The sequence below is a fragment of the Danio rerio genome, chromosome 2 (genome assembly GCF_052040795.2).
Source record: "Danio rerio strain M-AB ecotype USA chromosome 2, GRCz13ab, whole genome shotgun sequence".
NCBI lineage: Eukaryota > Metazoa > Chordata > Actinopteri > Cypriniformes > Danionidae > Danio > Danio rerio.
In genome coordinates, this window is record NC_141022.1 from 14,544,500 (window position 1) to 14,688,678 (window position 144,179).

General features: G+C 43.2%; 6 long non-coding RNA genes across 6 annotated transcripts; 4 read left to right on the forward strand and 2 right to left on the reverse strand.

Annotated features, from left to right (window-relative positions):
- Positions 1-979: 979 nt before the first annotated feature.
- On the reverse strand, positions 980-16,473 carry LOC148679731 (uncharacterized). The gene is made up of 7 exons (XR_015941929.1): positions 15,260-16,473; positions 13,387-13,561; positions 12,138-12,467; positions 10,433-10,908; positions 7,364-8,095; positions 4,466-4,625; positions 980-2,365 (listed from the first exon to the last, which is right to left on the reverse strand). It is a non-coding gene; the product is annotated as an uncharacterized LOC148679731 (long non-coding RNA).
- An 8,681-nt stretch (positions 16,474-25,154) lies between these two features.
- On the forward strand, positions 25,155-86,879 carry LOC147846242 (uncharacterized). Its single transcript, XR_015478317.1, has 4 exons — positions 25,155-25,562; positions 82,420-82,618; positions 84,899-85,986; positions 86,046-86,879. It is a non-coding gene; the product is annotated as an uncharacterized LOC147846242 (long non-coding RNA).
- LOC147846243 (uncharacterized) lies at positions 26,812-33,963 on the forward strand. The gene is made up of 4 exons (XR_015478316.1): positions 26,812-28,166; positions 30,676-31,318; positions 32,812-32,958; positions 33,746-33,963. It is a non-coding gene; the product is annotated as an uncharacterized LOC147846243 (long non-coding RNA).
- LOC147846244 (uncharacterized) lies at positions 56,818-91,663 on the reverse strand. Its single transcript, XR_015478314.1, has 3 exons — positions 88,222-91,663; positions 64,420-64,575; positions 56,818-57,294 (listed from the first exon to the last, which is right to left on the reverse strand). It is a non-coding gene; the product is annotated as an uncharacterized LOC147846244 (long non-coding RNA).
- LOC147846245 (uncharacterized) lies at positions 89,307-91,663 on the forward strand. Its single transcript, XR_015478315.1, has 3 exons — positions 89,307-89,832; positions 89,966-90,782; positions 90,824-91,663. It is a non-coding gene; the product is annotated as an uncharacterized LOC147846245 (long non-coding RNA).
- A 46,212-nt stretch (positions 91,664-137,875) lies between these two features.
- On the forward strand, positions 137,876-140,241 carry LOC137489878 (uncharacterized). The gene is made up of 3 exons (XR_015478318.1): positions 137,876-137,949; positions 138,024-138,156; positions 138,226-140,241. It is a non-coding gene; the product is annotated as an uncharacterized LOC137489878 (long non-coding RNA).
- Positions 140,242-144,179: the final 3,938 nt, after the last annotated feature.

Below are 144,179 nucleotides of genomic sequence, written 5' to 3' on the forward strand. Positions count from 1 at the left end.
TACTACTCCGTAAATTATGTCATTTCCTGTGGCCAGCAGGTGGCGCTGTAACTGTATCTGGATATTGGCATGTAAACGTGTTCAGGTCAGGACGCTTATCGAGCGTGTGAATTTTGAGGCAGATCTGATAATGCATGCCTGAGTTATAACGACTTCCTGTTTTGTGGCGAATTGCAAAGTTTGCGAGGCCGCCACGGACACGCCCATCGATGAAAACTCTAAAGCTTCGCAATTTAACATCGCCAAGGCCTTTAGATGACAAAACCCAATTTTGGTGTCGATCGGATAAAATCCCTAGGAGGAGTTCGTTAAAATACAACGCCTGGAAATGGCAAAAATGCCACTTTTTCGCCGCAGGAAGTTAAAAATATCCGACTTCCTGTTGGGTTTGAGTTATGGCTCCAAGAGACTTTTTCGTATGTTTTGGTGTGTTTGAGGTGTGTGCCAATTTTCGTGCATGTGCGTGATTCGTATATCGGGGGCTCGTCCGATTAATTTTTCTAGGTGGCGCTGACGAGTCATTTTGCCACGCCCACTTCCGAAGCCCTTAACAAACGTAAATTTTCGCCACTTCTGAGGCGTGTGCAAAGTTTCGTGAGTTTTCGGGCATGTTTAGCCCCTCAAAACCGCGATTCATTCCGCGGAAGAAGAAGAAGAAGAAGAAGAAGAATAATAATAAACAGAGCAATTCCAATAGGGCCTACGCACCGTTTCGGTGCTCGGTCCCTAAAAACGGAGCAATTCCAATAGGGCCTACGCACCGTTTCGGTGCTCGGTCCCTAATTAAAGCTGCAAGCAGCGATGATAGGGACCTCGCACCCTTGCACACCGCCGCCCGGTAGCGCCATGATGACAGAGAACAGTGAACAATATTAATTTAAGCCGATATATATAAAGAACCAGAGAAAATCACAGATTTATGCCAAACTTCCTCCTGTCAGCAGGTGGCGCTATGACTGTGACTCAAGATTGGTATGTAGATGTCTTCAGGAGAGGAATCTTATCAACCATGTGAATTTTCAGCCAGATCGGACATTGTTTGGCTGAGTTATAAGTAATTTCCTTTTGCCAGCAGGTGGCGCTATGACTGTCTCAATATTGGCATGTAAATGTCTTCAGGAGAGGCATTTCATCTAACCTGTGAAATTTCAGGTTGATCGGACATTGTTAGGCTGACTTATAAGCCAAACCACCTTCTGTCAGCAGGTGGCGCTATGACTGTCTCAATATTGTTATGTTGATGTGTTCAGGAAAGGAATTTTATCCAACATGTGAAGATTCAGGCTGATCAGACATTTTGTGGTTAAGTTATAAGCCAAAATTCCTTCTGTCACTAGGTGGCGCTATGACTGTCTCAATATTGGCATGTTGATATCATCAGAAGAGGATTTTAATAAACCATGTGAAGTTTCAGGCAGATCAGATATTGTAGGGCTGAGTTATAAGCCAAAATACCTTCTGCCAGCAGGTGGCGCTATGACTGACTCAATATTGGCATGTATATGTGTTCAGGAGAGGACTTTTATTAATCATGTGAAGTTTCAGGCAGATCGGCCATTGTGTGGTTGAGTTATAAGTACTTCCTTTTCCATGGCGAAGCGTTGAGGTTTGTCATGCCACCACAAACACGCCCACTGCGAAAACTCTAGATCTTCACAATATAACATCGCTAGAGCTTTCAGATGACACTACCCAATTTTGGTGCTGATACGATAAAATTCGTGAGAGGAGTTCGTTACAGTGTAAAACATGACATTTCCTGTGGCCAGCAGGTGGCGCTATAACTGTATCTGGATATTGGCATGTAAACGTGTTCTGGTCTGGACTTTTATTAAACATGTGGATTTTGAGGGAGATCTGATAATGCATGCCTGAGTTATAATGAGTTCCTGTTTTGTGGCGAATCGTCAAAGTTTGCGAGGCCGCCACGGACACGCCCATCGACAAAACTTCTAAAGCTTCGCAATTTAACATCGCCAACGCCTTTAGATGGCAAAACCCAATTTTGGTGTCGATCGGATAAAATCCCTAGGAGGAGTTCGTTAAAATACAACGCCTGGAAATGGCAAAAACGCCACTTTTTTACAGCAGGAAGTCAAAAATATCTGACTTCCTGTTGAGTTTGAGATATGGCTCCAAGAGACTTTTTCGTATGTTTTGGCATGTTTGAGATGTGTGCCAATTTTCGTGCGTGTGCGTGATTCGTATATCAGGGGCTCGTCCGTTAAATTTTTGTAGGTGGCGCTGTCGAGTCTATTTGCCACGCCCACTTCAATATTGTTATGTGGATGTGTTCAGGAGAGGACTTTAATCAACCATGTGAAGTTTCAGGCAGATCAGACATTGTGTGGTTGAGTTATAAAGCCTTCCTGTTCCATGGCGAAGCGTTGAGGTTTGTCATGCCACCACGGACACGCCCCTCTCCGAAAACTCTAGATCTTCACAATATATCATCGCTAGAGTTTTCAGATAACACCACCCAATTTTGGTGCTGATACGATAAAATTTGTGGGAGGAGTTTGTTACCCTGTAACCTGTAACCTGTTTCCTGTGGCCAGCAGGTGGCGCTATAACTGTATCTAAATATTGGCATGTAAATGTGTTCAGGTCTGGACTCTTATCAAGCGTGTGAAATTTGAAGCAGATCGGATAATGCATGCCTGAGTTATAACGACTTCCTGTTTTGTGGCGAATCGTCAAAGTTTGCGAGGCCGCCACGGACACGCCCATCGGCGAAAACTCAAAAGCTTCGCAATTTAACATCGCCAAGGCCTTTAGATGACAAAACCCAATTTTGGTGTCGATCGGATAAAATCCCTAAGAGGAGTTCGTCAAAATACAACGCCTGGAAATGGCAAAAATGCCACTTTTTCGCCGCAGGAAGTTAAAAATATCCGACTTCCTGTTGGGTTTGAGATATGGCTCCAAGAGACTTTTTCGTATGTTTTGGCGTGTTTGAGGTGTGTGCCAATTTTCGTGCATGTGCGTGATTCGTGGATCGGGGGCTCGTCCGTTTAATTTTTCTAGGTGGCGCTGTCGAGTCATTTTGCCACACCCACTTCCGAGGCCAATAATAAACGTAAATTTTCGCCACTTCTGAGGCGTGTGCAAAGTTGCGTGAGTTTTCGGGCATGTTTAGCCCCTCTAAATCGCGATTCATTGGAGAGAATAATAATAATTAAAGCTGCAAGCAGCGATGATAGGGACCTCGCACCCGGGCTCACCGCCGCCCGGTGGCCTCAGGATGACAGAGAACAGCGAACAAAAATAATTTAAGCCAATATATATATAAAAAACCTGAGAAAATCACAGATTTATGCCAAACTTCCTCCTGTCAGCAGATTGCGCTAAGACTGTGAGTCAAGATTGGCACGTAGATGCCTTCAATAAAGGAATCTTATCAACCATGTAAATTTTCAGGCAGACGAATATTGTTTAACTTAGTTATAAGCCAAACTTCTGGTTGCCAGCAGGTGGCACTATGACTGTCAATCAATATTGACATTTAAATGTCTTCAGAAGAGGAATTTATTCAACCATGTGTAGTTTCATGCAGATAAGACATTGTGTGGCTGAGATATAAGCCAAAATTCCTTCTGTCAGCAGGTGGCGCTATGACTGTGACTCAATATTGGCATTTAGTTGTATTCAGGAGAGGACTTTTATCAACCATGTGAAGTTTCAGGCAGATCAGACATTGTGTGTCTGAGTTATAAGCCAAACTACCTTCTGCCAGCAGGTGGCACTATGACTGTGTCTCAATATTGGCTTGTGGATTTCTTCAGGAGAGGATTTTAATCAACTATGTGAATTTTCAGGCAGGTCAGGCATTGTGTGGCTGAGTTATAAGCCAAACTTCCGGTTGCCAGCAGGTAGCGCTATGACTGACTCGATATTGTTATGTGGATGTGTTCAGGAGAGGAATTTATTCAACCATGTGAAGTTTCAGGCAGATCGGACATTGTGTGGTTGAGTTATAAGAACTTCCTGGTCAATGGCGAAGCGTTGAGGTTTGTCATGCCACCACGGACACACCCCTCAGCGAAAACTCTAAATCTTCGCAATTTAACATCACCAAGGCCTTTACATGACAAAACCAAATTTTGGTGTTCATCGGATAAAATCCCTAGGAGGAGTTTGTTAAAATACAACGCCTGGAAATGGCAAAAATGCCTCTTTTTTTTTCAGCAGGAAGTTAAAAATATCCGACTTCCTGTTGAGTTTGAGATATGGCACAAAGAGACTTTTTCGTATGTTTCGGCATGTTTGAGGTGTGTGCCAATTTTCGTGCATGTGAGTGATTCGTACATCAGGGGCTTGTCCGATTAATTTTTGTAGGTGGCGCTGTCGAGTCTATTTGCCACGCCCACTTCAATATTGTTATGTAGATGTGTTCAGAAGAGGACTTTTATCAACCATGTGAAGTTTTAGGCAGATCGGACATTGTGTGGTTGAGTTATAAAGCCTTCCTGTTCCATGGCGAAGCGTTGAGGTTTGTCATGCCGCCACGGACACGCCCCTCTGCAAAAACTCTAGATCTTCACAATATAACATCGCTAGAGCTTTCAGATAACACTACCCAATTTTGGTGCTGATACGATAAAATTTGTGGGAGGAGTTTGTTACTCCGTAAATCATGTCATTTCCTGTGGACAGCAGGTGGCGCCATAACTGTATCTGGATATCGGCATGTAAATGTGTTCAGGTCAGGACTCTTATCAAACGTGTGAATTTTGAGGCAGATCGGATATTGCATGCCTGAGTTATAAAGGCTTCCTGTTTCGTGGCGAATCGTCAAAGTTTGCGAGGCCGCCATGGACACGCCCATCGACGAAAACTCTAATCCTTCGCAATTTAACATCGCCAAGGCCTTTAGATGACAAAACCCAATTTTGGTGTCGATCGGATAAAATCCCTAGGAGGAGTTCGTTAAAATACGACGCCTGGAAATGGCAAAAACGCCACTTTTTCGTCGCAGGAAGTTAAAAATATCCGACTTCCTGTTGGGTTTGAGATATGGCTCCAAGAGACTTTTTCGTATGTTTTGGTGTGTTTGAGGTGTGTGCCAATTGTCGTGCGTGTGTGTGATTCGTGGATCGGGGGCTCGTCCGTTTAATTTTTCTAGGTGGCGCTGTCGAGTCATTTTGCCACGCCCACTTTAATATTGTTATGTGGATGTGTTCAAGAGATGACGTTTATCAATCATGTGAAGTTTCAGGCAGGTCGGACATTGTGTGGTTGAGTTATAAGGACTTCCTGTTCCATGGCGAAGCGTTGAGGTTTGTCATACCGCCACGGACACGCCCCTCTGCGAAAACTCTAGATCTTCACAATATATCATCGGTAGAGCTTTCAGATAACACCAACCAATTTTGGTGCTGATACGAAAAAATTTGTGGGAGGAGTTTATTACTCCGTAAATCATGTCATTTCCTGTGGCCAGCAGGTGGCGCTATAACTATATCTGGATATTGGCATGTAAACGTGTTCAGGTCAGGACTGTTATAAAGCGTGTGAATCTTGAGGCAGATCTGATAATGCATGCCTGAGTTATAACGACTTCCTGTTTTGTGGCGAATCATCAAAGTTTGCGAGGACGCCAAGGACACGCCCATCGACGAAAACTCTAAAGCTTCGCAATTTGACATCGCCAAGGCCTTTAGATGACAAAACCCAATTTTGGTGTCGATCGGATAAAATCCCTAGGAGGAGTTCGTTAAAGTACAACGCCTGGAAATGGCAAAAACGCCACTTTTTCGCCGCAGGAAGTTAAAAATATCCGACTTCCTGTTGGGTTTGAGATATGGCTCCAAGAGACTTTTTCGTATGTTTTGGCGTGTTTGAGGTGTGTGCCAATTTTCGTGCATGTGCGTGATTCGTGTATCGGGGGCTCGTCCGTTTAATTTTTCTAGGTGGCGCTGTCGAGTCATTTTGCCACGCCCACTTCCGAGACCCATATCAACCTGCTATTTAAACCGCGTTTGGTGTGTGTGCAAATTTTCATGAGTTTTCGGGCATGTTTAGACCCTCAAAAGTGCCCCGATAGGGGGCGGAATAATAATAATAATAATAATAAAAAACGGAGCAATTCCAATAGGGCCTACGCACCGTTTCGGTGCTCGGTCCCTAATAAACGGAGCAATTCCAATAGTGCCTACGCACCGTTTCGGTGCTCGGTCCCTAATTAAAGCTGCAAGCAGCGATGATAGGGACCTCGCACCCGGGCTCACCGCCGACCGGTGGCCTCAGGATGACAGAGAACAGCGAACAATATTAATTTAAGCCAATGTATATGTAAAAAACCTGAGAAAATCACAGATTTATGCCAAACTTCCTCCTGTCAGCAGGTTGCGCTAAGACTGTGAGTCAATATTGGCATGTAGATGCCTTCAGGAGATACATTTTATCAACCATGTAATTTTTCAGGCAGATCGAACGACGTTTGGCTGAGTTATAAGTAACTTCCTATTGCCAGCAGGTGGCGCTATGACTGTGACTCATTATTGGCTTGTAGATGTCTTCAGGAGCGGATTTTAATAAACCATGTGAATTTTCAGGCAGGTCAAACATTGTGTGGCTGAGTTATAAGCCAAACTTCCGGTTGCCAGCAGGTGGCGCTATGACTGACTCAATATTGTTATGTGGATGTGTTTAGGAGAGGACTTTTATCAACCATGTGTAGTTTCAGGCCGATCGGACATTGTGTGATTGAGTTATAAGGAATTCCCGGTCAATGGCGAAGCGTTGAGGTTTGTCATGCCGCCACGGACACGCCCCTCTCCGAAAACTCTAGATCTTCGCAATTTAACATCGCCAAGGCCTTTAGATGACAAAACCAAATTTTAGTGTGGATCGGATAAAATCCCTAGGAGGAGTTCGTTAAAATACTACGCCTGGAAATGGCAAAAACGCCACTTTTTTACAGCAGGAAGTTAAAAATATCTGACTTCCTGTTGAGTTTGAGATATGGCTCCAAGAGACTTTTTCGTATGTTTTGGCATGTTTGAGGTGTGTGACAATTTTCGTTCATGTGTGTGATACGTATATCAGAGGCTCGTCCGATTAATTTTGGTAGGTGGCGCTGTCGAGTCTATTTGCCACGCCCACTTCAATATTGTTATGTGGATGTGTTCAGGAGAGGACTTTTATCAACCATGTGAAGTTTCAGGCAGATCGGACATTGTGTGGTTGAGTTATAAAGCCTTCCTGGTCAATGGCGAAGCGTTGAGGTTTGTCATGCCGCCACGGACACGCCCCTCTCCGAAAACTCTAGATCTTCACAATATATCATCGCTAGAGCTTTTAGATAACACTACCCAATTTTGGTGCTGATGCGATAAAATTTGTGGGAGGAGTTTGTTACTCTGTAAAAACATGTCATTTCCTGTGGCCAGCAGGTGGCGCTGTAACTGTATCTGGATATTGGCATGTAAACGTGTTCAGGTCAGGACTGTTATTAAACGTGTGAATTTTGAGGCAGATCGGATGATGCATGCCTGAGTTATAACGACTTCCTGTTTTGTGGCGAATCGTCAAAGTTTGCGAGGCCGCCACGGACACGCCCATCGACGAAAACTCTAAAGCTTCGCAATTTAATATCGCCAAGGCCTTTAGATGACAAAACCCAATTTTGGTGTCGATCGGATAAAATCCCTAGGAGGAGTTCGTTAAAATACAACGCCTGGAAATGGCAAAAACGCCACTTTTTCGCTGCAGGAAGTCAAAAATATCCAACTTCCTGTTGGGTTTGAGATATGGCTCCAAGAGACTTTTTCGTATGTTTTGGCATGTTTGAGGTGTGTGCCAATTTTCGTGCATGTGCGTGATTCGTGAATCAGGGGCTCGTCCGTTTAAATTTTCTAGGTGGCGCTGTCGAGTCATTTTGCCACACCCCTTTCCGAGACCCATAATAAACATAAATTTTCACGACTTTTGAGGCGTGTGCGAAGTTTCGTGAGTTTTCGGGCATGTTTAGCCCCTCAAAACCGCGATTCATTCCGCGGAAGAAGAAGAAGAAGAAGAAGAAGAAGAAGAATTAAAGCTGCAAGCAGCGATGATAGGGACCTCGCACTCGGGCTCACCGCCGCCCGGTGGCCTCAGGATGACAGAGAACAGCGAACAACCTTAATTTAAGCCGATATATATAAAGAACCTGAAAAAATCACAGATTTATGCCGAACTTCCTCCTGTCAGCAGGTGGCACTATAACTGTGACTCAAGATTGTTATGTAGATGCCTTCAGTAAAGGAATCTTATCAACCATGTAAATTTTCAGGCAGATCGAATATTGTTTGGCTGAGTTATAAGCCAAACTTCTGGTTGCCAGCAGGTGGCGCTATGACTGTGACTCAATACTGTTTTGTAGATGTCTTCAGGAGAGGACTTTTATCCACAATGTGAAGTTTCAGGCAGGTCAGACATTGTGTGGCTGAGTTATAAGCCAAACTACCTTCTGCCAGCAGGTGGCACTATGACAGATTCAATATTGGCATTTAAATGTCTTCAGAAGAGGAATTTAATCAACCATGTGTAGTTTCATGCAGATCAGACCTTGTGTGGTTAAGTTATAAGCCAAAACTCCTTCTGTCAGCAGGTGGCGCTATGACTGTGACTCAATATTGGCATGTAGATGTGTTCAGAAGAGGACTTTTATCAACCATGTGAAGTTTCAGGCAGATTGGAAAACGTGTGGTTGAGTTATAAGGACTCCCTGTTCCATGGCGAAGCGTTGAGGTTTGTCATGCCGCCACGGACACGCCCCTCTCCAAAAACTCTAGATCTTCACAATATATCATCACTAAAGCTTTCAGATGACACCACCCAATATTGGTGCTGATACGATGAAATTTGTGAGAGGAGTTTGTTACAGTGTAAAACATTTCATTTCCTGTGGCCAGCAGGTGGCGCTTTAACTGTATCTGGATATTGGCATGTAAACCTGTTCAGGTCAGGACTGTTATCAAACGTGTGAATTTAGAGGCAGATCGGATAATGCATGTCTGAGTTATAACGACTTCCTGTTTTGTGGCGAATGGTCAAAGTTTGCGAGGCCGCCACGGACACACCCATCGACAAAAACTCTAAAGCTTCGCAATTTAACATCGCCAAGGCCTTTAGATGATAAAAACCCAATTTTGGTGTCGATCGGATAAAATCCCTAGAAGAAGTTTGTTAAAATACAAAGCCTGGAAATGGCAAAAATGCCACTTTTTTGCCGCAGGAAGTTAATAATATCTGACTTCCTGTTAGGTTTGAGATATGGCTCCAAGAGACTTTTTCGTATGTTTTGGCATGTTTGAGGTGTGTGCAAATTTTCGTGCATGTGCGTGATTCGTAGCTTGGGGGCTCGTCCGTTTAATTTTTCTAGGTGGCGCTGTCGAGTCATTTTGCCACGCCCACTTCAATATTGTTATGTGGATGTGTTCAAGAGATGACGTTTATCAACCATGTGAAGTTTCAGGCAGATCGGACATTGTGTGGTTGAGTTATAAGGACTTCCTGTTCCATGGCGAAGCGTTGAGGTTTGTCATACCGCCACGGACACGCCCCATTGAGAAAACTCTAGATCTTCACAATATATCATCGCTAGAGATTTCAGATGACACCACCCAATTTTGGTGCTGATACGAAAAAATTTGTGGGAGGAGTTTATTACTCCATAAATCATGTCATTTCCTGTGGCCAGCAGGTGGCGCTATAACTATATCTGGATATTGGCATGTAAACGTGTTCAGGTCAGGACTCTTATCAAGCGTGTGAATTTTGAGGCAGATCTGATAATGCATGCCTGAGTTATAACGACTTCCTGTTTTGTGGCGAATCATCAAAGTTTGCGAGGGTGCCACGGACACGCCCATCGACGAAAACTCTAAAGCTTCGCAATTTAACATCGCCAAGGCCTTTAGATGACAAATCCCAATTTTGGTGTCGATCGGATAAAATCCCTAGGAGGAGTTCGTTAAAATACAACGCCTGGAAATGGCAAAATAGCCACTTTTTCGCCGCAGGAAGTTAAAAATATCCGACTTCCTCTTGGGTTTGAGATATGGCTCCAAGAGACTTTTTCGTATGGTTTGGTGTGTTTGAGGTGTGTGCCAATTTTGGTGCATGTGCGTGATTCGTGTATCGGGGGCTCGTCCGTTTAATTTTTCTAGGTGGCGCTGTCGAGTCATTTTGCCACACCCACTTCCGAGACCCATATCAACCTGCTATTTACACCGCGTTTGGTGTGTGTGCATATTTTCATGAGTTTTCGGGCATGTTTAGACCCTCAAAAGTGCCCCGATAGGGGGCGGAATAATAATAATAATAATAATAAAAAACGGAGCAATTCCAATAGGGCCTACGCACCGTTTCGGTGCTCGGTCCCTAATTAAAGCTGCAAGCAGCAATGATAGGGACCTCGCACCCGGGCTCACCGCCGCTCGGTGACCTCAGGATTACAGAGAACAGCGAACAATATTAATTTAAGCCGATGTATATAAAGAACCCGAGAAAATCACAAATTTATGTCAAACTTCTTCCTGTCACAAGGTGGCGCTATGACTGTGACTCAAGATTGGCATGAAGATGTCTTCAGGAGAGAATTCTTATCCACCATGTGAATTTTCAGCCAGATCAGACATTGTTCGGCTGAGTTATATTTAATTTCCTGTTGCCAGCAGGTGGCGCTATGACTGTGACTCCATATTGGCATGTAGATGTCTTCAGGAGAGGAATTTAATCAACCATGTAAAGTTTCAGGCAGATCAGACATTGTGTGGCTGAGTTATAAGCCAAATTACCTTCTGCCAGCAGGTGGCGCTATGACTGACTCAATATTGTTATGTGGATGTGTTCAGGAGAGGAATTTTATCAACCATGTGAAGTTTCAGGCAGATCGGACATTGTGTGGTTGAGTTATAAGGACTTCCTGTTCCATGGCGAAGCGTTGAGGTTTGTCATGCCGCCTCGGACACACCCCTCTGCAAAAACTCTAGCGCTATAACTGTATCTTGATATTGGCATATAAACGTATTCAGGTCAGGACTGTTATCAAATGTTTGAATTTTGAGGCAGATCGGATAATGCATGCCTGAGTTATAATGATTCCTGTTTTGTGGCGAATCGCCAAAGTTTGCGAGGCCGCAACGGACACGCCCATCGACGAAAACTCTAAAGCTTCGCAATTTAACATCGCCAAGGCCTTTAGAAGACAAAACCCAATTTTGGTGCCGATCGGATAAAATCCCTAGGAGAAGTTCGTTAAAATACAACGCCTGGAAATGGCAAAAACGCCACTTTTTTGCCGCAGGAAGTTAAAAATGTCAGACTTCCTGTTGGGTTTGCGATATGGCTCCAAGAGACTTTTTCGTATGTTTTGGCATGTTTGAGGTGTGTGCCGATTTTCGTGCATGTGCGTGATTCATATATCGGGGGCTCGTCCGTTTAATTTTTCTAGGTGGCGCTGTCGAGTCATTTTGCCACGCCCACTTCCGTGACCCATAACAAACGTAAATTTTCGCCACTTCTGAGCCGTGTGCAAAGTTGCGTGAGTTTTCGGGCATGTTAAGCCCCTCAAAACCGCGATTCATTCCGCGGAAGAAGAAGAAGAATAATAATTAAAGCTGCAAGCAGCGATGATAGGGACCTCGCACTCGGGCTCACCGCCGCCCGGTGGCCTCAGGATGACAGAGAACAGCGAACTGTAATAATTTAAGCCGATATAATAAAAAAATCTGAGAAAATAACAGATTTATGCCAAATTTCCTCCTGTCAGCAGGTGGCGCTATAACTGTGACTCACGATTGGCATGTAGATGTCTTCAGGAGAGGAAACTTATCAACCATGTGAAGTTTCAGGCAGATCGGACATTGTTTTGCTGAGTTATAAGCCAAACTGCCTTTTGTCAGCAGGTGGCGCTATGACAGACTCAATGTTGTTATGTAGATGTGTTCAGGAGAGGACTTTTATCAAACTTGTGAAGTTTCAGCCAGATCGGACTTTGTGTGGTTGAGTTATACTGCAAACTACCATCTGTCAGCAGGTGGCGCTATAACTGTGACTTAAGATTGGCATGTAGATGTCTTCCGGAGAGGAATCTTATCAACCATGTAAAATTTCAGGCACATGGGACATTGTGTGGCTGAGTTATAAGCCAAACTACCTTCTGCCAGCAGGTGGCGTTATGATTGACTCAATATTATTATGTAGATGTGTTTTGGAGAGGACTTTTATCAACCATGTGACATTTTAGGCAGATCTGACATTGTGTGGCCGAGTTACAAGCCAAACTACCTTCTGCCAGCAGGTGGCGCTATGACTGACTCAATATTGTTATGTGGATGTGTTCAGGAGAGGACTTTTATCAATCATGTGAAGTTTCAGGCAGATCAGACATTGTGTGGTTGAGTTATAAGAAATTCCTGTTCCATGGCGAAGCGTTGAGGTTTGTCATGCCACCACAGACACGCCCCTCTGCAAAAACTCTAGATCTTCACAATATATCATCGCTAGAGCTTTCAGATGACTTCACTCTATTTTGGTGCTGATACGGGAAAGTTTGTGGGAGGAGTTTGTTAGAGTGTCAAACATGTCATTTCCTGTGGCCAGCAGGTGGCGCTATAGCTGTAACTGGATATCAGCACGTAAACCTGATCAGGTCAGGACTGTTATTAAATGTGTGAATTTTGAGGCAGATCGAATATTGCATGCCAGAGTTATAAAGACTTCCTGTTTTGTGGCGAATCATCAAAGTTTGCGAGGCCGCCACGGACACGCCCATCGATGAAAACTCTAAAGCTTCGCAATCTAACATCACCAAGGCTTTAAGATGACAAAACCCAATTTTGGTGTTTATCAGATAAAATCCCTAGGAGGAGTTCGTTAAAATACAACGCCTGGAAATGGCAAAAGCGCCACTTTTTCGCCACAGGAAGTTAAAAATATCCGACTTCCTGTTGGGTTTGAGATATGGCTCCAAGAGACTTTTTCGTATGTTTTTCCATGTTTGAGGTGTGTGCCAATTTTTGTGCATGTGCGTGATTCGTAGATCGGGGGCTCGTCCATTTAATTTTTCTAGGTGGCGCTGTCGAGTCATTTTGCCACGCCCACTTCAATATTGTTATGTGGATGTGTTCAAGAGATGACGTTTATCAACCATGTGAAGTTTCAGGCAGATCGGACATTGTGTGGTTGAGTTATAAGGACTTCCTGTTCCATGGCGAAGCGTTGAGGTTTGTCATACCGCCACGGACACGCCCCTCTGCGAAAACTCTAGATCTTCACAATATAACATCGCTAAAGCTTTCAGATAACACCACTCAATTTTGGTGTTGATACGATAAAATTTGTGGGAGGAGTTTATAATTCCGTAAATCATGTCATTTCCTGTGGCCAGCAGGTGGCGCTGTAACTGTATCTGGATATTGGCATGTAAACGTGTTCAGGTCAGGACGCTTATCAAGCGTATGAATTTTGAGGCAGATCGGATAATGCATGCCTGAGTTATAACGACTTCCTGTTTTGTGGCGAATCGTCAAAGTTTGCGAGGCCGCCACGGACACGCCCATCGACGAAAACTCTAAAGCTTCGCAATTTAACATCGCCAAGGCCTTTAGATATCAAAACCCAATTTTGGTGTCGATCGGATAAAATCCCTAGGAGGAGTTCGTTAAAATACAACGCCTGGAAATGGCAAAAACGCCACTTTTTCGCCGCAGGAAGTAAAAAATATCCGACTTCCTGTTGGGTTTGAGATATGGCTCCAAGAGACTTTTTCGTATGTTTTGGCATGTTTGAGGTGTGTGCCAATTTTCGTGCATGTGCGTGATTCGTGGATCGGGGGCTCGTCCGTTTAATTTTTCTAGGTGGCGCTGTCGAGTCATTTTGCCACGCCCACTTCCGAAGCCCATAATAAACGTAAATTTTCACCACTTCTGAGGCGTGTGCAAAGTTGCGTGAGTTTTCGGCCATGTTTAGCCCCTCAAAATCGCGATTCATTCCGGAGGAGAATAATAATAATAATAATAATAATAATAATAATAATAATAAACGGAGCAATTCCAATAGGGCCTACGCACCGTTTCGGTGCTCGGTCCCTAATTAAAGCTGCAAGCAGCGATGATAGGGACCTCGCACCCGGGCTCACCGCCGCCCGGTGACCTTACGATGACAGAGAACAGCGAACAATAATAATTTAAGCCAATATATAAAAAATGATCTAAGAAAATCACAGATTTATGCCAAACTTCCTCCTGTCAGCAGGTGGCGCTATAACTGTGACTTAAGATTGGCATGTAGATGTCTTCCGGAGAGGAATCTTATCAACCATGTGAAGTTTCAGGCACATGGGACATTGTTTGGCTGAGTTATAAGCCAAACTACCTTCTGCCAGCAGGTGGCGTTTTGACTGACTCAATGTTGTTATGTGGATGTGTTCAGGAGCGGACTTTTATTAACCATGTGAAGTTTCAGGCAGATCAGAGATTGTATGGAGATTGTGTTATAAGACAAACTACATTCTGCCAGCAGGTGGCGCTATGAAAGACTCAATATTATTATATAGATCTGTTTAGGAGAGGACTTTCATCAACCATGTGACATTTTAGGCAGATCTGACATTGTGTGGCCAAGTTACAAGCCAAAATTCCTTCTGCCAGCAGGTGGCGCTATGACTATGACTCAATATTATTATGTAGATGTGCTCAAGAGAGGACTTTCATCAACCATGTGAAGTTTCAGGCAGATCGGACATTGTGTGGCCGGGTTACAAGCCAAACTACCTTCTGCCAGCAGGTGGCGCTATGACTGACTCAATATTGTCATGTGGATGTGTTCAGGAGAGGACCTTTATCAATCATGTGAAGTTTCAGGCAGATCAGACATTGTGTGGTTGAGTTATAAGAAATTCCTGTTTCATGGCGAAGCGTTGAGGTTTGTCATGCCGCCACAGACACGCCCCTCTGCAAAAACTCTAGATCTTCACAATATATCACCGATAGAGCTTTCAGATGACACCACTCTATTTTGGTGCTGATACGGGAAAGTTTGTGGGAGGAGTTTGTTACAGTGTCAAACATGTCATTTCCTGTGGCCAGCAGGTGGCGCTATAACTGTAACTGGATATCGGCACGTAAACCTGATCAGGTCAGGACTGTTATGAAATGTGTGAATTTTGAGGCAGATCGAATATTGCATGCCAGAGTTATAAAGACTTCCTGTTTTGTGGCGAATCATCAAAGTTTGCGAGGCCGCCACGGACACGCGCATCGATGAAAACTCTAAAGCTTCGCAATTTAACATCACCAAGGCTTTAAGTTGACAAAACCCAATTTTGGTGTTTATCAGATAAAATCCCTAGAAGGAGTTCATTAAAATACAACGCCTGAAAATGGCAAAAACGCCACTTTTTCGCCACAGGAAGTTAAAAATATCCGACTTCCTGTTGGGTTTGAGATATGGCTCCAAGAGACTTTTTCGTATGTTTTGCCATGTTTGAGGTGTGTGCCAATTTTTGTGCATGTGCGTGATTCGTAGATCGGGGGCTCGTCCGTTTAATTTTTCTAGGTGGCGCTGTCGAGTCATTTTGCCACGCCCACTTCAATATTGTTATGTGGATGTGTTCAGGAGAGGACGTTTATTAATCATGTGAAGTTTCAGGCAGATCAGACATTGTGTGGTTGTGTTATAAGGACTTCCTGTTCCATGGCGAAGCGTTGAGGTTTGTCATGCTGCCACGGACACGCCCCTTTGTAAAAACTCTAGATCTTCACTATATATCATCACTAGAGCTTTCAGATAACACCACTTAATTTTGGTGCTGATACGATCAAATTTGTGGGAGGAGTTTATAACTCCGTAAATCATGTCATTTCCTGTGGCCAGCAGGTGGCGCTGTAACTGTATCTGGATATCAGCATGTAAACATGTTCAGGTCAGGACGCTTATCAAGCGTGTGAATTTTGAGGCAGATCAGATAATGCATGCCTGAGTTATAACGACTTCTTGTTTTGTGGCGAATCGTCAAAGTTTGCGAGGCCGCCACGGACACGCCCATCGATGAAAACTCTAAAGCTTCGCAATTTAACATCGCCAATGCCTTTAGATGATAAAAGCCAATTTTGGTGTTGATCGGATAAAATCCCTTGGAGGAGTTCGTTAAAATACAACGCCTGGAAATGGCAAAAACGCCACTTTTTCGCCGCAGGAAGTCAAAAATATCCGACTTCCTGTTGGGTTTGAGATATGGCTCCAAGAGACTTTTTCGTATGTTTTTGTGTGTTTGAGGTGTGTGCCAATTTTCATGCATGTGCGTGATTTGTATATCGGGGGCTCGTCCGTTTAATTTTTCTAGGTGGCGCTGTCGAGTCATTTTGCCACGCCCACTTCCGAAGCCCATAACAAACGTAAATTTTCGCCACTTCTGAGGCGTGTGCAAAGTTGCGTGAGTTTTCGGGCATGTTTAGCCCCTCAAAACTGCGATTCATTCCGCGGAAGAAGAAGAAGAAGAAGAAGAATTAAAGCTGCAAGCAGCGATGATAGGGACCTCGCACCCGGGCTCACCGCCGCCCGGTGACCTTACGATGACAGAGAACAGCGAACAATAATAATTTAAGCCAATATATAAAAAAAGATCTAAGAAAATCACAGATTTATGCCAAACTTCCTCCTGTCAGCAGGTGGCGCTATAACTGTGACTTAAGATTGGCATGTAGATGTCTTCCGGAGAGGAATCTTATCAACCATGTGAAGTTTCAGGCACATGGGACATTGTGTGGCTGAGTTATAAGCCAAACTACCTTCTGCCACCAGGTGGCGTTATGACTGTCTCAATATTGTTATGTGGTTGTGTTCAGGAGCGGACTTTTATCAACCATGTGAAGTTTCAGGCAGATCAGAGATTGTGTGGAGATTGTGTTTTAAGACAAACTACATTCTGCCAGCAGGTGGCGCTATGAAAGACTCAATATTATTATGTAGATGTGTTTAGGAGAGGACTTTCATCAACCATGTGACATTTTAGGCAGATCTAACATTGTGTGGCTGAGTTACAAGCCAAAATTCCTTCTGTCAGCAGGTGGCGCTATGACTCTGACTCAATATTATTATGTAGATGTGCTCAAGAGAGGACTTTCATCTACCATGTGAAGTTTCAGGCAGATCGGACATTGTGTGGCCGAGTTACAAGCCAAACTACCTTCTGCCAGCAGGTGGCGCTATGACTGACTCAATATTGTTATGTGGATGTATTCAGGAGAGGACTTTTATCAATCATGTGAAGTTTCAGGCAGATCAGACATTGTGTGGTTGAGTTATAAGAAATTCCTGTTCCATGGCGAAGCGTTGAGGTCATGCCACTACAGACACACCCTTCTACAAAAACTCTAGATCTTCACAATATATCATCGCTAGAGCTTTCAGATGACACCACTCTATTTTGGTGCTGATACGGGAAAGTTTGTGGAAGGAGTTTATTACAGTGTCAAACATGTCATTTCCTGTGGCCAGCAGGTGGCGCTATAACTGTAACTGGATATCGGCACGTAAACCTGATCAGGTCAGGACTGTTATTAAATGTGTGAATTTTGAGGCAGATCGAATATTGCATGCCAGAGTTATAAAGACTTCCTGTTTTGTGGCGAATCATCAAAGTTTGCGAGGCCGCCACGGACACCCCCATCGATGAAAACTCTAAAGCTTCGCAATTTAACATCGCCAAGGCCTTTAGATGACAAAACCCAATTTTGGTGTTGATCGGATAAAATCCCTAGGAGGAGTTTGTTAAAATACATTGCCTGGAAATGGCAAAAAAGACACTTTTTCGCCGCAGGAAGTTAAAAATATCAGACTTCCTGTTGGGTTTGAGATATGGCTCCAAGAGACTTTTTCGTATATTTTGGCATGTTTGAGGTGTGTGCCAATTTTCGTGCATGTGCGTGATTCATAGATCAGGGGCTCGTCCGATTAATTTTTGTAGGTGGCGCTGTTGAGTCAATTTGCCACGCCCACTTCAATATTGTCATGTGGATGTGTTCAGGAGAGGACTTTTATCAACCATGTGAAGTTTCAGGCAGAGCAGACATTGTGTGGTTGAGTTATAAGGACTTCCTGTTCCATGGCGAAGTGTTGAGGTTTGTCATGGCGCCACGGACACGCCCCTCTCCGAAAACTCTAGATCTTCACAATATATCATCGCTAGCGCTTTCTGATAACGCCACCCAATTTTGGTGCTGATACGATAAAATTTGTGGGAGGAGTTTGTTACTCTGTAAATCATGTCATTTCCTGTGGCCAGCAGGTGGCGCTATAACTGTATCTGGATATTGGCATGTAAACGTGTTCAGGTCAGGACTCTTATCAAGCGTGTGAATTTTGAGGCAGATCTGATAATGCATGCCCGAGTTATAACGACTTCCTGTTTTGTGGCGAATCATCAAAGTTTGCGAGGCCGCCAGGGACACGCCCATCGACGAAAACTCTAAAGCTTCGCAATTTAACATCGCCAAGGCCTTTAGATGACAAAACCCAATTTTGGTGTTGATCGGATAAAATCCCTAGGAGGAGTTCGTTAAAATACAACGCCTGGAAATGGCAAAAACGCCACTTTTTCGCCGCAGGAAGTTAAAAATATCCGACTTCCTGTTGGGTTTGAGATATGGCTCCAAGAGACTTTTTCGTATGTTTTGACATGTTTGAGGTGTGTGCCAATTTTCGTGCATGTGCGTGATTCGTGGATCGGGGGCTCGTCCGTTTAATTTTTCTAGGTGGCGCTGTCGAGTCATTTTGCCACGCCCACTTCAATATTGTTATGTGAATGTGTTCAAGAGATGACGTTTATCAACCATGTGAAGTTTCAGGCAGATCGGACATTGTGTGGTTGAGTTATAAGGACTTCCTGTTCCATGGCGAGCCGTTGAGGTTTGTCATGCCGCCACGGACACGCCCCTCTGCGAAAACTCTAGATCTTCACAATATATTATCACTAGAGCTTTCAGATAACACCACCCAATTTTGGTGCTGATACGAAAAAATTTGTGGGAGGAGTTTATTACTCCGTAAATCATGTCATTTCCTGTGGCCAGCAGGTGGCGCTATAACTATATCTGGATATTGGCATGTAAACGTGTTCAGGTCAGGACGCTTATCAAGCGTGTGAATTTTGAGGCAGATCGGATAATGCATGCCTGAGTTATAACGACTTCCTGTTTTGTGGCGAATCATCAAATTTTGCGAGGGCGCCACGGACACGCCCATCGACGAAAACTCTAAAGCTTCGCAATTTAACATCGCCAAGGCCTTTAGATGACAAAACCCAATTTTGGTGTTGATCGGATAAAATCCCTAGGAGGAGTTCGTTAAAATACAACGCCTGGAAATGGCAAAAACGCCACTTTTTCGCCGCAGGAAGTTAAAAATATCCGACTTCCTGTTGGGTTTGAGATATGGCTCCAAGAGACTTTTTCGTATGGTTTGGCATGTTTGAGGTGTGTGCCAATTTTCGTGCATGTGCGTGATTCGTGTATCGGGGGCTTGTCCGTTTAATTTTTCTAGGTGGCGCTGTCGAGTCATTTTGCCACGCCCACTTCCGAGACCCATATCAACCTGCTATTTACGCCGCGTTAGGTGTGTGTGCAAATTTTCATGAGTTTTCGGGCATGTTTAGACCCTCAAAAGTGCCCCGATAGGGGGCGGAATAATAATAATAATAATAATTAAAGCTGCAAGCAGCGATGATAGGGACCTCGCACCCGGGCTCACCGCCGCCTGATGGCCTTACGATGACAGAGAACAGCGAACCATAATAATTTAAGCCAATATATAAAAAAAAATCTGAGAAAATCACAGATTTATGCCAAATTTCCTCCTGTCAGCAGGTGGCGCTATGATTGTGACTCAAGACTAGCATGTAGATACCTTCAGTAGAGGAATTTAATCAACCATGTGAAGATTCAGGCACATGGGACATTGTATATCTGAGTTATAAGCCAAACTACCTTCTGCCATCAGGTGGCGCTATGACTGTGACTCAATATTGTTATGTGAATGTGTTCAGGGGAGGACTTTTATCAACCATGTGAAGTTTCAGGCTGATCGGACTTTGTGTGGTTGAGTTATGAGGACTTCCTGTTCCATGGCGAAGCGTTGAGGTTTGTCATGCTGCCACAGACACGCCCCTCAGTGAAAATTTCAGACCCTAACAAAATGTAATTGCTAGAACTTTCAGATAACAACCAACCAAACTTGGAGCTGATACAAAAAATTTTGTGGGAGGAGTTTATTACTCTGTAAATCATGACATTTCTTGTGGCCAGCAGGTGGCGCTATAACTGTATCTGGATATTGGCATGTAAATGTGTTCAGGTCAGGACTCTTATCAAACAAGTGAATTTTGAGGCAGATCAGATAATGCATGCCTGAGTTATAATGACTTCCGATTTTGTGGCGAATCGTCAAAGTTTGCGAGGCCGCCACGGACACGCCCATCGACAAAAACTCTAAAGCTTCGCAATTTAACATCGCCAAGGCCTTTAGATGACAAAACCCAATTTTGGTGTCGATCAGATAAAATCCCTAGGAGGAGTTCGTTAAAATACAACGCCTGGAAATGGCAAAAATGCCACTTATTTGCCGCAGGAAGTTAAAAATATCCGACTTCCTGTTGGGTTAGAGATATGGCTCCAAGAGACTTTTTCGTATGTTTTGGCGTGGTTGAGGTGTGTGCCAATTTTCGTGCATGTGCGTGATTCGTAGATCAGGGGCTAGTCCGTTTAATTTTTATAGGTGGCGCTGTCGAGTCATTTTGCCACGCCCACTTCACTATTGTTATGGGGATGTGTTTGGGAGAGGACTTTTATCAAGCATGTGAAGTTTTAGGCTGATCGGACTTGGTGTGGTTGAGTTATAAGGACTTCCTGTTCCATGGCGAAGCGTTGAGGTTTGTCATGCCGCCACAGACACGCCCCTCTGCGAAAACTCTAGATCTTCACAATATATCATCGCTAGGGCTTTCAGATAACACCACTCAAATTTGGTGCTGGTACAATAAAGTTTGTGGGAGGAGTTTGTCACACTGTAAATCATGTCATTTCCTGTGGCCAGCAGGTGGCGCTGTAACTGTATCTGGATAGTGGCATGTAAACGTGTTCAGGTCAGGACGCTTATCAAGCGTGTGAATTTTGAGGCAGTTCTGATAATGCATGCCTGAGTTATAACGACTTCCTCTTTTGTGGCGAATCGTCAAAGTTTGCGAGGCCGCCACGGACACGCCCATCGATAAAAACTCTAAAGCTTCGCAATTTAACATCGCCAAGGCCTTTAGATGACAAAACCCAATTTTGGTGTCGATCGGATAAAATCCCTAGGAGGAGTTCGTTAAAATACAACGCCTGGAAATGGCAAAAACGCCACTTTTTCGCCGCAGGAAGTTAAAAATATCTGACTTCCTGTTGGGTTTGAGATATGGCTCCAAGAGACTTTTTCGTATGTTTTGGTGTGTTTGAGGTGTGTGCCAATTTTCGTGCATGTGTGTGATTCGTGTATCGGGGGCTCGTCCGTTTAATTTTTCTAGGTGGCGCTGTCGAGTCAATTTGCCACGCCCACTTCCGAGACACATATCAACCTGCTATTTACACCGTGTTTGGTGTGTGTGCAAATTTTCATGAGTTTTCGGGCATGTTTAGACCCTCAAAAGTGCCCCGATAGGGGGCGGAATAATAATAATAATAATAATAATAAAAAACGGAGCAATTCCAATAGGGCCTACGCACCGTTTCGGTGCTCGGTCCCTAATTAAAGCTGCAAGCAGCGATGATAGGGACCTCGCACCCGGGCTCACCGCCGCCCGGTGACCTTACGATGACAGAGAACAGCGAACAATAATTATTTAAGCCAATATATAAAAAAAGATCTAAGAAAATCACAGATTTATGCCAAACTTCCTCCTGTCAGCAGGTGGCGCTATAACTTTGACTTAAGATTGGCATGTAGATGTCTTCCGGAGAAGAATGTTATCAACCATGTGAAGTTTCAGGCACATGGGACATTGTGTGGCTGAGTTATAAGCCAAACTACCTTCTACCAGCAGGTGGCGTTATGACTGACTCAATATTGTTATGTGGATGTGTTCAGGAGCGGACTTTTATCAACCATGTGAAGTTTCAGGCAGATCAGAGATTGTGTGGAGATTGTGTTTTAAGACAAACTACATTCTGCCAGCAGGTGGCGCTATGAAAGACTCAATATTATTACGTAGATGTGTTTAGGAGAGGACTTTCATCAACCATGTGACATTTTAGGCAGATCTGACATTGTGTGGCCGAGTTACAAGCCAAAATTTCTTCTGCCAGCAGGTGGCGCTATGACTGACTCAATATTGTTATGTGGATGTGTTCAGAAGAGGACTTTCATCAACCATGTGAAGTTTCAGGCAGATTGGACATTGTGTGGCCGAGTTACAAGCCAAACTACCTTCTGCCAGCAGGTGGCGCTATGACTGACTCAATATTGTTATGTGGATGTGTTCAGGAGGGGACTTTTATCAATCATGTGAAGTTTCAGGCAGATCAGACATTGTGTGGTTGAGTTATAAGAAATTCCTGTTCCATGGCGAAGCGTTGAGGTTTGTCATGCCACCACAGACACGCCCCTCTGCAAAAACTCTAGATCTTCACAATATATAATCGCTAGAGCTTTCAGATGATACCACTCTATTTTGGTGCTGATACGGGAAAGTTTGTGGAAGGAGTTTGTTACAGTGTCAAACATGTCATTTCCTGTGGCCAGCAGGTGGCGCTATAACTGTAACTAGATATCGGCACGTAAACCTGATCAGGTCAGGACTGTTATTAAATGTGTGAATTTTGAGGCAGATCGAATATTGCATGCCAGAGTTATAAAGACTTCCTGTTTTGTGGCGAATCGTCAAAGTTTGCGAGGCCGCCACGGACACGCCCATCGACGAAAACTCTAAAGCTTCGCAATTTAACATCACCAAGGCTTTAAGATGACAAAACCCAATTTTGGTAATTATCAGATAAAATCCCTAGGAGGAGTTTGTTAAAATACAACGCCTAAAAATGGCAAAAGCGCCACTTTTTCGCCACAGGAAGTTAAAAATATCCGACTTCCTGTTGGGTTTGAGATATGGCTCCAAGAGACTTTTTCGTATGTTTTGCCATGTTTGAGGTGTGTGCCAATTTTTGTGCATGTGCGTGATTCGTAGATCGGGGGCTCGTCCGTTTAATTTTTCTAGGTGGCGCTGTCGAGTCATTTTGCCACGCCCACTTCAATATTGTTATGTGGATGTGTTCAAGAGATGACGTTTATCAACCATGTGAAGTTTCAGGCAGATCGGACATTGTGTGGTTGTGTTATAAGGACTTCCTGTTCCATGGCGAAGCGTTGAGGTTTGTCATACCGCCACGGACACACCCCTATGCGAAAACTCATGATCTTCACAATATATCATCGCTAGACCTTTTAGATAACACCACCCAATTTTGGTGCTGATACGATAAAATTTGTGGGAGGAGTTTGTTACTCCGTAAATCATGTCATTTCCTGTGGCCAGCAGGTGGCGCTATAACTGTATCTGGATATCGGCATGTAAACTTGTTCAGGTCAGGACTCTTATAAAGCGTGTGAATTTTGAGGCAGATCGGATGATGCAAGCCCGAGTTATAACGACTTCCTGTTTTGTGGCGATTCGTCAAAGTTTGCGAGGCCGCCACAGACACGCCCATCGACGAAAACTCAAAAGCTTCGCAATTTAACATCGCCAAGGCCTTTAGATGACAAAACCCAATTTTGGTGTCGATCGGATAAAATCCCTAGGAGGAGTTCGTTAAAATACAACACCTGGAAATGGCAAAAACGCCACTTTTTCGCCGCAGGAAGTTAAAAATATCTGACTTCCTGTTGGGTTTGAGATATGGCTCCAAGAGACTTTTTCGTATGTTTTGGCATGTTTGAGGTGTGTGCCGATTTTCGTGCATGTGCGTGATTCATATATCGGGGGCTCGTCCGTTTAATTTTTCTAGGTGGCGCTGTCGAGTCATTTTGCCACGCCCACTGCCGAGACCCATATCATCAAGTCATTTACACCGCGTTTGGTGTGTGTGCAAATTTTCATGAGTTTTCGGGCATGTTTAGCCCCTCAAAAATGCCCCGATTAGGGGCGGAATAATAATAATAAAAAACGGAGCAATTCCAATAGGGCCTTGCACCGTTCGGTGCTCGGTCCCTAATAATAATAATAAACGGAGCAATTCCAATAGGGCCTACGCACCGTTTCGGTGCTCGGTCCCTAATTAAAGCTGCAAGCAGCGATGATAGGGACCTCGCACCCGGGCTCACCACCGCCCGGTGGCCTCAGGATGACAGAGTACATCGAACAATATTAATTTATGGCGATATATATAAAGAACCTGAGAAAATCACAGATTTATGCCAAACTTCCTCCTGTCAGCAGGTGGCGCTATAACTGTGTCTCAATATTATTATGTAGATGTGTTCAGGAAAGGACTTTTATCCACCATGTGAAGTTTCAGGCTGATCGGACATTGTGTGGTTGAATTATGAGCCAAATTGCCTTCTGCCAGCAGGTGTCGCTATGACAGACTCAATATTGGTATGTAGATGTCTTCAGGAGAGGAATTTAATAAACCATGTGAAGTTTTAAGCAGTTCAGACATTGTGTGGCTGAGTTATAAGCCAAACTTCTTGTAGCCAGCAGGTGGCGCTATGACAGACTCAATATTATTATGTACATGTGTTCAGGAGAGGATTTTAAACAACCATGTAAAGTTTCAGGCAAATCAGACATTGTGGGGCTGAGTCATAAGCCAAACTACCTTCTGCCAGGAGGTGGCGTTATGACTGACTCAATATTGTTATGTGGATGTGTTCAGGAGCGGACTTTTATCAACCATGTGAAGTTTCAGGCTGATCAGAGATTGTGTGGAGATTGTGTTATAAGACAAACTACATTCTGCCAGCAGGTGGCGCTTTTAAAGACTCAATATTATTATGTAAATGTGCTCAGGAGAGGACTTTCATCAATCATTTGACATTTTAGGCAGATCTGACAACGTGTGGCCGAGTTACAAGCCAAACTTCCTTCTGCCAGCAGGTGGCGTTATGACTGACTCAATATTATTATGTAGATGTGCTTAGGAGAGGACTTTCATCAACCATGTGAAGTTTCAGGCAGATCAGACATTGTGTGGTCGAGTTATAAGTACTTCCTGTTCCATGGCGAAGCGTTGAGGTTTGTCATTCCACCACAGACACGCCCCTCTACAAAAACTCTAGATCTTCACAATATATCATCGCTAGAGCTTTCAGATGACACCACTCTATTTTGGTGCTGATACAGGAAAGTTTGTGGAAGGAGTTTGTTACAATGTCAAACATGTCATTTCCTGTGGCCAGCAGGTGGCGCTGTAACTGTATCTGGATATTGCTATGTAAACGTGTTCAGGTCAGGACTGTTATTAAATGTGTGAATTTTGAGGCAGATCGAATATTGCATGCCTGAGTTATAACGACTTCCTGTTTTGTGGCGAATCATCAAAGTTTGCGAGGCCGCCACGGACACGCCCATCGATAAAAACTCTAAAGCTTCGCAATTTAACATCGCCAAGGCCTTTAGATGATAAAACCTAATTTTGGTGTCGATCGGATAAAATCCCTTGGAGGAGTTCGTTAAAATACAACGCCTGAAAATGGCAAAATTGGCACTTTTTCGCCGCAGGAAGTTAATAATATCTGACTTCCTGTTAGGTTTGAGATATGGCTCCAAGAGACTTTTTCGTATGTTTTGGCATGTTTAAGGTGTGTGCCCATTTTCGTGCATGTGCGTGATTCGTAGCTCGAGGGCTCGTCCGTTGAATTTTTCTAGGTGGCGCTGTCGAGTCATTTTGCCACGCCCTCTTCAGTATTGTTATGTGGATGTGTTCAAGAGATGACGTTTATCAACCATGTGAAGTTTCAGGCTGATCGGACATTGTGTGGTTGAGTTATAAGGACTTCCTGTTCCATGGCGAAGCGTTGAGGTTTGTCATACCGCCACGGACACGCCCCTCTGCGAAAACTCTAGATCTTCACAATATATCATCGCTAGAGCTTTCAGATAACACCACACAATTTTGGTGCTGATACGAAAAAATTTGTGGGAGGAGTTTATTACTCCGTAAATCATGTCATTTCCTGTGGCCAGCAGGTGGCGCTATAACTATATCTGGATATTGGCATGTAAACGTGTTCAGGTCAGGACGCTTATCAAGCGTGTGAATTTTGAGGCAGATCTGATAATGCATGCCTGAGTTATAACGACTTCCTGTTTTGTGGCGAATCATCAAAGTTTGCGAGGGCGCCACGGACACGCCCATCGACGAAAACTCTAAAGCTTCGCAATTTAACATCGCCAAGGCCTTTAGATTACAAAACCCAATTTTGGTGTCGATCGGATAAAATCCCTAGGAGGAGTTCGTTAAAATACAACGCCTGGAAATGGCAAAAACGCCACTTTTTCGCCGCAGGAAGTTAAAAATATCCGACTTCCTGTTGGGTTTGAGATATGGCTCCAAGAGACTTTTTCGTATGGTTTGGCATGTTTGAGGTGTGTGCCAATTTTCGTGCATGTGCGTGATTCGTGGATCGGGGGCTCGTCCGTTTAATTTTTCTAGGTGGCGCTGTCGAGTCATTTTGCCACGCCCACTTCCGAAGCCCATAATAAACGTAAATTTTCGCCACTTCTGAGGCGTGTGCAAAGTTGCGTGAGTTTTCGGGCATGTTTAGCCCCTCAAAACCGCGATTCATTCCGGACGAGAATAATAATAATAATAATAATAATAATTAAAGCTGCAAGCAGCGATGATAGGGACCTCGCACCCGGGCTCACCGCCGCCCGGTAACCTCGGGATGACAGAGAACAGCGAACAATAATAATTTAAGCCAATATATATATAAAGAACCAGAGAAAATCACAGATTTATGCCAAACTTCCTCCTGTCAGCAGGTGGTGCTATAACTGTGACTTAAGATTGGCATGTAGATGCCTTCAGTAGAGGAATCTTATCAAACATGTGAAGTTTCAGGCAACTCGGACATTGTTTGGCTGAGTTATAAGTAATTTCCTTTTGCTAGCAGGTGGCGCTATGACTGTGACTCAATATTGGCATGTAGATGTCTTCAGGAGTTGATTTTAATGAACCATGTGAAGTTTCGGGCAAGTCAGACATTGTGTGGCTGAGTTATGGTCCAAACTACCTTTTGTCAACAGGTGGCGCTATGACTATGACTCAATATTAGCATGTTGATGTCTTCAGAAGAGGCTTTTAATCAACCATGTGAAGTTTCAGGCAGATCAGATATTGTGTGGCTGAAATATGAGCCAAACTACTTTCTGCCAGCAGGTGGCACTATGACAGACTAAGTATTATTATGTAGATGTGTTCAGAAGAGGATTTTAATCAACCATGTGATGTTTCAGGCAGATCGGACATTGTGTGGTTGAGTTATAAGGACTTCCTCTTCCATGGCGAAGCGTTGAGGTTTGTCATGCCGCCACGGACACGCCCCTCTGTGAAAACTCTAGACCTTCACAAAATATCATCACTAGAACTTTCAGATAACATCACCCAATTTTGGTGCAGATACGATAAATTTTATGGAAGGAGTTTGTAACAGTGCAAAACATGTCATTTCCTGTGGCCAGCAGGTGGCGCTATAACTGTATCTGGATATTGGCATGTAAACGTGTTCAGGTCAGGACTGTTATCAAACGTGTGAATTTTGAGGCAGGTCGGATAATGCTTGCCTGAGTTAAAATGACTTCCGGTTTTGTGGCGAATCGTCAAAGTTTGCGAGGTCACTACGGACACGCCCATCGATGAAAACTCTAAAGCTTCGCAATTTAACATTGCCAAGGCCTTTAGATGACAAAACCCAATTTTGGTGTCGATCGGAAAAAATCCCTTGGAGGAGTTCGTTAAGATACAACGCCTGGAAATGGCAAAAATGCCACTTATTTTCCGCAGGAAGTTAAAAATATCCGACTTCCTGTTGGGTTTGAGATATGGCTCCAAGAGACTTTTTCGTATGTTTTGGGGTGTTTGAGGTGTGTGCCAATTTTCGTCCATGTGCGGGATTCGTAGATCAGGGGCTCGTCCGTTTAATTTTTATAGGTGGCGCTGTGGAGTCATTTTGCCACGCCCACTTTAATATTGTTATGTGGATGTGTTCAGGAGAAGAATTTAATCAACCATGTGAAGTTTCAGGCAGATCAGACATTGTGTGGTTGAGTTATAAAGCCTTCCTGGTCAATGGCGAAGCGTTGAGGTTTGTCAGGCCGCCACGGACACGCCCCTCTCTGAAAACTCTAGATCTTTACAATATATCATCGCTAGAGCTTTTAGATAACACTATCTAAATTCGGTGCTGATACGATAAAATTTGTGGGAGGAGTTTGTTACTCTGTAAAACATGTAATTTCCTGTGGCCAGTTGGTGGCGCTATAACTGTATCTGGATATTGGCATGTAAACGTGTTCAGGTCAGGACTGTTATTAAATGTGTGATTTTTGAGGCAGATCGGATAATGCATGCCTGAGTTATAATGACTTCCTGTTTTGTTGCGAACCGTCAAACTTTGCGAGGCCGCCACGGACACGCCCATCGACGAAAACTCTAAAGCTTCGCAATTTAACATCGCCAAGGCCTTTAGATGACAAAACCCAATTTTGGTGTCGATCGGATAAAATCCCTAGGAGAAGTTCGTTAAAATACAACGCCTGGAAATGGCAAAAATGCCACTTTTTCGCCGCAGGAAGTTAAAAATATCCGACTTCCTGTTGGGTTTGAGATATGGCTCCAAGAGACTTTTTCGTATGTTTTCGCATGTTTGAGGTGTGTGCCAATTTTCGTGCATGTGCGTGATTCGTAGATCGGGGGCTTGTCCGTTTAATTTTTCTAGGTGGCGCTGTCGAGTCATTTTGCCACGCCCACTTCCGACACCCATAATAAACGTAAATTTTCGCCACTTCTGAGGCGTGTGCAAAGTTCCGTGAGTTTTCGGGCATGTTTAGCCCCTCAAAATCGCGATTCATTCCGGAAAAGAATAATAATAATAATAATAAACGGAGCAATTCCAATAGGGCCTTGCACCGTTCGGTGCTCGGTCCCTAATAAACGGAGCAATTCCAATAGGGCCTTGCACCGTTCGGTGCTCGGTCCCTAATTAAAGCTGCAAGCAGCGTTGAAAGGGACCTCGCACCCGGGCTCAACGCCTGTTGGCCTCAGGATGACAGAAAACAGCGAACAATATTAATTTAAGCCGATTTATATATAGAACCTGAGAAAATCACTTATTCATGCCAAACTTTCTCTTGTCAGCAGGTGGCGTTATAACTCTGACTCAAGATTTGCATGTAGATGCCTTCAGTAGAGGAATTTTATCAACCATGTGAATTTTCAGCCAGATCGGACATTGTTTGGCTGAGTTATATGTAATTTCCTGTTGCCAGCAGGTGGCGCTATGACTGTGACTCGATATTGGCATGTAGATGTCTTTAGGAGAGGATTTTAATCAACCATGTAAATTTTCAGGCTGGTCAGAATTTGTGTGGCTGAGTTATAAGCCAAACTATCTTCTGCCAGCAGGTGGCGCTATGACTGTGACTCAATATTGCAATGTAGATGTCTTCAGGAGAAGAATTTAATCAACCATGTGAAGTTTCAGGCAGATCAGAGATCATGTGGCTGAGTTATAAGCCAAAATACCTTCTATCAGCAGGTGGCGCTATGACAGACTCAATATCATTTTGTAGATGTGCTTAGGAGAGGACTTTCATCAACCATGTGAAGTTTCACGCAGACCGGACATTGTGTGGTTGAGTTACAAGCCAAACTACCTTCTGCCAGAAGGTGGCGCTATGACAGGCTCAATATTGTTATGTGGATGTGTTCAGGAGAGGAATATGATCAACCTTGTGAAGTTTCAGGCAGATCACACATTGTGTGGTTGAGTTATAAGCATTTCCTGTTCCATGGCGAAGCGTTGAGGTTTGTCATGCCGCCACAGACACGCCCCTCTGCAAAATCTCTAGATCTTTACAATATATCATTGCTAGAGCTTTCAAATAACATCACTCAAATTTGATGCTGATATAATAAAGTTTGCGGAAGGAGTATATTACAATGTAAAACATGTCATTTCCTGTGGCCAGCAGGTGGCGCTATAACTCTATCTGGATATCAGCATATAAATGTATTCAGGTCAGGACTCTTATCAAATGTGTGAATTTTTAAGGCAGATTGGATAATGCATGCCTGAGTTATAACGACTTCCTGTTTTGTGGCGAATCGTCAAAGTTTGCGAGGCCGCCACAGACACGCCCATCGATGAAAACTCAAAAGCTTCGCAATTTAACATCGCCAAGGCCTTTAGATGACAAAACCAAAATTTAGTGTTGATAAGATAAAATCCCTAGGAGGAGTTCGTTAAAATACAACGCCTGGAAAAGGCAAAAATGCCACTTTTTCGCCGCAGGAAGTTAAAAATAACCGACTTCCTGTTGGGTTTGAGATATGGCTCCAAGAGACTTTTTCGTATGTTTTGGCATGTTTGAGGTGTGTGCCAATTTTCGTGCATGTGCGTGATTCGTGGATCGGGGGCTCGTCCGATTAGTTTTTGTAGGTGGCGCTGTCGAGTCATTTTGCCACGCCCACTTCAATATTGTTATGAAGATGTGTTCAGGAGAGGACTTTTATCAACCTCATGAAGTTTCAGGCAGATCGCACATTGTGTGGTTGAGTTATAAGGACTTCCTCTTCCATGGCGAAGCGTTGAGGCTTGTCATGGTGCCACGGACACGCCCCTCTGCGAAAACTCTAGATCTTCACAATATATAATCGCTAGAGCTTTCAGATAACACCACTCAAATTTGGTGCTGATACGATAAAATTTGTGGGAGGAGTTAGTCACACTGTAAAACATGCCATTTCCTGTGGCCAGCAGGTGGCGCTATAACTGTATCTGGATATCAGCATATAAACGTATTCAGGTCAGGACTCTTATCAAGCGTGTGAATTTTGAGGCAGATTGGATAATGCATGCCTGAGTTATAACGACTTCCTGTTTTGTGGCGAATCGTCAAAGTTTGCGAGGCCGCCACGGACACGCCCATCAACGAAAACTCTACAGCTTCGCAATTTAATATCGCCAAGGCCTTTAGATGACAAAACCCAATTTTGGTGTCGATCGGATAAAATCCCTAGGAGGAGTTCGTTAAAATACAACGCCTGGAAATGGCAAAAACGCCACTTTTTTGCCGCAGGAAGTGAAAAATATCCAACTTCCTGTTGGGTTTGAGATATGGCTCCAAGAGACTTTTTCGTATGTTTTGGCATGTTTGAGGTGTGTGCCAATTTCCGTGCATGTGCGTGATTCGTGGATCAGGGGCTCATACGTTTAATTTTTCTAGGTGGCGCTGTCGAGTCATTTTGCCACACCCCTTCCCGAGACCCATAATAAACGTAAATTTTCGCCACTTCAGAGGCGTGTGCAAAGTTTCGTGAGTTTTCGGGCATGTTTAGCCCCTCAAAACCGCGATTCATTCCGCGGAAGAAGAAGAAGAAGAAGAAGAAGAATTAAAGCTGCAAGCAGCGATGATAGGGACCTCGCACCCGGGCTCACCGCCGCCCGTTGGCCTCAGAATGACAGAGAACAGCGAACAATATTAATTTAAGCCGATTTATATAAAAAACCTGAGAAAATCACACATTCATGCCAAACTTTCTCTTGTCAGTAGGTGGCGCTATGACTGTGACTCAAGATTTGCATGTAGATGCCTTCAGTAGAGGAATCTTATCAACCATGTGAATTTTCAGCCAGATCGGACATTGTTTGGCTGAGTTATATGTAATTTCCTGTTGCCAGCAGGTGGCGCTATGACTGTGACTCGATATTGGCATGTAGATGTCTTCAGCAGAGGATTTTAATCAACCATGTAAATTTTCAGGCTGGTCAGACTTTGTGTGGCTGAGTTATAAGCCAAACTATCTTCTGCCAGCAGGTGGCGCTATGACTGTGACTCAATATTGCAATGTAGATGTCTTCAAGAGAGGAATTTAATCAACCATGTGAAGTTTCAGGCAGATCGGACATTGTGTGGCCGAGTTACAAGCCAAACTACCTTCTGCCAGCAGGTGACGCTATGACAGACTCAATATTGTTATGTGGATGTGTTCAGGAGAGGAATATGATCAACCTTGTGAAGTTTCAGGCAGATCGGACATTGTGTGGTTGAGTTATAAGCATTTCCTGTTCCATGGCGAAGTGTTGAGGTTTGTCATGCCGCCACGGACACGCGCTTCTGCAAAATCTCTAGATCTTTACAATATATCATCGCTAGAGCTTTTAAATAACATCACTCAAATTTGGTGCTGATATAATAAAGTTTGCGGAAGGAGTGTATTACAATTTAAAACATGTCATTTCCCGTGGCCAGCAGGTGGCGCTATAACTCTATCTGGATATCAGCATATAAACGTATTCAGGTCAGGACTGTTATTAAATGTGTGAATTTTGAGGCATATCTGATAATGCATGCCTGAGTTATAACGACTTCCTGTTTTGTGGCGAATCGTCAAAGTTTGCAAGGCCGCCACGGACACGGCCATCGATGAAAACTCTAAAGCTTCGCAATTTAACATCGCCAAGGCCTTTAGATGACAAAACCAAATTTTGGTGTTGATCAGATAAAATCCCTAGGAGGAGTTCGTTAAAATACAACGCCTGGAAATAGCAAAAATGCCACTTTTTTTGCCGCAGGAAGTTAAAAATATCTGACTTCCTGTTGGGTTTTAGATATGGCTCCAAGAGACTTTTTCGTATGTTTTGGCATGTTTGAGGTGTGTGACAATTTTCGTGCATGTGCGTGATTCGTATATCGGGGGCTCGTCCGATTAATTTTTGTAGGTGGCGCTGTTGAGTCATTTTGCCACGCCCACTTCAATATTGTTATGAAGATGTGTTCAGGAGAGGACTTTTATCAACCATGTGAAGTTTCAGGCAGATCGCACATTGTGTGGTAGAGTTATAAGGACTTCCTGTTCCATGGCGAAGCGTTGAGGTTTGTCATGCCGCCATGGACACGCCCCTCTGCGAAAACTCTAGATCTTCACAATATATCATCGCTAGAGCTTTCAGATAACACCACTCAAATTTGGTGCTGATACGATAAAATTTGTGGGAGGAGTTTGTCACACTGTAAAACATGTCATTTCCTGTGGCCAGCAGGTGGCGCTATAACTGTATCTGGATATTGGCATGTAAACGTGTTCAGGTCAGGACTCTTGTCAAATGTGTGAATTTTGAGGCAGATCGGATAATGCATGCCTGAGTTATAACGACTTCCTGTTTTGTGGCGAATCATCAAAGTTTGCGAGGCCGCCACGGACACGCCCATCGACGAAAACTCTAAAGCTTCGCAATTTAACATCGCCAAGGCCTTTAGATGACAAAACCCAATTTTGGTGTCGATCGGATAAAATCCCTAGGAGGAGTTTGTTAAAATACAACGCCTGGAAATGGCAAAAACGCCACTTTTTCGCCGCAGGAAGTCAAAAATATCCAATTTCCTGTTGGGTTTGAGATATGGCTCCAAGAGACTTTTTCGTATGTTTTGGTGTGTTTGAGGTGTGTGCCAATTTTCGTGCATGTGCGTGATTCGTGGATCGGGGGCTCGTCCGTTTAAATTTTCTAGGTGGCGCTGTCGAGTGATTTTGCCACACCCCTTTCCGAGACCCATAATAAACGTAAATTTTCGCCACTTCTGAGGCGTGTGCAAAGTTTCGTGAGTTTTCGGGCATGTTTAGCCCCTCAAAACCGCGATTCATTCCGCGGAAGAAGAAGAAGAAGAATAATAAGAAACGGAGCAATTCCAATAGGGCCTTGCACCGTTCGGTGCTCGGTCCCTAATAATAAGAAACGGAGCAATTCCAATAGGGCCTTGCACCGTTCGGTGCTCGGTCCCTAATAATAAACGGAGCAATTCCAATAGGGCCTACGCACCGTTTCGGTGCTCGGTCCCTAATAAACGGAGCAATTCCAATAGGGCCTTGCACCGTTCGGTGCTCGGTCCCTAATAAACAGAGCAATTCCAATAGGGCCTACGCACCGTTTCGGTGCTCGGTCCCTAATTAAAGCTGCAAGCAGCGATGATAGGGACCTCGCACCCGGGCTCACCGCCGCCCGGTGACCTCAGGATGACAGAGAACAGCGAACAATATTAATTTAAGCAGATGTATATAAAGAACCCAAGAAAATCACAAATTTATGTCAAACTTCTTCCTGTCCCCAGGTGGCGCTATGACTGTGACTCAAGATTGGCATGTAGATGTCTTCAGGAGAAAATTCTTATCAACCATGTGAATTTTCAGGCAGATCAGTCATTTTGTGGCTGAGTTATAAGCCAAACTACCTTCTGCCAGCAGGTGGCGCTAAGAGAGACTCAATATAATTATTTAGATGTGCACGGGAGAGTACTTTGATCAACCATGTGAAGTTTCAGGCTGATCGGATATTGTGTGGTTGAGTTATAATGAAAACTACCTTCTGCCAGCAGGTGGCGCTATAACTGTGACTCAAGATTGGCATGTAGATGCCTTCAGTAGAAGAATTTAATCAACCATGTGAAGTTTCAGGCAGGTCAGACATTGTTTGGCTAAGTTATGATCCAAACTACCATCTGCCAGCAGGTGGCGCTATGACTGACTCAATATTGTTATGTGGATGTGTTCAGGAGAGGAATTTTATCAACCATGTGAAGTTTCAGGCTGATCGGACATTGTGTGGCTGAGTTATAAGGACTTCCTCTTCCATGGCGAAGCGTTGAGGTTTGTCATGCCGCCACGGACACGCCCCTTTGCAAAAACTCTAGATCTTCACAATATATCATCGCTAGAGCTTTCAGATGACAACATCCAATTTTGGTGCTGATACGATAAAATTTGTGAGAGTAGTTTGTTACAGTGTAAATCATGTCATTTCCTGTGGCCAGCAGGTGGCGCAATAACTGTAACTGGATATCGGCATGTAAACGTGTTCAGGTCAGGACTCTTATCAAGCGTGTGAATTTTGAGGCAGATCGGATAATGCATGCCTGAGTTATAGTGACTTCCTGTTTTGTGGCGAGTCGTCAAAGTTTGCGAGGCCGCCACGGACACGCCCATCGACGAAAACTCTAAAGCTTCGCAATTTAACATCGCCAAGGCCTTTAGATGACAAAACCCAATTCTAGTGTCGATCGGATAAAATCCCTTGGAGGAGTTCGTTAAGATACAACGCCTGGAAATGGCAAAAACGCCACTTTTTCGCCGCAGGAAGTCAAAAATATCCGACTTCCTGTTGGGTTTGAGATATGGCTCCAAGAGACTTTTTCGTATGTTTTGGCGTGTTTGAGGTGTGTGCCAATTTTCATGCATGTGCGTGATTCGTGGATCGGGGGCTCGTCCTTTTAATTTTTCTAGGTGGCGCTGTCGAGTCATTTTGCCACGCCCACTTCCGAAGCCCATAACAAACGTAAATTTTCGCCACTTCTGAGTCGTGTGCAAAGTTGCGTGAGTTTTCGGGCATGTTTAGCCCCTCAAAACCGCGATTCATTCCGCGGAAGAAGAAGAAGAAGAAGAAGAAGAAGAAGAAGAAGAAGAAGAAGAATTAAAGCTGCAAGCAGCGATGATAGGGACCTCGCACCCGGGCTCACCGCCGCCCGGTGACCTTACGATGACAGAGAACAGACAAAAATAATAATTTAAGCCAATATATAAAAAAAGATCTAAGAAAATCACAGATTTATGCCAAACTTCCTCCTGTCAGCAGGTGGCGTTATGACTGACTCAATATTGTTATGTGGATGTGTTCAGGAGCGGACTTTTATCAACCATGTGAAGTTTCAGGCAGATCAGAGATTGTGTGGTTGAGTTATAAGAAATTCCTGTTCCATGGCGAAGCGTTGAGGTTTGTCATGCCACCACAGACACGCCCTTCTGCAAAAACTCTAGATCTTCACAATATATCATCGCTAGAGCTTTCAGATGACACCACTCTATTTTGGTGCTGATACGGGAAAGTTTGTGGAAGGAGTTTGTTACAGTGTCAAACATGTAATTTTCTGTGGCCAGCAGGTGGCGCTATAAATGTAACTAGATATCGGCATGTAAACCTGATCAGGTCAGGACTGTTATTAAATGTGTGAATTTTGAGGCAGATCGAATATTGCATGCCAGAGTTATAAAGACTTCCTGTTTTGTGGCGAATCATCAAAGTTTGCGAGCCCGCCACGGACACGCCCATCGATGAAAACTCTAAAGCTTCGCAATTTAACATCACCAAGGCTTTAAGATGACAAAACCCAATTTTGGTAATTATCAGATAAAATCCCTAGGAGGAGTTCGTTAAAATACAATGCCTTAAAATGGCAAAAGTGCCACTTTTTCGCCACAGGAAGTTAAAAATATCCTACTTCCTGTTGGGTTTGAGATATGGCTCCAAGAGACTTTTTCGTATGTTTTGCCATGTTTGAGGAGTGTGCCAATTTTTGTGCATGTGCGTGATTCGTAGATCGGGGGCTCGTCCGTTTAATTTTTGTAGGTGGCGCTGTCGAGTCATTTTGCCACGCCCACTTCAATATTGTTATGTGGATGTGTTCAAGAGATGACGTTTATCAACCATGTGAAGTTTCAGGCAGATCGGACATTGTGTGGTTGTGTTATAAGGACTTCCTGTTCCATGGCGAAGTGTTGAGGTTTGTCATACCGCCACGGACACACCCCTCTGCGAAAACTCTAGATCTTCACAATATAACATCGCTAGAGCTTTCAGATAACACCACTCAAATTTGGTGTTGATACGATAAAATTTGTGGGAGGAGTTTATAACTCCGTAAATCATGTCATTTCCTGTGGCCAGCAGGTGGCGCTGTAACTGTATCTGGATATTGGCATGTAAACTTGTTCAGGTCAGGACTCTTATCAAGCGTGTGAATTTTGAGGCAGATCTGATAATGCATGCCTGAGTTATAATTACTTCCTCTTTTGTGGCGAATCGTCAAAGTTTGCGAGGCCGCCACGGACACGCCCATCGACGAAAACTCTAAAGCTTCGCAATTTAACATCGCCAAGGCCTTTAGATGACAAAACCCAATTTTGGTGTCGATCGGATAAAATCCCTAGGCGGAGTTCGTTAAAATACAACGCCTGGAAATGGCAAAAATGCCACTTTTTCGCCGCAATAAGTTAAAAATATGCGACTTCCTGTTGGGTTTGAGATATGGCTCCAAGAGACTTTTTCGTATGTTTTGGCATGTTTGAGGTGTGTGCCAATTTTCGTGCATGTGTGTGATTCGTGGATCGGGGGCTCGTCCGTTTAAATTTTCTAGGTGGCGCTGTTAAGTCATTTTGCCACGCCCACTTCCGAAGCCCATAATAAACGTAAATTTTCGCCACTTCTGAGGCGTGTGCAAAGTTGCGTGAGTTTTCGGGCATGTTTAGCCCCTCAAAACCGCGATTCATTCCGCGGAAGAAGAAGAAGAAGAATAATTAAAGCTGCAAGCAGCGATGATAGGGACCTCGCACCCGTGCTCACCGCCTCCCGGTGGCCTCAGGATGACAGAGAACAGTGAACAATAACAATTTAAGCCGATATATATAAAAACCTGAGAAATCCACAGATTTATGCCAAACTTCCTCCTGTCAGCAGGTGGCGCTATGACTGTGACTCAGTTTTGTCATGTAGATGTCTTCAGGAGAATAATTTTATCAACTATGAGAAGTTTCAAGCAGTTCTGACATCGTGTGGCTGAGTTATAAGCCAAACTACCTTCTGCCAGCAGGTGGCGCTATAACTGACTCAATATTGTTATGTAGATGTGTTCAGGAGAAGACTTTTATCAACCATGTGAAGTTTCAGGCAGATCGGACATTGTGTGGCTGAGTTATAAGCCAAATTACCTGTTGCCAGCAGGTGGCGCTATGACTGTGACTCAATATTGGCATGTAGATGTGTTTAGGAAAGGACTTTTATCAACCCTGTGAAGTTTCAGGCTGATTGGACATTGTGTGGCTGAGATATAAGCAAAACTACCTTCTGTCACTAGGTGGCGCTATGACTGACTCAATATTGGCATTTAGATGTCTTCAGGAGAGGAATTTAATCAACCATGTAAAGTTTCAGGCAGATCAGACATTGTGTGGTTGAGTTATAAGGACTTCCTTTTTCATGGCGAAGCGTTGAGGTTTGTCATGCCACCACAGACACGCCCCTCTGCGAAAACTGTAGATCTTTACAATATATCATCGCTTGAGCTTTCAGATACACAACCAACCAAATTTGGTGCTTATATGAAAAAATTTGTGGGAGGAGTTTATTACTTTGTAAATCATGACATTTTCTGTGGCCAGCAGGTGGCGCTGTAACTGTATCTGGATATCGGCATGTAAACTTGTTCTGGTCTGGACTCTTATCAAACGTGTGAATTTTGAGGCAGATCGGATAATGCATGCCTGAGTTATAACGACTTCCTGTTTTGTGGCGAATCGTTAAAGTTTGCGAGGCCGCCACGGACACGCCCATCGACGAAAACTGGAAAGCTTCGCAATTTAACATCGCCAAGGCCTTTAGATGATAAAACCCAATTTTGGTGTCGATCGGATAAAATCCCTAGGAGGAGTTCGTTAAAGTACAACGCCTGAAAATGGCAAAATCGCCACTTTTTCGCCGCAGGAAGTTAATAATATCTGACTTCCTGTTGGGTTTGAGATATGGCTCCAAGAGACTTTTTCGTATGTTTTGGCATGTTTAAGGTGTGTGCCAATTTTCGTGCATGTGCGTGATTCGTAGATCGGGGGCTCGTCCGTTTAATTTTTCTAGTTGGCGCTGTCGAGTCATTTTGCCACGCCCACTTCAATATTGTTATGTGGATGTGTTCAAGAGATGACGTTTATCAACCACGTGAAGTTTCAGGCAGATCGGACATTGTGTGGTTGAGTTATAAGGACTTCCTGTTCCATGGCGAAGCGTTGAGGTTTTTCATGCCGCCACGGACACGCCCCTCTGCAAAAACTCTAGATCTTCACAATATATCACCGATAGAGCTTTCAGATGACGCCACTCAAATTTGGTGCTGATACGAAAAAAATTGTGGGAGGAGTTTGTTACACTGTAAAACATGTCATTTTCTGTGGCCAGCAGGTGGCGCTGTAACTGAATCTGGATATCGGCATGTAAACGTGTTCAGGTCAGGACTCTTATCAAGCGTGTGAATTTTGAGGTAGATCTGATAATGCATGCCTGAGTTATAACGACTTCCTGTTTTGTGGCGAATTGTCAAAGTTTGCGAGGCCGCCACGGACACGCCCATCGACAAAAACTCTAAAACTTCGCAATTAAACATCGCCAAGGCCTTTACATGACAAAACCCAATTTTGGTGTTGATCGGATAAAATCCCTAGGAGGAGTTCGTTAAAATACAACACCTGGAAATGGCAAAAACGCCACTTTTTCGCCGCAGGAAGTCAAAAATATCCGACTTCCTGTTGGGTTTGAGATATGGCTCCAAGAGACTTTTTCGTATGTTTTGGCATGTTTGAGGTGTGTGCCAATTTTCGTGCATGTGTGTGATTCGTGGATCGGGGGCTCGTCCGTTTAATTTTTCTAGGTGGCGCTGTCGAGTCATTTTGCCACGCCCACTTCCGAGACCCATATCAACCTGCTATTTACACCGGGTTTGGTGTGTGTGCAAATTCTCATGAGTTTTCGGGCATGTTTAGACCCTCAAAAGTGCCCCGATAGGGGGCGGAATAATAATAATAATAATAATTAAAGCTGCAAGCAGCGATGATAGGGACCTCGCACCCGGGCTCACCGCCGCCCGGTGTTCTCAGGATGACAGAGAACAGCGAACAATATTAATTTAAGCCAATATATATTTAAAAAACCTGAGAAAATCACAGATTTATGCCAAACTTCCTCCTGTCAGCAGGTTGCGCTTGGACTGTGTCAATATTGGCATGTAGATGTCTTTAGGAGATAAATTTTATCAACCATGTAATTTTTCAGGCAGATCGAACATTGCTTGCCTGATTTATAAGTAACTTCCTATTGTCAGCAGGTGGCGCTATGACTGTGACTTGATATTGGCTTGTAGATGTCTTCAGGTGAGGATTTTATTCAACCATGTGAATTTTCAGGCAGGTCAGACATTGTGTGGCTGAGTTATCAGCCAAACTTCTGGTTGCCAGCAGGTGGCGCTATGACTGACTCAATATTGTTATGTGGATGTGTTCAGAAGAGGACTTTTATCAACCATGTGAAGCTTCAGGCAGATCGGACATTGTGTGGTTGAGTTATAAGGACTTCCTGGTCAATGGCGAAGCGTTGAGGTTTGTCATACCGCCACGGACACGCCCCTCTGCGAAAACTCTAGATCTTCACAATATATCATCGCTAGAGCTTTCAGATAACACCACACAATTTTGGTGCTGATACGAAAAAATTTGTGGGAGGAGTTTATTACTCCGTAAATCATGTCATTTCCTGTGGCCAGCAGGTGGCGCTATAACTATATCTGGATATTGGCATGTAAACGTGTTCAGGTCAGGACGCTTATCAAGCGTGTGAATTTTGAGGCAGATCTGATAATGCATGCCTGAGTTATAACGACTTCCTGTTTTGTGGCGAATCATCAAAGTTTGCGAGGGCGCCACGGACACGCCCATCGACGAAAACTCTAAAGCTTCGCAATTTAACATCGCCAAGGCCTTTAGATTACAAAACCCAATTTTGGTGTCGATCGGATAAAATCCCTAGGAGGAGTTCGTTAAAATACAACGCCTGGAAATGGCAAAAACGCCACTTTTTCGCCGCAGGAAGTTAAAAATATCCGACTTCCTGTTGGGTTTGAGATATGGCTCCAAGAGACTTTTTCGTATGGTTTGGCATGTTTGAGGTGTGTGCCAATTTTCGTGCATGTGCGTGATTCGTGGATCGGGGGCTCGTCCGTTTAATTTTTCTAGGTGGCGCTGTCGAGTCATTTTGCCACGCCCACTTCCGAAGCCCATAATAAACGTAAATTTTCGCCACTTCTGAGGCGTGTGCAAAGTTGCGTGAGTTTTCGGGCATGTTTAGCCCCTCAAAACCGCGATTCATTCCGGACGAGAATAATAATAATAATAATAATAATAAACGGAGCAATTCCAATAGGGCCTTGCACCGTTCGGTGCTCGGTCCCTAATTAAAGCTGCAAGCAGCGATGAAAGGGACCTCGCACCCGGGCTCAACGCCTGTTGGCCTCAGGATGACAGAAAACAGCGAACAATATTAATTTAAGCCGATTTATATATAGAACCTGAGAAAATCACTTATTCATGCCAAACTTTCTCTTGTCAGCAGGTGGCGTTATAACTCTGACTCAAGATTTGCATGTAGATGCCTTCAGTAGAGGAATTTTATCAACCATGTGAATTTTCAGCCAGATCGGACATTGTTTGGCTGAGTTATATGTAATTTCCTGTTGCCAGCAGGTGGCGCTATGACTGTGACTCGATATTGGCATGTAGATGTCTTTAGGAGAGGATTTTAATCAACCATGTAAATTTTCAGGCTGGTCAGAATTTGTGTGGCTGAGTTATAAGCCAAACTATCTTCTGCCAGCAGGTGGCGCTATGACTGTGACTCAATATTGCAATGTAGATGTCTTCAGGAGAAGAATTTAATCAACCATGTGAAGTTTCAGGCAGATCAGAGATCATGTGGCTGAGTTATAAGCCAAAATACCTTCTATCAGCAGGTGGCGCTATGACAGACTCAATATCATTTTGTAGATGTGCTTAGGAGAGGACTTTCATCAACCATGTGAAGTTTCACGCAGACCGGACATTGTGTGGTTGAGTTACAAGCCAAACTACCTTCTGCCAGAAGGTGGCGCTATGACAGGCTCAATATTGTTATGTGGATGTGTTCAGGAGAGGAATATGATCAACCTTGTGAAGTTTCAGGCAGATCACACATTGTGTGGTTGAGTTATAAGCATTTCCTGTTCCATGGCGAAGCGTTGAGGTTTGTCATGCCGCCACAGACACGCCCCTCTGCAAAATCTCTAGATCTTTACAATATATCATTGCTAGAGCTTTCAAATAACATCACTCAAATTTGATGCTGATATAATAAAGTTTGCGGAAGGAGTATATTACAATGTAAAACATGTCATTTCCTGTGGCCAGCAGGTGGCGCTATAACTCTATCTGGATATCAGCATATAAATGTATTCAGGTCAGGACTCTTATCAAATGTGTGAATTTTTAAGGCAGATTGGATAATGCATGCCTGAGTTATAACGACTTCCTGTTTTGTGGCGAATCGTCAAAGTTTGCGAGGCCGCCACAGACACGCCCATCGATGAAAACTCAAAAGCTTCGCAATTTAACATCGCCAAGGCCTTTAGATGACAAAACCAAAATTTGGTGTTGATAAGATAAAATCCCTAGGAGGAGTTCGTTAAAATACAACGCCTGGAAAAGGCAAAAATGCCACTTTTTCGCCGCAGGAAGTTAAAAATAACCGACTTCCTGTTGGGTTTGAGATATGGCTCCAAGAGACTTTTTCGTATGTTTTGCCATGTTTGAGGTGTGTGCCAATTTTCGTGCATGTGCGTGATTCGTGGATCGGGGGCTCGTCCGATTAGTTTTTGTAGGTGGCGCTGTCGAGTCATTTTGCCACGCCCACTTCAATATTGTTATGAAGATGTGTTCAGGAGAGGACTTTTATCAACCTCATGAAGTTTCAGGCAGATCGCACATTGTGTGGTTGAGTTATAAGGACTTCCTTTTCCATGGCGAAGCGTTGAGGCTTGTCATGGTGCCACGGACACGCCCCTCTGCGAAAACTCTAGATCTTCACAATATATAATCGCTAGAGCTTTCAGATAACACCACTCAAATTTGGTGCTGATACGATAAAATTTGTGGGAGGAGTTAGTCACACTGTAAAACATGCCATTTCCTGTGGCCAGCAGGTGGCGCTATAACTGTATCTGGATATCAGCATATAAACGTATTCAGGTCAGGACTCTTATCAAGCGTGTGAATTTTGAGGCAGATTGGATAATGCATGCCTGAGTTATAACGACTTCCTGTTTTGTGGCGAATCGTCAAAGTTTGCGAGGCCGCCACGGACACGCCCATCAACGAAAACTCTACAGCTTCGCAATTTAATATCGCCAAGGCCTTTAGATGACAAAACCCAATTTTGGTGTCGATCGGATAAAATCCCTAGGAGGAGTTCGTTAAAATACAACGCCTGGAAATGGCAAAAACGCCACTTTTTTGCCGCAGGAAGTGAAAAATATCCAACTTCCTGTTGGGTTTGAGATATGGCTCCAAGAGACTTTTTCGTATGTTTTGGCATGTTTGAGGTGTGTGCCAATTTCCGTGCATGTGCGTGATTCGTGGATCAGGGGCTCATACGTTTAATTTTTCTAGGTGGCGCTGTCGAGTCATTTTGCCACACCCCTTCCCGAGACCCATAATAAACGTTAATTTTCGCCACTTCAGAGGCGTGTGCAAAGTTTCGTGAGTTTTCGGGCATGTTTAGCCCCTCAAAACCGCGATTCATTCCGCGGAAGAAGAAGAAGAAGAAGAAGAAGAATTAAAGCTGCAAGCAGCGATGATAGGGACCTCGCACCCGGGCTCACCGCCGCCCGTTGGCCTCAGGATGACAGAGAACAGCGAACAATATTAATTTAAGCCGATTTATATAAAGAACCTGAGAAAATCACTCATTCATGCCAAACTTTCTCTTGTCAGCAGGTGGTGTTATGACTCTGACTCAAGATTTGCATGTAGATGCCTTCAGTAGAGGAATCTTATCAACCATGTGAATTTTCAGCCAAATCGGACATTGTTTGGCTGAGTTATATGTAATTTCCTGTTGCCAGCAGGTGGCGCTATGACTGTGACTCGATATTGGCATGTAGATGTCTTCAGGAGAGGATTTTAATCAACCATGTAAATTTTCAGGCTGGTCAGACTTTGTGTGGCTGAGTTATAAGCCAAACTACCTGTTTCCAGCAGGTGGCGCTATGACTGTGACTCAATATTGGCATGTAGATGTCTTCAGGAGAGGACTTTTATCAACCCTGTGAAGTTTCAGGCTGATTGGACATTGTGTGGCTGAGTTATAAGCAAAACTACCTTCTGTCACTAGGTGGCGCTATGACTGACTCAATATTGGCATTTAGACGTCTTCAGGAGAGAAATTTAATCAACCATGTGAAGTTTGAGGCAGATCAGACATTGTGTGGTGTAGTTATAAGGACTTCCTTTTTCATGGCGAAGCGTTGAGGTTTGTCATGCCACCACATACACGCCCCTCTGCGAAAACTCTAGATCTTCACAATATATCATCGCTTGAGCTTTCAGATACACAACCAACCAAATTTGGTGCTGATATGAAAACATTTGTGGGATGAGTTTATTACTTTGTAAATCATGACATTTTCTGTGGTCAGCAGGTGGCGCTATAACTGTATCTGGATATCGGCATGTAAACTTGTTCTGGTCTGGACTCTTATTAAACATTTGAATTTTGAGGCAGATCGTATAATGCATGCCTGAGTTATAATGACTTCCGGTTTTGTGGCGAATCGTTAAAGTTCGTGAGGCCGCCACGGACACGCCCATCGACAAAACCTCTAAAGCTGTGGTGTAGTTATAAGGACTTCCTTTTTCATGGCGAAGCGTTGAGGTTTGTCATGCCACCACAAACACGACCCTCTGCAAAAACTCTAGATCTTCACAATATATCAACGATAGAGCTTTCAGATGACACCACTCAAATTTGGTGCTGATACGAAAAAATTTGTGGGAGGAGTTTGTCACGATGTAAAACATGTCATTTCCTGTGGCCAGCAGGTGGCGCTATAACTGTATCTGGATATGGGCATGTAAACGTGTTCAGGTCAGGACTCTTATCAAACGTGTGAAATTTGAAGCAGATCGGATGATGCATGCCTGAGTTATAATGACTTCCTGTTTTGTGGCGAATCGTCAAAGTTTGCGAGGCTGCCACGGACACGCCCATCGACGAAAACTCTAAAGCTTCGCAATTTAACATCGCCAAGGCCTTTAGATGACAAAACCCAATTTTGGTGTCGATTGGATAAAATCCCTAGGAGGAGTTCGTTAAAATACGACGCCTGGAAATGGCAAAAATGGCCCTTTTTCGCTGCAGGAAGTGAAAAATATCCGACTTCCTGTTGGGTTTGAGATATGGCTCCAAGAGACTTTTTCGTATGTTTTGGTGTGTTTGAGGGGTGTGCCAATTTTCGTGCGTGTGTGTGATTCGTGGATCGGGGGCTCGTCCGTTTAATTTTTCTAGGTGGCGCTGTCGAGTCATTTTGCCACACCCACTTCCGAGACCCATAATAAACGTAAATTTTCGCCACTTCTGAGGCGTGTGCAAAGTTGCGTGAGTTTTCGGGCATGTTTAGCCCCTCTAAATCGCGATTCATTGGAGAGAAGAATAATAATAATAATAATAATAATAAACGGAGCAATTCCAATAGGGCCTACGCACCGTTTCGGTGCTCGGTCCCTAATTAAAGCTGCAAGCAGCGATGATAGGGACCTCGCACCCGGGCTCACCGCCGCCCGTTGGCCTCAGAATGACAGAGAACAGCGAACAATATTAATTTAAGCCGATTTATATAAAAAACCTGAGAAAATCACACATTCATGCCAAACTTTCTCTTGTCAGTAGGTGGCGCTATGACTGTGACTCAAGATTTGCATGTAGATGCCTTCAGTAGAGGAATCTTATCAACCATGTGAATTTTCAGCCAGATCGGACATTGTTTGGCTGAGTTATATGTAATTTCCTGTTGCCAGCAGGTGGCGCTATGACTGTGACTCGATATTGGCATGTAGATGTCTTCAGCAGAGGATTTTAATCAACCATGTAAATTTTCAGGCTGGTCAGACTTTGTGTGGCTGAGTTATAAGCCAAACTATCTTCTGCCAGCAGGTGGCGCTATGACTGTGACTCAATATTGCAATGTAGATGTCTTCAAGAGAGGAATTTAATCAACCATGTGAAGTTTCAGGCAGATCGGACATTGTGTGGCCGAGTTACAAGCCAAACTACCTTCTGCCAGCAGGTGACGCTATGACAGACTCAATATTGTTATGTGGATGTGTTCAGGAGAGGAATATGATCAACCTTGTGAAGTTTCAGGCAGATCGGACATTGTGTGGTTGAGTTATAAGCATTTCCTGTTCCATGGCGAAGTGTTGAGGTTTGTCATGCCGCCACGGACACGCGCTTCTGCAAAATCTCTAGATCTTTACAATATATCATCGCTAGAGCTTTTAAATAACATCACTCAAATTTGGTGCTGATATAATAAAGTTTGCGGAAGGAGTGTATTACAATTTAAAACATGTCATTTCCCGTGGCCAGCAGGTGGCGCTATAACTCTATCTGGATATCAGCATATAAACGTATTCAGGTCAGGACTGTTATTAAATGTGTGAATTTTGAGGCATATCTGATAATGCATGCCTGAGTTATAACGACTTCCTGTTTTGTGGCGAATCATCAAAGTTTGCGAGCCCGCCACGGACACGGCCATCGATGAAAACTCTAAAGCTTCGCAATTTAACATCACCAAGGCTTTAAGATGACAAAACCCAATTTTGGTAATTATCAGATAAAATCCCTAGGAGGAGTTCGTTAAAATACAATGCCTTAAAATGGCAAAAGTGCCACTTTTTCGCCACAGGAAGTTAAAAATATCCTACTTCCTGTTGGGTTTGAGATATGGCTCCAAGAGACTTTTTCGTATGTTTTGCCATGTTTGAGGAGTGTGCCAATTTTTGTGCATGTGCGTGATTCGTAGATCGGGGGCTCGTCCGTTTAATTTTTCTAGGTGGCGCTGTCGAGTCATTTTGCCACGCCCACTTCAATATTGTTATGTGGATGTGTTCAAGAGATGACGTTTATCAACCATGTGAAGTTTCAGGCAGATCGGACATTGTGTGGTTGTGTTATAAGGACTTCCTGTTCCATGGCGAAGTGTTGAGGTTTGTCATACCGCCACAGACACACCCCTCTGCGAAAACTCTAGATCTTCACAATATAACATCGCTAGAGCTTTCAGATAACACCACTCAAATTTGGTGTTGATACGATAAAATTTGTGGGAGGAGTTTATAACTCCGTAAATCATGTCATTTCCTGTGGCCAGCAGGTGGCGCTGTAACTGTATCTGGATATTGGCATGTAAACTTGTTCAGGTCAGGACTCTTATCAAGCGTGTGAATTTTGAGGCAGATCTGATAATGCATGCCTGAGTTATAACTACTTCCTCTTTTGTGGCGAATCGTCAAAGTTTGCGAGGCCGCCACAGACACGCCCATCGACGAAAACTCTAAAGCTTCGCAATTTAACATCGCCAAGGCCTTTAGATGACAAAACCCAATTTTGGTGTCGATCGGATAAAATCCCTAGGCGGAGTTCGTTAAAATACAACGCCTGGAAATGGCAAAAATGCCACTTTTTCGCCGCAATAAGTTAAAAATATGCGACTTCCTGTTGGGTTTGAGATATGGCTCCAAGAGACTTTTTCGTATGTTTTGGCATGTTTGAGGTGTGTGCCAATTTTCGTGCATGTGTGTGATTCGTGGATCGGGGGCTCGTCCGTTTAAATTTTCTAGGTGGCGCTGTTAAGTCATTTTGCCACGCCCACTTCCGAAGCCCATAATAAACGTAAATTTTCGCCACTTCTGAGGCGTGTGCAAAGTTGCGTGAGTTTTCGGGCATGTTTAGCCCCTCAAAACCGCGATTCATTCCGCGGAAGAAGAAGAAGAAGAATAATTAAAGCTGCAAGCAGCGATGATAGGGACCTCGCACCCGGGCTCACCGCCGCCCGGTGGCCTTAGGATGACAGAAAACAGCGAACAATAATAATTTAAGCCGATATATATAAAGAACCTGAGAAAAATCTCTCATTTATGCCAAACTTCCTCTTATCAGCAGGTGGCGCTATAACTGTGACTCAAGATTGGCATGTAGATGCTTTCAATATAGGAATCTTATCAACCATGTGAAGTTTCAGGCAGATCAGACATTGTGTGGTTGAGTTATAAGGACTTCCTGTTCCATGGCGAAGCGTTGAGGTTTGTCATGCCGCCACGGACACGCCTCTCTGCGAAAACTCTAGATCTTGACAATATATCATCACTTGAGCTTTCAGATAACAACCAACCAAATTTGGTGCTGATATGAAAAAATTTGTGGGAGGAGTTTATTACTCTGTAAATCATGACATTTCCTGTGGCCAGCAGGTGGCGCTATAACTGTATCTGGATATTGGCATGTAAACGTGTTCTGGTCTGGACACTTATTAAACATGTGAATTTTGAGGCAGATTGGATAATGCATGCCTGAGTTATAATGACTTCTTGTTTTGTGGCGAATCGTCAAAGTTTGCGGGGCCGCCACGGACACGCCCATCGAAAAAAACTATAAAGCTTCGCAATTTAACATCGCCAAGGCCTTTAGATGACAAAACCCAATTTTGGTGTCGATAGCATAAAATCCCTAGGAGGAGTTCGTTAAGATACAACGCCTGGAAATGGCAAAAATGACACTTATTAGCAGCAGGAAGTTAAAGATATCCGACTTCCTGTTGTGTTTGAGATATGGCACCAAGGGACTTTTTCGTATGTTTTGGTGAGTTTGAGGTGTGTGCCAATTTTCGTGCATGTGCATGATTCGTAGATCAGGGGCTCGTCCGTTTAATTTTTATAGGTGGCGCTGTCGAGTCATTTTGCCACGCCCACTTCAATATTGTTATGGGGATGTGTTCAGGAGAGGACTTTTATCAACCATGTGAAGTTTCAGGCTGATCGGACATTGTGTGGCTGAGTTATAAGGACTTCCTGTTCCATGGCGAAGCGTTGAGATTTGTCATGCCGCCACGGACACGCCCCTCTGCAAAAACTCTAGATCTTCACAATATATCATCGTTAGAGCTTTAAGATGACACCACTTAAATTTGGTGCTGATACCATAAAATTTGTGGGAGGAGTTTGTTACAGTGTAAAACATGTCATTTCCTGTGGCCAGCAGGTGGCGCCATAACTATATCTGGATTTCGGCATGTAAACGTGTTCAGGTCAGGACACTTATCAAGCGTGTGAGTTTTGAGGCAGATCGGATAATGCATGCCTGAGTTATAACAACTTCCTATTTTGTGGCGAATCATCAAAGTTTGCGAGGCCGCCACGGACACGCCCATCGACGAAAACTCTAAAGCTTCGCAATTTAACATCGCCAAGGCCTTTAGATGACAAAACCCAATTTTGGTGTCGATCGGATAAAATTCCTAGGAGGAGTTCGTTAAAATACAACGCCTGAAAATGGCAAAAACGCCACTTTTTTGCCACAGGAAGTTAAAAATATCCGACTTCCTGTTGGGTTTGCGATATGGCTCCAAGAGACTTTTTCGTATGTTTTGGTGAGTTTGAGGTGAGTGCCAATTTTTGTGCATGTGCATGTGCGTGATTCATGGATCGGGGGCTTGTCCGTTTAATTTTTCTAGGTGGCGCTGTCGAGTCATTTTGCCACGCCCACTTCCGAGACCCATAATAAACGTAAATTTTCGCCACTTCTGAGGCGTGTGCAAAGTTCCGTGAGTTTTCGGGCATGTTTAGCCCCTCAAAATCGCGATTCATTCCGGAAAAGAATAATAATAATAATAATAATTAAAGCTGCAAGCAGCGATGATAGGGACCTCGCACCCGGGCTTACCGCCGCCCGGTGGCCTCAGGATGACAGAGAACAGCGAACAGTAATAATTTAAGCCGATATAATAAAAAAATCTGAGAAAATCACATATTTATGCCAAATTTCCTCCTGTCAGCAGGTGGCGCTATAACTGTGACTCATGATTGGCATGTAGATGTCTTCAGGAGAGGAAACTTATCAACCATGTGAAGTTTTAGGCAGATCGGACATTGTTTGGCTGAGTTATAAGCCAAACTGCCTTTTGTCAGCAGGTGGCGCTATGACAGACTCATTGTTGTTATGTAGATGTGTTCAGGAGAGGACTTTTATCAACCTTGTGAAGTTTCATCCAGATCGGACTTTGTGTGGTTGAGTTATACTGCAAACTACCATCTGCCAGCAGGTGGCGCTATAACTGTGATTTACAATTGGCATGTAGATGCCTTTAGTAATGGAATTTAATCAACCATGTGAAGTTTCAGGCAGATCGGAGTTTGTGTGGTTGAGTTATAAGCCAATCTACCTTCTGCCAGCCGGTGGCGCTATGACTGACTCAGTATTGTTATGTAGATGTAATCAGAAGATGACTTTTATCAACCATGTGAAGTTTCAGGCAGATCAGACATTGTGTGGTTGAGTTATAAGAAATTCCTGTTCCATGGCAAAGCGTTGAGGTTTGTCATGCCACCACAGACACGCCCTTCTACAAAAACTCTAGATCTTCACAATATATCATCGCTAGAGCTTTCAGATGACACCAGTCTATTTTGGTGCTGATACGGGAAAGTTTGTGGAAGGAGTTTGTTACAGTGTCAAACATGTCATTTCCTGTGGCCAGCAGGTGGCGCTATAACTGTAACTGGATATCGGCACGTAAACCTGATCAGGTCAGGACTGTTATTAAATGTGTGATTTTTGAGGCAGATCGAATATTGCAAGCCTGAGTTATAAAGACTTCCTGTTTTGTGGCGAATCATCAAAGTTTGCGAGGCCGCCACGGACACGCCCATCGATGAAAACTCTAAAGCTTCGCAATTTAACATCACCAAGGCTTTAAGATGACAAAACCCAATTTTGGTGGTTATCAGATAAAATCCCTAGGAGGAGTTCGTTAAAATACAACGCCTGAAAATGGCAAAAGCGCCACTTTTTCGCCACAGGAAGTTAAAAATATCCGACTTCCTATTGGGTTTGAGATATAGCTCCAAGAGACTTTTTCATATGTTCTGCCATGTTTGAGGTGTTTGCCAATTTTTGTGCATGTGCGTTATTCGTAGATCGGGGGCTCGTCCGTTTAATTTTTCTAGGTGGCGCTGTCGAGTCATTTTGCCACGCCCACTTCAATATTGTTATGTGGATGTGTTCAAGAGATGACGTTTATCAACCATGTGAAGTTTCAGGCAGATCGCACTTTGTGTGGTTGAGTTATAAGGACTTCCTGTTCCATGGCGAAGCGTTGAGGTTTGTCATACCGCCACGGACACGCCCCTCTGCGAAAACTCTAGATCTTCACAATATAACTCTGCTAGAGCTTTCAGATAGCACCACTCAATTTTGGTGTTGATACGATAAAATTTGTGGGAGGAGTTTATAACTCCGTAAATCATGTCATTTCCTGTGGCCAGCAGGTGGCGCTATAACTGTATCTGGATATCGGCATGTAAACGTGTTCAGGTCAGGACTCTTATCAAGCATGTGAATTTTGAGGCAGATCTGATAATGCATGCCTGAGTTATAATGACTTCCTCTTTTGTGGCGAATCGTCAAAGTTTGCGAGGCCGCCACGGACACGCCCATCGATGAAAACTCTAAAGCTTCGCAATTTAACATCGCCAAGGCCTTTAGATGACAAAACCCAATTTTGGTGTCGATTGGATAAAATCTCTAGGAGGAGTTCGTTAAAATACAACGCCTGGAAATGGCAAAAACGCCACTTTTTCGCCGCAGGAAGTCAAAAATATCCGACTTCCTGTTGGGTTTGAGATATGGCTCCAAGAGACTTTTTCGTATGTTTTGGCATGTTTGAGGTGTGTGCCAATTTTCGTGCATGTGCGTGATTCGTGGATCGGGGGCTCGTCCGTTTAATTTTTCTAGGTGGCGCTGTCGAGTCATTTTGCCACGCCCACTTCCGAAGCCCATAATAAACGTAAATTTTCGCCACTTCTGAGGCGTGTGCAAAGTTGCGTGAGTTTTCGGGCATGTTTAGCCCCTCTAAATCGCGATTCATTCCGGAGGAGAATAATAATAATAATAATAATAATAATAATAATAATAATAATAAACGGAGCAATTCCAATAGGGCCTACGCACCGTTTCGGTGCTCGGTCCCTAATTAAAGCTGCAAGCAGCGATGATAGGGACCTCGCACCCGTGCTCACCGCCTCCCGGTGGCCTCAGGATGACAGAGAACAGTGAACAATAACAATTTAAGCCGATATATATAAAAACCTGAGAAATCCACAGATTTATGCCAAACTTCCTCCTGTCAGCAGGTGGCGCTATGACTGTGACTCAGTTTTGTCATGTAGATGTCTTCAGGAGAATAATTTTATCAACTATGAGAAGTTTCAAGCAGTTCTGACATTGTGTGGCTGAGTTATAAGCCAAACTACCTTCTGCCAGCAGGTGGCGCTATAACTGACTCAATATTGTTATGTAGATGTGTTCAGGAGAAGACTTTTATCAACCATGTGAAGTTTCAGGCAGATCGGACATTGTGTGGCTGAGTTATAAGCCAAATTACCTGTTGCCAGCAGGTGGCGCTATGACTGTGACTCAATATTGGCATGTAGATGTGTTTAGGAAAGGACTTTTATCAACCCTGTGAAGTTTCAGGCTGATTGGACATTGTGTGGCTGAGTTATAAGCAAAACTACCTTCTGTCACTAGGTGGCGCTATGACTGACTCAATATTGGCATTTAGATGTCTTCAGGAGAGGAATTTAATCAACCATGTAAAGTTTCAGGCAGATCAGACATTGTGTGGTTGAGTTATAAGGACTTCCTTTTTCATGGCGAAGCGTTGAGGTTTGTCATGCCACCACAGACACGCCCCTCTGCGAAAACTGTAGATCTTTACAATATATCATCGCTTGAGCTTTCAGATACACAACCAACCAAATTTGGTGCTTATATGAAAAAATTTGTGGGAGGAGTTTATTACTTTGTAAATCATGACATTTTCTGTGGCCAGCAGGTGGCGCTGTAACTGTATCTGGATATCGGCATGTAAACTTGTTCTGGTCTGGACTCTTATCAAACGTGTGAATTTTGAGGCAGATCGGATAATGCATGCCTGAGTTATAACGACTTCCTGTTTTGTGGCGAATCGTTAAAGTTTGCGAGGCCGCCACGGACACGCCCATCGACGAAAACTGGAAAGCTTCGCAATTTAACATCGCCAAGGCCTTTAGATGATAAAACCCAATTTTGGTGTCGATCGGATAAAATCCCTAGGAGGAGTTCGTTAAAGTACAACGCCTGAAAATGGCAAAATCGCCACTTTTTCGCCGCAGGAAGTTAATAATATCTGACTTCCTGTTGGGTTTGAGATATGGCTCCAAGAGACTTTTTCGTATGTTTTGGCATGTTTAAGGTGTGTGCCAATTTTCGTGCATGTGCGTGATTCGTAGATCGGGGGCTCGTCCGTTTAATTTTTCTAGTTGGCGCTGTCGAGTCATTTTGCCACGCCCACTTCAATATTGTTATGTGGATGTGTTCAAGAGATGACGTTTATCAACCACGTGAAGTTTCAGGCAGATCGGACATTGTGTGGTTGAGTTATAAGGACTTCCTGTTCCATGGCGAAGCGTTGAGGTTTTTCATGCCGCCACGGACACGCCCCTCTGCAAAAACTCTAGATCTTCACAATATATCACCGATAGAGCTTTCAGATGACGCCACTCAAATTTGGTGCTGATACGAAAAAAATTGTGGGAGGAGTTTGTTACACTGTAAAACATGTCATTTCCTGTGGCCAGCAGGTGGCGCTGTAACTGAATCTGGATATCGGCATGTAAACGTGTTCAGGTCAGGACTCTTATCAAGCGTGTGAATTTTGAGGTAGATCTGATAATGCATGCCTGAGTTATAACGACTTCCTGTTTTGTGGCGAATTGTCAAAGTTTGCGAGGCCGCCACGGACACGCCCATCGACAAAAACTCTAAAACTTCGCAATTAAACATCGCCAAGGCCTTTACATGACAAAACCCAATTTTGGTGTTGATCGGATAAAATCCCTAGGAGGAGTTCGTTAAAATACAACACCTGGAAATGGCAAAAACGCCACTTTTTCGCCGCAGGAAGTCAAAAATATCCGACTTCCTGTTGGGTTTGAGATATGGCTCCAAGAGACTTTTTCGTATGTTTTGGCATGTTTGAGGTGTGTGCCAATTTTCGTGCATGTGTGTGATTCGTGGATCGGGGGCTCGTCCGTTTAATTTTTCTAGGTGGCGCTGTCGAGTCATTTTGCCACGCCCACTTCCGAGACCCATATCAACCTGCTATTTACACCGGGTTTGGTGTGTGTGCAAATTTTCATGAGTTTTCGGGCATGTTTAGACCCTCAAAAGTGCCCCGATAGGGGGCGGAATAATAATAATAATAATAATTAAAGCTGCAAGCAGCGATGATAGGGACCTCGCACCCGGGCTCACCGCCGCCCGGTGTTCTCAGGATGACAGAGAACAGCGAACAATATTAATTTAAGCCAATATATATTTAAAAAACCTGAGAAAATCACAGATTTATGCCAAACTTCCTCCTGTCAGCAGGTTGCGCTTGGACTGTGTCAATATTGGCATGTAGATGTCTTTAGGAGATAAATTTTATCAACCATGTAATTTTTCAGGCAGATCGAACATTGCTTGCCTGATTTATAAGTAACTTCCTATTGTCAGCAGGTGGCGCTATGACTGTGACTTGATATTGGCTTGTAGATGTCTTCAGGTGAGGATTTTATTCAACCATGTGAATTTTCAGGCAGGTCAGACATTGTGTGGCTGAGTTATCAGCCAAACTTCTGGTTGCCAGCAGGTGGCGCTATGACTGACTCAATATTGTTATGTGGATGTGTTCAGAAGAGGACTTTTATCAACCATGTGAAGCTTCAGGCAGATCGGACATTGTGTGGTTGAGTTATAAGGACTTCCTGGTCAATGGCGAAGCGTTGAGGTTTGTCATGCCACCACGGACACACCCCTCTGCGAAAACTCTAAAGCTTCGCAATTTAACATCGCCAAGGCCTTTAGATGACAAAACCAAATTTTGGTGTTGATCGGATAAAATCCCTAGGAGGAGTTCGTTAAAATACAACGTCTGGAAATGGCAAAAACGCCACTTTTTTTCAGCAGGAAGTTAAAAATATCCGACTTCCTGTTGAGTTTGAGATATGGCACCAAGAGACTTTTTCGTATGTTTTGGCATGTTTGAGGTGTGTGCCAATTTTCGTGCATGTGCGTGATTCGTATATCAGGGGCTCATCCAATTAATTTTTTTAGGTGGCGCTGTCGAGTTGATTTGCCACGCCCACTTCAATATTGTTATGTGGATGTGTTCAGGAGAAGACTTTTACCAACCATGTGAAGTTTCAGGCTGATCAGACATTGTGGGGTTGAGTTATGAAGCCTTCCTGGTCAATGGCGAAGCATTGAGGTTTGTCATGCCGCCATGGACACGCCCCTCTCCGAAAACTCTAGATCTTTACAATATATCACCGATAGAGCTTTCAGATGACACCACCCAATTTTGGTGCTGATACGATAAAATTTGTGGGAGGAGTTTGTTACTCTGTAAAACATGTCATTTCCTGTGGCCAGCAGGTGGCGCTGTAAATGTATCTGGATATTGGCATGTAAACGTGTTCAGGTCAGGACTGTTATTAAGCGTGTGAATTTTGAGGCAGATCGGATAATGCATGTCTGAGTTATAACGACTTCCTGTTTTGTGGCGAATCGTCAAACTTTGCGAGGCCGCCACCGACACGCCTATTGACGAAAACTCTAAAGCTTCGCAATTTAACATCGCCAAGGCTTTAAGATGACAAAACCCAATTTTGGTGTCGATCGGATAAAATCCCTAGGAGGAGTTTGTTAAAATACAACGCCTGGAAATGGCAAAAACGCCACTTTTTCGCCGCAGGAAGTCAAAAATATCCGACTTCCTGTTTGGTTTAAGATATGGCTCCAAGAGACTTTTTCGTATGTTTTGGCGTGTTTAAGGTGTGTGCCAATTTTCGTGCATGTGTGTGATTCGTGGATCGGGGGCTCGTCCGTTTAATTTTTCTAGGTGGCGCTGTCGAGTCATTTTGCCACGCCCACTTCCGAGACCCATATCAACCTGCTATTTACACCGGGTTTGGTGTGTGTGCAAATTTTCATGAGTTTTCAGGCATGTTTAGACCCTCAAAAGTGCCCCGATAGGGGGCGGATTAATAATAATAATAATAATAATAATAATAATAATAATAATAATAATAATAAAAAACAGAGCAATTCCAATAGGGCCTACGCACCGTTTCGGTGCTCGGTCCCTAATTAAAGCTGCAAGCAGCGATGACAGGGACCTCGCACCCGGGCTCACCGCCGCCCGGTGGCCTCAGGATGATAGAGAACAGCGAACAATAATATTTTAAGCTGATATATAAAAAGAAGCCGAGAAAATCACAGATTTATGCCAAACTTCCCCCTGTCAGCAGGTGGCGCTATGACTGTGACTCAAGATTGGTATGTAGATGTCTTCAGGAGAGGACTTTTATCCACCATGTTAAGTTTCACGCTGATCGGACATTGTGTGGTTGAGTTATTAGCCAAAATTCCTTCCGTCACTAGGTGGCGCTATGACTGACTAATATTGGCATGTATATGTGTTCAGGAGAGGACTTTTATCAACCATGTGGAGTTTCAGGCAGATCGGACATTGTGTGCTTGAGTTATAAGGACTTCCTGTTCCATGGCGAAGCGTTGAGGTTTGTCATGCCACAACGGACACGCCTTTCTGCGAAAACTCTAGATTTTCACAATATATCATCGCTAGAGCTTTCAGATGACACCACCCAAATTTGGTGCTGATACTATAAAATTTGTGAGAGGAGTTTGTTATGATGTAAATCATGTCATTTCCTGCGGCCAGCAGGTGGCGCTATAACTTTTCCTGGATTTCGGCATTTTAAAGTGTTCAGGTCAGGACTCTTATCAAACGTGTGTATTTTGAGCCAGGTAGGATAAAGCATGCCTGAGTTATAACGACTTCCTGTTTTGTGGCGAATCGTCAAAGTTTGCGAGGCCGCCACGGACACGCCCATCAACAAAAACTCTAAAGCTTCGCAATTTAACATCGCCAAGGCCTTTAGATGACAAAACCCAATTTTGGTATCGATCGGATAAAATCCCTAGGAGGAGTTTGTTAAAATACAACGCCTGGAAATGGCAAAAATGCCACTTATTCGCCGTAGGAAGTTAAAAATATCCGACTTCCTGTTGGGTTTGAGATATGGCTCCAAGAGACTTTTTCGTATGTTTTGGCGTATTTTAAGGTGTGTGCCAATTTTCGTGCATGTGCGTGATTCGTAGATCGGGGGCTCGTCCGTTTAATTTTTATAGGTGGCGCTGTCGAGTCATATAGCCACACCCACTTCATTATTATTATGGGGATGTGTTCAGGAGAGGACTTTTATCAAACATGTGAAGTTTCAGGCGGATCAGACATTGTGTGGTTGAGTTATAAGGTCTTCTTGTTCCATGGCGAAGCGTTGAGGTTTGTCATGCCGCCAAGGACACGCCCCTCTGCGAAAACTCTAGATCTTCACAATATTTCATCGCTAGAGCTTTCAGATAACACAACCCAAATTTGGTGCTGATACGAAAAAATTTGTGGGAGGAGTTTGTTACACTGTAAAACATGTCATTTCCTGTGGCCAGCAGGTGGCGCTATAACTATATCTGGATATTGGCATGTAAACGTGTTCAGGTCAGGACTCTTATCAAAGGTGTAAATTTTGAAGCAGATCTGATAATGCATGCCTGAGTTATACCGACTTCCTGTTTTGTGGCGAATCGTCAAAGTTTGCGAGGCCGCCACGGACACGCCCATCGACGAAAACTCTAAAGCTTCGCAATTTAACATCGCCAAGGCCTTTAGATGACAAAACCCAATTTTGGTGTCGATCGGATAAAATCCCTAGGAGGAGTTCGTTAAAATACAACGCCTGGAAATGGCAAAAACGCCACTTTTTCGCCGCAGGAAGTTAAAAATATCCGACTTCCTGTTGGGTTTGAGATATGGCTCCAAGAGACTTTTTCGTATGTTTTGGCATGTTTGAGGTGTGTGCCAATTTTCGTGCATGTGCGTGATTCGTGGATCGGGGGCTTGTCAGTTTAATTTTTCTAGGTGGCGCTGTCGAGTCATTTTGCCACGCCCACTTCCGAGACCTGTAACAAACGTAAATTTTCGCCACTTCTGAGGCGTGTGCAAAGTTGCGTGAGTTTTCGGGCATGTTTAGCCCCTCTAAATCGCGATTCATTCCGGAAAAGAATAATAATAATAATTAAAGCTGCAAGCAGCGATGATAGGGACCTCGCACCCGGGCTCACCGCCGCCGGTGGCCTCCGGATGACAAAGAACAGCGAACAATAATAACTTAAGCCGATATATAAAAAGAACCAGAGAAAATCACAGATTTATGCCTAACTTTCTCCTGTCAGCAGGTGGCGCTATGACTGTGTCTCAATATTGGCATGTAGATGTGTTCAGGAGAGGATTTTACTAAACCATGTGAAGTTTCAGGCTGATCAGACATTGTGGGGCTGAGTTGTAAGCCAAACTACCTTCTGCCAGCAGGCGGCGCTCTGACAGACTAAATATTGGCATGTAAATGTGTTCAGGAGAGGAATTTAACCAACCATGTGAAGTTTCAAGCAGTTCAGACATTGTGTGGCTGAGTTATAAGCCAAACTTTCTGTTGCCAGCAGGTGGCGCTATGACAGACTCAATATTATTATGTACATGTGTTCGGGAGAGGATTTTAAACAACCATGTAAAGTTTCAGGCAGATCAGACATTGTGGGGCTGATTTGTAAGCCAAACTACTATCTGCCAGCAGGTGGCGCTATGACAGACTCAATATTATTATGTAGATGTGTTCAGGAGAGGACTTATATCAACCATGTGAAGTTTCAGGCAGGTCGGACATTGTGTGGTTGTGTTATAAGGACTTCCTGTTCCATGGCGAAGCGTTGAGGTTTGTCATGCCGCCATGGACACGCCCCTCTGTGAAAACTCTAGATCTTTACAATATATCATCGCTATAACTTTCAGATAACACCACCCAGTTTTGGTGCTGATACGATAAAATTTGTAGGAGGAGTTTGTTACTCCGTAAATCATGTAATTTCCTGTGGCCAGCAGGTGGCGCTATAACTGTATCTGGATATTGGCATGTAAACGTGTTCTGGTATGGACTCTTATTAAACATGTGAATTTTGAGGCAGATTGGATAATGCATGCCTGAGATATAATGATTTCCGGTTTTGTGGCGAATCATCAAAGTTTGCGAGGCCGCCACAGACACGCCCATCGACAAAAACTCTAAAGCTTCGCAATTTAACATCGCCAAGGCCTTTTGATGACAAAACCCAATTTTGGTGTCGATCGGATAAAATCCCTAGGAGGAGTTCGTTAAGATACAACGCCTGGAAATGGCAAAAATGCCACTTATTTGCCGCAGGAAGTTAAAAATATCCGACTTCCTGTTGGGTTTGAGTTATGGCTCCAAGAGACTTTTTTGTATGTTTTGGCGTGTTTGAGGTGTGTGTCAATTTTCGTGCATGTGTGTGATTCGTAGATCAGGGGCTCGTCCGTTTAATTATTATAGGTGGCGCTGTCGAGTCATTTTGCCACGCCCACTTCAATATTGTTATGGGGATGTGTTCAAGAGAGGACTTTTATCAACTATGTGAAGTTTCAGGCAGATCGGACTTTGTGTGGTTGAGTTATAAGGACTTCCTGTTCCATGGCGAAGCGTTGAGGTTTGTCATGCCGCCACGGACACGCCCCTCTCCGAAAACTCTAGATCTTCACAATATATCATTGCTAGAGCTTTCAGATAACACAACCCAAATTTGGTGCTGATTCGAAAAAATTTGTGGGAGGAGTTTGTTACGATGTAAAACATGTCATTTCCTGTGGCCAGCAGGTGGCGCTATAACTGTATCTGGATATTGGCATGTAAACGTGTTCAGGTCAGGACTCTTATCAAACGTGTGAATTTTGAGGCAGATCGGATAATGCATGCCTGAGTTATAACGACTTCCTGTTTTGTGGCGAATTGTCAAAGTTTGCGAGGCCGCCACGGACACGCCCATCGATGAAAACTCAAAAGCTTCGCAATTTAACATCGCCAAGGCCTTTAGATGACAAAACCCAATTTTGTTGTCGATCGGCTAAAATCCCTAGGAGGAGTTCGTTAAAGTACAACGCCTGGAAATGGCAAAAACGCCACTTTTTCGCCGCAGGAAGTTAAAAATATCCGACTTCCTGTTGGGTTTGAGATATGGCTCCAAGAGACTTTTTCGTATGTTTTGGCATGTTTGAGGTGTGTGCCAATTTTCGTGCATGTGCGTGATTCGTGGATCGGGGGCTTGTCCGGTTAATTTTTCTAGGTGGCGCTGTCGAGTCATTTTGCCACGCCCATTTCCAAAACCCATAACAAACGTAAATTTTCGCCACTTCTGAGGTGTGTGCAAAGTTTCGTGAGTTTTTGGGCATGCTAAGGCCCTCAAAATCGCGATTCATTCCGGAAAAGAATAATAATTAAAGCTGCAAGCAGCGATGAAAGGGACCTCGCACCCGGGCTCACCGCCGCCCGGTGGCCTCAGGATGACAGAGAACAGCGAACAGTAATAATTTAAGCCGATATATTTTAAAAATCGGAGAAAATCACCGATTTATGCCAAACCTCCTCCTCTCAGCAGGTGGCGCTATGACTGTGACTCAAGATTGGCATGTAGATGTCACCAGGAGAGGAATCTTATCAACCATGTGAAGTTTCAGGCAGATCGAACATTGTTTAGCTGAGTTTTAAGCCAAACTGCCTTTTGTCAGCAGGTGGCGCTACGACAGACTCAATGTTGTTATGTAGATGTTTTCAGGAGAGGAGTTTTATCAACCATGTGAACTTTCAGGCAGATCGGACTTTGTGTGGTTATGTTATAATGCAAACTACCATCTGCCAGCAGGTGGCGCTATAACTGTGACTTAAGATTGGCATGTAGATACCTTCAGTAATGGAATTTAATCAACCATGTGAAGTTTCAGGCAGATTGGATGTTGTTTGGCTGAGTTATAAGCCTATCTACCTTCTGCCAGCAGGTGGCGTTATGACTGACTCATTACTGTTTTGGGGATGTGTTCAGAAGAGGACTTTTATGAGCCATGTGAAGTTTCAGGCTGATCTGACTTTGTGTGGTTGAGATATAAGGACTTCCTGTTCCACGGCGAAGTGTTGAGGTTTGTCAAGCCGCCACGGACACGCCCCTCTGCAAAAACTCTAGATCTTCTCAATATATCATCACTTAAGCTTTCAGATAACAACCAACCAAACTTAGTGCTGATACAAAAAAAATAGTGGGAGGAGTTTATTACTCTGTAAATCATGACATTTCATATGGCCAGCAAGTGGCGCTATAACTGTATCTGGATATTGGCATGTAAACGTGTTCTGGTCTGGACTCTTATTAAACATGTGAATTTTGAGGCAGATCGGATAATGCATGCCTGAGTTATAATGACTTTCGGTTTTGTGGCGAATCGTCAAAGTTTGCGGGGCCGCCACGGACACGCCCATCGACAAAAACTATAAAGCTCCGCAATTTAACATCGCCAAGGCCTTTAGATGACAAAACCCAATTTTGGTGTCGATAGCATAAAATCCCTAGGAGGAGTTCGTTAAGATACAACGCCTGGAAATGGCAAAAATGCCACTTATTTGCAGCAGGAAGTTAAAAATATCCGACTTCCTGTTAGGTTTGAGATATGGCTCCAAGAGACTTTTTCGTATGTTTTGCCATGTTTGAGGTGTGTGCCAATTTTCGCGCATGTGCGTGATTCGTAGCTTGGGGGCTCGTCCGTCTAATTTTTCTAGGTGGCGCTGTCGAGTCATTTTGCCACGCCCACTTCAATATTGTTATGTGGATGTGTTCAAGAGATGACGTTTATCAACCATGTGAAGTTTCAGGCAGATCAGACATTGTGTGGTTGAGTTATAAGAAATTCCTGTTCCATGGCGAAGCGTTGAGGTTTGTCATGCCACTACAGACACGCCCTTCAACAAAAACTCTAGATCTTCACAATATATCATCGCTAGAGCTTTTTGATAACGCCACCCAATTTTGGTGCTGATACGGTAAAATTTGTGGGAGGAGTTTGTTACTCTGTAAATCATGTCATTTCCTGTGGCCAGCAGGTGGCGCCATAACTGTATCTGGATATTGGCATATAAACGTGTTCTGGTCTGGACTCTTATTAAACGTGTGAATTTTGAGGGAGATCGGATAATGCATGCCCGAGTTATAACGACTTCCTGTTTTGTGGCGAATCGTCAAAGTTTGCGAGGTCGCCAGGGACACGCCCATCGACGAAAACTCTAAAGCTTCGCAATTTAACATCGCCAAGGCCTTTAGATGACAAAACCCAATTTTGGTGTCGATCGGATAAAATCCCTAGGAGGAGTTCGTTAAAATACAACGCCTGGAAATGGCAAAAACGCCACTTTTTCGCCGCAGGAAGGTAAAAATATCTGACTTCCTGTTGGGTTTGAGATATGGCTCCAAGAGACTTTTTCGTATGTTTTGGTGTGTTTGAGGTGTGTGCCAATTTTCGTGCATGTGCGTGATTCGTGGATCGGGGGCTCGTCTGTTTAATTTTTCTAGGTGGCGCTGTCGAGTCATTTTGCCACGCCCACTTCCAAAGCCCATAACAAACGTAAATTTTCGCCACTTCTGAGGCGTGTGCAAAGTTGCGTGAGTTTTCGGGCATGTTTAGCCCCTCAAAACCGCGATTCATTCCGCGGAAGAAGAAGAAGAAGAAGAATAATAAACGGAGCAATTCCAATAGGGCCTACGCACCGTTTCGGTGCTCGGTCCCTAATAATAAACGGAGCAATTCCAATAGGGCCTTGCACCGTTCGGTGCTCGGTCCCTAATAAACGGAGCAATTCCAATAGGGCCTTGCACCGTTCGGTGCTCGGTCCCTAATAATAATAATAAAAAACGGAGCAATTCCAATAGGGCCTACGCACCGTTTCGGTGCTCGGTCCCTAATAAACGGAGCAATTCCAATAGGGCCTTGCACCGTTCGGTGCTCGGTCCCTAATAAACGGAGCAATTCCAATAGGGCCTACGCACCGTTTCGGTGCTCGGTCCCTAATTAAAGCTGCAAGCAGCGATGATAGGGACCTCGCACCCGGGCTCACCGCCGCCCGGTGACCTTACGATGACAAAGAACAGCGAACAATAATAATTTAAGCCAATATATTTTAAAAAATCTAAGAAAATCACATATTTATGCCAAACTTCCTCCTGTCAGCAGGTGGCGCTATGACTGTGACTCAAGATTGGCATGTAGATGTCTTCCGGAGAGGAATCACATGGGACATTGTGTGGCTGAGTTATCAGCCAAACTACCTTCTGCCAGCAGGTGGCGTTATGACTGACTCAATAATGTTATGTGGATGTGTTCAGGAGCGGACTTTTATCAACCATGTGAAGTTTCAGGCAGATCAGAGATTGTGTGGAGATTGTGTTATAAGACAAACTACATTCTGCCAGCAGGTGGCGCTATGAAAGACTTAATATTATTATGTAGATGTGTTTAGGAGAGGACTTTCATCAACCATGTGACATTTTAGGCAGATCGGACATTGTGTGGCCGAGTTACAAGCCAAAATTCCTTCTGCCAGCAGGTGGCGCTATGACTGACTCAATGTTGTTAAGTGGATGTGTTCAGGAGAGGACCTTTATCAATCATGTGAAGTTTCAGGCAGATCAGACATTGTGTGGTTGAGTTATAAGGACTTCCTGTTCCATGGAAAAGCGTTGAGGTTTGTCATGCCGCCACAGACACGCCCCTCTGCAAAAACTCTAGATCTTCACCATATATCATCGCTAGAGCTTTCAGATGACACCACTCTATTTTGGTGCTGATACGGGAAAGTTTGTGGGAGGAGTTTGTTACAGTGTGAAACATGTCATTTCCTGTGGCCAGCAGGTGGCGCTATAACTGTAACTGGATATCGGCACGTAAACCTGATCAGGTCAGGACTGTTATTAAATGTGTGAATTTTGAGGCAGATCGAATATTGCATGCCAGAGTTATAAAGACTTCCTGTTTTGTGGCGAATCATCAAAGTTTGCGAGGCCGCCATGGACACGCCCATCGATGAAAGCTCTAAAGCTTCGCAATTTAACATCACCAAGGCTTTAAGATGACAAAACCCAATTTTGGTGTTTATCAGATAAAATCCCTAGGAGGAGTTCGTTAAAATACAACGGCTTAAATTGGCAAAAACGCCAATTTTTCGCCACAGCAAGTTAAAAATATCTGACTTCCTGTTGGGTTTGAGATATGGCTCCAAGAGACTTTTTCGTATGTTTTGGCGTGTTTGAGGTGTGTGCCAATTTTTGTGCATGTGCGTGATTTGTAGATCGGGGGCTCGTCCGTTTAATTTTTCTAGGTGGCGCTGTCGAGTCATTTTGCCACGCCTACTTCAATATTGTTATGTGGATGTGTTCAAGAGATGACGTTTATAAACCATATGAAGTTTCAGGCAGATCGGACATTGTGTGGTTGTGTTATAAGGACTTCCTGTTCCATGGCGAAGCGTTGAGGTTTGTCATACCGCCACGGACACACCCCTCTGCGAAACTCTAGATCTTCACAATATAACATCACTAGAGCTTTTAGATAACACCACTCAATTTTGGTGCTGATACGATAAAATTTGTGGGAGGAGTTTATAACTCCGTAAATCATGTCATTTCCTGTGGCCAGCAGGTGGCGCTGTAACTGTATCTGGATATTGGCATGTAAACGTGTTCAGGTCAGGACGCTTATCAAGCGTGTGAATTTTGAGACAGATCGGATAATGCATGCCTGAGTTATAACGACTTCCTGTTTTGTGGCGAATCGTCAAAGTTTGCGAGGCTGCCACGGACACGCCCATTGACGAAAACTCTAAAACTTCGCAATTTAACATTTGCCAAGGCCTTTAGATGACAAAACCTAATTTTGGTGTCGATCGGATAAAATCCCTAGGAGGAGTTCGTTAAAGTACAACGCCTGGAAATGGCAAAAACGCCACTTTTTCGCCGCAGGAAGTTAAAAATATCCGACTTCCTGTTGGGTTTGAGATATGGCTCCAAGAGACTTTTTCGTATGTTTTCGTGTGTTTGAGATGTGTGCCAATTTTCGTGCATGTGCGTGATTCGTAGATCGGGGGCTCGTCCGTTTAATTTTTCTAGGTGGCGCTGTCGAGTCATTTTGCAACGCCCACTTCCGAAGCCCATAACAAACGTAAATTTTCGTCACTTCTGAGGCGTGTGCAAAGTTGCGTGAGTTTTCGGGCATGTTTAGCCCCTCAAAACCGCGATTCATTCCGCGGAAGAAGAAGAAGAATAATAATTAAAGCTGCAAGCAGCGATGATAGGGACCTCGCACCCGGGCTCACCGCCGCCCGGTGGCCTCAGGATGATGGAGAACAGCGAACAAAAATAATTTAAGCCGATATATATATAAAAAACCTGAGAAAATCACAGATTTATGCCAAACTTCCTCCTGTCAGCAGATTGCGCTAAGACTGTGAGTCAAGATTGGCATGTAGATGCCTTCAATAAAGGAATCTTATCAACCGTGTAAATTTTCAGGCAGATCGAATATTGTTTAACTTAGTTATAAGCCAAACTTCTGGTTGCCAGCAGGTGGCACTATGACTGTCAATCAATATTGACATTTAAATGTCTTCAGAAGAGGAATTTATTCAACCATGTGTAGTTTCATGCAGATAAGACATTGTGTGGCTGAGTTATAAGCCAAAATTCCTTCTGTCAGCAGGTGGCGCTATGACTGTGACTCAATATTGGCATCTAGTTGTGTTCCGGAGAGGAATTTATTCAACCATGTGAAGTTTCAGGCAGATCGGACATTGTGTGGTTGAGTTATAAGGACTTCCTGGTCAATGGCGAAGCGTTGAGGTTTGTCATGCCACTACGGACACACCCCTCAGCGAAAACTCTAAATCTTCGCAATTTAACATCACCAAGGCCTTTAAATGACAAAACCAAATTTTGGTGTTGATCGGATAAAATCCCTAGGAGGAGTTCGTTAAAATACAACACCTGGAAATGGCAAAAATGCCTCTTTTTTTCAGCAGGAAGTTAAAAATATCCGACTTCCTGTTGAGTTTGAGATATGGCACCAAGAGACTTTTTCGTATGTTTCGGCATGTTTGAGGTGTTTGCCAATTTTCGTGCATGTGAGTGATTCGTACATCAGGGGCTCGTCCGATTAATTTTTGTAGGTGGCGCTGTCGAGTCTATTTGCCACGCCCACTTCAATATTGTTATGTAGATGTGTTCAGAAGAGGACTTTTATCAACCATGTGAAGTTTCAGGCAGATCGGACATTGTGTGGTTGAGTTATAAAGCCTTCCTGTTCCATGGCGAAGCGTTGAGGTTTGTCATGCCGCCACGGACACGCCCCTCTGCAAAAACTCTAGATCTTCACAATATAACATCGCTAGAGCTTTCAGATAACACTACCCAATTTTGGTGCTGATACGATAAAATTTGTGGGAGGAGTTTGTTACTCTGTAAAACATGTAATTTCCTGTGGCCAGTTGGTGGCGCTATAACTGTATCTGGATATTGGCATGTAAACGTGTTCAGGTCAGGACTCTTATCAAACGTGTGAATTTTGAGGCAGATCGGATAATGCATGTCTTAGTTATAATGACTTCCTGTTTTGTGGCGAATCGTCAAAGTTTGCGAGGCCGCCACGGACACGCCCATCGACGAAAACTCTAAAGCTTCGCAATTTAACATCGCCAAGGCCTTTAGATGACAAAACCCAATTCTGGTGTCGATCGGATAAAATCCCTAGGAGGAGTTCGTTAAAATACAACGCCTGGAAATGGCAAAAACGCCACTTTTTCACTACAGGAAGTCAAAAATATCCGACTTCCTGTTGGGTTTGAGATATGGCTCCAAGAGACTTTTTCGTCTGTTTTGGCATGTTTGAGGTGTGTGCCAATTTTCGTGCATGTGCGTGATTCGTGGATCGGGGGCTCGTCCATTTCATTTTTCTAGGTGGCGCTGTCGAGTCATTTTGCCACGCCCACTTCCGAAGCCCATAACAAACGTAAATTTTCGCCACTTCTGAGGTGTGTGCAAAGTTGCGTGAGTTTTCGGGCATGTTTAGCCCCTCTAAATCGCGATTCATTGGAGAGAAGAATAATAATAATAATTAAAGCTGCAAGCAGCGATGATAGGGACCTCGCACCCAGGCTCACCGCCGCCCGGTAGCGCCATGATGACAGAGAACAGTGAACAATATTAATTTAAGCCGATATATATAAAGAACCAGAGAAAATCACAGATTTATGCCAAACTTCCTCCTGTCAGCATGTGGCGCTATGACTGTGACTAAATATTGTCATGTAGATGTCTTCAGAACAGTAATTTAATCAATCATGTGAAGTTTCAGGCAGATCGGACATTGTGTGGCTGAGTTATAAGTAATTTCCTTTTGCCAGCAGGTGGCGCTATGACTGTGTCTTAAGATTGGCATGTAGATGTCTTTAAGAGAGGCAACTCATCTAACCTGTGAAATTTCAGGTTGATCGGACATTGTTAGGCTGAGTTATAAGCCAAACGACCTTCTGTCAGCAGGTGGCGCTATGACTGTCTCAATATTGGTATGTTGATGTGTTCAGGAAAGGACTTTTATCCAGCATGTGAAGATTAAGGCTGATCAGACATTTTGTGGTTAAGTTATAAGCCAAAATTCCTTCTGTCACTAGGTGGCGCTATGACTGTCTCAATATTGGCATGTTGATATCATCAGAAGAGGATTTTAATCAACCATGTGAAGTTTCAGGCAGATCAGATATTGTAGGGCTGAGTTATAAGCCAAAATACCTTCTGCCAGCAGGTGGCGCTATGACTGACTCAATATTGGCATGTATATGTGTTAAGGAGAGGACTTTTATTAATCATGTGAAGTTTCAGGCAGATCGGACATTGTGTGGTTGAGTTATAAGTACTTCCTTTACCATGGCGAAGCGTTGAGGTTTGTCATGCCGCCACGGACACGCCCCTCTGCGAAAACTCTAGATCTTCACAATATATCATCGCTAAAGCTTTCAGATGACACTACCCAATTTTGGTGCTGATACAATAAAATTCGTGAAAGGAGTTCGTTACAGTGTAAAATATGACATTTCCTGTGGCCAGCAGGTGGCGCTATAACTGTATCTGGATATCGGCATGTAAACGTGTTCTGGTCTGGACTTATATTAAACATGTGGATTTTGAGGCAGATCTGATAACGCATGCCTGAGTTATAATGACTTCCTGTTTTGTGGCGAATCGTCAAAGTTTGCGAGGCCGCCACGGACACGCCCATCGACAAAACCTCTAAAGCTTCGCAATTTAACATCGCCAAGGCCTTTAGATGACAAAACCCAATTTTGGTGTCGATCGGATAAAATCCCTAGGAGGAGTTCGTTAAGATACAAAGCCTGGAAATGGCAAAAATGCCAGTTATTTGCCGCAGGAAGTGAAAAATATCCGACTTCCTGTTGGGTTTGAGATATGGCTCTAAGAGACTTTTTCGTATGTTTTGGCGTGTTTGAGGTGTGTGCCAATTTTCGTGCATGTGCGTGATTCGTAGATCAGGGGCTCGTCCGTTTAATTTTGATAGGTGGCGCTGTCGAGTCATTTTGCCATGCCCACTTCAATATTGTTATGGGGATGTGTTCAAGAGATAACGTTTATCAACCATGTGAAGTTTCAGGCAGATTGTACATTGTGTGGTTGAGTTATAAGGACTTCCTGTACCATGGCGAAGCGTTGAGGTTTGTCATGCCGCCATGGACACGCCCCTCTGCGAAAACTCTAGATCTTCACAATATATCATCGCTAGAGCTTTCAGATAACACCACCCAATTTTGGTGCTGATACAATAAAATTTGTGGGAGGAGTTTGTTACAGTGTAAAACATGTCATTTCCTGTGCCCAGCAGGTGGCGCTATACCTGTATCTGGATATTGGCATGTAAACGTGTTCAGGTCAGGACTCTTATCAAGCGTGTGAATTTTGAGGCAGATCGGGTAATGCATGCCCGAGTTATAATGACTTCCTGTTTTGTGGCGAATCGTCAAAGTTTGCGAGGCCACCACGGACACGCCCATCGACGAAAACTCTAAAGCTTCGCAATTTAACATCGCCAAGGCCTTTAGATGACAAAACCCAATTTTGGTGTCAATCGGATAAAATCCCTAAGAGGAGTTCGTTAAAATACAACGCCTGGAAATGGCAAAAACCCCAGTTTTTCGCCGCAGGAAGTTAAAAATATCCGACTTCCTGTTGGGTTTGAGATATGGCTCCAAGAGACTTTTTCGTATGTTTTGGCATGTTTGAGGTGTGTGCCACTTTTCGTGCATGTGCGTGATTCGTGGATCGGGGGCTTGTCCGTTTAATTTTTCTAGGTGGCGCTGTCGAGTCATTTTGCCACGCCCACTTCCGAGACCCATATCAACCTGCTATTTACACCGGGTTTGGTGTGTGTGCAAATTTTCATGAGTTTTCAGGCATGTTTAGACCCTCAAAAGTGCCCCGGTAGGGGGCGGAATAATAATAATAATAATAATTAAAGCTGCAAGCAGCGATGTTAGGGACCTCGCACCCGGGCTCACCGCCGCCCGGTGGCCTCAGGATGACAGAGAACAGCGAACAACATTAATTTAAGCCGATATATATAAATAACCAGAGAAATCACAGATTTATGCCGAACTTCCTCCTGTCAGCAGGTGGCGCTATAACTGTGACTAAAAATTGTTATGTAGATGCCTTCAGTAGAAGAGTCTTATCAACCGTGTGAATTTTCAGGCAGATCGGACGTTGTTTGGCTGAGTTATAAGCCAAACTACAATCTGCCAGCAGGTGGCGCTATGACAGACTCATTATTATTATGTAGATGTGTTTAGGAGAGGACTTTTATCCACAATGTAAAGTTTCAGGCAGATCAGACATTGTGTGGTTAAGTTATAAGGCAAAATTCCTTCTGTCAGCAGGTGGCGCTATGACTGTGACTCAATATTAGCATTTAGATGTCTTCAGGAGATGAATTTAATCAACCATGTGAAGTTTCAGGCTGATCGGACATTGTGTGGTTAAGTTATAAGGACTTCCTGTTCCATGGCGAAGCGTTGAGGTTTGTCATGCCGCCACGGACACCCCCCTCTGCGAAAACTCTAGATCTTCACAATATATCATCGCTTGAGCATTTAGATAACAACCAACCAAATTTAGTGCTGATACGAAAAAATTAGTGGGAGGAGTTTATTACTCTGTAAATCATGACATTTCCTGTGGCCAGCAGGTGGCGCTATACCTGTATCTGGATATCGGCATGTAAACATGTTCTGGTCATGACTGTTATCAGAGGTGTGAATTTTGAGGCAGATCGGATAATGCATGCCTGAGTTATAATGACTTCCTGTTTTGTGGCGAATCGTCAAAGTTTGCGAGGCCGCCACGGACACGCCCATCGACGAAAACTCTAAAGCTTCGCAATTTAACATCGCCAAGGCCTTTAGATGACAAAACCCAATTTTGGTGTCGATCGGATAAAATCCCTAGGAGGAGTTCGTTAAAATACAACGCCTGGAAATGCCAAAAACGCCACTTTTTCGCAGCAGGAAGTCAAAAATATCCGACTTCCTGTTGGGTTTGAGATATGGCTCCAAGAGACTTTTTCGTATGTTTTGGCATGTTTGAGGTGTGTGCCAATTTTCGTGCATGTGCGTGATTCGTAGATCAGGGGCTCGTCCGTTTAATTTTTATAGGTGGCGCTGTCGAGTCATTTTGCCACGCCCACTTCAATATTGTTATGAGGATGTGTTCAAGGGAGGACTTTTATCAAACATGTGAAGTTTCAGGCTGATCGGACATTGTGTGGCTGAGTTATAAGGACTTCCTTTTCCATGGCGAAGCGTTGAGGTTTATCATGCCGCCACGGACACGCCCCTCTGCGAAAACTCTAGATCTTCACAATATATCATCGCTAGAGCTTTCAGATAACACAACCAAAATTTGGTGCTCATACGAAAAAATTTGTAGGAGGAGTTTGTAACTCTGTAAAACATGTCATTTCCTGTGGCCAGCAGGTGGCGCTATAACTGTATCTGGATATCAGCATGTAAACGTGTTCAGGTCAGGACTCTTATCAAACGTGTGAAAGTTGAAGCAGATCGGATAATGCATGCCTGAGTTATAATGACTTCCTGTTTTGTGGCGATTCATCAAAGTTTGCGAGGCCGCCACGGACACGCCCATCGACGAAAACTCTAAAGCTTCGCAATTTAACATCGCCAAGGCCTTTAGATGACAAAACCCAATTTTGGTGTCAATGGGATAAAATCCCTAGGAGGAGTTCGTTAAAATACAACGCCTGGAAATGGCAAAAATGCCACTTTTTCACCGCAGGAAGTTAAAAATATCCGACTTCCTGTTGGGTTTGAGATATGGCTCCAAGAGACTTTTTCGTATGTTTTGGCATGTTTGAGGTGTGTGCCAATTTTCGTGCATGTGCGTGATTCGTGGATCGGGGGCTTGTCAGTTTAATTTTTCTAGGTGGCGCTGTCGAGTCATTTTGCCACGCCCACTTCCGAGACCTGTAACAAACGTAAATTTTCGCCACTTCTGAGGCGTGTGCAAAGTTGCGTGAGTTTTCGGGCATGTTTAGCCCCTCTAAATCGCGATTCATTCCGGAAAAGAATAATAATAATAATAATAATAAACGGAGCAATTCCAATAGGGCCTTGCACCGTTCGGTGCTCGGTCCCTAATTAAAGCTGCAAGCAGCGATGATAGGGACCTCGCACCCGGGCTCACCGCCGCCCGGTGACCTTACGATGACAGAGAACAGCGAACAATAATAATTTAAGCCAATATATAAAAAAAGATCTAAGAAAATCACAGATTTATGCCAAACTTCCTCCTGTCAGCAGGTGGCGCTATAACTGTGACTTAAGATTGGCATGTAAATGTCTTCCGGAGAAGAATGTTATCAACCATGTGAAGTTTCAGGCACATGGGACATTGTGTGGCTGAGTTATAAGCCAAACTACCTTCTGCCAGCAGGTGGCGTTATGACTGACTCAATATTGTTATGTGGATGTGTTCAGGAGCAGACTTTTATCAACCATGTGAAGTTTCAGGCAGATCAGAGATTGTGTGGAGATTGTGTTTTAAGACAAACTACATTCTGCCAGCAGGTGGCGCTATGAAAGACTCAATATTATTATGTAGATGTGTTTAGGAGAGGACTTTCATCAATCATGTGAAGTTTCAGGCAGATTGGACATTGTGTGGCCGAGTTACAAGCCAAAATTTCTTCTGACAGCAGGTGGCGCTATGACTGACTCAATATTGTTATGTGGATGTGTTCAGGAGAGGACTTTTATCAATCATGTGAAGTTTCAGGCAGATTGGACATTGTGTGGCCGAGTTACAAGCCAAACTACCTTCTGCCAGCAGGTGGCGCTATGACTGACTCAATATTTTTATGTGGATGTGTTCAGGAGAGGACTTTTATCAATCATGTGAAGTTTCAGGCAGATCAGACATTGTGTGGTTGAGTTATAAGAAATTCCTGTTCCATGGCGAAGCGTTGAGGTTTGTCATGCCACCACAGACACGCCCTTCTGCAAAAACTCTAGATCTTCACAATATATCATCGCTAGAGCTTTCAGATTACACCACTCTATTTTGGTGCTGATACGGGAAAGTTTGTGGAAGGAGTTTGTTACAGTGTCAAACATGTAATTTCCTGTGGCCAGCAGGTGGCGCTATAACTGTAACTAGATATCGGCACGTAAACCTGATCAGGTCAGGACTGTTATTAAATGTGTGAATTTTGAGGCAGATCGAATATTGCATGCCAGTTATAAAGACTTCCTGTTTTGTGGCGAATCATCAAAGTTTGCGAGGCCGCCACGGATACGCCCATCGATGAAAACTCTAAAGCTTCGCAATTTAACATCACCAAGGCTTTAAGATGACAAAACCCAATTTTGGTGTTTATCAGATAAAATCCCTAGGAGGAGTTCGTTAAAATACAACGCCTGAAAATGGCAAAAGCGCCACTTTTTCGCCACAGGAAGTTAAAAATATCCGACTTCCTGTTGGGTTTGAGATATGGCTCCAAGAGACTTTTTCGTATGTTTTGCCATGTTTGAGGTGTGTGCCAATTTTTGTGCATGTGCGTGATTCGTAGATCGGGGGCTCGTCCGTTTAATTTTTCTAGGTGGCGCTGTCGAGTCATTTTGCCACGCCCACTTCAATATTGTTATGTGGATGTGTTCAAGAGATGATGTTTATCAACCATGTGAAGTTTCAGGCAGATCGGACATTGTGTGGTTGTGTTATAAGGACTTCCTGTTCCATGGCGAAGCGTTGAGGTTTGTCATGCCACCACAGACACGCCCCTCTGCAAAAACTCTAGATCTTCACAATATATCATCGCTAGAGCTTTCAGATGACTCCACTCTATTTTGGTGCTGATACGGAAAAGTTTGTGGTAGGAGATTGTTACAGTGTCAAACATGTCATTTCCTGTGGCCAGCAGGTGGCGCTGTAACTGTATCTGGATATCGGCATGTAAACGTGTTCAGGTCAGGACTTTTATTAAATGTGTGAATTTTGAGGCAGATCTGATAATGCATGCCTGAGTTATAACGACTTCCTGTTTTGTGGCGAATCGTCAAAGTTTGCGAGGCCGCCACGGACACGCCCATCGACGAAAACTCTAAAGCTTCGCAATTTAACATCGCCAAGGCCTTTAGATGACAAAACCCAATTTTGGTGTCGATCGGATAAAATCCCTAGGAGGAGTTCATTAAAATACAACGCCTGGAAATGGCAAAAACGCCACTTTTTCGCCGCAGGAAGTTAAAAATATCCAACTTCCTGTTGGGTTTGAGATATGGCTCCAAGAGACTTTTTCGTATGTTTTGGTGTGTTTGAGGTGTGTGCCAATTTTCGTGCATGTGCGTGATTTGTGGATCGGGGGCTCGTCCGTTTAATTTTTCTAGGTGGCGCTGTCGAGTCATTTTGCCACGCCTACTTCCAAAGCCCATAACAAACGTAAATTTTCGCCACTTCTGAGGCGTGTGCAAAGTTGCGTGAGTTTTCGGGCATGTTTAGCCCCTCAAAACCGCGATTCATTCCGCGGAAGAAGAAGAAGAAGAAGAAGAAGAAGAATAATAATTAAAGCTGCAAGCAGCGATGATAGGGACCTCGCACCCGGGCTCACCGCCGCCCGGTGGCCTTAGGATGACAGAAAACAGCGAACAATAATAATTTAAGCCGATATATATAAAGAACCTGAGAAAAATCTCTCATTTATGCCAAACTTCCTCTTATCAGCAGGTGGCGCTATAACTGTGACTCAAGATTGGCATGTAGATGCTTTCAATATTGGAATCTTATCAACCATGTGAAGTTTCAGGCAGATCAGACATTGTGTGGTTGAGTTATAAGGACTTCCTGTTCCATGGCGAAGCGTTGAGGTTTGTCATGCCGCCACGGACACGCCTCTCTGCGAAAACTCTAGATCTTGACAATATATCATCACTTGAGCTTTCAGATAACAACCAACCAAATTTGGTGCTGATATGAAAAAATTTGTGGGAGGAGTTTATTACTCTGTAAATCATGACATTTCCTGTGGCCAGCAGGTGGCGCTATAACTGTATCTGGATATTGGCATGTAAACGTGTTCTGGTCTGGACACTTATTAAACATGTGAATTTTGAGGCAGATTGGATAATGCATGCCTGAGTTATAATGACTTCTGGTTTTGTGGCGAATCGTCAAAGTTTGCGGGGCCGCCACGGACACGCCCATCGAAAAAAACTATAAAGCTTCGCAATTTAACATCGCCAAGGCCTTTAGATGACAAAACCCAATTTTGGTGTCGATAGCATAAAATCCCTAGGAGGAGTTCGTTAAGATACAACGCCTGGAAATGGCAAAAATGACACTTATTTGCAGCAGGAAGTTAAAGATATCCGACTTCCTGTTGTGTTTGAGATATGGCATCAAGGGACTTTTTCGTATGTTTTGGCGTGTTTGAGGTGTGTGCCAATTTTCGTGCATGTGCATGATTCGTAGATCAGGGGCTCGTCCGTTTAATTTTTCTAGGTGGCGCTGTCGAGTCATTTTGCCATGCCCACTTCAATATTGTTATGGGGATGTGTTCAGGAGAGGACTTTTATCAACCATGTGAAGTTTCAGGCTGATCGGACATTGTGTGGCTGAGTTATAAGGACTTCCTGTTCCATGGCGAAGCGTTGAGATTTGTCATGCCGCCACGGACACGCCCCTCTGCAAAAACTCTAGATCTTCACAATATATCATCGTTAGAGCTTTAAGATGACACCACTTAAATTTGGTGCTGATACCATAAAATTTGTGGGAGGAGTTTGTTACAGTGTAAAACATGTCATTTCCTGTGGCCAGCAGGTGGCGCCATAACTATATCTGGATTTCGGCATGTAAACGTGTTCAGGTCAGGACACTTATCAAGCGTGTGAGTTTTGAGGCAGATCGGATAATGCATGCCTGAGTTATAACAACTTCCTATTTTGTGGCGAATCATCAAAGTTTGCGAGGCCGCCACGGACACGCCCATCGACGAAAACTCTAAAGCTTCGCAATTTAACATCGCCAAGGCCTTTAGATGACAAAACCCAATTTTGGTGTCGATCGGATAAAATTCCTAGGAGGAGTTCGTTAAAATACAACGCCTGAAAATGGCAAAAACGCCACTTTTTTGCCACAGGAAGTTAAAAATATCCGACTTCCTGTTGGGTTTGCGATATGGCTCCAAGAGACTTTTTCGTATGTTTTGGTGAGTTTGAGGTGAGTGCCAATTTTTGTGCATGTGCGTGATTCGTGGATCGGGGGCTTGTCCGTTTAATTTTTCTAGGTGGCGCTGTCGAGTCATTTTGCCACGCCCACTTCCGAGACCCACAATAAACGTAAATTTTCGCCACTTCTGAGGCGTGTGCAAAGTTCCGTGAGTTTTCGGGCATGTTTAGCCCCTCAAAATCGCGATTCATTCCGGAAAAGAATAATAATAATAATAATAATAAACGGAGCAATTCCAATAGGGCCTTGCACCGTTCGGTGCTCGGTCCCTAATAATAATAATAATAATAATAATAATAATAATAATAATAAAAAACGGAGCAATTCCAATAGGGCCTACGCACCGTTCGGTGCTCGGTCCCTAATAATAATAATAATAATAAACGGAGCAATTCCAATAGGGCCTACGCACCGTTTCGGTGCTCGGTCCCTAATTAAAGCTGCAAGCAGCGATGATAGGGACCTCGCACCCGGGCTCACCGCCGCCCGGTGACCTTACGATGACAGAGAACAGTGAACAATAATAATATAAGCCGATATATATATAAAAAACCTAAGAAAAATACAGATTTATGCCAAACTTCCTCCTGTCAGCAGGTGGCGCTATACCTGTGACTCAAGATTGGCATGTAGATGTCTTCAGGAGAGGAATTTAATCAACCATGTAAAGTTTCAGGCACATGGGACATTTTGTGGCTGAGTTATAAGCCAAACTACCTTTTGCCAGCAGGTGGCGCTATGACTGACTCAATATTGTTATGTGGATGTGTTCAGGAGTGGACTTTTATCAAACATGTGAAGTTTCAGGCAAATCAGAGATTGTGTGGAGAATGTGTTATAAGACAAACTACATTCTGCCAGCAGGTGGCGCTATGAAAGACTCAATATTATTATGTAGATGTGCTCAGGAGAGGACTTTTATCAACCATGTGACATTTTAGACAGATCGGACATTGTGTGGCCAAGTTACAAGCCAAACTACCTTCTGCCAGCAGATGGCGCTATTACTGACTCAATATTGTTATGTAGATGTGTTCAGGAGAGGACTTTTATCAATCATGTGAAGTTTCAGGCAGATCAGACATTGTGTGGTTCAGTTATAATAACTTCCTGTTCCATGGCGAAGCGTTGAGAATTGTCATGCCACCACAGACACGCCCCTCTGCAAAAAATCTAGATCTCCACAATATATCATCGCTAGAGCTTTCAGATGACACCACTTTACTTTGGTGCTGATACGGGAAAGTTTGTGGTAGGAGTTTGTTATAGTGTCAAACATGTCATTTCCTGTGGCCAGCAGGTGGCGCTATAACTGTAACTGGATATCGGCACGTAAACCTGTTCAGGTCAGGACTGTTATTAAATGTGTGAATTTTGAGGCAGATCTGATAATGCATGCCTGAGTTATAACGACTTCCTGTTTTGTGGCGAATCATTAACGTTTGCGAGGCTGCCACGGACACGTCCATCGACAAAAACTCTAAAGCTTCGCAATTTAACATCGCCTAGGCCTTTAGATGATAAAACCCAATTTTGGTGTCGATCGGATAAAATCCCTAGGAGGAGTTTGTTAAAATACAACGCCTGGAAATGGCAAAAAAGCCACTTTTTCGCCGCAGGAAGTTAATAATATCTAACTTCCTGTTAGGTTTGAGATATGGCTCCAAGAGACTTTTTCGTATGTTTTGGCATGTTTAAGGTGTGTGCCAATTTTCGTGCATGTGCGTGATTCGTAGCTCGGGGGCTCGTCCGTTTAATTTTTCTAGGTGGCGCTGTCGAGTCATTTTGCCACGCCCACTTCAATATTGTTATGTGGATGTGTTCAAGAGATGACGTTTATCAACCATGTGAAGTTTCAGGCAGATCGGACATTGTGTGGTTGAGTTATAAGGACTTCCTGTTCCATAGCGAAGCGTTGAGGTTTGTCATACCGCCACGGACACACCCCTCTGCGAAAACTCTAGATCTTCACAATATATCATCGCTAGAGCTTTCAGATAACACCACCCAATTTTGGTGCTGATACGAAAAAATTTGTGAGAGGAGTTTATTACTCCGTAAATCATGTCATTTCCTGTGGCCAGCAGGTGGCGCTATAACTATATCTGGATATTGGCATGTAAACGTGTTCAGGTCAGGACTCTTATTAAACGTGTGAATTTTGAGGCAGATCGGTTGATGCATGCCTGAGTTTTAACGACTTCCTGTTTTGTGGCGAATCATCAAAGTTTGCGAGGCCGCCACGGACACGCCCATCGATGAAAACTCTAAAGCTTCGCAATTTAACATCGCAACGGCCTTTAGATGACAAAACCCAATTTTGGTGTCGATCGGATAAAATCCCTAGGAGGAGTTTGTTAAAATACAACGCCTGGAAATGGCAAAAACGCCACTTTTTCGCCGCAGGAAGTTAAAAATATCCGACTTCCTGTTGGGTTTGAGATATGGCTCCAAGAGACTTTTTCGTATGGTTTAGCATGTTTGAGGTGTGTGCCAATTTTCGTGCATGTGCGTGATTCGTGGATCGGGGGCTCGTCCGTTTAATTTTTCTAGGTGGCGCTGTCGAGTCATTTTGCCTTGCCCACTTCCGAAGCCCATAATAAACGTAAATTGTCGCCACTTCTGAGGCGTGTGCAAAGTTGCGTGAGTTTTCGGGCATGTTTAGCCCCTCAAAACCGCGATTCATTCCGCAGGAGAATAATAATAATAATAATTAAAGCTGCAAGCAGCGATGATAGGGACCTCGCACCCGGGCTCACCGCCGCCCGGTGACCTTACGATGACAGAGAACAGCGAACAATATTAATTTAAGCCAATATATAAAAAAATCTAAGAAAATCACATATTTATGCCAAACTTCCTCCTGTCAGCAGGTGGCGCTATAACTGTGACTTAAGATTGGCATGTAGATGTCTTCCGGAGAGGAATCTTATCAACCATGTGAAGTTTCAGGCACATGGGACATTGTGTGGCTGACTTATAAGCCAAACTACCTTCTGCCAGCAGGTGGCGTTATGACTGACTCAATATTGTTATGTGGATGTGTTCAGGAGCGGACTTTTATCAACCATGTGAAGTTTCAGGCAGATCAGAGATTGTGTGGAGATTGTGTTTTAAGACAAACTACCTTCTGCCAGCAGGTGGCGCTATGACTGACTCAGTATTGTTATGTAGATGTGTTCAGGAGAGGACTTTTATCAATCATGTGAAGTTTCAGGCAGATCAGACATTGTGTGGTTGAGTTATAAGAAATTCCTGTTCCATGGCGAAGCGTTGAGGTTTGTCATGCCACCACAGACACGCCCCTCTGCAAAAACTCTAGATCTTCACAATATATCATCGCTAGAGCTTTCAGATGACACCACTCTATTTTGGTGCTGATACGGGAAAGTTTGTGGGAGGAGTTTGTTACAGTGTCAAACATGTCATTTCCTGTGGCCAGCAGGTGGCGCTATAACTGTAACTGGATATCGGCACGTAAACCTGATCAGGTCAGGACTGTTATTAAATGTGTGAATTTTGAGGCAGATCGAATATTGCATGCCAGAGTTATAAAGACTTCCTGTTTTGTGGCGAATCATCAAAGTTTGCGAGGCCGCCACGGACACGCCCATCGATGAAAACTCTAAAGCTTCGCAATTTAACATCACCAAGGCTTTAAGATGACAAAACCCAATTTTGGTGTTTATCAGATAAAATCCCTAGGAGGAGTTCGTTAAAATACAACGCCTGAAAATGGCAAAAGCGCCACTTTTTTGCCACAGGAAGTTAAAAATATCCGACTTCCTGTTGGGTTTGAGATACGGCTCCAAGAGACTTTTTCATATTTTTTGCCATGTTTGAGGTGTGTGCCAATTTTTGTGCATGTGCGTGATTCGTAGATCGGGGGCTCGTCCGTTTAATTTTTCTAGGTGGCGCTGTCGAGTCATTTTGCCACGCCCACTTCAATATTGTTATGTGGATGTGTTCAAGAGATGACGTTTATCAACCATGTGAAGTTTCAGGCTGATCGGACATTGTGTGGTTGTGTTATAAGGACTTCCTGTTCCATGGCGAAGCGTTGAGGTTTGTCATACCGCCATGGACACGCCCCTCTGCGAAAACTCTAGATCTTCACAATATATCATCGCTAGAGCTTTCAGATAACACCACTCAATTTTGGTGTTGATACGATAAAATTTGTGGGAGGAGTTTGTAACTCCGTAAATCATGTCATTTCCTGTGGCCAGCAGGTGGCGCTATAACTATATCTGGATATTGGCATGTAAACGTGTTCAGGTCAGGACGCTTATCAAGCGTGTGAATTTTGAGGCAGATCGGATAATGCATGCCTGAGTTATAACGACTTCCTCTTTTGTGGCGAATCGTCAAAGTTTGCGAGGCCGCCACGGACACGCCCATCGATGAAAACTCTAAAGCTTCGCAATTTAACATCGCCAAGGCCTTTAGATGACAAAACCCAATTTTGGTGTCGATCGGATAAAATCCCTAGGAGGAGTTCGTTAAAATACAACGCCTGGAAATGGCAAAAATGCCACTTTTTCGCCGCAGGAAGTTAAAAATATCCGACTTCCTGTTGGGTTTGAGATATGGCTCTAAGAGACTTTTTTGTATGTTTTGGCATGTTTGAGGTGTGTGCCAATTTTCGTGCATGTGCGTGATTCGTGGATCGGGGGCTTGTCCGTTTAATTTTTCTAGGTGGCGCTGTTGAGTCATTTTGCCACGCCCACTTCCGAGACCTGTAACAAACGTAAATTTTCGCCACTTCTGAGGCGTGTGCAAAGTTGCGTGAGTTTTCGGGCATGTTTAGCCCCTCAAAACCGCGATTCATTCCGCAGGAGAATAATAATAATAATAATTAAAGCTGCAAGCAGCGATGATAGGGACCTCGCACCCGGGCTCACCGCCGCCCACTGGCCTCAGTATGACAGAGAACAGCGAACAACATTAATTTAAGCCAACATATAAAAAAACCTGAAAAAATCACAAATTTGTGCCAAACTTCCTTCTGTCAGCAGGTGGCTCTATGACTGTGAGTCAATATTGGCATGTAAATGTCTTCAAGAGATACAATTTATCAACCATGTGAATTTTCAGGCTGGTCAGACATTCTTTGGCTGAGTTATAAGCCAAACTACCTTCTACCAGCAGGTGGTACTATAAATGACTCAATATTTGTATGGGGATGTGTTCAGGAGGGGAATTTAATCAACCATGTGAAGTTTCAGGCAGATCAGACATTGTGTGGTTGAGTTATAAGAAATTCCTGTTCCATGGCGAAGTGTTGAGGTTTGTCATGCCACCACAGACACGCCCTTCTGCAAAAACTCTAGATCTTCTCAATATATCATCGCTTGAGCCTTTAGATAACAACCAACCAAATTTGGTGCTGATACGAAAAAAATTGTGGGAGGAGTTTATTACTCTGTAAATCATGACATTTCCTGTGGCCAGCAGGTGGCGCTATAACTGTATCTGAATATTGGCATGTGAATGTGTTCTGGTCTGGACTCTTATTAAACATGTGAATTTTGAGGCAGATCGGATAATGCATGCCTGAGATATAATGACTTCCGTTTTTGTGGCGAATCGTCAAAGTTTGCGGGGCCACCACGGACACGCCCATCGACAAAAACTCGAAAGCTTCGCAACTTAACATCGCCAAGGCTTTAAGATGACAAAACCCAATTTTGGTGTTGATTGGATAAAATCCCTAGGAGGAGTTTGTTAAAATACAACGCCTGGAAATGGTAAAAACGCCACTTTTTTACAGCAGGAAGTTAAAAATATCTGACTTCCTGTTGAGTTTGAGATATGGCTCCAAGAGACTTTTTCCTATGTTTTGGCATGTTTGAGGTGTGTGCCAATTTTCGTGCATGTGTGTGATTCGTATATCAGGGGCTCGTCCGATTAATTATGGTAGGTGGCGCTGTCGAGTCTATTTGCCACGCCCACTTCAATATTGTTATGTGGATGTGTTCAGGAGAGGACTTTTATCAACCATGTGAAGTTTCAGGCAGATCAGACATTGTGTGATTGAGTTATAAGGACTTCCTGTTTCATGGCGAAGCGTTGAGGTTTGTCATGCCACCACAAACACGCCCCTCTGCAAAAACTCTAGATCCTCACAATATATCATCGCTAGAGCTTTCAGATAACACCACCCAATTTTGGTGCTGATACGATAAAATTTGTGGGAGGAGTTCATTACTCCGTAAATCATGTCATTTCCTGTGGCCAGCAGGTGGCGCTATAACTGTATCTGGATATTGGCAATTAAACGTGTTTAGGTCAGGAGGCTTATCAAGCGTGTGAATTTTGAGGCAGATCTGATAATGCATGCCTGAGTTATAATGACTTCCTGTTTTGTGGCGAATGTTCAAAGTTTGCGAGGCCGCCACGGACACGCCCATCGATGAAAACTCTAAAGCTTCGCAATTTAACATCGCCAAGGCCTTTAGATGACAAAACCCAATTTTGGTGTCGATCGGATAAAATCCCTAGGAGGAGTTTGTTAAAATACAACGCCTGGAAATGGCAAAAATGCCACTTTTTCACAGCAGGAAGTTAATAATATCTGACTTCCTGTTAGGTTTGAGATATGGCTCCAAGAGACTTTTTAGTATGTTTTGTCATGTTTGAGGTGTGTGCCAATTTTCGTGCATGTGCGTGATTTGTAACTCGGGGGCTCGTCCGTTTAATTTTTCTAGGTGGCGCTGTCGAGTCATTTTGCCACGCCCACTTCAATTTTGTTATGTGGATGTGTTCAAGAGATGACGTTTATCAACCATGTGAAGTTTCAGGCAGATCGGACATTGTGTGGTTGAGTTATAAGGACTTCCTGTTCCATGGCGAAGCGTTGAGGTTTGTCATACAGCCACGGACACGCCCCTCTGCGAAAACTCTAGATCTTCACAATGTTTCATCGGTAGAGCTTTCAGATAACACCACCCAATTTTGGTGCTGATCCGAAAAAATTTGTGGGAGGAGTTTATTACTCCGTAAATCATGTCATTTCCTGTGGCCAGCAGGTGGCGCTATAACTATATCTGGATATTGGCATGTAAACGTGTTAAGGTCAGGACACTTATCAAGCGTGTGAATTTTGAGGCAGATCTGATAATGCATGCCTGAGTTATAACGACTTCCTGTTTTGTGGCGAATCATCAAAGTTTGCAAGGGCGCCAAGGACACGCCCATCGACGAAAACTCTAAAGCTTCGCAATTTAACATCGCCAAGGCCTTTAGATGACAAAACCCAATTTTGGTGTCGATGGGATAAAATCCCTAGGAGGAGTTCGTTAAAATACAATGCCTGGAAATGGCAAAAACGCCACTTTTTCGCCGCAGGAAGTTAAAAATATCCGACTTCCTGTTGGGTTTGAGATATGGCTCCAAGAGACTTTTTCGTATGGTTTGGCATGTTTGAGGTGTGTGCCAATTTTCGTGCATGTGCGTGATTCGTGTATCGGGGGCTCGTCCGTTTAATTTTTCTAGGTGGCGCTGTCGAGTCATTTTGCCACGCCCACTTCCGAGACCCATATCAACCTGCTATTTACACCGCGTTTGGTGTGTGTGCAAATTTTCATGAGTTTTCGGGCATGTTTAGACCCTCAAAAGTGCCCCGATAGGGGGCGGAATAATAATAATAATAATAATTAAAGCTGCAAGCAGCGATGATAGGGACCTCGCACCCGGGCTCACCGCCGCCCGGTGGCCTCAGGATGACAGAGAACAGCGAACAACATTAATTTAAGCCGATATATATATAAAAAACCTAAGAAAAATACAGATTTAAGCCAAACTTCCTCCTGTCAGCAGGTGGCGCTATACCTGTGACTCAAGATTGGCATGTAGATGTCTTCAGGAGAGGAATTTAATCAACCATGTGAAGTTTCAGGCACATGGGACATTTTGTGGTTGAGTTATAAGCCAAACTACCTTTTGCCAGCAGGTGGCGTTATGACTGACTCAATATTGTTATGGGGATGTGTTCAGGAGTGGACTTTTATCAAACATGTGAAGTTTCAGGCAGATCAGAGATTGTGTGGAGATTGTGTTATAAGACAATTTACATTCTGCCAGCAGGTGGCGCTATTAAAAACTCAATATTATTATGTAGATGTGCTCAGGAGAGGACTTTCATCAACCATGTGACATTTTAGACAGATTGGACATTGTGTGGCCGAGTTACAAGCCAAACTACCTTCTGCCAGCAGATGGCGCTATGACTGACTCAATATTGTTATGTGGATGTGTTCAGGAGAGGACTTTTATCAATCATGTGAAGTTTCAGGCAGATCGGACATTGTGTGGTTGAGTTATAAGGACTTCCTGTTCCTTGGCGAAGCGTTGAGGTTTGTCATGCCACCACAGACACGCCCCTCTGCAAAAACTCTAGATCTTCACAATATATCATCGCTAGAGCTTTCAGATGACACCTCTCTATTTTGGTGCTGATACGGGAAAGTTTGTGGTAGGAGTTTGTTATAGTGTCAAACATGTCATTTCCTGTGGCCAGCAGGTGGCGCTATAACTGTAACTGGATATCGGCACGTAAACCTGTTCAGGTTAGGACTGTTATTAAATGTGAGAATTTTGAGGCAGATCTGATAATGCATGCCTGAGTTATAAAGACTTCCTGTTTTGTGGCGAATCATCAAAGTTTGCGAGGCCGCCACGGACACGCCCATCGACAAAAACTCTAAAGCTTCGCAATTTAACATCGCCAAGGCCTTTAGATGACAAAACCCAATTTTGGTGTCGATCGGATAAAATCCCTAGGAGGAGTTCGTTAAAGTACAACGCCTGGAAATGGCAAAAACGCCACTTTTTCGCCGCAGGAAGTTAAAAATATCCGACTTCCTGTTAGGTTTGAGATATGGCTCCAAGAGACTTTTTCGTATGTTTTGGCATGTTTAAGGTGTGTGCCAATTTTCGTGCATGTGCGTGATTCGTAGCTTGGGGGCTCGTCCATTTAATTTTTCTAGGTGGCGCTGTCGAGTCATTTTGCCACGCCCACTTCAATATTGTTATGTGGATGTGTTCAACAGATGACGTTTATCAACCATGTGAAGTTTCAGGCAGATCGGACATTGTGTGGTTGAGTTATAAGGACTTCCTGTTCCATGGCGAAGCGTTGAGGTTTGTCATACCGCCACGGACACGCCCCTCTGCGAAAACTCTAGATCTTCACAATATATTATCGCTATAGCTTTCAGATAACACTACCCAATTTTGGTGCTGATACGAAAAAATTTGTAGGAGGAGTTTATTACTCCGTAAATCATGTAATTTCCTGTGGCCAGCAGGTGGCGCTATAACTATATCTGGATATTGGCATGTAAACGTGTTCAGGTCAGGACGCTTATCAAGCGTGTGAATTTTGAGGCAGATCTGTTAATGCATGCCTGAGTTATAACGACTTCCTGTTTTGTGGCGAATCATCAAAGTTTGCGAGGGCGCCACGGACACGCCCATCGACGAAAACTCTAAAGCTTCGCAATTTAACATCGCCAAGGCCTTTAGATGACAAAACCCAATTTTGGTGTCGATCGGATAAAATCCCTAGGAGGAGTTCGTTAAAATACAACGCCTGGAAATGGCAAAAACGCCACTTTTTCGCCGCAGGAAGTTAAAAATATCCGACTTCCTGTTGAGTTTGAGATATGGCTCCAAGAGACTTTTTCGTATGGTTTGGCATGTTTGAGGTGTGTGCCAATTTTCGTGCATGTGCGTGATTCGTGTATCGGGGGCTCGTCCGTTTAATTTTTCTAGGTGGCGCTGTCGAGTCATTTTGCCACGCCCACTTCCGAGACCCATATCAACCTGCTATTTACACCGCATTTGGTGTGTGTACAAATTTTCATGAGTTTTCGGGCATGTTTAGACGCTCAAAAGTGCCCCGATAGGGGGCGGAATAATAATAATAATAATAAAAAACGGAGCAATTCCAATAGGGCCTACGCACCGTTTCGGTGCTCGGTCCCTAATAATAAAAAACGGAGCAATTCCAATAGGGCCTACGCACCGTTTCGGTGCTCGGTCCCTAATTAAAGCTGCAAGCAGCGATGATAGGGACCTCGCACCCGGGCTCACCGCCGCCCGGTGGCCTCAGGATGACAGAGAACAGCGAACAGTAATAATTTAAGCCGATATATTTAAAAAATCTGAGAAAATCACCGATTTATGCCAAACCTCCTCCTCTCAGCAGGTGGCGCTATGACTGTGACTCAAGATTGGCATGTAGATGTCACCAGGAGAGGAATCTTATCAACCATGTGAAGTTTCAGGCAGATCGAACATTGTTTAGCTGAGTTATAAGCCAAACTGCCTTTTGTCAGCAGGTGGCGCTACGACAGACTCAATGTTGTTATGTAGATGTGTTCAGGAGAGGACTTTTATCAACCATGTGAACTTTCAGGCAGATCGGACTTTGTGTGGTTGAGTTATAATGCAAACTACCATCTGCCAGCAGGTGGCGCTATAACTGTGACTTAAGATTGGCATGTAGATGCCTTCAGTAATGGAATTTATTCAACCATGTGAAGTTTCAGGCAGATCGGATGTTGTTTGGCTGAGTTATAAGCCTATCTACCTTCTGCCAGCAGGTGGCGTTATGACTGACTCATTACTGTTTTGGGGATGTGTTCAGAAGAGGACTTTTATGAGCCATGTGAAGTTTCAGGCTGATCTGACTTTGTGTGGTTGTGATATAAGGACTTCCTGTTCCACGGCGAAGTGTTGAGGTTTGTCATGCCGCCACGGACACGCCCCTCTGCAAAAACTCTAGATCTTGACAAAATATCATCACTTAAGCTTTCAGATAACAACCCACCAAACTTGGTGCTGATACAAAAAAAATAGTGGGAGGAGTTTATTTCTCTGTAAATCATGACATTTCCTGTGGCCAGCAGGTGGCGCTATAACTGTATCTGGATATTGGCATGTAAACGTGTTCTGGTCTGGACTCTTATTAAACATGTGAATTTTGAGGCAGATCGGATAATGCATGCCTGAGTTATAACGACTTCCTGTTTTGTGGCGAATCGTCAAAGTTTGCGGGGCCGCCACGGACACGCCCATCGACAAAAACTATAAAGCTCCGCAATTTAACATCGCCAAGGCCTTTAGATGACAAAACCCAATTTTGGTGTCGATAGCATAAAATCCCTAGGAGGAGTTCGTTAAGATACAACGCCTGGAAATGGCAAAAATGCCACTTATTTGCAACAGGAAGTTAAAAATATCCGACTTCCTGTTGGGTTTGAGATATGGCTCTTAGAGACTTTTTCGTATGTTTTGGCGTGTTTGAGGTGTGTGCCAATTTTCGCGCATGTGCGTGATTCGTAGATCAGGGGCTCGTCCGTTTAATTTTTCTAGGTGGCGCTGTCGAGTCATTTTGCCACGCCTACTTCAATATTGTTATGAGGATGTGTTCAAGAGATGACGTATATCAACCATATGAAGTTTCAGGCTGATCAGACTTTGTGTGGTTGAGTTATAAGGACTTCCTGTTCCATGGCGAAGCGTTGAGGTTTGTCATACCGCCACGGACACCCCCCTCTGCAAAAACTCTAGATCTTTATAATATATCACCGATAGAGCTTTCAGATGACACCACTCAATTTTGGTGCTGATACCATAAAATTTGTGGGAGGAGTTTGTTACAGTGTAAAACATGTCATTTCCTGTGGCCAGTAGGTGGCGCTATTTCTGTATCTGGATATTGGCATGTAAAGGTTTTTAGGTCAGGACTCTTATCAAGCGTGTGAATTTTGAGGCAGATCGGATGATGCATGCTTGAGTTATAACGACTGCCTATTTTGTGGTGAATCATCAACGTTTGCGAGGCCGCCACAGACACGCCCATCGATGAAAACTCTAAAGCTTCGCAATTTAACATCACCAAGGCCTTTAGATGACAAACCCCAATTTTGGTGTCGATCGGATAAAATCCCTAAGAGGAGTTCGTTAAAATACAACGCCTGAAAATGGCAAAAACGCCACTTTTTCGCCGCAGGAAGTTAAAAATATCTGACTTCCTGTTGAGTTTGAGATATGGCTCCAAGAGACTTTTTCGTATGTTTTGGTGTGTTTGAGGTGTGAGCCAATTTTTGTGCATGTGCGTGATTCGTAGATCGGGGGCTCGTCCGTTTAATTTTTCTAGGTGGCGCTGTCGAGTTAATTTGCCACGCCCACTTCAATATTGTTATTAAGATGTGTTCAAGAGATGACGTTTATCAACCATGTGAAGTTTCAGGCAGATCGGACATTGTGTGGTTGAGTTATAAGGACTTCCTCTTCCATGGCTAAGCGTTGAGGTTTGTCATGCCGCCACGAACACGCCCCTCTGCGAAAACTCTAGATCTTCACAATATATCATCGCTAGAGCTTTCAGATAACACCACCCAAATTTGGTGCTGATATGAAAAAATTTGTGGGAGGAGTTTGTTACACTGTAAAACATGTCATTTCCTGTGGCCAGCAGGTGGCGCTATAACTGTATCTGGATATCGGCATGTAAACGTGTTCAGGTCAGGACTCTTATCAAACGTGTGAATTTTGAGGCAGATCGGATAATGCATGCCTGAGTTATAACGACTTCCTGTTTTGTGGCGAATCGTCAAAGTTTGCGAGGGCGCCACGGACACGCCCATCGACGAAAACTCTAAAGCTTCGCAATTTAACATCGCCAAGGCCTTTAGATGACAAAACCTAATTTTGGTGTCGATCGGATAAAATCCCTAGGAGGAGTTCGTTAAAATACAACGCCTGGAAATGGCAAAAATGCCACTTTTTCGCCGCAGGAAGTTAAAAATATTCGACTTCCTGTTGGGTTTGAGATATGCCTCCAAGAGACTTTTTCGTATGTTTTGGCGTGTTTAAGGTGTGTGCCAATTTTCGTGCATGTGCGTGATTCGTGTATCGGGGGCTCGTCCGTTTAATTTTTCTAGGTGGCGCTGTCGAGTCATTTTGCCACGCCCACTTCCGAGACCCATATCAACCTGCTATTTACACCGCGTTTGGTGTTTGTGCAAATTTTCATGAGTTTTCGGGCATGTTTAGACCCTCAAAGTGCCCCGATAGGGGGCGGAATAATAATAATAATAATAATTAAAGCTGCAAGCAGCGATGATAGGGACCTCGCACCCGGGCTCACCGCCGCCCAGTGGCCTCAGGATGACAGAGAACAGCGAACAGTAATAATTTAAGCCGATATATAAAAAAAAATCTGAGAAAATCACAGATTTATGCCAAATTTCCTCCTGTCAGCAGGTGGCGCTATAACTGTGACTCACGATTGGCATGTAGATGTCTTCAGGAGAGGAAACTTATTAACCATGTGAAGTTTCAGGCAGATCGGACATTGTTTGGCTGAGTTATAAGCCAAACTGCCTTTTGTCAGCAGGTGGCGCTATGACAGACTCAATGTTGTTATGTAGATGTGTTCAGGAGAGGACTTTTATCAAACTTGTGAAGTTTCAGCCAGATCGGACTTTGTGTGGTTGAGTTATACTGCAAACTACCATCTGTCAGCAGGTGGCGCTATAACTGTGACTTAAGATTGGCATGTAGATGTCTTCCGGAGAGGAGTCTTATCAACCATGTGAAGTTTCAGGCACATGGGACATTGTGTGGCTGAGTTATAAGCCAAACTACCTTCTGCCAGCAGGTGGCGTTATGACTGACTCAATATTATTATGTAGATGTGTTTTGGAGAGGACTTTCATCAGCCATGTGACATTTTAGGCAGATCTGACATTGTGTGGCCGAGTTACAAGCCAAAATTCCTTCTGCCAGCAGGTGGCGCTATGACTCTGACTCAATATTATTATGTAGATGTGCTCAAGAGAGGACTTTCATCAACCATGTGAAGTTTCAGGCAGATCGGACATTGTGTGGCCGAGTTACAAGCCAAACTACCTTCTGCCAGCAGGTGGCGCTATGACTGACTCAATATTGTTATGTGGATGTGTTCAGGAGCGGACTTTTATCAATCATGTGAAGTTTCAGGCAGATCAGACATTGTGTGGTTGAGTTATAAGGCATTCCTGTTCCATGGCGAAGCGTTGAGGTTTGTCATGCCACCACAGACACGCCCCTCTGCAAAAACTCTAGATCTTCACAATATATCATCGCTAGAGCTTTCAGATGACACCACTCTATTTTGGTGCTGATACGGGAAAGTTTGTGGGAGGAGTTTGTTAGAGTGTCAAACATGTCATTTCCTGTGGCCAGCAGGTGGCGCTATAGCTGTAACTGGATATCGGCACGTAAACCTGTTCAGGTCAGGACTGTTATTAAATGTGTGAATTTTGAGGCAGATCGAATATTGCATGCCAGAGTTATAAAGACTTCCTGTTTTGTGGCGAATCATCAAAGTTTGCGAGGCCGCCACGGACACGCCCATCGATGAAAACTCTAAAGCTTCGCAATTTAACATCACCAAGGCTTTAAGATGACAAAACCCAATTTTGGTGTTTATCAGATAACATCCCTTGGAGGAGTTCGTTAAAATACAACGCCTGGAAATGGCAAAAGCGCCACTTTTTCGCCACAGGAAGTTAAAAATATCCGACTTCCTGTTGGGTTTGAGATATGGCTCCAAGAGACTTTTTCGTATGTTTTGCCATGTTTGAGGTGTGTGCCAATTTTTGTGCATGTGCGTGATTCGTAGATCGGGGGCTCGTCCATTTAATTTTTCTAGGTGGCGCTGTCGAGTCATTTTGCCACGCCCACTTCAATATTGTTATGTGGCTGTGTTCAAGAGATGACGTTTATCAACCATGTGAAGTTTCAGGCAGATCAGACATTGTGTGGTTGTGTTATAAGGACTTCCTGTTCCATGGCGAAGCGTTGAGGTTTGTCATACCGCCACGGACACGCGCCTCTGCGAAAACTCTAGATCTTCACAATATATCATCGCTAGAGCTTTCAGATAACACCACTCAATTTTGGTGTTGATACGATAAAATTTGTGGGAGGAGTTTATAATTCCGTAAATCATGTCATTTCCTGTGGCCAGCAGGTGGCGCTGTAACTGTATCTGGATATCGGCATGTAAACGTGTTCAGGTCAGGACTCTTATCAAACGTGTGAATTTTGAGGCAGATCGGATAATGCATGCCTGTGTTATAACGACTTCCTCTTTTGTGGCGAATCGTCAAAGTTTGCGAGGCCACCACGGACACGCCCATCGATGAAAACTCTAAAGCTTCGCAATTTAACATCGCCAAGGCCTTTAGATGACAAAACCCAATTTTGGTGTCGATCGGATAAAATCCCTAGGAGGAGTTCGTTAAAATACAACGCCTGGAAATGGCAAAAACGCCACTTTTTCGCCGCAGGAAGTTAAAAATATCCGACTTCCTGTTAGGTTTGAGATATGGCTCCAAGAGACTTTTTCGTATGTTTTGGTGTGTTTGAGGTTTGTGCCAATTTTCGTGCATGTGCGTGATTCGTGGATCGGGGGCTCGTCCGTTTAATTTTTCTAGGTGGCGCTGTCGAGTCATTTTGCCACGCCCACTTCCGAAGCCCATAACAAACGTAAATTTTCGCCACTTCTGAGGCGTGTGCAAAGTTGCGTGAGTTTTCGGGCATGTTTAGCCCCTCAAAACCGCGATTCATTCCGCGGAAGAAGAAGAAGAATAAGAAACGGAGCAATTCCAATAGGGCCGTGCACCGTTCGGTGCTCGGTCCCTAATTAAAGCTGCAAGCAGCGATGATAGGGACCTCGCACCCGGGCTCACCGCCGCCCGGTGGCCCTAGGATGACAGAGAGCAGCGAACAACATTATTTTAAGCCGATATATATAAAGAACCTGAGAAAATCACAGATTTATGCCAAACTTCCTCCTGTCAGCCGGTGGCGCTATGACTGTGACTAAATATTGGCATGTAGATGTCTTCAGAAGAGTAATTTAATCAATCATGTAAAGTTTCAGGAAGATCGGACATTGTGTGGCTGAGTTATAATTAGTTTCCTGTTGCCAGCAGGTGGCGCTATGACTGTGACTTGATATTGGCATGTAGATGTCTTCAGAAGATGAGTTTAATCAACCATGTAAATTTTCAGGATGGCCAGACATTGTGTGGCTGAGTTATAAGCCAAACTTCTTGTTGTCAGCAGGTGGCGCTATGACTGTGACTCAACATTGGCATGTAGATTTGTTAAGGAGAGGAATTTGATCAACCATGTGAAGTTTCAGGCTGATCCGACATTGTGTGGTTGAGTTATAGGGACTTCATGTTCCATGGCGAAGCGTTGAGATTATTCATGCCGCCACGGACACGCCCCTCTGCAAAAACTCTACATCTTCACAATATATCATTGCTAGAGCGTTCAGAGGACACCACCCAAATTTGGTTCTCATTCGATAAAGTTTGTGAAAGGAGTTTGTCACAGTGCAAAACATGTAATTTCCTGTGGCCAGCAGGTGGCGCTATAACTGTATCTGGATATCGACATGTAAACGTGTTCAGGTCAGGACTCTTATCAAGTGTGTGAATTTTGAGGCAGATTGGATAATGCATGGCTGAGTTATAATGACTTCCTGTTTTGTGGCGAATCGTCAAAATTTGCGAGGCCACTACGGACACGCCCATCGACGAAAACTCAAAAGCTTCGCAATTTAACATCGCCAAGGCTTTTAGATGACAAAACCCAATTTCGGTGTTGATCGGATAAAATCCCTAGAAGGAGTTCGCTAAAATACAACGCCTGGAAATGGCAAAAACGCCACTTTTTCGCCGAAGGAAGTTAAAAATATCCAACTTCCTGTTAGGTTTGAGTTATGGCTCCAAGAGACTTTTTCATATCTTTTGGCAAGTTTGAGGTGTGTGCCAATTTTCGTACATGTGCGTGATTCTTAGATCGAGGGCTCGTCAGTTAAATTTTTCTAGGTGGCGGTGTCGAGTCATTTTGCCACGCCCACTTCAATAATTTTATGGGCATGTTTTCAGGAGAGGACTTTTATCAACCATGTGAAGTTTCAGGCAGAGCAGACTATGTGTGGTTGAGTTATAAGGACTTCCTGTTCCATGGCGAAGCGTTGAGGCTTGTCATGCCGCCACAGACACGCCCCTTTCCGAAAACTCTAAATCTTCACAATATATCAATTGTTAGAGCTTTCAGATAACACCACTCAAATTTGGTACTGATACGATAAAATTTGTGAGAGTAAGTTTGGTACAATGTAAAACATGTCATTTCCTGTGGCCAGCAGGTGGCGCTATAACTCTATCTGGATATCGTCATATAAACGTGTTCAGGTCAGGACGCTTATCAAGCGTGTGATTTTTGAGGCAGATCATATAATGCATGCCTGAGTTATAATGACTTCCTGTTTCGTGGCGACTCGTCAAAGTTTGCGAGGCCGCCACGGACACGCCCATCGACGAAAACTCTAAAGCTTCGCAATTTAACATCGCCAAGGCCTTTAGATGACAAAACCCAATTTTGGTGTCGATCGGATAAAATCCCTAGGAGGAGTTCGTTAAAATACAACGCCTGGAAATGGCAAAAACGCCACTTTTTCGCCGCAGGAAGTCAAAACTATCCGACTTCCTGTTGGGTTTGAGATATGACTCCAAGAGACTTTTTCGTATGTTTTGGCATGCTTGAGGTGTGTGCCAATTTTCGTGCATGTGCGTGATTCGTGGATCGGGGGCTTGTCCGTTTAAATTTTCTAGGTGGCGCTGTCGAGTCATTTTGCCACACCCCTTTCGGAGACCCATAACAAACGTAAATTTTCGCCACTTCTGAGGCGTGTGCGAAGTTTCGTGAGTTTTCGGGCATGTTTAGCCCCTCAAAACCGCAATTCATTCCGCGGAAGAAGAAGAAGAATAATAAGAAACGGAGCAATTCCTATAGGGCCTTGCACCGTTCGGTGCTCGGTCCCTAATAATAATAATAATAATAATAATAATAATAATAATAAAAAACGGAGCAATTCCAATAGGGCCTACGCACCGTTTCGGTGCTCGGTCCCTAATTAAAGCTGCAAGCAGCGATGATAGGGACCTCGCACCCGGGCTCACCGCCGCCCGGTAGCGTCATGATGACAGAGAACAGTGAACAATATTATTTTAAGCCGATATAAATAAAGAACCAGAGAAAATCACAGATTTATGCCAAACTTCCTCCTGTCAGCAGGTGGCGCTATGACTGTGACTCAAGATTGGCATGTAGATGTCTTCAGGAGAGGAATCTTATCAACAATGTGAATTTTCAGGCAGGTCGGGCATTGTTTGGCTGAGTTATAAATAATTTCCTTTTGCCAGCAGGTGGCGCTATGACTGTCTCAATATTGTTATGTTGATGTGTTCAGGAAAGGACTTTTATCCAGCATGTGAAGATTAAGGCTGATCAGACATTTTGTAGTTAAGTTATAAGCCAAAATTCCTTCTGTCACTAGGTGGTGCTATGACTGTCTCAATATTGGCATGTTGATATCATCAGAAGAGGATTTTAATCAACCATGTGAAGTTTCAGGCAAATCAGATATTGTAGCGCTGAGTTATAAGCCAAAATACCTTCTGCCAGCAGGTGGCGCTATGACTGACTCAATATTGGCATGTATATGTGTTCAGGAGAGGACTTTTATCAACCATGTGAAGTTTCAGGCAGATCGGACATTGTGTGGTTGAGTTATAAGTACTTCCTTTTCCATGGCGAAGCGTTGAGGTTTGTCATGCCACCACAAACACGCCCTCTGCGAAAACTCTAGGTCTTCACAATATATCATCGCTAGAGCTTTCAGATGACACTACCCAATTTTGTGTGCTGATACGATAAAATTCGTGAGAGGAGTTTGTTACACTGAAAAACATGACATTTCCTGTGGCCAGCAGGTGGCGCTATAACTGTATCTGGATATCGGCATGTAAACGTGTTCTGCTCTGAACTCTTATTAAACATGTGGATTTTGAGGCAGATCTGATAATGCATGCCTGAGTTATAATGAGTTCCTGTTTTGTGGCGAATCGTCAAAGTTTGCGAGGCCGCCGCGGACACGCCCATCGACAAAACCTCTAAAGCTTCGCAATTTAACATCGCCAAGGCCTTTAGATGACAAAACCCAATTTTGGTGTCGATCGGATAAAATCCCTAGGAGGAGTTCGTTAAGATACAAAGCCTGGAAATAGGAAAAATGTCACTTATTTGCCGCAGGAAGTAAAAAATATCCGACTTCCTGTTGGGTTTGAGATATGGCTCTAAGAGACTTTTTCGTATGTTTTGGCGTGTTTGAGGTGTGTGCCAATTTTCGTGCATGTGCGTGATTCGTAGATCAGGGGCTCGTGCGTTTAATTTTCATAGGTGGCGCTGTCGAGTCATTTTGCCACGCCCACTTCAATATTGTTATGGGGATGTGTTCAGGAGAAGAATTTAATCAACCATGTGTAGTTTCAGGCAGATCGGACATTGTGTGGTTGAGTTATAAGGACTTCCTGTTCAATGGCGAAGCGTTGAGGTTTGTCATGCCGCCACGGACACGCCCCTCTGCAAAAACTCTAGATCTTCACAATATATCATCGCTAGAGCTTTCAGATAACACTACCCAATTTTGGTGCTGATACGATAAAATTTGTGGGAGGAGTTTGTTACAGTGTAAAACATGACATTTCCTGTGCCCAGCAGGTGGCGCTATACCTGTATCTGGATATTATCATGTAAACGTGTTCAGGTCAGGACTCTTATCAAACGTGTGAATTTTGAGGCAGATTGTGTAATGCATGCCTGAGTTATAACGACTTCCTGTTTTGTGGTGAATCGTCAAACTTTGCGAGGCCGCCACGGACACGCCCATCGACGAAAACTCAAAAGCTTCGCAATTTAACATCGCCAAGGCCTTTAGATGACAAAACCCAATTTTGGTGTCGATCGGATAAAATCCCTAGGAGGAGTTTGTTAAAATACAACGCCTGGAAATGGCAAAAACGCCACTTTTTCGCCGCAGGAAGTTAAAAATATCCGACTTCCTGTTGGGTTTGAGATATGGCTCCAAGAGACTTTTTCGTATGTTTTGGCATGTTTGAGGTGTGTGCCAATTTTCGTGCATGTGTGTGATTCGTAGATCGGGGGCTTGTCCGTTTAATTTTTCTAGGTGGCGCTGTCGAGTCATTTTGCCACACCCACTTTCGAAACCCATATCAACCAGCCATTTACACTGCGTTTGGTGTGTGTGCAAATTTTCATGAGTTTTCGGGCATGTTTAGACCCTCAAAAGTGCCCCGATAAGGGGCGGAATAATAATAATAATTAAAGCTGCAAGCAGCAATGATAGGGACCTCGCACCCGGGCTCACCGCCACCCGGTGGCCTCAGGATGACAGAGAACAGCGAACAGTAATAATTTAAGCCGATATGTTTAAAAAATCGGAGAAAATCACCGATTTATGCCAAACCTCCTCCTCTCAGCAGGTGGCGCTATGACTGTGACTCAAGATTGGCATGTAGATGTCACCAGGAGAGGAATCTTATCAACCATGTGAAGTTTCAGGCAGATCGAACATTGTTTAGCTGAGTTATAAGCCAAACTGCCTTTTGTCAGCAGGTGGCGCTATGACAGACTCAATTTTGTTATGTAGATGTGTTCAGGAGAGGACTTTTATCAACCATGTAAACTTTCAGGCAGATCGGACTTTGTGTGGTTGAGTTATAATGCAAACTACCATCTGCCAGCAGGTGGCGCTATAACTGTGACTTAAGATTGGCATGTAGATGCCTTCAGTAATGGAATTTAAACAACCATGTGAAGTTTCAGGCAGATCGGATGTTGTTTGGCTGAGTTATAAGCCTATCTATCTTCTGCCAGCAGGTGGCGTTATGACTGACTCATTACTGTTTTGGGGATGTGTTCAGAAGAGGACTTTTATGAGCCATGTGAAGTTTCAGGCTGATCTGACTTTGTGTGGTTGAGATATAAGGACTTCCTGTTCCACTGCGAAGCATTGAGGTTTGTCATGCCGCCACGGACACGCCCCACTGCAAAAACTCTAGACCTTTACAAAATATCATCACTTAAGCTTTCAGATAACAACCCACCAAACTTGGTGCTGATACAAAAAAAAATAGTGGGAGGAGTTTGTTACTCTGTAAATCATGACATTTCCTGTGGCCAGCAGGTGGCGCTATAACTGTATCTGGATATTGGCATGTAAACGTGTTCTGGTCTGGACTCTTATTAAACATGTGAATTTTGAGGCAGATCGGGTAATGCATGCCTAAGTTATAATGACTTCCGGTGTTGTGGCGAATCGTCAAAGTTTGCGGGGCCGCCACGGACACGCCCATCGACAAAAACTATAAAGCTCCGCAATTTAACATCGCCAAGGCCTTTAGATGACAAAACCCAATTTTGGTGTCGATAGCATAAAATCCCTAGGAGGAGTTCGTTAAGATACAACGCCTGGAAATGGCAAAAATACCACTTATTTGCAGCAGGAAGTTAAAAATATCCGACTTCCTGTTGGGTTTGAGATATGGCTCCAAGAGACTTTTTCGTATGTTTTGGCGTGTTTGAGGTGTGTGCCAGTTTTCGCGCATGTGCGTGATTCATGGATCGGGGGCTCGTCCGTTTAATTTTTCTAGGTGGCGCTGTCGAGTCATTTTGCCACGCCCACTTTAATATTGTTATGTGGATGTGTTCAAGAGATGACGTATATCAACCGTATGAAGTTTCAGGCTGATCAGACTTTGTGTGGTTGAGTTATGAGGACTTCCTGTTCCTTGGCGAAGCGTTGAGGTTTGTCATGCCGCCACGGACACGCCCCTCTGCAAAAACTCTAGATCTTTACAATATGTCATCGCTAGAGCTTTCAGATGACACCACTCAATTTTGGTGCTGATACCATAAAATTTGTGGGAGGAGTTTGTTACAGTGTAAAACATGACATTTCCTGTGGCCAGCAGGTGGCGCTATTTCTGTATCTGGATATTGGCATGTAAACGTGTTCAGGTCAGGACTTTTATCAAACGTGTGAATTTTGAGGCAGATCGGGTAATGCATGCCTGAGTTATAACGACTTCCTGTTTTGTGGCGAATCGTCAAAGTTTGCGAGGCCGCCACGGACACGCCCATCGACGAAAACTCTAAAGCTTCGCAATTTAACATCGCCAAGGCCTTTAGATGACAAAACCCAATTTTGGTGTCGATCGGATAAAATCCCTAGGAGGAGTTCGTTAAAATACAACGCCTGGAAATGGCAAAAACGCCACTTTTTCGCCGCAGGAAGTCCAAAATATCCGACTTCCTGTTGGGTTTGAGATATGGCTCCAAGAGACTTTTTCGTATGTTTTCGCATGTTTGAGGTGTGTGCCAATTTTCGTGCATGTGTGTGATTCGTGGATCGGGGGCTCGTCCGTTTAATTTTTCTAGGTGGCGCTGTCGAGTCATTTTGCCACGCCCACTTCCGTGACCTATATCAACCTGCTATTTACACCGGGTTTGGTCTGTGTGCAAATTTTCATGAGTTTTCGGGCATGTTTAGACCCTCAAAAGTGCCCCGATAGGGGGCGGAATAATAATAATAATTAAAGCTGCAAGCAGCGATGATAGGGACCTCGCACCCGGGCTCACCGCCGCCCGGTGGTGTTAGTATGACAGAAAACAGCGAACAATAATATTTTAAGCTGATATATATAAAAAACATGAGAAAATCACAGATTTATGCCAAACTTCCTCCTGTCAGCAGGTGGCGCTATAACTGTGACTCAATATTCATATGTAGATGCCTTCAATGCAGGAATCTTATCAACCATGTGAATTTTTAGGCCGATCAGACATTGTGTGGCTGAGTTATAAGCCAAAATTCCTTCTGTCAGCAGGTGGCGCTATGACTGTGACTCAATATTGGCATGTAGATGTGTTCAGGAGAGGACTTTATTTAACCATGTGAAGTTTCAGGCAGATCAGACATTGTGTGGCTGAGTTTTTATAAGCCAAACTACCTTCTGCCAGCTGGTGGCGCTATGACTGTGACTTAATTTTCTTATGTAGATGTGTTCAGGAGAGGACTTTTATCAACCATGTGAAGTTTCAGGCAGGTGAGACATTGTGTGGTTGAGTTATAACGACTTCCTGTTCCGTGGCGAAGCGTTGAGGTTTGTCATGCCGCCACGGACACGCCCCTCTCTGAAAACTCTAGATCTTCACAATATATCATCGCTAGAGCTTTGAAATGACACCCCTCAAATTTGGTGCTGATATGATAAAGTTTGTAGAAGGAGTTTGTTACAGTGTAAAACATGTCATTTCCTGTGGCCAGCAGGTGGCGCTTTAACTGTATCTGGATATTGGCATGTAAACGTGTTCAGGTCAGGAATGTTATCAGAGGTGTGAATTTTGAGGTGGATCTGATAATGCATGCCTGAGTTATAATGACTTCCTGTTTTGTGGCGAATCATCAAAGTTTGCGAGGCCGCCATGGACACGTTCATCGACGAAAACTCTAAAGCTTCGCAATTTAATATCGCCAAGGCCTTTAGATGACAAAACCCAATTTTGGTGTCGATCGGATAAAATCCCTAGGAGGAGTTTGTTAAAATACAACGCCTGGAAATGGCAAAAACGCTACTTTTTCGCCGCAAGAAGTTAATAATATCCGACTTCCTGTTGGGTTTGAGATATGGCTCCAAGAGACTTTTTCGTATGTTTTGACATGTTTAACGTATGTGCCAATTTTCGTGCATGTGCGTGATTCGTAGCTCGGGGGCTCGTCCGATTAATTTTTCTAGGTGGCGCTGTCGAGTCATTTTGCCACGCCCACTTCAATATTGTTATGAGGATGTTTTCAGGAGAGGACTTTTATTAACCATGTGAAGTTTCAGGCTGATCAGACATTGTGTGGTTGAGTTATAAGGACTTCCTGTTCCATGGCGAAGCTTTGAGGTTTGTCATGCCGCCACGGACACGCCCCTCTGCGAAAACTCTAGATCTTCACAATATATCATCGCTAGGGCTTTCAGATAAAACAACCCAAATTTGGTGCTGATACGAAAAAATTTGTGGGAGGAGTTTGTTATGATGTAAAACATGTCATTTCCTGTGGCCAGCAGGTGGCGCTATAACTGTATCTGGATATCGGCATGTAAACGTTTTCAGGTCAGGGCTCTTATCAAACGTGTGAATTTTGAGGCAGATCGGATAATGCATGCCTGAGTTATAACGACTTCCTGTTTTGTGGCGAATCGTCAAAGTTTGCGAGGCCGCCACGGACACGCCCATCGACGAAAACTCTAAAGCTTCGCAATTTAACATCGCCAAGGCCTTTAGATGACAAAACCCAATTTTGGTGTCGATCGGATAAAATCCCTAGGAGGAGTTCGTTAAAATACAACGCCTGGAAATGGCAAAAATGCCACTTTTTCGTCGCAGGAAGTCAAAAATATCCAACTTCCTGTTGGGTTTGAGATATGGCTCCAAGAGACTTTTTTGTATGTTTTGGCATGTTTGAGGTGTGGGCCAATTTTCGTGCATGTGCGTGATTCGTGGATCGGGGGCTTGTCCGTTTAATTTTTCTAGGTGGCGCTGTCGAGTCATTTTGCCACGCCCACTTCCGAAGACCATAAAAAACGTAAATTTTCGCCACTTCTGAGGTGTGTGCAAAGTTGCGTGAGTTTTCGGGCATGTTTAGCCCCTCAAAATCGCGATTCATTGGAGAGAAGAATAATAATAATAATAAACGGAGCAATTCCAATAGGGCCTTGCACCGTTCGGTGCTCGGTCCCTAATTAAAGCTGCAAGCAGCGATGAAAGGGACCTCGCACCCGGGCTCACCGCCGCCTGTTGGCCTCAGGATGACAGAAAACAGCGAACAATATTAATTTAAGCCGATTTATATATAGAACCTGAGAAAATCACTTATTCATGCCAAACTTTCTCTTGTCAGCAGGTGGCGTTATAACTCTGACTCAAGATTTGCATGTAGATGCCTTCAGTAGAGGAATTTTATCAACCATGTGAATTTTCAGCCAGATCGGACATTGTTTGGCTGAGTTATATGTAATTTCCTGTTGCCAGCAGGTGGCGCTATGACTGTGACTCGATATTGGCATGTAGATGTCTTCAGGAGAGGATTTTAATCAACCATGTAAATTTTCAGGCTGGTCAGAATTTGTGTGGCTGAGTTATAAGCCAAACTATCTTCTGCCAGCAGGTGGCGCTATGACTGTGACTCAATATTGCAATGTAGATGTCTTCAGGAGAAGAATTTAATCAACCATGTGAAGTTTCAGGCAGATCAGAGATCATGTGGCTGAGTTATAAGCCAAAATACCTTCTATCAGCAGGTGGCGCTATGACAGACTCAATATAATTTTGTAGATGTGCTTAGGAGAGGACTTTCATCAACCATGTGAAGTTTCACGCAGACCGGACATTGTGTGGTTGAGTTACAAGCCAAACTACCTTCTGCCAGAAGGTGGCGCTATGACAGGCTCAATATTGTTATGTGGATGTGTTCAGGAGAGGAATATGATCAACCTTGTGAAGTTTCAGGCAGATCGCACATTGTGTGGTTGAGTTATAAGCATTTCCTGTTCCATGGCGAAGCGTTGAGGTTTGTCATGCTGCCACGGACACGCCCCTCTGCAAAATCTCTAGATCTTTACAATATATCATTGCTAGAGCTTTCAAATAACATCACTCAAATTTGGTGCTGATATAATAAAGTTTGCGGAAGGAGTATATTACAATGTAAAACATGTCATTTCCTGTGGCCAGCAGGTGGCGCTATAACTCTATCTGGATATCAGCATATAAATGTTTTCAGGTCAGGACTCTTATCAAATGTGTGAATTTTGAGGCAGATTGGATAATGCATGCCTGAGTTATAACGACTTCCTGTTTTGTGGCGAATCGTCAAAGTTTGCGAGGCCGCCACGGACACGCCCATCGATGAAAACTCAAAAGCTTCGCAATTTAACATCGCCAAGGCCTTTAGATGACAAAACCAAAATTTGGTGTTGATAAGATAAAATCCCTAGGAGGAGTTCGTTAAAATACAATGCCTGGAAAAGGCAAAAATGCCACTTTTTCGCCGCAGGAAGTTAAAAATTACCGACTTCCTGTTGGGTTTGAGATATGGCTCCAAGAGACTTTTTCGTATGTTTTGCCATGTTTGAGGTGTGTGCCAATTTTCGTGCATGTGCGTGATTCGTGGATCGGGGGCTCGTCCGATTAGTTTTTGTAGGTGGCGCTGTCGAGTCATTTTGCCACGCCCACTTCAATATTGTTATGAAGATGTGTTCAGGAGAGGACTTTTATCAACCTTATGAAGTTTCAGGCAGATCGCACATTGTGTGGTTGAGTTATAAGGACTTCCTCTTCCATGGCGAAGCGTTGAGGTTTGTCATGCCGCCACGGACACGCCCCTCTGCGAAAACTCTAGATCTTCACAATATATAATCGCTAGAGCTTTCAGATAACACCAGTCAAATTTGGTGCTGATACGATAAAATTTGTGGGAGGAGTTAGTCACACTGTAAAACATGCCATTTCCTGTGGCCAGCAGGTGGCGCTATAACTGTATCTGGATATCAGCATATAAACGTATTCAGGTCAGGACTCTTATCAAGCGTGTGAATTTTGAGGCAGATTGGATAATGCATGCCTGAGTTATAACGACTTCCTGTTTTGTGGCGAATCGTCAAACTTTGCGAGGCCGCCACGGACACGCCCATCGACGAAAACTCTAAAGCTTCGCAATTTAATATCGCCAAGGCCTTTAGATGACAAAACCCAATTTTGGTGTCGATCGGATAAAATCCCTAGGAGGAGTTCGTTAAAATACAACGCCTGGAAATGGCAAAAACGCCACTTTTTCGCCGCAGGAAGTGAAAAATATCCAACTTCCTGTTGGGTTTTAGATATGGCTCCAAGAGACTTTTTCGTATGTTTTGGCATGTTTGAGGTGTGTGCCAATTTCCGTGCATGTGCGTGATTCGTGGATCAGGGGCTCATACGTTTAAATTTTCTAGGTGGCGCTGTCGAGTCATTTTGCCACACCCCTTCCCGAGACCCATAATAAACGTAAATTTTCGCCACTTCAGAGGCGTGTGCAAAGTTTCGTGAGTTTTCGGGCATGTTTAGCCCCTCAAAACCGCGATTCATTCCGCGGAAGAAGAAGAAGAAGAAGAAGAAGAATAATTAAAGCTGCAAGCAGCGATGATAGGGACCTCGCACCCGGGCTCACCACCGCCCGGTGGCCTCAGGATGACAGAGAACAGCGAACAATATTAATTTAGGCCCATATATATAAAGAGAACCTGTGAAAAATCACACATTTATGCCAAACTTCCTCCTGTCAGCAGGTGGCGCTATGACTGTGACTCGATATTGGCATGTAGATGTCTTCAGGAGTAGATTTTAATCAACCATGTAAATTTTCTGGCAGGTGAGACAATGTGTGGCTGAGTTATAAGCCAATCTTCCTGTTGCCAGCAGGTGGTGCTATGACTGTGACTCAATATTGCAACGTGGATGTCTTCAGGAGAAATTAATAATTAAAGTCTGCAAAACATCGCTAAATGTCTTCAGGAGAGAATTCTTATCAACAATGTAAATTTTCAGGCAGATCAGTCATTTTGTGGCTGAGTTATAAGCCAAACTACCTTCTGCAAGCAGGTAGCGCTATGAATGACTCAATATTGTTATGTGGATGTGTTCAGGAGAAGACTTTTATCAACCATGTGAAGTTTCAGGCTGATCACATTTTGTGTGGTTGAGTTATAATGCAAACTACATTCTGCCAGCAGGTGGCGCTATGACTGTGACTCAAGATTGGCATGTAGATGCCTTCAGTAGAGGAATCTTATCCACCATGTGAATTTTCAGCCAGATCGGACATTGTTCGGCTGAGTTATATTTAATTTCCTGTTGCCAGCAGATGGCGCTATGACTGTGACTCCATATTGGCATGTAGATGTCTTCAGGAGAGTAATTTGATCAACCATGTGAAGTTTCAGGCTGATCGGATATTGTGTGGTTGAGTTATAATGCAAACTACCTTCTGCCAGCAGGTGGCGCTATAACTGTGACTCAAGATTGGCATGTAGATGCCTTCAGTAGAAGAATTTAATCAACCATGTGAAGTTTCAGGCAGGTCAGACATTGTGTGGCTAAGTTATGAGCCAAACTACCTTCTGCCAGCAGGTGGCGCTATGACTGACTCAATATTGTTATGTGGATGTGTTCAAGAGAGGAATTTTATCCACCATGTGAAGTTTCAGGCAGATCGGACATTGTGTGGTTGAGTTATAAGGACTTCCTGTTCCATGGCGAAGCGTTGAGGTTTGTCATGCCGCCACGGACACGCCCCTTTACAAAAACTCTAGATCTTCACAATACATCATCGCTAGAGCTTTCAGATGACACCACTCAAATTTGGTGCTGATAAAATAAAATTTGTGGGAGGAGTTTGTTACACTGTAAAACATGTCATTTCCTGTGGCCAGCAGGTGGCGCTATAACTGTAACTGGATATCGGCATTTAAACGTGTTCAGGTCAGGACTCTTATCAAGTGTGTGAATTTTGAGGCAGATCGGATAATGCATGCCTGAGTTATAGTGACTTCCTGTTTTGTGGCGAGTCGTCAAAGTTTGCAAGGACGCCACGGACACGCCCATCGACGAAAACTCTAAAGCTTCGCAATATAACATCGCCAAGGCCTTTAGATGACAAAACCCAATTTTGGTGTAGATGGGATAAAATCCCTAGGAGGAGTTCGTTAAAATACAACGCCTGGAAATGGCAAAAACGCCACTTTTTCGCCGCAGGAAGTTAAAAATATCCGACTTCCTGTTGGGTTTGAGATATGGCTCCTTGAGACTTTTTCGTATGTTTTGGTGTGTTTGAGGTGTGTGCCAATTTTCATGCATGTGCGTGATTCGTGGATCGGGGGCTCGTCGATTTAATTTTTCTAGGTGGCGCTGTCGAGTCATTTTGCCACGCCCACTTCAATATTATTATGTGGATGTGTTCAGAAGAGGACTTTTATCAACCATGTGAAGTTTCAGGCTGATCGGACATTGTGTGGTTGAGTTATAAGGACTTCCTGTTCCATGGCGAAGCATTGAGGTTTGTCATGCCGCTACGGACACGCCCCTCTGCGAAAACTCTAGATCTTCACAATATAACATAGCTAGAGCTTTCAGATAACACAACCCAATTTTGGTGCTAATACGAAAAAAATTGTGGTAGGAGTTTGTTACTCCGTAAATCATGTCATTTCCTGTGGCCAGCAGGTGGCGCTGTAACTGTATCTGGATATTGCTATGTAAACGTGTTCAGGACAGGACGCTTGTCAAGCATGTGAATTTTGAGGCAGATCTGATAATGCATGCCTGAGTTATAACGACTTCCTGTTTTGTGGCGAATCGTCAAAGTTTGCGAGGCCGCCATGGACACGCCCATCGATGAAAACTCTAAAGCTTCGCAATTTAACATCGCCAAGGGCTTTAGATGACAAAACCCAATTTTGGTGTCGATCGGATAAAATCCCTAGGAGGAGTTCGTTAAAATACAACGACTGGAAATGGCAAAAACGCCACTTTTTCGCAGCAGGAAGTTAAAAATATCCGACTTCCTGTTGGGTTTGAGATATGGCTCCAAGAGACTTTTTCGTATGTTTTGGTGTGTTTGAGGTGTGTGCCAATTTTCGTGCGTGTGCGTGATTCGTATATCGGGGGCTCGTCCGTTTAATTTTTCTAGGTGGCGCTGTCGAGTCATTTTGTCACGCCCTCTTCCGAAGCCCATAACAAACGTAAATTTTCGCCACTTCTGAGGCGTGTGCAAAGTTGCGTGAGTTTTCGGGCATGTTTAGCCCCTCAAAACCGCGATTCATTCCGCGGAAGAAGAAGAAGAAGAATAATAATAAACGGAGCAATTCCAATAGGGCCTACGCACCGTTTCGGTGCTCGGTCCCTAATAAGAAACGGAGCAATTCCAATAGGGCCTTGCACCGTTCGGTGCTCGGTCCCTAATAAAAAACGGAGCAATTCCAATAGGGCCTTGCACCGTTCGGTGCTCGGTCCCTAATAATAAAAAACGGAGCAATTCCAATAGGGCCTACGCACCGTTTCGGTGCTCGGTCCCTAATAATAATAATTAAAGCTGCAAGCAGCGATGATAGGGACCTCGCACCCGGGCTCACCGCTGCCCGGTGGCCTCAGGATGACAGAGAACAGCGAACAGTAATAATTTAAGCCAATATATTTTAAAAAGCTGAGAAAATCACAGATTTATGCCAAACCTCCTCCTCTCAGCAGGTGGCGCTATAACTGTGACTTAAGATTGGCATGTAGATGCCTTCAGTAATGGAATTTAATCAACCATGTGAAGTTTCAGGCAGATCGGATGTTGTTTGGCTGAGTTATAAGCCTATCTACCTTCTGCCAGCAGGTGGCGTTATGACTGACTCATTACTGTTTTGGGGATGTGTTCAGAAGAGGACTTTTATGAGCCATGTGAAGTTTCAGGCTGATCGGACTTTGTGTGGTTGAGTTATAAGGACTTCCTGTTCCATGGCGAAGCGTTGAGGTTTGTCATGCCGCCACGGACACGCCCCTCTGCAAAAACTCTAGATCTTCACAATATATCATCACTTAAGCTTTCAGATAACAACCCACCAAATTTGGTGCTGATACGAAAAAATTTGTGGGAGGAGTTTATTACTCTGTAAATCATGACATTTCCTGTGGCCAGCAGGTGGCGCTATAACTGTATCTGGATAACGGCATGTAAACGTGTTCTAGTCTAGACTCTTATTAAACATGTGAATTTTGAGGCAGATCTGATAATGCATGCCTAAGTTATAATGACTTCCGGTTTTTTGGCGAATCGTCAAAGTTTGCGAAGCCACCACGGACACGCCCATCGACAAAAACTATAAAGCTCCACAATTTAACATCGCCAAGGCCTTTAGATGACAAAACCCAATTTTGGTGTCGATAGCATAAAATCCCTAGGAGGAGTTCGTTAAGATACAACGCCTGGAAATGGCAAAAATGCCACTTATTTGCAGCAGGAAGTTAAAAATATCCGACTTCCTGTTGGGTTTGAGATATGGCTCCAAGAGACTTTTTCGTATGTTTTGGCGTGTTTGAGGTGTGTGCCAATTTTCGCGCATGTGCATGATTCGTAGATCAGGGGCTCGTCCGTTTATTTTTTATAGGTGGCGCTGTCGAGTCATTTTGCCACGCCCACTTCATTATTGTTGTGTTCAGGACAGGACTTTTATCAACCATATGAAGTTTCAGGCTGATCGGACTTTGTGTGGTTGAGTTATGAGGACTTCCTGTTGCATGGCGAAGCGTTGAGGTTTGTCATGCCGCCACGGACACGCCCCTCTGCAAAAACTCTAGATCTTCACAATATATCATCGCTAGAGCTTTCAGATGACGCCACTCAAATTTGGTGCTGATACGAAAAAATTTGTGGGAGGAGTTTGTTACAGTGTAAAACATGTCATTTCCTGTGGCCAGCAGGTGGCGCTATAACTATATCTGGACATGGGCTTGTAAACGTGTTCAGGTCAGGACTCTTATTAAACGTGTGAAATTTAAGGCAGATCGGATAATGCATGCCTGAGTTATAACGACTTCCTGTTTTGTGGCGAATCGTCAAAGTTTGAGAGGCCGCCACGGACACGCCCATCGACGAAAACTCTAAAGCTTCGCAATTTAACATCGCCAAGGCCTTTAGATGACAAAACCCAATTTTGGTGTCGATCAGATAAAATCCCTAGGAGGAGTTCGCTAAAATACAACGCCTGAAAATGGCAAAATCGCCACTTTTTCGCCGCAGGAAGTACAAAATGTCCGACTTCCTGTTGGGTTTGAGATATGGCTCCAAGAGACTTTTTCGTATGTTTTGGTATGTTTGAGGTGTGTGCCAATTTTCGTGCATGTGCGTGATTCGTGGATCGGGGGCTCGTCCGTTTAATTTTTCTAGGTGGCGCTGTCGAGTCATTTTGCCACGCCCACTTCCGAAACCCCTAAAACCCAGCCATTTACACCGCGTTTGGTGTGTGTGCAAATTTTCGTGAGTTTTCGGGCATGTTTAGACCCTCAAAAGTGCCCCGATTGGGGGCGGAATAATAATAATAATAATAATTAAAGCTGCAAGCAGCGATGATAGGGACCTCGCACCCGGGCTCACCGCCGCCTGGTGGCCTCAGGATGACAGAGTACATCGAACAATATTAATTTATGGCGATATATATAAAGAACCTGAGAAAATCACAGATTTATGCCAAACTTCCTCCTGTCAGCAGGTGGCGCTATAACTGTGTCTCAATATTATTATGTAGATGTGTTCAGGAGAGGACTTTTATCCACCATGTGAAGTTTCAGGCTGATCGGACATTGTGTGGTTGAATTATGAGCCAAATTGCCTTCTGCCAGCAGGTGTCGCTATGACAGACTCAATATTGGTATGTAGATGTCTTCAGGAGAGGAATTTAATAAACCATGTGAAGTTTTAAGCAGTTCAGACATTGTGTGGCTGAGTTATAAGCCAAACTTCTTGTAGCCAGCAGGTGGCGCTATGACAGACTCAATATTATTATGTACATGTGTTCAGGAGAGGATTTTAAACAACCATGTAAAGTTTCAGGCAAATCAGACATTGTGTGGCTGAGTTATAAGCCAAACTACCTTCTGCCAGGAGGTGGCGTTATGACTGACTCAATATTGTTATGTGGATGTGTTCAGGAGCGGACTTTTATCAACCATGTGAAGTTTCAGGCTGATCAGAGATTGTGTGGAGATTGTGTTATAAGACAAACTACATTCTGCCAGCAGGTGGCGCTTTTAAAGACTCAATATTGTTATGTAAATGTGCTCAGGAGAGGACTTTCATCAACCATTTGACATTTTAGGCAGATCTGACAACGTGTGGCCGAGTTACAAGCCAAACTTCCTTCTGCCAGCAGGTGGCGTTGTGACTGACTCAATATTATTATGTAGTTGTGCTTAGGAGAGGACTTTCATCAACCATGTGAAGTTTCAGGCAGATCAGACATTATGTGGTCGAGTTAAAAGTACTTCCTGTTCCATGGCGAAGCGTTGAGGTTTGTCATTCCACCACAGACACGCCCCTCTACAAAAACTCTAGATCTTCACAATATATCATCGCTAGAGCTTTCAGATGACACCACTCTATTTTGGTGCTGATACAGGAAAGTTTGTGGAAGGAGTTTGTTACAATGTCAAACATGTCATTTCCTGTGGCCAGCAGGTGGCGCTGTAACTGTATCTGGAAATTGCTATGTAAACGTGTTCAGGTCAGGACTGTTATTAAATGTGTGAATTTTGAGGCAGATCGAATATTGCATGCCTGAGTTATAACGACTTCCTGTTTTGTGGCGAATCATCAAAGTTTGCGAGGCCGCCACGGACACGCCCATCGATGAAAACTCTAAAGCTTCGCAATTTAACATCGCCAAGGCCTTTAGATGACAAAACCCAATTTTGGTGTCGATCGGATAAAATCCCCAGGAGGAGTTCGTTAAAATACAACGCCTGGAAATGGCAAAATTGCCACTTTTTCGCCGCAGGAAGTTAATAATATCTGACTTCCTGTTAGGTTTGAGATATGGCTCCAAGAGACTTTTTCGTATGTTTTGGCATGTTTAAGGTGTGTGCCCATTTTCGTGCATGTGCGTGATTCGTAGCTTGGGGGCTCGTCCGTTTAATTTTTCTAGGTGGCGCTGTCGAGTCATTTTGCCACGCCCTCTTCAATATTGTTATGTGGATGTGTTCAAGAGATGACCTTTCTCAACCATGTGAAGTTTCAGGCAGATCGGACATTGTGTGCTTGAGTTATAAGGACTTCCTGTTCCATGGCGAAGCGTTGAGGTTTGTCATACCGCCACGGACACGCCCCTCTGCGAAAACTCTAGATCTTCACAATATATCATCGCTAGAGCTTTCAGATAACACCACACAATTTTGGTGCTGATACGAAAAAATTTGTGGGAGGAGTTTATTACTCCGTAAATCATGTCATTTCCTGTGGCCAGCAGGTGGCGCTATAACTATATCTGGATATTGGCATGTAAACGTGTTCAGGTCAGGACGCTTATCAAGCGTGTGAATTTTGAGGCAGATCTGATAATGCATGCCTGAGTTATAACGACTTCCTGTTTTGTGGCGAATCATCAGAGTTTGCGAGGGCGCCACGGACACGCCCATCGACGAAAACTCTAAAGCTTCGCAATTTAACATCGCCAAGGCCTTTAGATGACAAAACCCAATTTTGGTGTCGATCGGATAAAATCCCTAGGAGGAGTTCGTTAAAATACAACGCCTGGAAATGGCAAAAACGCCACTTTTTCGCCGCAGGAAGTTAAAAATATCTGACTTCCTGTTGGGTTTGAGATATGGCTCCAAGAGACTTTTTCGTATGGTTTGGCATGTTTGAGGTGTGTGCCAATTTTCGTGCATGTGTGTGATTCGTGTATCGGGGGCTCGTCCGTTTAATTTTTCTAGGTGGCGCTGTCGAGTCAATTTGCCACGCCCACTTCCGAGACCCATATCAACCTGCTATTTACACCGCGTTTGGTGTGTGTGCAAATTTTCATGAGTTTTCGGGCATGTTTAGACCCTCAAAAGTGCCCCGATAGGGGGCGGAATAATAATAATAATAATAATAAAAAACGGAGCAATTCCAATAGGGCCTACGCACCGTTTCGGTGCTCGGTCCCTAATAATAATAATAATAATAATAATAATAATAAAAAACGGAGCAATTCCAATAGGGCCTACGCACCGTTTCGGTGCTCGGTCCCTAATAATTAAAGCTGCAAGCAGCGATGATAGGGACCTCGCACCCGGGCTCACCGCCACCCTGTGGCCTCAGGATGGCAAAGAACAGTGAACAATAATATTTTAAGCCTATATATATATAAAGAAGCCGAGAAAATCATAGATTCATGCCAAACTTCCTCCTGTCAGCAGGTGGCGCTATGACTGTGACTCAAGATTGGTATGTAGATGTCTTCAGGAGAGGAATCTTATCAACCATGTGAATTTTCAGGCAGATCAGTCATTTTGTGGCTGAGTTATAAGCCAAACTACCTTCTGCCAGCAGGTGGCGCTTTGACTGTCTTAATGTTGGTATGTTGATGTCTTCAGAAGAGGAATTTAATCAACCATGTGAAGTTTCAGGCAGATTAGACATTGTGGGGCTGAGTTATAAGCAAAACTACCTTCTGCAAGCAGATGGCGCTATGACAGACTCAATATTGTTATGTAGATGTGTTCAGAAGAGGACTTTTATCCACCATGTTAAGTTTCACGCTGATCGGACATTGTGTGGTTGAGTTATAAGCCAAAATTCCTTCCGTCACTAGGTGGCGCTAAGACTGACACAATATTGTTATGGGGATGTGTTCAGGAGAGGAGTTTTATCAACCATGTGAAGTTTCAGGCTGATCGGACATTGTGTGGTTGAGTTATAAGGACTTCCTGTTCCATGGCGAAGCATTGAGGTTTGTCATGCCGCCACAGACACCCCCCCCTGGGAAAACTCTAGATCTTCACAATATATCATTGCTAAAGCTTTCAGATAACACAACCCAAATTTGGTGCTGATATGATAAAATTTGTGGGAGGAGTTTGTTACACTGTAAATCATGTTATTTCCTGTGGCCAGCAGGTGGCGCTATAACTATATCTGGATATTGGCATGTAAACATGTTCAGGTCAGGACTCTTATCAAATGTGTGAATTTTAAGGCAGATCGGATAATGCATGCCTGAGTTATAACGACTTCCTGTTTTGTGGCGAGTCATCAAAGTTTGCGAGGCCGCCACGGACACGCCCATCAACAAAAACTCTAGAGCTTCGCAATTTCACATCGACAAGGCCTTTAGATGACAAAACCTCATTTTGGTGTTGATCGGATAAAATCCCTAGGAGGAGTTCGTTAAAATACAACGCCTGAAAATAGCAAAAACACCACTCTTTTGCAGCAGGAAATTAAAAATATCCGACTTCCTGTTGGGTTTGAGATATGGCTTCAAGAGACTTTTTCGTATGTTTTGGCGTGTTTGAGGTGTGTGCCAATTTCCGTGCATGTGCGTCATTCGTGGATCGGGGGCTCGTCCGTTTAATTTTTCTAGGTGGCGCTATCGAGTCGGTTTGCCACGCCCACTTCAATATTGTTATTGGGATATGTTCAGGAGAGGAATTTGATTAACCATGTGAAGTTTCAGGCAGATCGGACATTGTGTGGTTGAGTTATAAAGCCTTCCTGGTCAATGGCGAAGCGTTGAGATTTGCCTTGCCGCCACGGACACGCCCCTCTCCGAAAACTATAGATCTTCACAATATATCATCGCTAAAGCTTTTAGATAACACAACCCAATTTTGGTGCTGATACGATAAAATTTGTGGGAGGAGTTTGTTACTCCGTAAATCATGTCATTTCCTGTGGCCAGCAGGTGGCGCTATAACTGTGTCTGAATATTGGCATGTAAACGTGTTCAGGTCAGGACTCTTATCAAGCGTGTGACTTTTGAGGCAGATCTGATAATGCATGCCTGAGTTATAACGACTTCCTTTTTTGTGGCCAATCGTCAAAGTTTGCGAGGCCGCCACGGACACGCCCATCGACGAAAACTCTAAAGCTTCGCAATTTAACATCGCCAAGGCCTTTAGATGACAAAAGCCAATTTTGGTGTCGATCGGATAAAATCCCTAGGAGGAGTTCGTTAAAATACAACGCCTGGAATTGGAATTGGCAAAAACGCCACTTTTTCGCCGCAGAAAGTCAAAAATATCCGACTTCCTGTTGGGTTTGAGATATGGCTCCAAGAAACTTTTTCGTATGTTTTGGCATGTTTGAGGTGTGTGCCAGTTTTCGTGCATGTGTGTGATTCGTAGTTCGGGGGCTTGTCCGTTTAATTTTTCTAGGTGGCGCTGTCGAGTCATTTTGCCACACCCACTTCAATATTGTTATGGGGATGTGTTCAGGAGAGGACTTTTATCAACCATATGAAGTTTCAGGCTGACCGGACTTTGTGTGGTTGAGTTATGAGGACTTTCTGTTCCATGGCGAAGCGTTGAGGTTTGTCATGCCGCCACGGACACGCCCCTCTCCGAATACTCTAGATCTTCACAATATATATCATCGCTAGAGCTTTAAGATAACACCACTCAAATTTGGTGCTGATACCATAAAATTTGTGGGAGGAGTTTGTTACAGTGTAAAACATGTCATTTCCTGTGGCCAGCAGGTGGCGCCATAACTATATATGGATTTCGGCATGTAAACGTGTTCAGGTCAGGACACTTATCAAGCGTGTGAGTTTTGAGGCAGATCGGATAATGCATGCCTGAGTTATAACGACTTCCTGTTTTGTGGCGAATCATCAAAGTTTGCGAGGCCGCCACGGACACGCCCATCAACGAAAACTCTAAATCTTCGCAATTTAACATCGCCAAGGCCTTTAGATGACAAAACCCAATTTTGGTGTCGATCGGATAAAATTCCTAGGAGGAGTTCGTTAAAATACAACGCCTGAAAATGGCAAAAACGCCACTTTTTTGCCACAGGAAGTTAAAAATATCCGACTTCCTGTTGGGTTTGCGATATGGCTCCAAGAGACTTTTTCGTATGTTTTGGTGTGTTTGAGGTGTGTGCCAATTTTTGTGCATGTGCGTGATTCTTTGATCGGGGGCTTGTCCGTTTAATTTTTATAGGTGGCGCTGTCGAGTCATTTTGCCTTGCCCACTTCCGAAGCCCATAACAAACGTAAATTTTTGCCACTTTTGAGGCGTGTGCAAATAATAAAAATAATAAAAAATGGAGTAATTCCAATAGGGCCTACGCACCGTTTTGGTGCTCAGTCCCTAATAAACGAAGCAATTCCAATAGGGCCTTGCACCGTTTGGTGCTCGGTCCCTAATAATAATAACAGAGCAATTTCAATAGGGCCTACGCACCGTTCCGGTGCTCGGTCTGTAATATTAATAAAAAATGGAGCAATTCCAATAGGGCCTTACACCGTTTGGTGCTCGGTCCTTAATTAATGGAGCAATTCCAATAGGGCCTTGCAGTGTTCGGTGCTCGGTCCCTAATAAACGGAGCTATTCCTATATGGCCTTGCACCGTTTGGTGCTTGGTCACTAATAATAATAAAAAACGTAGCAATTCCAATAGGGCCCTGCACCGTTTGGTGCTCGGTCCCTCATTAAAGCGGCAAGCAGCGATGATAGGAATCTTGTACCCGGGCTTACCGCCGCCCGGTGGCCTCAGGATGACAGAGAAGAGCGAACAACATTAATTTAAGCCGATTTATATAAAAAAACCTGAGAAAATCACAAATTTATGCCAAACTTCCTCCTGTCAGCAGGTTGCGCTATGACTGTGACTCCATATTGGCATGTAGATGTCTTCAGGGGACGATTTCAATCAACCATGTGAAGTTTCAGGCAAGTCGGACATTGTGTGGTTGAGTTTTAAGCCAAACTATTTATTCCTTCGATTTCTGTTCCTCAGCGGAGGAGTCACTTGCTGGCCCACTAAGTTGTAGGTCTGCCCGCTGGTCAGCCTGCGTTTTGGGTATAGGTGCCCCGTATGTGTGATCCCCACTAGGTGCAGTCATTATGCCGTTTTCCATGCTTTCTCCCATTCGTGGATTATAATTAAATCCACTAATAGCATTGAAGTTCCCCATCCGAAAGGGAAGGCTCTGATTACTAAAGTAACCCTCGTTCCCTGAGGAGGGGAACGGAAATGCTATTTAGCATCGCCATAATGTTTCTTAGCTGTTAGTTCAGTCACTTCAGCTTAAAAGGATAGCGTGTGCTTGCTCCACCTGTGCTTATATGCGGAGATAATTGGCAATAAGGCACACGTGCACAAGCTTACGCTGCCAATTCATTAACATTTCATTGCCCCTTTGTATACTCTTTCAGACAATTGGCTTTCTAAAACGAAATCTCCAATTCGTGCATTATAATTAAATCCAATAATAGCAATTCCGTTCCCCTCCTCGGGGAATGAGGGTTACTTTAGTAACCAGAGCGTTTCTCAACCAAGTTCTTGGAGGACCACTAACACTGCATGTTTTGGATTTCTCCTTTCTCTGTCACTCCCATTACAGTTCCTTCAGTCTATACTAATGAGCTGATGATCTGAATCAGGTGTGTTTGGTTAAGGAGACATGGAAAATGAGCAGAGCTGGTGGTCCTCTAAAAACATAGTTGAGAAACACTGATCTAACATATTTTCAAAAACACTAGTTGCTACAATCCTATGGTAAAAGTGATGGTAAATTAAGGATTAGTCACTTACATTCAAATTTCTCAATAAAATAATTCATCTTCTTGTTGAAACAGCGCAGGCCATGTTTCTTGCAGTTCTTGAACACTAGGTTTGTTTTCCACTATCTCTTGTCTGCGTAAGGCGAACGTCTTTGTATTTTTTTTCTCTGATTGTCAATGCATTGTTTCTTTTCTTCACTTCCTTTAAAAGTGCCAGCCTCACCATATGATATCATATGATTGGCCTCACCGCGTTTAGGTCGTTGCACATTCTTTGCTGGAAAAGGATGGTCTGAGGCTTTGGTTTTCAGAAAATTTACTATATACTCAGGGCATCCAAGACCTTTTAACTGTGTGCATAGGTTTCCCATCTTCATTTTGAGTCTTTTGCTGTGTCCCAAATGGCACACTATACACTATGCACTCATGCACTTATGCACTTACACACTCAACAGGATAGTATATGTATGTAGTGTCGTCCCAAATGGCACACTAATGTTTTTATAATAAGCGGAAATTCAAACCGTTTCCCTGATGACGTTTGACAGTCGCCAAATCAGTGAAATAAACAACCGAATTATCAAATATTACCTGCCGTGAGTATTGCTGCATTCACCTTCGGGAGGCGCTATAATCACTCTCGTAGGAGAATTTTGCTTTCACCATCCAAAATAAAGTTATCCAACATGTGCGTCCGATAGCTCTGCCCCTTCCGCTACGTAAGCAAACCTGCGGTCGTTGAGTGCGTGAAGTGTCCATCATTACACACTTCATTTTAGCGGCTGAATGAGTGCATCATCCGGGTAATTAAAGTGCAAATGTAAAGTTTTTAGAGTTTTCAGTGTGAACACACTACTTACACTATTTATACTACAAAATGGCATAGAATATTGCATAAGTATGCGATTTGGGACGCAGCTTCTGTGTCCAACCATAGCACCCATTAAAGGATCCTTTTTCTGCCAAGCAAAGGTGTTTCTTGATAAGCGCCTCTGAAACTTCACAGAAGTTTGCACTGCTGGGATAAGATTTATACTTGTATATCTCATCACAAACCTTCTCCAGAATATCGGATTTCATCTTTGGAGTGACAGTCAGCCTTTAGTCTTAAGTTCCATTAGTCTTAAAAGAGCATTCCCTCTCTCTAATTGGAGTTCAGTGTCATAAGAAAAGCGTGGAATATTAAATTCTTTTGGCCACTGTTGATGTCTTGTAGAACCTGTTTCTGAGCTAGGGGATGAGAGCATGACCGTGTCATCAGTGTCACCAGAGCCAATGGAGGACAAAGCATCATCATTAGACTGGGTTCCATCAAATGTTTGAGCAATGAATAAGTCATTGTCTGGCAAGGGGATAATCTTCAGAGTACCAAGTTTGTCAAATTTACAAATAAATCTCCAAAATCTTTGTCTTGATACTGTAGTCGGAATCTACCATTTAATCCAAAAGCTTCCCTAACTTTTTCAATGAGCTCATCCACTGGTTCAGGAATCCCATCTGGCAGAAGCAACTTTCTGGAATCATCTCGACTCCAAATCACCAAAAGCTTGACTAATCTTCCTGACATGCTTAAATATTCTTGGGGGGGGGGGGGGAGAATATTTACAGATTAGATACAGATGATAATAACAGATAAATGCCAGACATTTACATGTTCAATACATCTTGTGCACTTTTCTCAGAATTTAAAAACAATTCTAACCTTAATCAAACATGTATATATCTCTTCAGAGCCACCATGCGTCTCGCCCCAATTGTGTACTGAACAAGTGGATATGGGTCTGTAAGGTCACAGTGCGCTAAAAGCTAATTTTTTTTGTCAGAAGATTTGACCAAGACATAGGATCTATAATGTTCAGTATACCATGCATCAAGTCTTTTGACAACAAACAGTGGTTTGTCCTGCAACACAATAATCTGCACAATTTCGCCAAACTCTGGAAGTCCAGAACATTCTCCATAAGCAATGACCATACTTTCTCTGAAGGTGAAGCCTTTAATAGTTACTTCCTTGGCCAAGCACACAGCCTCCAGGTTTGGGTGTTTCTGTTGTACAGCCTGTGTCTTCATTAAGAACATCAATGGGAAGATTAGAAACATGTGATACTTCCAAACTTGGTGCAGGAGAGGTGCACTGATGCAGATGATATGCCATATGAAACTGATGTCTCTGTGACAATGATAGAACCACATTCTTTAAGCAGTTTCTGTGACGCACAACTCTTTTCAAGAGTTCACACTTAGCTGATAATAGCCCTGAGCTCGAAGGTTCTTGAGCCCTGGGCTCCCTCCCGTTTGGAGGAAGAGAGGGGAGCCTCGAGCTCAGGTAGATCTCGACAACTCCCCCTTTATAATTGCTGATGACTAATAATTGAATGCTATTAAAAGATATGCTGCATTATGAGATTACCTGTATTGCAAATTTAGATTTATCAATTAACTTGTTGTGCATGTTTTTGGAATGTGGGAGGAAACCGGAGGACCGGGGGAAAACCCACGCATGCAAGGGAAGAACATGCAAACTACACACAGAAACGACCACCGGCCTGTTAAGGAAGAACCGGTGACGTTCTTGCTGTGAGGCGACAGTGCTAGTCACTGGGCCACCGTGCTGCCCTAAAAGTGTGAAAAGGCAGGGGTGGAAGGGGGGATTCTTCAAATCGAAGATGACTGTAGTGAAAAAACCCTGGCTCTTTTTAGTGGGTTTAGGAATGGCCTGATTTGTGGATCATGCATGCTAATGCTCCTCTCGAAATTAGTTTATGAATAAACTTCACTTAAAGAAGATATGCTTAGCCTCAAACCGCATTGTCCACAGAGCAACCAGAGGGCCAAAATTTTGAATGAGCTCAGGATAGTGCTCCAAGTAGTGGTGTTTGGGAAAAAGTTTAGTCTCAGGAAAAATCTCTTGGAATCTGATTCTATGTTCAGATATCTTGAAGGCCAGATATGCTATGGAAGCATTGGTGTGTGAAGGAGCGACAACAAAATCCACAATATCTTTCAGATCATTTAGAAGTTGCCATGCAGGTTTATTGGCAGGCACTCTGTCTCCAATCAAAAAAGGAAAAAACCTCAACAGGCTCCAATTTTCATGGGTATTACCCCCACTTTTCTTTTTGCAGAAAATGTGAGAGGAACAGTATGTGGATAATTTGTCTTGTCATTCTATTTGAATGGAAATTTCTAAATTGCATTATTTAGGTGTTCCAATGTAAAATACTTTTTAGATAAAAAGACTGTCAAAGACAAAGCTATCTCAAAAGGGACAATAACCTCAAAGAGATCATGCATAACATCAGCTGGGAACCATGTGCAAACATTAAAGTGTGGTAATTTTTCTGAAAACACACACCCACCTTTCACACCAAAAGGGTGAGGCAAGTCATTGTCTTTTATAAACTGAAGATGAGCAGAATGTAGTTCTTCAGTTCTGATGCAGAATGTTTCAGATCCAACTTCACGAGTCTGGTATTCTTCTTTCTCTGCTGTACAAAATCTACAGACATATTTTCCAGAGAAACTTTCTACAAATCCAGCAATACTATGAGCACCAAGGTTATCAGCAACAATGCATTGAACTGTGCCCTTCACAGTCTTTCCCAGTTTTTCACTGAAAAGTCTCTGTCTCTCCAAAGTGACAAGGTCATCAATTAATGGTTCCAGCACTTTATCATACCCAAAACGCTTAACATCACTGCTTTTAATTACAGCAGCTAGATTTATAGCAGACAACGATGACTGACATTCTTCATGTAAATTGCCTAATACCCAATAAACTCCAAAAACGTTGTGTTTTTTCTTGGACGTGCCAAGGGGGTTGCATATCTCAAATTCGTCAACATACAAAATTAAAGAAATAGCAGGTTCAGAAAACAGTTCATTCATTTTGAAATTTTGTGAATAAAAAAAAACATGTATATTTAGATTTATCTCCTTTATACGCTGATTTTAAATGAAGTGTATTATCAAGTACTGGCTAGTAGCTCAGAAGTTGCTGCAACGATTGTAGAATTGGAACGTACTGAAATGTCCTTCCATCACTCAGATCAAGCACATACTCTACAGGCTTTACTACTGAAAAATGGGATTTGTAGTATGCCTTACGTTTCCATGTAGTGGAAAGTGGACCTTGCTCTGTGATAGCAGTTTGAATTGGATGTGACTAGCAAAGAGAGGTGGCTAACTATTTTACAACATCTTGATCAACCTGCAAATTATATTCCTGCAGTACCTGGTGAATATTTTGCTTAACAACTGGAACTGAAACTGTGCTAAATAAATACTGCAACTCCTGCAAAAGGTCATCAATGGCCACAACAGATACAAGAAAAATGTGCTCTAGTTTCAATAAGACTGAGGCTAATTTGTGTTCTATAGCTTTGGACAAGTCTTCAGTATTTTCAGTTTTTTCACCAGAGCATGTAGGTTCATCAAGTGAGACATCTTCGTCTGATTCAATATCATCTTCTGCAAAAAATAATAACTGGCACTGGCAATAATACCAGGCTTTAAGTCCTCTTCAGAAAATGACTTGTGTTTTCTTGCCTTGTGTGTTCTAAATGATCCATAAATATTGGTTTTGTATGAGCACCTACTAAAAAACACAAGCAACCGTTTCATTATTCTTCAAGTGCTGCCCCAATGTGATGGAAGTAGTCTTTAAACGATGATGTGTGTTTGTAGTCACAAAGCAAGCATTTATAAGTTGTCAGTGCATCTTTTTGATGGAGATTCTGAGGATGTCTCCTTGACACATGGCTCTTCAGAGAACTCCAAGTATTAAATGAGCAAGGACAGTCTGAATAAACACAAGGATAAGGATGACAACGTCCAAAATTCCTATGATCAAGTTTAAAATGCTTGAGTATTTCCGAACGATTGGCTTAGGAGACACCACAGTCTTTGCATTTCCACATTGAGTTATCTACCAATAAGAATGATGAGGTAGAAAATGGGGGAAAAATAAAATAAAAAAACTGACCATCCAAAGCAACAATTAAAAGTGCAAATTACTTACATTTCATTGAATTATTCAAAATATGTGATAACTGTTGTTTAGCAGCATTCCATCCTACAAAAAATAAAGAGAAATGACAAACTTAACTAACGACAAACTTGGCTTACAAGTAAAAAGACTTTTTAAACATTGATGTGTCTAATTATTTTTTGGCCTACACACTGTGCGTCCACGAACTGAGAGCAGGCGAATGCTTGTTCCACTTTTTCCACTATTTACCTTTTTCTAAGCCTATTTTATTACCATTTGAAATATAATTTGAAATAGATTTTGAGTCCTTTGTCTGTCATGCTTTGCAATACATTATTTTTTTAAATGTTTCAAAATTTGTAAAAAAAATTAGCCAAAGTTTTGCTGCGCATCTAATTGTGCAAAACGGAGTAGGTGCTGGCACTGGTCAAAATGAATGTAAAGAAGCTGTTAACAGCATTTGCTTTAAATGTGTTTTTCTAAAAGGACTATAAAGCGACATCAGAGTATGTTCCTTTTTTAAGCAATTTCTCACTCACACACACACACACCTATCTATCTACACACACACCTATCTATCTATCTATCTATCTATCTATCTATCTATCTATCTATCTATCTATCTATCTACACACACACACACACACACACACACACACACACACACACACATATATATATATATATATATATATATATATATATATATATATATATATATATATATATTAGTGCTGTCAATCGATTAAAAGAATTAATCGCAATTAATCGCATTTAAAAGACTGAAACTTGTAATTTTGGCTATTCGAGTGTAAAATTATTTAAACGCAAGACAAACACTATTTAAATTCAAAATATAATTCATTATAAGAATTTTTGTTTACTTGTAACACAGATTTTAAAATGATTTTAAAAAATTATAATAATAATAATAAAGTATTGAAAATCTGTGCATGCCCTTGGATAGGTTTACCAACTCCCATTCTATAAAAGCACAAAAGCCATATATAGGAAATAACGAGAGTTGACAAATTAAAAAACTACATTTTTTTATTTATTATTAAAATAAAATTATAATCCACACTGGAAATGTGGGTGCCTGTGTGTTTTGAGGGGGCCTAGAAAATAATGAGCATAACAAAAACTGCCCACTGATGCACACAGTTAATCTTGATTAATAAAATAAAGATAAATAATACAAGCAATGTGTCAGAGACCCTAAAAAAATTTTTAACTCAACAATGAAACATCAAACGTAGCTAACAGCTTTTACATTGTCAATCAAAATCTTAAACAATAAAAAAATGCAACAAATATTTGTTTGGGCAGAACTACAAAACTAAATGTAAAAAAAAGTTGCTTAAGTTGCACACTAGTTTGATCATCTATAAATATAATTATATTAACCATATAGTATAAATATTATTGTCACTATAAGCCTACATCATGCTGACAATCAAAAACACTATGTCATGATATCTCATATGTCTTCTGACCGAGTGCATCTTAAAATACATGAATGGCACCCTTCATATAGCGTGAGAAGCAGACATTATCTATCATTTGTAAAATAAAGACTTGCAGGTTAAGGAAACAGCATTATAGGAGGAAGTTGCCGCGGCCGTGGTGCAGATTAAAAGTTTTAAAATGTAAATGTATAAAATAGACAGGAATATATTGATCTGTGCCCCGCTGGAGAGTGCAGACGCAAAAGCCTCATCTCCCGCGGCGTGAGAAACAGTCGTGACTCTCGGCTATTTTGACAAATACAAAGCTACGTTACACAGAGCCCAACATGGAAGATTGTGATTGGGTCAGCCCAATGTCAATAAAGAAAAGAACCAATGGGCTGCGGATCATGTCACCCGGCTCTGTCCTGAAAAGAAACATCTTACTTTCAATGCGTGACAGACATTTCACACAGCACCTTCAATCATTGAGGCAGAAAGACATGACAGTCTGCTGAGTGTTTTATGGGCCAATCAGATCATAAGAAGATGATCAGCCCGGCCCAAAAAGTACGTCTAAACAGCAGGAAACTTGCAGGCGTCTGCACTGGCCACAATTGGGAAAAAAAAAAAAACTGCGTTAATTGCGTAAATTGTTTTTAACGCATTAATTATTTCAAATTAATTGCATGCGTTAACGCTTTAATTTTGACGGCGCTAATATATATATATATATATATATATATATATATATATATATATATATATATATATATATATATATATATAAGTGTTGTCAATCAATTAAAAAAAAATAATAATTAATCGTACCTTTTTAAAAAAATTTATCTTGATTAATCACATTTAAAATACTGAAACTTGTTAAAGAAATTTATTAAAGAAATTAAAACACAGGCATGTTAATGCCATTTAAATTTCAAAACAATCAATGCCAATAAAGTACCGCTGTCAAAATTAGTGCGTTAACGCATGCGATTAATTTTAAATAATTAACGCGTTAAAAAAAAAAAAAAACGCAGTTGCAGGTTTTTTTTTACTTCCTGTTGTGGTGGATGTGTGTTTAACATGCAAGTAATGTGGATAAGACCAAGGAAGCACTTTTTGAAGGCAAGTTTCAGTATAAAACAATTACTTCAATCACCAGGCTCTCCAAAGTTTCATCCAATTTCAGGTGTTTCATTTTTAACTTTCGACTTCTGTTGTAAGTTGATACCGCATAGCGAACCGAAAGAAAATTATCCGCATTTGGTTACTAGGTGTTCCTTTAAGGTAATAAAATCACTGCTTAGGCTACACGGTAGAATTTTAATAAGAGTATATGCTTAATCATATTAAAATCGGAGTATTGGTGTTTTATGTGAATGTAGAAAGTCTCAGTTGAAGTCGCGAGCTGTCAAAGACAGGGCATTACTCTGCCTTTCAGCATGAGCCCTCCAAGTTTAGCGTGTTTCCTCAATAAACGCAACGAAAGCTTATGCTTCGCGTTGTTGTGTCAGAATCCTTGTGAAATACAGTAATACTTTAGGACGCTTAGTTTAAGCAAATTTGATGAATGTGATCATGCGCGTTGAATCTGAGGGTAGTTGTTCCAGTATGGAAGGCCGTTGGGGCCAAAACGTCTGCAGCCCGTTGTGTGTGTGTCTGTGTCAGGCCCGTTGAGGGGTGTCAGGGGTGGAGTGAGCGATGTATCTGAGTTGGGGCGTGTGCGCGCGAGACGTACCTGAAGGACGGTGGGGGTGAGTTGCGGGCGACATAGGCTACCTAAAGAGCTAGGAGGGATGCGGGGGAGAGGGGTGTGCAAATGTATTTACCGACCGGTTTGCGAGAAATTATCATTCATTTGCGGGCATCCGGGAGTCTCTGTGCACTTGCGGGATACTGCTAGTCTTAGCAACTTGATGAATGTAAAGGAGGATTAAGCTAAATTGTTTCTACTCTATAACTAATGTTCTCAACTCACAACAATAAAACTTTACAATGAGTGCAACTGTTTGTATTCTATAGTTTATTATTATAATTTTTCATTTTCCATATCTGCAATTCTTGTATTTTGACTTTTTTTGCACTCCACTTAGAATCCAACATGGAAATCAATGTTAACTTCTTTGTAAAAAAGAAGTAGCAATTAAATTCCCTTTTTCTAAATGAATAGATCATTATCGTGTCCGCTCGGAAGAGCGAGGGCTCTGCTTGTGTTTGTGTTGTCAAATTAACAATAAATTGATCCAGAATATTTATGATTAATAATAATTCGTTATTGTTGATAATTAATATTCATAATCTGAAAGTCCGCTCGGTCGAGCGGGCAGGATCATATACAATCATATGTTCATTTGGCCAAATTGACTGAAGCTTAAGCCGGAATATTAATAATTAAGAATAAATCGTTATTGTTGATTATTAATGTTCATAAAATGAGCTAATTTCTGTTACATATTGGTGGAGAGAATGTGGGCAGATTTCCAAACATTTTTTGAGACAAACTTTCCAATTCATTGTGATTTGTGGAGCGCGCTAGAAGAAAAGGACAGCGAGAAGCATTTTCTTTTCTTCAAAGCTGGGAGACGAAAGCCTCCCCCAGCCCTTCTGTTCACTAACACAGCAGAGAGCTGCCCCGTGTTGAGTGTAATGATTTAAACTGCAGTTCATAATATTTTAAATCGATTTTGCAAAGACGCTCGTTCCACAAATCATTTAAATAAATTATTGTGCCTGTTGGAAAAGAGACTTCCCTCAGCGCTTGTAAGACAGTTTTGGAAACCCCAAATCTGTCCGTTTAAAAGGCCTTCTTATAGCTAGAAAAATTCTAGACTATTTTCTCCCGTGGTTGCAAACAGTTAGTTTAGCTGTCTAAGGTTTAACCTCTCTGCTTTGCCGCTGTGCAAAATTAATTTCAGAACTGCTGGACGGTTCTAAATTAATGTATTTGGGAGCTGCAAGCTTGCCTATTAACCGCTTTCTGACAAAAATAATTCTCAAAATCATAAGCGTGTTTTTAAATGGTACCAAAAATCTGATATGGATGTGAATTCTCATATTTCAATTATGTTCGTCCAGACCAAATCTGTGTACAAACGTGCACCGCCTCTAGAGACGTCTCGCATTTTATGTTTGTTTGTCTAATTGTAATGGTCAGATATCATATTCAGTGTTACTGCAACATGATATAAGAAATGACCGTTTATGCGAATCTTAGTGGTTCGCGCTTTGCCCTTTGTGAAGTCAGCCGCATACCAAGTTATGAATGAAAGCTCCTTTTATGAATGAAACCGTTCTTCGAGCGCTCATTGGCTCCTTGTCCACATGACTCGTGTGCACGCACGCATGCGTGAATGACGTAGCCACCACCCTAAAGCATCAGACCCGCCTTCGGCTTAGTCACAGGGCAAAATAACTCGCTAGCTTCTAACAACTAGCCTTTAGTAAACTAACCCTTCACGTCTTAATATTTACCAAACTGTTAGCACAAGGCTAACCGGATGTGAAGCGTAACTCGTAACAACTTGCTAGCGGCTAACGCCAGCTAATGCTTAAGCCAACTAACCCTTCACGTCTTGTAACATTAACAAACTTTAGCACAAGGCTAACCGAATGTGAAGTGCAACTCGGAAACATCTCCCCTCTGTCTCCTTCTGCTCTTACATCAGTTCCGCCCACCATTGTGTCTCATGTGGTCTGAAATGGTCAAATAGTTTGGAGTTAATTTGTTTTAATTTCGATTAAGCATTTCATTTTCCCTGTTATCATTTTATCCAAACAATATTTTAGTTACCTAAGTATAGATTATTGGTCTGTTTTTATTTCTTTTGGTATTATTTATTATTTTGTTACTTTCAATTTTTTTAATTAATTTTCTGCCTTCTGTCTTTTTCATTTTAATACCGTTGTCCAGTGTGTTTTGTTAATATTTGATTTTAAATCAAGTTCCCAATAATCTATTCTAAACTTAGGTCATATTTAATTTTATTTTTGTTGATTTTTGCTATTTGGGGTATAGCCTTTAATCTTTCTGTTATTATTATCATTAATATCATTATTTTTCTTCCCTTTTGATTTTTATTCCATCTTTTCCTCATGCCTTATTTATTCCCTCACCGGTTAGATTATAGGGAAAGTATTACTTTACATTAAGGCTCAAGTATTAGGAGAATTGCTAATTCTCTGCTAAATTCAGAGATATCGATCTATAGATCCCACATCTGATCAAAACATTTTGGGCTAACCCATTAATGTTTGTAGATGGCCCTGAATACTTAAGCACTCTTTCTACTTTTTATAAGCCTTTTTCCTGTACTGCTTTTACCTATAGGGGATTATTATGATTATTCTTTTAAATTCTTTTATGCCGATTTCATTTTCCTTTAGCCTCGCTCCATCACAGGGTGATAACCTTCTCTATCCATCAGATACTACACCATACTAAGATTCCTTCTCCAACTGGCTCGCCCAGAATAGTAGATCCATAGTACTGCCAGTATCCGGACCTGAGTCCTCTGTGCTTGTGTGGTTAAGCGTACAGGTTATCCAGGTTGCTGATCAAAAGATTGGGTTCATTTGTCTGACGTAACTGACCCCTGCTAAAGAATGTGTTAGATACCTTGGCGTTTTGCCACTTGTGTGGATCGCAGTGGCATCAGCAATCGTACTCCAAGAAGCACCGTCTGTGTTATCTGGCATACGGTCAGTCTTGGTTAATTACCCTGTCATGATTCCACACACGTGCCCGCCTGAGTGAGATTGGCCAACTCACTCTATAGGCCTAGAGCGGCACCGGAATCATCAGGCAAAACCCAATTTTGAATCATGCCAGGCAGTCATTGACTTCCTTGAGTGCTACGTATTGCGCTAACAGCCTACGCTGTGTGAGTTCACAACCGAGTCACATTATGGGCAAGTGATCCGATAGCAACTGCAGTAGGAGTTGGGGAAAGTCTAGCCAGATAGCATGCTCTTGCGATCTTCATCTTAATGCCTTTCACTCACCACCAAGTGTAAATAGCATGTAAAACCTAGTCTAAACTTAACCCACAACAGGACTATAAAACGAACGTTTTAGACATGCCCATAGGTTTTGCTATTCTCTCTCTCTCTCTCTCTGTCTCTCTCTCCCTTCTCATCCTTGTCTGTCTTTTATTTTTTATTTTTATTCATGTTTACTGATATCCATTATTAGTATTATTTTTCTTTCTAAATAAGGGTGATCTAAATAATTGATTGATAATTTGCACAGCCTGGCGCATGACTAAAAGCCTTGAGGCCAGTACGTAGATATCAACTATTATCTAGCCACCCCAATTCGACATCCGAATTGTCCAGCCCCCAGTGGATCCTTAGAAGGACCAACGTCTAGCCGGCACATACCCCCTAGCTGACAACCCTGTCAGACTAATAATATAGCACAGTGCTAACATACACTCGAATTTGCCATGTGGGTCTCTCTCTTTCTCTACCTTGTGATCTCTGTCTTACCCAACAGACCAGCATGTCAAGTGCGTCCAGCCCGCTGCTCACTGGGACCAACTGGAGGCCTGGTTAAGTGCTTAACCCACAACCTCCTGCCCAACGACGCCATGGAGCTGCAGCGGCCAAGCAGAGAACAGCTGGACATCCGCAATAATCCTCTGAGGGCGAACGACCTAGCCTGGAACCATAACAGCCAAGCCCAGACTCAACTCTCCAGCGCCCTGACACACCTCACCCTTGCACAGGCCTGATCCATAGGAAAGGGTCACAACCAGCTGGAGCGTCAAGCCCAGGATGCCTGCAAGACGACGAGGGAAAAGGACGCCAAACTTCTGGAGCAAATGGACAGACTACAGCGCGCCCCGATGGAGCTACAAGCGGACAACGGACACAAGGAGCGACGAAAGGAGAAAGCCAAAGATGAACTGAGTGTAAAGCTACAAGCTGAAACACTATTGTAAAGAGCAGAACTAAAGACAGTGAAGCTCGGGTCAAAGCCTCTAAAGTCAACGGCTGAGGGCCCGAGCAAAATTCCAACATGGAACCCAACCAAGAGACTTTAAGCATGAACTTGACAGAGTTCACCCAGAACTGTCACATTCCTACAATAAATGTGACTACCCGAAAGGGGAAGTGCCGCCGTCATCCCCAAAAGGCAAGACTGGATAGACCAGCAGAGGGGGGTGAATCCAACTAATACTGCCCCGCCAGCATTCCAGCAACGCCCGTCAGCAACACAGGGCCAGGACTCCCTTTAAAGGGGTCCCCCACGACAGACACCATCTGTCAACCAAAGACTTGAACCAGCTGGCCAGGGAAATGCCAACTTTCACCCCAAACCCTGCTGGAGGCGACGACACGCACTCCTACTTCTAAGGTTCAACTTACACACATCACTCCCATTCAAGTAACTATTGTCCCCATGACTGCAGTGCACCCCGTGTACCTGTCGCCAATGGGCACATACCTGCTGCTGATTGGTAAAGAGCCTCGCACGGTGCGACACTCCACCTGAACACACCCCAGACCTGTGTTCAACTAACAAGCATACACACTACTAGCCAAATACTGAACTCTCATACATGACAACTGCCAACAGCATTTGCACATTGAACTTGAACCGGAACGGTGGATGGTTGAGCCATCCCATCCTAACTCTCATGGCCCCACCGCACAATGTTCACATCGAAGCTGATAGCCTGAAACATCTTCAGGCATACATATAGGCACCCACACTTTTCACGGCCAACATCTATGGCTCTCACCCACTCAGGCCAGACAATGCCAGAGGTCTGCTCCGTCATCAGCAAACAAGACTCTGTGGTGCTAGCCTATACAAACAGGTGCTCTATATGGCTCTCCATACGAAAGGCCAAACTCTAAACCATACATTGGGTTGTTCTTCCAACCAACAACAGAAGGCCTAAAACTGGGCCTCAACCTGGAAGCCATACCCTAAATTGAACGGTCCTCATGAACAGTATGTGTCTTGTGTAGTAGCTGCATGGCAACTCACATAAAAATCCCCAAAGACTACAGACTGGGATGATTTGTCAGCTACGAGTTCCATGACTTTGAACTCTTGGGCCGATTATTGGCCTCACCCTACATGCAACGACACCAGAGGGGAGCGTAGGAAACACAGACTATACTGTTCCATTTAAGCTCGTCACACTCACGTCTGTCTTACCAGTAAACAAAGAACAGGTAGGCAGAAGTGAGCTCACCGAGGACTAACTCCTTGCAGTGTGCCCAGCCACTTGTCACCCCATCATTAACATGGATGAAGACATGGCACTTTCCTCAACAGAACGGACATGCTGAGGCCACGCAGGATGATGTCAACCGACAAACGTCAGCACATCCTGTACGACTACAACGGTGCCCTCGCTAAAGACTCTTTAGACTGCCAGTCCCACTGACCTTCACATGGAAATATTCAACTCCATCCTGGGAAAAGGACATCTGTCTACGCAACAACACTAACACTACTCGGCACCCATCTGGGCCGTCCTCAAGCCAAACGTCAAAGGGTGCCTGACTATAGAAAGCTAAATCAGCAAATGCCATTGTCACAAGGGCCAATGACACCACTAGAACAGAAATTGCCCAGAATTCAAGGACCAACTATCTTCTCAACGCTTGATGTGGTCCCCGCCTTCTGGACAATATCTGTACATCCAAATGACCAGCATAAGCTAGCTTTCACCTTGAATGACAGACACTAAACGATCATGAGGTGCCCCGTCGGCTAGGCCAACTCACCAGCTGAAAGCAACACCCTCCTGAACAAAGCATATCCCGATGCTTATGTTAGAGGCAACCTCATCTACGTTGATGACATACTTAATAAAAGTACCACCGTGTCTGGCCACTCAAAGGAGACAGACCCTGTCCTAGAACAGTTAACTGTGGCTTAACACAGTTAACACAGACTGTGAAATAACATCGCTGTGCCCAGTGGGGCCATTTCAACAGCTATTCTCCAACTTCTTTGGAGCACAAAAGCCATCATAGACACCTGCCACCAACCTGTCATGTTACTGAACAGTCAGCACATCCGGCATGGCATAAAGACTAACGCCAGTACGGCCATGCGGCCGATGGCCCCCCGGGGCCACTGTATTGACACGCATTACATCTTAAGCCACAAACCCATGCTAGGCAACGGCCTAGCTGTTTACCAAGACTATACAACTGACAGACCATTTGCAACGCCTTAGAGGATGGACCCCAGCCACCTCTGCCCTGCTGGCATTCAAGTACTCCAAGTACTAGGATGAGAATGCTTGCCAAGGTATGCCCACAGCCCATGTCGAAGGATGCTCCCACAAACATCGCAGTATGCAGAAATGGCAGTCATCATTGCAACTCTTCAAAGCACAGCAGCCCATGACATCAGAGTGCACTTAGCTGCACAGACTCCAAATTGCTAGACAAAATTGCAAATTGCTAGGTTCCACCTCCCAGGGTGGAAACAAAGGGCTTCAGAACTACCAACCACAAGCCCGTGAAACATCAACACTTTTTCTTTTTCCAAGTAGGCAACCACAACACTGACAACCACATCATGGTCGTCTACTGAAAAAAGATAACAACATTTCAAACTTTCAGGCACTGACGAGGACCTGAATGACCAGACAGATGCCCTTACCAAGAAGGTGCATCACACGGTGGACCATGGTCACCACCCAACCAAAACCAAGAGATCTGGCAGCTGTAAGCGGCAGCTAAGAACCCTGCCTAACCGAACACAGCTGCCACATCCAATCTCACCAGCCCGACAAATTTCGACAAACATTGCGAACACGTAGGCGTCTGACTCCTCATGTCAGACCAGGTTTATCTTTACTTTTACTTTGTCTTTTTGTTTGTTTGTTTTTTTTTTCCACTACTTACCCCACCTACCACCCGATCCTTCTGTCTGACCTCAGCTTCAGCGCAGATGTCACTCAACACCTCCTACATCTTAAAAAAAAAAAAACGGCTGCGTGTGAATCATTTTTGGGTTGTCCCTGAAGACCCCACAACACCACAGGGAGGGTAATGCTAATGTACTGACCCAGCACACAACAAAACATGCCCAGGGCGCTGATTTACCGAGCACCACAGCAACACAGAGGAACCATCCTCTCATGATCAGACACCCAGATGGATCGGGCGGGACACTTCCATGGGCTCAAAAGGAGCAACAATTTTTTTGTGTGTGTGTTTTTCTCTCCTTCGCTTTCTCTTCCCCTTGAACTCATATGCCAGTACACCAAGTGGGTAGAGTGTCTCGACTAATTGTTTTATACTGAAACTTGCCTTCACAAAGTGCTTCCTTGGTCTTATACACATTTCTTGCATGTTGAACACACGTCCACCACAACAGGAAGTAAAAAAACCTGCAACTGCGTTAATTGCGTAAAAAAATTTTAACGCGTTAATTATTTAAAATTAATCGCACGCGTTAACGCACTAATTTTGACAGCTCTAATATATATATATATATATATATATATATATATATATATATATATATATATATATATATATATATATAAATATATATATATATATATATATATATATATATATATATATATAAATATATATATATATATATATATATATATATATATATATATATATATATATATATATATATATATATAGCAAAAATAAAAATAGTCTGATGTTCCTTTATAGTACTTTTAGGGTTAAATACATTTAATGAAGTGACATTTTGATTCACAAACAAAAGCAATATTTTTAAGTCATGAGGAAAGCAGGAAAGCAAACGCCGTTGACAGCCTCTCTACCTGCATTTTGACCACTGGCAGCACCAAGTTACCCTAAGTGCGCGATTAGATGCACAGCACCGCCCAAACACAGCAGCTGGGCTAAGATCTTTAAAGCACGGCTGGCTTGACCACAATTTTAAAACACAACATTTTCCCTGCTGTGAGAAGACAGTCAAAACCAAGCTATGCAATCGCTAGGCACAAGTTTCATACAAGACAAAGAAAGACTTGTTAGAACTAAGCATTAAAAAGCTATCGTAACGTGTAAAGTTGATCAAAACAGAAACCAGACAAGTCAAGAGACTGAATCCCTAATGAACGCGAACTTTATAATAAATCAATAAGACGCATTATCACAATAATCCATCGTTACGTTAAGCCCACACAAAGCATCTGATGCGTGCATGCACTTTATACACGAAGGCACCATGTCAGTTAACGTTAACACAGAGTACATGCGGGCTGATGGCGCCGCACATTATCACGCTCCCCCGGCTCGAAACAGTCTAACACGTTTCGATATCAATTCATCGCACCACAAGCAGTTTACTTGTAACGTTATTACTATTCTTTTATTTTCCCTCATTTTAACATTGTGATGAGGGGAAACTTATAAGCCTTCTAGCCGAGTTTGAATGGTGAAACTACTAATACTAACTGTATATGAAACAACACTACACCATACAATTTTAAGAAATCATACATGTATTATATCAATAATACGTCCATTGTATGTTCAAAATTACTTACCAATTTCCTTGATTCCCGTTTCACCACGCCGAGTTCTCCCTCCATGCAGTGTAACAAAATGGCGGAAAGCTAAACGTCGACACGTACAACCAGGGGTGATGTTGGAGGTCACGTGACAATGGGAAGCAATATTTTTTTAACTTAATTTAAAGTATTGTGTTTACTTTACATGAACAAGTCTTACTTTTAATTTAAATCAACAATACTTTTTACATAACTCTAATGGCTGGACACAAAATGATGTTTTTTGAGTTCGATCAAGTATAAAAACTTATTTAGGGTAATGACATGCCTTGTGCACTTTTTACAGGTTACAATTGTTTTATACTCTACAAACTATACTTTTGATTGCTCTAACCCCAAATCCAATCTCTAAACCCAACCTTCACAGGAAATTATGTGTAGTTCTTTCTGAAAAAAAAAACAAGTGATTTTTCTATTAGCCAATCGTATAACTCTTGGGTGTGTATATAAGGGAGGATTTGGGTGTGTTTTTTTTTTTTTTTTTTTTTAATTTATTTATTGAATACAAGAATAATAACATCACTGCATTGAAGAAAAAATACAATGACAAAAAATAAGAAAGACAGAGAGAGAAAAAAAAATACACAGCCTCAAACATTAATAAAAAAGATTGTCATAAGCTTTAAGAAACTTATTATTCTTCTTATTATTAATAAGCTTAAGAGATTCAATATTATATGAAATTTCAACAAGGAAAGTATTAAAAACAGGTATTGTTTTTAGAAACTTATTTTTGTGTATAAAAAATTTACAGTGTAACACAAAAAAATTTACAATAAGATCGAGAGCATGATCATTATCCGAGAAATACAGAAATATATCTTTTATAGACAAATTTAAATCGTGTTTAAAAATGGATGATAAATAAAAAGTAATGTCATTCCAAAGATGTTTAATGTGAGTGCAACTATAGAATAAGTGAAATAAAGTCTCTTCATGTGTATTGCAGAAAGTACACAAATTAGATATATCAAAATAATTAGCAATTTGGGAATTTGTAGGATAAACATTATGCAAGATCTTAAAATGTATCTCTCTTAATTTGTTGGATATGCTGAACTTTTCAGGTAATAACCATGCTCTCTTCCATTGAATGCAGTCAGAGAAGTTGGTCCAAAAAAATTTACATCTTGGGGTGGTATATACAGAGTAATGTAACAATCGTCTTACATGTCTGTTGTCACATTTTTTATCAAAAAAAGACACTCCATCCAAAAAAAGTTTAGGCATAATTGTTTCCCTCTCATTAAAGTAAAGAAACGTTTTAAATAAATGCACATAACTTTGTGACAAACTCTTTATAACACAGTTGAAGGATTTAGCTGGCAAAGGGAAGTTATACAATGTCATAAATTCTTCATATTCCAAATATTGCCATCATTTTTAAATAAGTCCAAAACAAAAACTATTCCTCTTTCAAACCACTTATCAATAAAAAGAGATTTCCCACGAGTTAAGACATTAGAGTTGTTCCAAAGAATTTCTTTGTGTGGGGAAAAATTGTGCACGTAACACAATTTCCAAGCAAGTAAAGCTTGTTTGTGAAAGTTAGAGAGGGAGATTGGCAATTTAGAAGGGATGAAATTACATTTTAGAAGAAAGTCTAAACCACCTAATTTATCAAATATAACATTGGGGATATGGTACCAAATTGAATTATTACTACGGAGACATCTTTGTAGCCAATTTATTCTAAATGAGCTAATTAAATCTTTGAAATTTAAAACCTCTAATCCACCCTCTGAGCGCCTATTAGATAAGACTGATTTTCTAATTTTATGGGTTTTATTCTTCCATATGAAGTTCAATAACACTTTATTTACATTATCAGCAATTTTGTCACTGATAAAAAGAGACATCGCAGGATAAACACAACGAGACAGCCCTTCAGCTTTGGATATAAGTACCCTGCCTTAAATGGATAAGTCACGTTGAAGCCATGAATTAAAGATAATTCTAGTTTTTGAAATTTTAGGTGAAAAATTCAGATTTTGACGAGATAATTTGTCTTTGGTAAGGAAAATCCCCAGGTACTTCACACAATCTTTAACAGGTATGTTGTGTATAAGAGATTGCTGTGTATCATAGAGACAAAAAATTTCACACTTTGTAAGATTTAAATATAATCCTGAGGCTTCAGAAAAAGATTGAATAATACTAAGACTTAAAGGAATTTGAGTTTGATCTTTAAGAAATAAAGTGGTATCGTCAGCAAGTTGAGAAATTTTAAATTCTTTGTCAAACAAAGTGAGACCTTTCAAATTTGGATTTTGTAGGATATTAAGAGATAACAGATCAACGGCTAAAAGAAAAAGGAATGGGGAAATGGGGCAGCCTTGGCGCACACCTCTATCACAAATAAAACGTTTAGTGGTTTGCAGATTAACCAAAACCGAGGAGTTAATGTCATTATAAAGCATTTTCACCATATTAACAAAGTTATTTCCAAAACCAAAAGCTCTGAGAGAGTTGAATAAAAAATTATGCTCTAATGAATCAAATGCTTTATAAAAGTCTAAAAACAAAATTATAGATTCTGAGTCAATGTTCTCTGAGTAGTCAATAAGATCAAGTACTAATCTTATATTAGAGCTAATATGTCTATTATTCATAAAACCATTTTGTGTTTCACCAATTATACTGTGAAGACCAGATTTTAAACGAATTGCAAGAGTTAAGGCAAGTAGCTTATAATCTATATTTAACAAAGAAATCGGCCTCCAATTTTCAATTAAAAGTCTATCTTTATCTGATTTGGGAATTAAAGAAATGAGACCCTGCTTCATTGTGGGTGTCATTTCAGTTTTTTTTATACAATCTTTAAACATAAAATATAAAGGCTGCTTTAAAATATTCCAGAAGTGTAAATAAAATTCAACAGACAAACCATCATTACCTGGAGATTTTCCTTTTTTCATAGATCTTAATGCACCTTCTATTTCAGAAATAGAGATATCAGCGTCACATAGCAACTTAAAATCCTCACTAATACTAGGAACTTTATCATGGACAGATACAAAGAAGCCATCACATTTTTCTTGAGAAAACTCAGAAGTATATAATTTTTTATAGAAATTGTATACAAAGGATGAAATAATATTAGGATCTGTACAAAGAACCCCATCAACCTTTAAAGAAGAAAGAGACGTTTTTTTCTGTTTCTTTTTTCAAGAGCAAAAAAGTAATCAGTATTTCTTTCGCCCTTTTCAATCCATTTTGCTCTAGAGCGTATGAAAGCACCTTTGACAATTTCTGAATACATATTTTCAATTTTCACTTCACAAATGCTATATTCTATCTCATCTTCTTTACTAAGATTATTTTTCTGCTTTAACACACCTAATTTATGAATAATTTGAAATTCTTCATTATTTTTTTCTTTTTTAATTTGTTTGCTCCTGTTTATGGCAAAGTCTCTAACTTTAAATTTAAAAAGCTCCCAGCTAGAGCAAGGATCTTTTTCCATATTACTTAAAGTACGCTTAGCCAGCTGAGATACATAATCATTGAATGGGGTGTCTTCCAATAAGGAATTATTAAATTTCCAGTAGCCTCTTGTATTGTTGGGCATCCTATTTTGTTTAAGGTCCAGATAAATTAACATGTGATCAGTAAACGGAGAAAAGCGATGATTAACAGAAAAAACATCTTTTAAAATAGCATGGGAAACTAAAAAGAGATCAATTCTGGCCTTAAGTGATCCAGATTTGTTGGACCAAGTAAAGCCACTCCTGTCATTATTGAAAAAACGCCATACATCAACAACTGAAATATTTTCACATAACCAAAAAATAATATTATCAGCGTTAGTTGTTGTTCTAGAAGGAAATCTGTCTTGAAGGTCATCTGGAGTTTCATTAAAATCACCAGCTATAATAACATAAGCATTAATATAACGCCTCTGAATATTAATAAGTTTGGTACCCAATTGTTTGAACATAAATACATTGGCGCTTCTTGTGTTGTGTCCATAAACATTACATAAAATGAAAATCACATTTTCGATTTTACAAACTAAGACGATCCATCTACCCTCATCAGATATTAAATATTCTAAAATGTCACCTTTAAATTTGTGAGTCAAAATTAAAGCACCAGCTGAACGGTTAGAACCATGACTCATATAAATTACATTTCCCCGCTGCGTTTGCCAAAATTTTTTATCTGACTCAACAGAATGGCTTTCTTGGACAAAAATAAAATCTGCATTAGTACGCTTACAATACAAAAATAAAGCTTTCCTTTTCGTATGATCTCTTAAACCACGAACATTAAGAGAGGCTAGAGTAAACGAAGAAAATTCAAAGGAACACATAACAAACAAGAGAATTCAATGCAGTGCAACAAAAACCAGCAGAACCGCTGGCAACAGTAAGAGTTCTTTGGCTAAGAAGCTGACTAAACTCCTTTGAACAGGGTAGAAGGTGATTAATCGGTAACGTTTCCATGGTATCCAAAAAATAAAAAATAAATTTAAACTGCATTATGCAAATTAAGGGAAGAAAAAAAAGTCTCACGGACTTCATTCAATTTACAGTTTATGAGGCCTCAATCTTCTGTCCATCAATGAACGCAAAGGGACCAGAGAAGGATGCTTTCTTACCCTCCTCTCTTGCTTTTTTGACGATTGGCCATAACTTTGCACGCGCAGCAGCATCTACGGGAATCAATGCTTCTGAAAGGCGTAAGCGAGATTCTTTCAAATATGCGTTGTCCTTCGCCGCCTTCCAGACGTTGTCTCGGATTGATCTTGTAGAGAACCTGATAATGATGCTTCGCTGACCTCCGTCCTGGTTACGTCTCCCGACACGGTGCATAACATCTAATGCATCGCTGAGCTTGCCGCCAATGTCAGGTGCCACACGTTCCAGAATATTCAAAACAATAGGGTGTAGATTCTCATTCTTGGTTTCGGGAACCCCATGCACTTTTAAACACCAGCGCCGACTGTATCTCTCAAGCTGCTCAATTCGAGATCTGACATCCTTATCAGAAGTCTGAAGCTCTGTAATGTCACTTGTAATTTTGCAAATTTTTTCCGATTGTTCCTTGACATCAGAAACAAGCTTATGCACCTCCAACGACAGATTGTCGACGGCTTTCGTTGTAGCATCAGCCGAAGTCTCAATAGCGGTCAATTTCTGTAAAGTAGCGTCCTGTTTAACAGACAATGTATGGATGGCATTCAAAATGTCGGTGAACTCCCCACTAATTTCAGGCTTCTTCTTGGGTTTTTTAGGTGGAGGACTTTTTGCTGGACTCGCAGGCAGGGGTGTCGCCAAACCAAGTTTTTCATGATCAAAGGGAGCAGGGTGATCAGCAAGTGCCTCGAATCTGTTGCTCAGGCCGACTTCAACCTCTGCGCCAACTTCGACATCCATGACTTTAGCTAAATCACGTCTTCTCCTTCCCATTTAAGAGAAAATCGGTGCAACAATGCAGAAACTATATTAAGCAGATACCGAAAACGAACAAAAAACAAAGATTAATGCTAACTGATTAATCACATTACTACCACTACCGCCAGAACGAAAATCACACGGCTATCCACCATGACGCCATTTTGGCCATCCAGGATTTGGGTGTGTGTTGTGTACTGAAGCACCGCTTGTGCGTCACTACCGGAGTCCCGCTGGTCCCGCCTCTGCCCCTTCCGTTCCTGCAGGTAGACATTGTTTTGCTTTCCCTTTAGCGTCGGGTTGCGTAGTGGTTTTTAACTGGCTGTATTTAATTTCTTAGCATCTGCGGATCAGATTGGCTGTAACCTGTGTTGCTGTCACCCCAGCTGGATCGCTTTTGTAATTCCTGGGCTGTGTTTTAATCTACAACTGCGTCCGTGAGCGCGGGTTGCTAAGTGACTTGCATACTAGAGGTATGTACGTTACGCTTTTAAGAATTATGCACCGATCTGTCCAGCGACTTAATGTCTTGTCCTTTTTAGGAAGAATAACTGCGTGTGGGCACGCCGAGGGAGCAACATTAGTGATATTGCTGTTTTTTTACAGACGACTGCTTTCTAGACTGCTGCTTTATATTGCTGCTTTATAAACTGCTGCTTCATACTGCCGCTTTACAGACCACTGCTTTCTTTTTAAACCACTATTGATCGCTGATTTGATACGGCTGCATATTGCTGCTTGGAGTCCGTTTGCTGTGTGCTTCCCTTTTTCTGATGCCGGATTAATGTGCGAGCCTCAACGTAAAGATGCCTACTATAGTGCTGTGAATAACAGACTCAAATTGCCTTCACATGGAGTACTTGCACACGAGTAGTAGCCGATACATTTTTAGTGCGTGGATTCATTTTGTGCTTTCTGGGTTTCATTATTTTTCTTTTTGTACCTAATTCATTGTTTGATTTGTGCTTCCTGTGGGAAATTTATTCTTTTTGAGTTAATTGATTTATTATTATTAATATTACTGTTTTTTTGAGTTTCTATTGCAAGGAGATTTTTATGAATCTCTCTTGGGGAATTTCTGTGTTCTTTTGTGTGAGATTGTGACTTTACAATTGTTAATTGTCATTTTTGTTTTGTAGGAGCTGAGGCTTCCAGGCAGGCCGTTAGTTGTCCATCGTGCGGTGGTGGGATACGACACTGAGTGCAGTGTGTGTGTTGTGTGCTCACGTATGCTTGTGTGCGTGTGTGTGGTGCACTTGCGGTAAGACCATTTGTAATTTTGTAGAGTTTGGTGCTACGTAACTAGCTTACCTGCCACTGGTAAGCCTCTACTCCTCCTCTTGTTGTTATTTATGTGATTGTGCGGCTACTTTCAGCTATCAAGCTTTTTAAAAGTGATTTATATTGGATAATTAAGGAAAATAAAGTATTTTTGTATTTTTGGTATTCACGTCTCATGCCTTTTCTTCACACAAAGAACCTGTTAATTTCCCTGTGATCAGGGTGGCGTAGTCAGCTTTAATTTAGTATTTTTCTCCCAACTTACCGCTCCGCTACACTTGCAAAAGGCACATATTGTGTCAAAACATTTAAAATATGAAACAAAAGCTAGTTTTACCTTCAAACAACACAACTTGCAAACAGGTATATGAGCTCTTTCAGTTAATCATTACACAATGGACAACAAAATACAAAATATAGAAGTCAGTGCACCACCATTGCTTGTCATTGTAGCCTATTGCCAGTGCCATTTGTTGTCTTTCTATTTGAGCTGTCAAATTTGCCTTTTTGCAAAGAATTGGATCCAAAATTTGAAATGCTTTGATTAAAAAATTCATCATTGTCATTCATTTCATGACAATTTTCAAACTGTGGCTGAAAACTGAAATTCTGTAAAAACAGACAAAAGTAATAAAATACTATAAATATAAAGAAAACACATTTAAACCAATGTACGGTCAAATCTATTGGGAGTATAGGACATAGCCACTATTGACCTCCATCCATGCTGGCACAGAACAACACAGACATTCCATCGTTTTTATAAGGTTTGCAGACTGATTGCTACTTGAAGATTTGTGTGAAGGAGTGTCAAACCGCTGCTTCAGTGAATTCAAACTGATCTTGGTAGTGTCTAATGGTTAGGAATAGATGGTTTCTGTTTGGTTACCATAGCTAAAACAATGGAGTTTGGACTGCTTGAATGACATCTGTGTTAACTGTTTTGAAAAATGGTGAGGAAAATGTGTCAAACCAATGAGAAAAGGTTTACACATTTGCAAGACTTGTCTTCTGCTCTACTGAGATAGTGAAAATGAAAATGAAGTGGATCCTAGTTTCTTTAATCAGGTCAAAGCAAACAAGAAAAGCTGTAATCATTAGACAATGGACAACAAAAAACAAAATACAGAACTCAGTGTGAAGTTCTGTGTGAAGTCTATTTGGGCTGTCAAATTTGCCTTTTTGCAAAGAATTGGATCCAGAATAAGAAATGCTTTGATTAAACTTATATTGAATTCATAACATTTTTCAAACTGTGGCTAAAAACTGAAATAACGTAAAAAAAAAAAAAAAAAAAAAAAAAAATATATATATATATATATATATATATATATATATATATATATATATATATATATATATATATATATATATATATATATAAATTAAAAAGCAGAAAAAAGAACAAAATATATAAAATACTGTAAATATTAGAAAAACACATGTATACCAATATACAGTCAAATCTATTAGGAGTATAGGACATAGCCACTATTGACCTCCTCCATCCATGCTGGCACAGAACAACACAGACCTTCCACCATTTTTAATGTTTGCAGACTGATTGCTAGGTGAAGATTTGGTGAAGGAGTGTCAAACCGGTGCTTCAGTGAATTCATACTGATCTTGGTAGTTCCGCTTCGGTTAGGGAACTTCAGTGCTATAGAGCGGATTTGATTTGAAATCCACGGAATGGAAGGATTCGGATCAGAAGCCGCTTGTCTGGAGAGTATTGAACGGGCCAATGAATGAAATGATTTGGCAGTGTAAGCTTGCGCAGGTGTGCTGCATCGCCAATTATCCCAGCATATAAGCACACCTGGAGCGAGCAAACGCCATCCTTTTCGCTTCAGATCCTTTCTGAGTGAGTGGATGAGGGTTCTTCTTGCTATTCAACACTTCAGAGCGAACGAGTGTCTCCCGGTCCAGAGTGGGTTTTTGCGGCGGCAGACGGTCGAGCTGGGTTTCTCCCTTGCCTGCGGTTCTTTGGGTACGGTCCTCCAGAGCGGTGCATATTGTTGAAACTTTCCTAAAAGAGCAACACAGTCGTGCAGCACGTCCTTTTTTAGGATGGCGCTCCGACTGTGCGTTTCTGGATGCAGGGGTTTCCTGGCTCCGGATGATGGACACGATCACTGAATTGCATGTCTGGGGGTCCAGCGTGTTTATGCGGTGCTCACGGGCGGTTCATGTCGTCATTGCGATGCCATGACCATTGCACAGTTAAGATCGCGGCTAACTTTCGTAAGAGAGCTAGCCACCCCAGTTGCCTTCTGTTCTAAAAAAGCAGCGGGCGCTCGGGCAGATCTGAGGGTTCCAGTGGGAGATAATCCGCCGCCCATGGGCTCGCGGACCTCTTGCTCCTCACGGCGCTCCATCCTAGCTTCGGGCAGTGGGAGTGATCTGTCTAACCAGATGGTAGCTCTCATGCTCGCTGACACCGGAGATCAGATGTCCTCCGTGGCATCGGAGGGTGGGCTTTCACTGTCCGATGAGGATCCGGACCCGCTCGCCCCCTCCGGGCAGGTGAGCGCCGTCAAATCGGATCCTGAAGCGGACATGTTAGCCGTGCTTTCCCGGGTTGCTTCGTGGGGTTGGAGCTGGTTCAACCCCCAGCTCTGCGGCCGGACCGACTAGATGAGTGCTACGTAGAAGACCAGAAGGCGAAGCCTTCAAAGCCTCTCGTCCCCTTCTTCTCGGAAGTGCACAGTAGGCTCACGCAGTCTTGGAGGACACCTTTCTCTGCCCGTGCTGCGTGTCCCTCCGCCCTCACTGCCCTTGACGGCGGAGCTGCCAGAGGGTATGAGGCGATCCCGTCAGTGGAGTGCGCTATTGCGATCAATCTTTGTCCGCGTGGTGCCTCTATGTGGCGGGGTTTGCCCCGCCTCCCGTCCAAAGCCTGTAGGTTGTCTGCCTCCCTCGGGGCCAGAGCTTATAAGGCTGCGGGCTAGGCTGCTTCTGCTTTGCACGCGATTGCCACCTACCAGCGCTACCAAGTGCAGGCGCTGGCCGAGCTGCACGAGGGCAGGTCTAACCCAGGCTTATTACATGAGCTGCGCACCGCGACCGACTATGCTCTTCGGACTACTAAGTCCGCCGTGTGTGCGCTGGGGAGGACTATGTCCACACTTGTGGTTCAGGAATGACACCTCTGGTTAAACCTGGCCGATATGCGCGATGTTGACAAAGTTCACTTTCTTGACTCGCCCATATCCCAGGCTGGCCTGTTCGGCGACACCGTCGTTAAATTCACCCAGGAATTTAAGGCGGTGAAAGAGCAGTCGGATGTGATGGGCAATGTCATCTATCGGCTCCGGCCAAGCGGGCGCGGCATACACCCCGAAAGCAGGCAGCCCCCCCTGCCCAGGGCGCCGTTAAGTCCGGCAAACGGACCGCGAAGCATCCCTGAGACAGGCCATCCGGAGAAGAGGAAACTTGCTCTTTCCCTGCTGGAGGGCGGGGCCCCGATAACAACGGTACTTTTTAGTGCCACCAAAACATCAATCAAAGAGAACTTTTCCCCTTCCCCGGATGTGACAGCAAGATTTCTTCCATTCCGGGACGCGCTGCATTCCAGCTCGCAGATTCTACGTGCTTCGCCAGTGGCTCACGAGCACTGGGGGGACAGTCTGACTTCCCTCAGCCCTCCAGCCCCCTCTCCGGAGTCAGGGTGCGGAGCCAGAGTGAATCGCTCTCCTCCAGCTCTTTCGCGGGACCCTCGTGCTTCCCGGATCAGCACACCCACTCCGCGCTGCCCCACCGCTGGTACGTCAGCGATTGTTGCGATGACTCCATTAGCGAGGGCTCTGCCTGCCTGGTTAGCGCGGGACAGCCCCTCGCGGTGGCTCATACCCACAATCAGACTCGGTTACGCGATTTAGTTCGCGAAACGGCCCCCCAAGTTCACGGGCGTGTATTTCTCCAGGGTCAACCCCTTGTCCGCCCCTGTCTTGCGAGAGGAGATTGCTGCTCTCCTGGCGAAGGGTGCAATCGAGCCAGTTCCTCCAGCCGAAATGAAGAGTGGGTGTTACAGCCCATACTTCATCGTACCCAAAAAGAGCTGTGGGTCACGACCAATCCTAGATCTGCACGTTTTGAACAGCTGTCTGCACAAGCTGCCGTTCAGAATGCTCACGCAGAGGCGCATACTCCAATGCGTTCGTCCTCGGGATTGGTTTGCAGCCATAGACCTGAAGGACACGTATTTCCATGTCTCCATTCTTCCACGCCACCGCCAATTTCTGGCAGTACAAGGTCCTCCCCTTCGGGCTCTCTCTGTCTCCGCTGGTCTTCACCAAACTCACGGAGGGTGCCTTAGCGCACCTTCGGCTCGCGGGCATCCGCATACTCAATTATCTCGACGACTGGCTAATTTTAGCCCACTCACGGGAGCAATTGAATGTGCACAGGGACAAGGTGCTTCGGCATCTACGCCTACTGGGGCTTCAGGTCAACCGAGAAAAGAGCAAACTCGCCCCCGTGCAGAGAATCTCTTTTCTCGGGATGGAGCTGGACTCGATCACCATGGTAGCGCACCTCTCCGAGGAACGCGCTCGCCTGTTGCTGAACTGTCTGAGGGAGCTTGACAGCAAACTAGTTGTCCCACTGAAGTTCTTTCAGAGGCTCCTGGGGCATATGGCATCCGCAGCCGCCGTCACGCCGCTCGGATTTCTCCATATGAGACCACTTCAGCACTGGCTTCATGATCGGGTCCCAAGACGCGCATGGCACGCAGGCACACACCGGGTCTCTGTTACTGCGATGTGTTGCCACACCCTCAGCCCTTGGAGCGACCCCTCGTTCCTACAGGCCGGTGTGCCTCTAGGACAGGAGTCCAGCCATGTTGTTGTTTCAACAGATGCTTCCAACACGGGTTGGGGGGCCGTGTGTCACGGGCATACGGCTGCCCTGTGGAAGAGTGCCCAGTTGCATTGGCATATCAATCTCCTAGAGCTGTTGGCAGTGTTCCTCGCTCTCCACCGCTTTTTACCGGTGCTGGAGCGGCAACACGTGCTGGTCAGGACGGACAGTACGGCGGCGGCGGCGTATATCAACCGCATGGGGAGTATGCGCTCTCGCCGCATGTTTTAGCTCGCTCCTCTGGAGTCACCCGCGGCTGAAATCGCTGCGCGCCATTCACGTTCCAGGCATGCTCAATCGTGCAGCCGATGCGCTCTCATGACAGGTGTTACGCCCTGGAGAATGGAGACTCCAC